General features: G+C 45.1%; 2 protein-coding genes across 13 annotated transcripts; both read left to right on the top strand.

The window, feature by feature from the left end:
• Positions 1–30,925: 30,925 nt before the first annotated feature.
• On the top strand, positions 30,926–84,822 carry LOC140914646 (WASH complex subunit 2C). 7 transcript variants are annotated; one of them, XM_073353006.2, is made up of 30 exons: positions 30,926–31,098; positions 32,864–33,028; positions 36,784–36,849; positions 38,479–38,652; positions 39,382–39,475; positions 39,894–39,952; positions 40,941–40,988; positions 41,766–41,867; positions 42,705–42,792; positions 44,123–44,191; positions 44,674–44,789; positions 48,004–48,076; positions 48,954–49,010; positions 50,610–50,774; positions 51,353–51,477; positions 52,528–52,620; positions 53,625–53,732; positions 56,142–56,258; positions 58,183–58,349; positions 61,056–61,167; positions 61,957–62,136; positions 64,332–64,520; positions 67,589–67,717; positions 67,921–68,016; positions 70,110–70,235; positions 73,553–73,615; positions 74,231–74,443; positions 77,756–78,361; positions 78,942–79,110; positions 84,319–84,822. In XM_073353006.2, exons 1-30 carry the CDS (start codon positions 31,006–31,008, stop codon positions 84,456–84,458), a joined length of 4,002 nt encoding a protein of 1,333 aa, XP_073209107.1. In that variant the 5' UTR covers positions 30,926–31,005; the 3' UTR covers positions 84,459–84,822. The 7 variants fall into 7 exon arrangements, with proteins under 7 accessions (XP_073209107.1, XP_073209106.1, XP_073209110.1 ...); XM_073353005.2 differs by having other exon boundaries at positions 40,941–40,994; XM_073353009.2 differs by lacking the exon at positions 38,479–38,652 and having other exon boundaries at positions 40,941–40,994.
• A 1,586-nt stretch (positions 84,823–86,408) lies between these two features.
• ZFAND4 (zinc finger AN1-type containing 4) lies at positions 86,409–134,507 on the top strand. 6 transcript variants are annotated; one of them, XM_073353013.2, is made up of 10 exons: positions 92,390–92,608; positions 93,224–93,523; positions 102,766–102,841; positions 102,945–103,012; positions 107,992–108,178; positions 118,996–119,143; positions 119,933–121,114; positions 121,747–121,801; positions 127,413–127,527; positions 131,864–134,507. In XM_073353013.2, the coding sequence occupies exons 2-10, from the start codon at positions 93,340–93,342 to the stop codon at positions 131,997–131,999; spliced, it is 2,151 nt and encodes a 716-aa protein (XP_073209114.1). In that variant the 5' UTR covers positions 92,390–92,608; positions 93,224–93,339; the 3' UTR covers positions 132,000–134,507. The 6 variants fall into 6 exon arrangements, with proteins under 6 accessions (XP_073209117.1, XP_073209116.1, XP_073209114.1 ...); XM_073353012.2 differs by having other exon boundaries at positions 127,410–127,527; XM_073353015.2 differs by lacking the exons at positions 92,390–92,608; positions 93,224–93,523 and adding an exon at positions 86,410–86,585 and having other exon boundaries at positions 127,410–127,527.
• Positions 134,508–143,486: the final 8,979 nt, after the last annotated feature.

Raw genomic sequence — 143,486 nt, 5'->3', positions numbered from 1 at the left:
CCCCCGAACCAACCCAAGGCTGCCTCCCGGACCCGCCAGGTGGAGAAGGGACCTCCGGTGAGTGTACCTTTTAAAATACTATACATGGTTTAAAAGCAAGCATGTTTAATGATTAATTTGCCCTGGCATTTGCGGCTCTCCTGGATGTACTCCCAAAGCCTTTGCAAAAGGTTTCTGGGGAGGGCAGCCTTATTCTGTCCACCAAATGATGGCTTCTGCCAATCATTTAGGGGGAGGGATAGCTCAGTGGTTTGAGCATTGGCCTGCTAAACCCAGGGTTGTGAGTTCAATCCTTGAGGGGGCCATTTAGGGATCTGGGGCAAAAATTGGTCCTGCTTTGAGCAGGGGGTTGGACTAGATGACCTCCTGAGGTCCCTTCCAACCCAAATATTCTATGATTCTAGCATGATTCTAAGTGCAGATGCAGCGTTTCTCAAATGCAGCACTGTGGCCACATGAAGCCACCAATGGATTTTTTGGGCGGGGGGAGAGGGGTAGCTCAGTGGTTTGAGCATTGGCCTGCTAAACTCAGGATTGTGAGTTCAATCCTTGAGGGGGCCATTTAGGGATCTGGGGCAAAAATTGGGGATTGGTCCTGCTTTCAGCAGGGGGTTGGACTAGATGACCTCCTGAGATCCCTTCCAACCCTGATATTCTATGATTCTATGACTATGGCAGGACACTTTACCACACCAGGCCAGTAGCACGTACTTGGGAATCATTGTAGAACAAAGCATTGCAGTGTATGTTTGCTGGCATTCAAACAACATCCGTTCTTTATCTCTCTGTGTTATCCTCAGGAGAGTGATATCATTCATGGTCACCTGGTTGAAATAGGGTGCTTTTCTTAAGGGGACATTCAGAGGTGCCTGTTCCTGCTGAGCTGTTTGCTTGTAGCTGAACAGAAATATTTCCCGCTGTTAGCCACGGGGAGGGGGGAGGGATGAGGGGCTAGCCACGCCGAGTGGGGAGGCAAAATGCGACCTTGGAACAAAAGCACACATGCTATGTATGTAATGTTAACAGCAAGATTTACCGTGAAAGAGTGTACCCATTGTTCTATAAAATGTGTAAATACCAGTGTCCCTTTTTTTCTCCACCAGCTGCATGTGTTTCAGGGGTCACAGGATCTTCTCCTTCCCAGAGGCTAGTGAAGATTAGAAGGTACAAAAAACACACTCGCGATGAAATGTTCTCTGAGCTCATGCTGTCCTCCCACACTGACAGAGCACAGACAAATGCGTGGAGGCAGACAATGTCAGAGTGCAGGAAAGCACAAAATGACCGGGAGGAGAGGTGGCGGGCTGAAGAGAGTAAGTGGCGGGCTGAAGAGAGGGCTGAAGCTGAAAGGTGGTGGCAGCATGATGAGAGGAGGCAGGATTCAATGCTGAGGTGGCTGGAGGATCAAACTAATGCACACCAGGGTATGGTTGAGCTGCAGGAAAGGCAGCAGGAGCACAGACCACTGCTACAGCCCCTGTGTAACCAACCACCCTCCTCCCGAAGTTCCATAGCCTCCTCACCCAGACACTCAAGAATGCGGTGGGGGGGCCTCCGGCCAACCAGCCATTCCACCCCAGAGGATTGCCCAAGCAACAAAAGACTGGCATTCAATAAGTTTTAAAGTTTTAAACTTTTAAAGTGCTGTGTGTCCTTGTCCTTCCTTCCTCCACCACCCTTCCCAGTGTTTCTCTCCTCCACCACCCCTCCTGGGCTACCTTGGCAGTTATCCCCTTATTTGTGTGATGAATGAATAAAGAATGCATGAATGTGAAGCAACAATGACTTTATTGCCTCTGCAAGTGGTGATCGAAGGGAGGAGGAGAGGGTGCTTAGCTTACAGGGAAGTAGAGTGAACCAAGGGGTGGGAGGTTTCATCAAGGAGAAACAAACAGAACTTTCACACCGTAGCCTGTCGAGTCATGAAACTGGTCTTCAAAGCTTCCCTGATGCGCACTGCGCCTTCCTGTGCTCTTCTAACCGCCCTGGTGTCTGGCTGTGCGTAACCAGCAGCCAGGCGATTTGCCTTAACCTCCCACCCCGCCATAAACGTCTCCCCCTTCCTCTCACAGATATTGTGGAGCGCACAGCAAGCAGTAATAACCGTGGGAATATTGGTTTCGCTGAGATCTAACCGAGTCAGTAAACTGCGCCAGCGAGCCTTTAAACATCCAAATGCACATTCTACCACCATTCTGCACTTGCTCAGCCTGTAGTTGAACAGCTCCTGACTACTGTTCAGGCTGCCTGTGTATGGCTTCATGAGCCATGGCATTAAGGGGTAGGTTGGGTCCCCAAGGATAACTATAGGCATTTCAACATCCCCAACAGTTATTTTCTGGTCTGGGAATAAAGTCCCTTCCTGCAGCTTTTGAAACAGACCAGAGTTCCTGAAGATGCGAGCATCATGTACCTTTCCCGGCCATCCCATGTTGATGTTGGTGAAACGTCCCTTGTGATCCACCAGTGCTTGCAGCACTATTGAAAAGTACCCCTTGCAGTTTATGTACTCGCCGGCTTGGTGCTCCGGTGCCAAGATAGGGATATGGATTCCGTCTATGGCCCCACCACAGTTAGGGAATCCCATTGCAGCAAAACCATCCACTATGACTTGTACATTTCTGTCATCTGCTACCACTGAGAACAGTCTAGATCCATCTTCTTTGGAAACCCCTTTCAGGTAGTTGAAAACATCTATCAAATCCCCCCTCATTCTTCTCTTCCACAGACTAAACAAGCCCAGTTCCCTCAGCCTCTCCTCATAAGTCATGTGTTCCAGTCCCCTAATCATTTTTGTTGCCCTCCCCTGGATGTTTTCCAATTTTTCCACATCCTTCTTGAAGTGTGGGGCCCAAAACTGGACACAGTACTCCAGATGAGGCCTCACCAATGTCAAATAGAGGGGAACGATCACGTCCCTCGATCTGCTGGCAATGCCCCTACTTATACATCCCAAAATGCCATTGGCCTTCTTGGCAACAAGGGCATACTGTTGACTCATATCCAGCTTCTCGTCCACTGTAACCCTAGGTCCTTTTCTGCAGAACTGCTGCCTAGCTATTCGGTCCCTAGTCTGTAGCGGTGCATGGGATTCTTCCGTCCTAAGTGCAGGACTCTGACTTGTCCTTGTTGAACCTCATCAGATTTCTTTTGGCCTAATCCTCTAATTTGTCTAGGGCCCTCTGTATCCTATCCCTACCCTCCAGCATATCTACCTCTCCTCCCCATTTAGTGTCACCTGCAAACTTGCTGAGGGTGCAATCCACTCCATCCTCCAGATCATCTGTGAAGATATTGAACAAAACCGGCCCGAGGACCAACCCTTGGGGCACTCTGCTAGATACCGGCTGCCAACTAGACATGGAGCCATTGATCACTACCTTTTGAGCCCGACAATCTAGCCAGCTTTTTACCCACCTTATAGTCCATTAATTCAGCCCATACTTCTTTAACTTGCTGGCAAGAATACTGTGGGAGACTGTGTCAAAAGCTTTGCTAAAGTCAAGGAATAACACATCCACTGCTTTCCCCTCATCCACAGAACCAGTTATCTCGTCATAGAAGGCAATTAGATTAGTCAGGCATGACTTGCCCTTGGTGAATCCATGCTGACTGTTCCTGATCACTTTCCTCTCCTCTGAGTGCTTTAGAATTGATTCCTTGAGGACCTGCTCCATAATTTTTCCAGGGACTTGAGGTGAGGCTGACTGGCCTGTAGTTCCCAGGATCCTCCTTCTTCCCTTTTTTAAAGAATAGGCACTACATTAGCCTTTTCCCGTCGTCCGGGACCTCCCCTGATTGCCATGAGTTTTCCAAGACAATGGCCAATGGCTCTGCAATCACATACGCCAAGTCCTTTAGCAATCTCGGATGCAGCGCATCTGGCCATATGGAGTTGTGTTCGTCCAGCTTCTCTAAATAGTCCTGAACCACTTCTTTCTCCACAGAGGGCTGGTCACATCCTCCCCATGCTGTGCTGCCCAGTGCAGCAGTCTGGGAGCTGACCTTGTTCGTGAAGACAGAGGCAAAAAAAGCATTGAGTACATTAGCTTTTTCCACATCCTCTGTCACTAGGTTGTCTCCCTCATTCAGTAAGGGGCCTACACTTTCCTTGACTTTCTTCGTGTTGCTAACATACCTGAAGAAACCCTTCTTGTTACTCTTAACATCTCTTGCTAGCTGCACCTCCAGGTGTGATTTGGCCTTCCTGATTTCCCTCCTGCATGCCGGAGCAATATTTTTGTACTCTTCCCTGGTTATTTGTCCAATCTTCCACTTCTTGTAAGCTTCTTTTTTGTGTTCAAGATCAGCAAGGATTTCACTGTTAAGCCAAGCTGGTCGCCTGCCATATTTGCTATTCCTTCTACACATCAGGATGGTTTGTCCCTGTAACCTGAATAAGGATTCTTTAAAATACAGCCAGCTCTCCTGGACTCCTTTCCCCCTCATGTTATTCTCCCAGGGGATCCTGCCCATCAGTTCCCTGAGGGAGTCAAAGTCTGTTTTTCTGAAGTCCAGGGTCCATATTCTGCTGCTCTCCTTTCTTGTGTCAGTATCCTGAATTCGACCATCTCAAGGTCACTGCCTCCCAGGTTCCCATCCACTTTTGCTTCCTCTACTAATTCTTCCCGGTTTGTGAGCAGCAGGTCAAGAAGAGCTCTGCCCCTAGTTGGTTCCTCCAGCACTTGCACCAGGGCTATTTAGTTTAGAGGAGAGAAAATGGGATGTGATAGTTATGTAAAATGAGAAATGGTGTAGGGAACTGAAATAAAGTGCTCCTCTTTGCCCTTTCATAATGCAAGAGCTAGGGATCACACGATTAATTAGAAAAGCAACAAATGTAAAACTGATTAAAGAGAATATATTTACACAATGAATAATTACAGGTTTCAGAGTAGCAGCCATGTTAGTCTGTGTCCACAAAAAGAAAAGGAGGACTTGTGGCACCTTAGAGACTAACAAATTTATTTGACCATAAGCTTTCGTGAGCTACAGCTCACTTCATTGGATGCATGCAGTGGAAAATACAGTGGGGAGATTTTATATACACAGAGAACATGAAACAATGGGTGTTACCATACACACTGTAACAAGAGTGATCAGGTAAGGTGAGCTATTACCAGCAGGAGAGAGAAAAAAAAAGACAAAAAACCCCTACCTTTTGTCGTGATAATCAAGGTGGGCCATTTCCAGCAGTTGACAAGAATGTGTGAGGAACAGTAGGCGGGGGGAAATAAACAGGGGGAAATAGTTTTACTTTGTGTAATGACACATCCACTCCCAGTCTAAGTTAATGGTGTCCAGTTTGCAAATTAATCCAATTCAGCAGTCTCTCGTTGGAGTCTGTTTTCAAAGTTTTTTTGTTGAAGGATAGTCACTTTGAGATCAGAAATTGAGTGACCAGAGAGATTGAAGTGTTCTCCGACTGGTTTTTGAATGTTATAATTCTTGACATCTGATTTGTGTCCCTTTATTCTTTTACGTAAAGACTGTCCAGTTTGCCCAATGTACATGGCAGAGGGGCATTGCTGGCACATGATGGCATATATCACATTGGTAGATGTGCAGGTGAACGAGCCTCTGATAGTGTGGCTGATGTTATTAGGCCCTGTGACAGTGTCCCCTGAATAGATATGTGGACACAGTTGGCAATGGGCTTTGTTGCAAGGATAGGTTCCTGGGTTAGTGGTTCTGTTGTGTGGTGTGTGGTTGCTGGTGAGTATTTGCTTCAGGTTGGGGGGCTGTCTGTAAGCAAGGACTGGCTGGTCTCCCAAGATCTGTGAGAGTGATTGGTCATCATTCAGCATAGGCTGTAGATCCTTGATGATGCACTGGAGAGGTTTTAGTTGGGTATTTCCCCATGTTTATTCCCCCCCACACTGTTCCTCACACGTTCTTGTCAACTGCTGGAAATGGCCCACCTTGATTATCACTACAAAAGGTGGGGGGGTTTTTCTTGTTTTTTTTTTTTATCTCCTGCTGGTAATAGCTCGCCTTACCTGATCACTCTCTTTACAGTGTGTATGGTAACACCCATTGTTTCATGTTCTCGGTGTATATAAAATCTCCCCACTGTATTTTGCACAGCATGCATCCGATGAAGTGAACAGTAGCTCACGAAAGCTTATGGTCAAATAAATTTGTTAGTCTCTAAGGTGCCACTTGAATAATTACAGTAGACTTCACTGCCACAAGACCTTGAGGCAAAACATTTAGTCAGATTCTATAAAGGATTAGACCAGGGGTCGGCAACCTATGGCACACGTGCCGAAGGCGGCACGCGAGCTGATTTTCAGTGGCACTCACACTGTCCTGGTCCTGGCCACTGGTCCCGGGGGCTCCGCTGCTGGCCTCGGGTACCAGCCGCCGGCCCCGCTTAGCCTGCTGCCAGCCCTGGGTCCCGGCCACTGGTCCCGGGGGCTCCGCTGCCAGCCTGGGGTACCGGCCGCCGGCCCCCTGCCAGCCGGGGTTCTGCCACATGGAACAGCGCATTGCGTTTGACGTTGAGATTAGAATGTACATCCAAGAACTGGAATCAGAATTTTCTAACAGATTTCAAGATTTCCTGCGATTTGGCCCAATGCTTTCTTTTCTAATTAAACCTGAAAAGTTCAATGAAAGTGACTTGGATTTGTCTGTATTTCAGTAGATGGGTGTTGAAGATTTCAAAATGCAGCTCATTCAGTTAAAAAGCTCAGAATTGTGGGCAGTTAAAAAGCTCAGAATTGGAGATCTGCGGAGTGCACTTGAAGCTACAGGGAGAGATCATGGGGCCTCTATTCTGACCTGCTGGATGTCCCTGCCAGTGAAATTTAACTGTTTGAAGAAAATTGCATTTGCAATGCTTTCAGCATTTGAATCCACATACCTGTGTGAACAGGTATTTTCACACATGAAATCTGTCCTCTGTCCCTCCTCCTCAGTTAACAACTGATCACTCAGAAGCCTGTGTGCAGTTTAAAGTATGCAAATATGTGCCAGACATTGGAAACTCAGCAAGCAAAAGCAAGGGCAAGGATCACACTAAATTGATAAAAGATTTGCATTTTAATTTAATTTTAAATGAAGCTTCTTAAACATTTTAAAAACCTTATTTCCCGTACATACAACAATGGTTTAGTTATATATTATAGACTTATAGAAAGAGACCTTCTAAAAACATTAAAATGTATTACTGGCACGCGAAACCTTAAATTAGAGTGAATAAATGAAGACTTGGCACACCACTGCTGAAAGGTTGCCAACCCCTGGATTAGACACTCACACAAATAATAAAAATATTCGGAGTTACACTAATGAAGTTAGACATGGATATAGGATATAAGCCATCACGATGTAGGGCATAAGTCAGCCACTAATTAATGAGGTTGAGAAGATGTTTCCCCTATGCGCAGGTTATTCCATAATTATCCATATCTGGGTTTCTTGCACCTTCCTCTGAAGCAGCTAGTACTGGTCACTGTCGGAGACAGGATGTTGGAGTAGATGATCCATTGATCTGATCCAGTCTGGCTATTCCTATGTGCCAGAGTAAAATATGCTCCATTTTGCAATGGACTAAACTCCCAGGAGGCAACTTGAAATCAGCCCTTTTATGTCAATTAGAACAGTGCAATTCTGAATGGCTTTAGAGTCAGAGGTGCTTTTACAATTACCATTTCTCCCACCACCGAAAGAAGAGTTTCAGCCCTGTGAGTAACATATACAAGCACCACCTAGCAAATGTTCATTGGTTTTCTTTCAGTCCCTTTAGGGACCCCTCCAGGTATTCTTTAAAATTTATGTAAATCAGATACATGCATAGTTGGGCAGCTGTCACTAGCCCAAAGAGGAACTAAAATAAAGTAAATAGGAATTGTAACAAAAAGTTCCTCCTCTACCTTGGTGGGTCCTGCACTTATTGGCAGATTTTGCTCACCTCAAAGATTCACGGCAGCCCTCAGTTTGGCCACTTTCATGGCTCAAATCTGCCATTCACTCAGATAACCTCATCACTGGCCAGCATGGGGAAAAAAGAGTAAGAACAATCCCTGCAGTTTCTGTTGATCCACCATGTGGGTCGGGGACCAGCTCAGAGACCTTCACCTCTGGTAGAAGCTCCTGTGTTGGGTCAGGAGTTGGGAGGTTTGGGGGGAAACTGGGCCCACCCTCTACCCCGGGTTTCAGCCCAGGGCCCTGTGGACTGCAGCTGTCTAGAGTGCCTTCTGGAACAGCTGTGCAACAGCTACAATTCCCTGGGCTACTTCCCCTTAGCATCCTCCCAACACCTTCTTTGTCCTCACTACAGGACCTTCCTCTTGATGTCTGTTAATGCTTGTACTCCTCAGTTCTCCAGCAGCTTATCCTCTCACTCCCAGCTCCTTACACAAACACCTCACTAACTAGACTGAGAGCCTTTTAAACCAGGTGTCCTGATTAGCCTTAATTAATTCTAGCAGCTTCCCAATTGGCTACAGGTGTCCTAATTAGCCTGCCTGCCTTAATTAGTTCTAGAAAGTTCCTGAGTGTTCTGGAATAGTCCATGTTATCGTACCCAGGGAAAAGGGATCTGCTAACCCTGGAACTAATGTATCTACCTTCAACCACTCTCTTGTAGCCATCTGGCCTGGCCTGTCACAGAAAACAGACTGCATCCTTTTAAGGTGAGAGATACACACTTGGACTTACCATTGTGAAAGCTTTCCCTCCTGGAAATCACACAGCCTGTGGGCACTTGCGTTTTGGGCAGATTTATAAACCAGAAAAGAACAAGTCTTTTGCAATGCTTAATGCTGAGAACTTTGAATGTATGTAAATAACTCAGAGATTTGCTCAGAAATCACATCAGGGGGTATGATTGAAGTCTAGGTCAGTTGGCAGGGGAAACGTTGACTCTGGTAGATAAGTGAGCCGATCCAAAGTCCATTGAAATCAATGGAAAGATTCCCAGGGACTTCAGCAGTTTTTGGATCAGCCTCTAGGGCAGAGGTGAGCAAATATTTTGCCTGAGGGCCACATCTGGGTGGGGAAATTGCATGCAGGACCATGAATGTAGGGCTGGGGCAGGGGGTTGGGGTGCAGGAGGGAGTGTGGGGTGTGGGAGGGGGTGTGGTGTGCAGGAAGGGGCTCAGGGCAAGGGGGTTGGGTGCAGGAGGGGTTTGGGGTATATGAGGGGGCTCAGGGCAAGGGGTTGAGGTGCAGGAGAGGTGCGGCAGGGGACTCAGGACGGGGGTTGCGGTGCAGGAGGGGTGCGGGGTGCAGCAGGATGTTCAGGGCAGGGGTTTGGGGTATGGGGCACAGGAGGAGTGCAGGCTCCTGCCCTAGGGCCCTGATCCAGTGAAGCTAGGGTGACCAGATAGCAACTGTGAAAAAATGGGACAGGGGGTGGGGAATAATAGGCGCCTATATAAGAAAAAGTCCCCAAAAAAGGTACTGTCCCTTTAAAAATGGGACATCTGGTCACCATAAGTAAAGCCCTGAAGTACAAATTTAGCTTTAAGTATATGAGTAGTTCCGTTGTCTCCATGGAAACTACACCATGTGCTTAAAGTGAAGCACATACTTGAGTGCTTTGCTGGATTAAGGCGTAAATCAATTTAAAACATGAACTGGCAGCCATCTTGGCCCAGTATCTTCCCATGATAAGCATATATCACATGCTTTTTGGCAGGGCTGGCCCACAACATTTTGGCACGTGAGGCCGGGAGCTCAAATGACGCCCCCATACCCCCTCCCTTGGGCAAAAACTTTGAAAGGTCTCAATTCTGCCTTCTTCCTGTTCTACTCCTCTCATGGTACTGCTCTGCTAACTACCCCAATAAAGGAGAGCTAACAACTTAAAATGCCTTGTTCAAAAATTTTAAGTAACACTTAACTTTCAAACGCCTGAACAGCAAATGTAACTTTTCTTGTCTGCATAGGAAACACTGGCATTTTTATCTGTTTGAATAATCAAAGTGTTGTTTTCCGTGCCTTCTTGGTCGCAAGATATGAACTGCTTCCTGAAGGTCCACAGTCTGGGCCAGCTCATGCTCTATTGAGATGATTGCAAGGCCGACCAGCCTCTCCTGTGTCATTGTGGAGCATAAATGTGTTTTTATTAACTTCAGCTTGGAGAAGCTGCGTTCTCCACTGGCAACTGTTACAAAGGAAGTGTTAGAAGTATGCGCAAAGCAACAAAAGCATTTGGAAAGAGGGTGATCATCTGACTGTGTTGCACAATCTAGCACCTGGTTAAAGAATTCAACTTTGAATTGTTTTTTGGGGTCTCTTATGGGATAATAGTGTGCCTTGTAATCAAAATGTCTTCTTCTTCGGTGACTCTTGAATGGGTGGGAAAATAGCTTCAGTGTGAAGTTCCTCTGCCAACTTCTGTACACTCTTCAGAACCTTTTGAAATCCCTCATCTGACCGGTAAGACTGTAGGTATGACTTTGCTTCGTCCAGTTGTTCCATTGCTCCAGATATATCGAGGTCAACGCCTTGGAGTCTCTTGCTTACAACATTTATTTTAAACAGTATGTCATGCCACAACACTAAGCCACACAGAAATTTGAAGTTATGTATGTTTCTGGTGATTCCATTTCCCTCTGCCACTGTTCTCCCATGAACAGTTTCTGTCATAGCATTATCCTCCATAATGGCAGCTATGGCATCAACTATCTTCCCAATTTGGTGTTTGATAGGCTTTATTGCCTCCACTCGACTTTCCCATCGTGTGGCACTCAGTGGTTTTAGTGTCAGAAGGATGTTCCCAGATGTTGCTTCAAAATTTGCCATCAATGAGTTGATGCAGAGAAAAATACACAGATGCTTTGAATTACATTAAAAAATTCAGCAGCCTCGCTAGAAGCTGATGCTGCATCACTGACCACTGTGACGGGGAAAGGCCAGATGGCTATAGAAAAGTAGTGGGAGACAGATATATTAGCCCCAGGCTAAACAAATCCCTGTTACCAGGATAAGTAAATGGCAGCTGCTCCAGGTCAATTAAGACACCTGGGGTCAATTAAGATCTTTCCAGGAGGCAGGGAAGATAGCTAGGTTGATTGGGACACCTGAAGCCAATTAGGGGCTGGATGAAACTAGTTAAAAGCCTCCCAGTTTAGTCAGCTGGGTGTGTGTGTCAGGAGCTGTAGGAGGAAGCTGTGCTGTTGGAGGAACTAAGCAGTACAAACCATATCAGTGCAAGGAAGGAGGCCCTGAGGCAATGGTGAAGTAGATATTAAGGAAGTGGGGGCTGCTGTGGGGCAGTGGCCCAAGGAATTGTACACATCCTATTTCCAAAAAGTCAGCTACCATAGCTGCTACTATTAGGGTCCCTGGGCTGGAGCCTGGAGTAGAGGGCGGGCCTGGGCTCCCCTTACTCCCCTCCCCAGTCAATCAGTAAGAATGGGAGACAACAGAAACTGTGCGAGGGAAGGTTGCTTCTCCTCACCTCCCTTGATGGCTTATGATGAAAATGGCTCAGTAGGCTGTGACCCTTGCCTCTAGAGAGAGAAGGGCTACGTGGAGGGTCACAGTGAGCCTCTGAGGCTAGCAAAATCCACCAGGAAACGTGGGACCCACTGAGACAAGGACAGAGCTTTGTCACACCACCAAATTCAATGAATGAGAACTGCATGGGACAAAAAAAGCTCGAGGGTTTAACTCTTGGATCCATGTCTGCACTCCTCTGTTCTTTCCTCTCATGTTGGCACCATTATCGTAGCCCTGACCTCTCATGTCAGCTATCGCAATTCCCGTATCTTCCAGCTTTTTAAGAATCACATTTGTCATACCAGCTCCTGCAGTATCATCAATGTCAATAAATTCTAGAAAATGCTCTCTGACAGTCACAATTGCAGGGACATTTTCACTAGTTCTGTTGTTGTTACAAAACACACCATTAAAGTCATTTGTTCCGTATGGCTGATGTCAGGTGTGCAGTCCAGAATAACAGAGTAATATCTTGCTGACTTCAGATCTGCCACAATCTTCTGTTTGACTTTTGTTGCCAGTAACTGTATGATCTCATTTTGAATGTTTTTTTCAAGGTAGTGGTGTGTGTACATTTCTTGGGTGGTGACTCTTCTTAGATGCTCCTTGAGTACAGGATCAAACTCAGCCATCAGCTCCACAATTTTAAGGAAGTTTCCATTGTTTGGCACATACAGCTGGTCTGAAGTGCCACACATTCTCACAATGGCAATGAGCCTTTTCAGAACATTTTGCCAATAAAGAAAAGGAGGACTTGTGGCACCTTAGAGACTAACCAATTTATTTGAGCATGAGCTTTCGTGAGCTACAGCTCACTTCATCGGATGCATGCCGTGGAAACTGCAGCAGACTTTATTTATACACAGAGAATATGAAAAAAATACCTCCTCCCACCACACTGTCCTGCTGGTAATAGCTTATCTAAAGTGATCATCAGGTGGGCCATTTCCAGCACAAATCCAGGTTTTCTCACCCTCCACCCCCCCACACAAATTCACTCTCCTGCTGGTGATAGCCCATCCAAAGTGACAACTCTTTACACAATGTGCATGATAATAAAGTTGGGCCATTTCCTGCACAAATCCAGGTTCTCTCACCCCCCTCCCAAAATCCACACACACAAACTCACTATCCTGCTGGTAATAGCTCATCCAAAGTGACCATTCTCCCTACAATGGGCATAATTAAGGTGGGTCATTTCCAGCACAAATCCAGGTTTTCTCACATCCCCCCACCCCCATACACACACAAACTCACTCTCCTGCTGGTAATAGCTCATCCAAACTGACCACTCTCCAAGTTTAAATCCAAGTTAAACCAGAACATCTCGGGGGGGGGGGGTAGGAAAAAACAAGAGGAAATAGGCTACCTTGCATAATGACTTAGCCACTCCCAGTCTCTATTTAAGCCTAAATTAATAGTATCCAATTTGCAAATGAATTCCAATTCAGCAGTTTCTCGTTGAAGTCTGGATTTGAAGTTTTTTTGTTGTCAAATAGCGACTTTTATGTCTGTAATCGCGTGACCAGAGAGAGTGAAGTGTTCTCCGACTGGTTTATGAATGTTATAATTCTTGACATCTGATTTGTGTCCATTTATTCTTTTACGTAGAGACTGTCCAGTTTGACCAATGTACATGGCAGAAGGGCATTGCTGGCACATGATGGCATATACCACATTGGTGGATGTGCAGGTATACGAGCCTCTGATAGTGTGGCTGATGTTATTAGGCCCTGTGATGGTGTCCCCTGAATAGATATGTGGGCACAATTGGCAACGGGCTTTGTTGCAAGGATAAGTTCCTGGGTTAGTGGTTCTGTTGTGTGGTATGTGGTTGTTGGTGAGTATTTGCTTCAGGTTGCGGGGCTGTCTGTAGGCAAGGACTGGCCTGTCTCCCAAGATTTGTGAGAGTGTTGGGTCATCCTTTAGGATAGGTTGTAGATCCTTAATAATGCGTTGGAGGGGTTTTAGTTGGGGGCTGAAGGAGACGGCTAGTGGCGTTCTGTTATTTTCTTTGTTAGGCCTGTCCTGTAGTAGGTAACTTCTGGGAACTCTTCTGGCTCTATCAATCTGTTTCTTTACTTCAGCAGGTGGGTATTGTAGTTGTAAGAAAGCTTGACAGAGATCTTGTAGGTGTTTGTCTCTGTCTGAGGGGTTGGAGCAAATGCGGTTGTATCGCAGAGCTTGGCTGTAGACGATGGATCGTGTGGTGTGGTCAGGGTGAAAGCTGGAGGCATGCAGGTAGGAATAGCGGTCAGTAGGTTTCCGGTATAGGGTGGTGTTTATGTGACCATTGTTTATTAGCACTGTAGTGTCCAGGAAGTGGATCTCTTGTGTGGACTGGACCAGGCTGAGGTTGGTGGTGGGATGGAAATTGTTGAAATCATGGTGGAATTCCTCAAGGGCTTCTTTTCCATGGGTCCAGATGATGAAGATGTCATCAATATAGCGCAAGTAGAGTAGGGGCTTTAGGGGACGAGAGCTGAGGAAGCGTTGTTCTAAATCAGCCATAAAAATGTTGGCATACTGTGGGGCCATGCGGGTACCCATAGCAGTGCCGCTGATCTGAAGGTATACATTGTCCCCAAATGTGAAATAGTTATGGGTAAGCACAAAGTCACAAAGTTCAGCCACCAGGTTAGCCGTGACATTATCGGGGATAGTGTTCCTGACGGCTTGTAGTCCATCTTTGTGTGGAATGTTGGTGTAAAGGGCTTCTACATCCATAGTGGCCAGGATGGTGTTATCAGGAAGATCACCGATGGATTGAAGTTTCCTTAGGAAGTCAGTGGTGTCTCGAAGGTAGCTGGGAGGGAGTCTACATAGCCAGACAATCCTGCTGTCAGGGTGCCAATGCCTGAGATGATGGGGCGCCCAGGATTTCCAGGTTTATGGATCTTGGGTAGTAGATAGAATATCCCAGGTCGGGGTTCCAGGGGTGTGTCTGTGCGGATTTGATCTTGTGCTTTTTCAGGAAGTTTCTTGAGCAAATGCTGTAGTTGCTTTTGGTAACTCTCAGTGGGATCAGAGGGTAATGGCTTGTAGAAACTCGTGTTAGAGAGCTGCTGAGCAGCCTCTTGTTCATATTCCGACCTATTCATGATGACAACAGCACCTCCTTTGTCAACCTTTTTGATTATGATGTCAGAGTTGTTTCTGAGGCTGTGGATGGCATTGTGTTCTGCACGGCTGAGGTTATGGGGCAAGTGATGCTGCTTTTCCACAATTTCAGCCTGTGCACGTCGGCGGGAGCACTCTATGTAGAAGTCCAGTCTGCTGTTTCGACCTTCAGGAGGAGTCCACCTAGAATCCCTCTTTCTGTAGTGTTGGTAGGGAGGTCTCTGTGGATTAGTATGTTGTTCAGAGGTATTTTGGAAATATTCCTTGAGTCGGAGACGTCGAAAATAGGATTCTAGGTCACCACAGAACTGTATCATGTTCGTGGGGGTGGAGGGGCAGAAGGAAAGGCCCGAGATAGAACAGCTGCTTCTGCTGGGCTGAGATTATAGTTGGATAGGTTAACAATATTGCTAGGTGGGTTGAGGGAACCATTGCTGTGGCCCCTTGTAGCATGTAGTAGTTTAGAAAGTTTAGTGTCCTTTTTCTTTTGTAGAGAAGCAAAGTGTGCGTTGTAAATGGCTTGTCTAGTTTTAGTAAAATCCAACCATGAGGAAGTTTGTGTGGAAGGTTGGTTTTTTATGAGAGTATCCATTTTTGAGAGCTCATTCTTAATCTTTCCCTATTACCAGCAGGATAGTGAGTTTGTGTGTGTGGATTTTGGGAGGGGGGTGAGAGAACCTGGATTTGTGCAGGAAATGGCCCAACTTTATTATCATGCACATTGTGTAAAGAGTTGTCACTTTGGATGGGCTATCACCAGCAGGAAAGTGAATTTGTGTGGGGGGGTGGAGGGTGAGAAAACCTGGATTTGTGCTGGAAATGGCCCACCTGATGATCACTTTAGATAAGCTATTACCAGCAGGACAGTGGGGTGGGAGGAGGTATTTTTTCATATTCTCTGTGTATAAATAAAGTCTGCTGCAGTTTCCACAGCATGCATCCGATGAAGTGAGCTGTAGCTCACGAAAGCTCATGCTCAAATAAATTGGTTAGTCTCTAAGGTGCCACAAGTCCTCCTTTTCTTTTTGCGAATACAGACTAACACGGCTGTTACTCTGAAACCTGCCAATAAAGAGACTCTGATGCAATCTTCTCTTGATGCTGATCATCTATGGTGGCCTTTAACCTTAGTCTCATCTCAAGCTCTTTCCACCTATGGAATGCTCTCTGGTGATTTGCTGCCTTCTCATGGCATGCCAGATTTCTAGCCAGATTTTTCCAGTCCTTTGTTCCTGTAGAACCCAGTGTGGCTGGAACATTAGACTGGAAGAGTTTGCAACAAAAACAGTATGCAGCATTCTGGGTTTTTGAGTACAAAAGCCATGGCCTCTCCACTTTGTCACCATTGGGGATTTCACGCCAGTAATGTGTTTGATGGAAACTTCTATTTTCATTGTTTTTGGGTGTTGCCGGCACAGAGTGCCCAAGGCAAGCAGCAGCAGGGTTCGTTGCCCGGTGTGCGTCGCCCAATAATTACAACGGGATGGAGAAGCAGAAAAGTTTATTTGAAGCTTTAAGTGGTACAGGGAGACATTAATTTTAAATTTTGCACACTAAGCAGGAAGTTATACAGCCTTCTATAAATTTTTTTTTAGCATAGTTATTTAATAGCAAGCTGCCCTAAGTATTTATATAGCCAGCCAATCCGGTATACCAGCTACTGCCCTTTTTTTTTTTTTGTATTATTTGTTAAACTATATATAGAGTTGTTTTGTTTAGCATTGTTTTGCCTTATCTGCCCTGTCTGGCCTTGTTCAGTTTTAGACAGTTTGCGCTTGCAGCATGTTGTTGCAAAATCCTCAGCATGACTGTTGCGAGTGCCTTTGGGTGGGAGGGCCAAGGTCACTTGGGCCTAGTGCGAGGGGGTTTCATCGACACTTGTGGTCTTCCATCCCCTCGAGTTACCTAGTGGCCACGCCCAGTGTTCCCAACAACTTCCTCCTTTGAGAACACTCAACAGCCTTGGCTCTGAGTTTTCTCAATTAGGCTATTTATTTTTTTATAATAGGACTTTGCATAAGCACTTTATGATAGCCTTGAAGAGAATGACTTATTAAATTTTGCAAAAGAGTTTTAACATATGATACTGCATAGCATAATACTATTAATACAAGCAATATAGGAAAGAGAAATTTTAATAACAGGCTAAATAAATTACCAAGAAAAGACGACAAACCCCAGCCTGAAAACAAGGTTTGTAACTAATCACTTTTGGGGGCAGTATAGGCAACCTGTGCTTCGGCTTGGGCATGGGCCTTAGTCTGTACCATTTTTTTGTAGATTTTATAACTGCTATTATTTATATATACATAACATTGGGGCCCGACGAGGGCACAATCCCCCGCCCCCTTGGGATGCCAAGAACTAGTCCAAAGCCAGCCTGTTTTGGAGGGAAAACGTCCTGAGCTGCTGTACCTTTTTATTTAATGTTTTTATTGCTGACCTTAAATTACTAATTGAGTTTTTTAATTTTAAGGTAATTTTTTTAAGTACCATTTGCAGCCTTAAAGTATAGCGGCCTATGCATGCCATGGCTGGCCCGGTAAACAGTGGTGCTATTCCCAGTATAGAGCACCCTACAAGCTTTTCGGTTGTGAGGGGATTCTTTATATTGTTTTTTAATGCCGCAGTTAGTCGCCGCAGGGTCTCTTCTCGTGACTCAACAGAGGTATTTCGGGCATTTCTAAATTTTCCTTTGGGCAGTGTGGTAGTTATTGACAGATGAGGAACTTCATGTGCTATATAACAGCTACCTGTCCAGTTGGCTGGCAGCACCTTGTAAGCCTTTTGGCCACATACGAAATAGTGACCCTGTAGGGCCCAGTAAGGACTGTTTCTTAAGGGGATTTCTGGGATATTTAAGGCTGCTTTTTTAAACAGTTTATATGCCCCTAAGGGGGCTTTCCATCCTCCTGATTGGTTACAAGTGGGGGTGTTTCTAGTTGTGCCATTCAAATTACACTCGCCATAGGGACCACTGCAAACGCACCATTGGCCTGCTGTATCGGAAATATTAACTGAACGGCAATTTATATTTTTAAATTCTTTTTTTGTGGTAAGATTATTTGTAAGAGTTTTTTCAAAAGGGGAGGAACCATTACACCCATACTGCTGACCTCCCCTTTTGGTTTTTATTTAATACCCATTAGCTCACTGTGTAATAACACAGGAGCTCTTTTTTACAGGATGCTCATAGTGAGCAGATTGGTTTTGGGTAAAACAAAAGACTCCCTCAGTGAGTACTGCAATTGAATACTCCTGATCCTGGTAGGTGGCTTGCTGTAAAGAGGTCTTGTTTCAGAATGGCGAGTCCGTTCTTTTTTGCTTTTTGGTGGCGGCTAATTCTGCTAGGGTCAAAGGCAGCATGACAAGGGCATTCCTGTTTTGGGTGACAGTGGAGTCGGAGCACACACCCAGCAATCAGTCTGGTTTATTAAAGTAGCAACATGGTGCGCAAGTAAAACAAAGAAGTTATGCTCCCGATATGCACAGTTCGGAAATAACAATACAGAGAATAACAACATTACCCAACTAGTTATTACCGGAGTTTTTTTAGCCCAGGGTCTCCAGTACCTGGGTGGGCCCATTTTGGCATTAAGGTGCCTGCTATTTGTGTCTTTTAAACAGTAGCTTTAGCCCGAGATCATCACTAGATGAGGAGTCAGCAGGTTGGACAGTCCACTGTTCTGCTGACGAGAGGGCGGGTACTGCCTTCAGACGAGAGTGATGGATCCAGTTTTTGTGTCCCTCGACCTTTGCCGCCGTATGGGAGATCAGCAGGACGGTATAGGGTCCTCTCCACTTTTTTTGGAGAGGCTCGTCTTTCCAGGTACGAACAAGCATGGAGTCGCCGGGCTGTAAGGAGTGGACAGGAGAGTCCAAGGGGAGAGGCTGGGAATCCTTAGTATACCTGTGAAGAGACAAGAGAACAGCAGACAGGGAACACATATACTGAGACAAAAAACCATTACCCAACTCCCATTCCCCTGACAGAACCAGTGTGCCATTCATAGGCCATGCCCTTCCAAACATAATTTCAAAGGGACTAAGCCCTAATTTACCCTTTGGGAGAACGTGGACATGGAGCAGGACGAGGGGCAAAGCATCAGGCCACCGCAGTGAGGCCTCTTGGCACACTTTTGAGAGATGTCGCTTAAGGGTCATAGAATAATAGAATATCAGGGTTGGAAGGGACCTCAGGAGGTCATCTAGTCCAACACCCTGTTCAAACCAGGACCAATCCCCAATTAAATCATCCCAGCCAGGGCTTTGTCAAGCCTGACCTTAAAAACTTCTAAGGAAGGAGATTCTACCACCTCCCAAAGTAACGCATTCCAGTGTTTCACCACCCTCCTAGTGAAAAAGTTTTTCCTAATATCCAACCTAAACCTCCCCCACTGCAACTTGAGACCATTACTCCTTGTCCTGTCCTTTTCTACCACTGAGAATAGTCTAGAACCATCCTCTCTGGAACCACTTCTCAGGTAGTTGAAAGCAGCTATCAAATCCTCCCTCATTCTTCTCTTCTGCAGACTAAACAATCCCAGTTCCCTCAGCCTCTCCTCATAAGTCATGTGTTCCAGACCCCTAATCATTTTTGTTGCCCTTCGCTGGACTCTCTCCAATTTATCCACATCCTTTTTGTAGTGTGGGGCCCAAAACTGGACACAATACTCCAGATGAGGCCTCACCAATGTCGAATAGAGGGGAACGATCACGTCCCTCGATCTGCTCGCTATGCCCCTACTTATACATCCCAAAATGCCATTGGCCTTCTTGGCAACAAGGGCACACTGCTGACTCATATCCAGCTTCTCGTCCACTGTCACGCCTAGGTCCTTTTCCGCAGAACTGCTGCCGAGCCATTCGGTCCCTAGCCTGTAGCTGTGCATTGGGTTCTTCCTTCCTAAGTGCAGGACCTGCACTTATCCTTATTGAACCTCATCAGATTTCTTTTGGCCCAATCCTCCAATTTGTCTAGGTCCCTCTGTATCCTATCCCTGCCCTCCAGCATATCTACCACTCCTCCTAGTTTAGTATCATCCGCAAATTTGCTGAGGGTGCAATTCACACCATCCTCCAGATCATTTATGAAGATATTGAACAAAACCGGCCCCAGGACTGACCCTTGGGGCACTCCACTTGACACCGGCTGCCAACTAGACATGGAGCCATTGATCACTACCCGTTGAGCCCGACAATCTAGCCAACTTTCTACCCACCTTATAGTGCATTCATCCAGCCCATACTTCTTTAACTTGCTGACAAGAATACTGTGGGAGACCATGTCAAAAGCTTGGTAAAGTCAAGAAACAATACATCCACTGCTTTCCCTTCATCCACAGAACCAGTAATCTCATCATAGAAGGCGATTAGATTAGTCAGGCATGACCTTCCCTTGGTGAAGCACTTTCCTCTCATGTAAGTGCTTCAGGATTGATTCTTTGAGGACCTGCTCCATGATTTTTCCGGGGACTGAGGTGAGGCTGACTGGCCTGTAGTTCCTAGGATCCTCCTTCTTCCCTTTTTTAAAGATGGGCACTACATTAGCCTTTTTCCAGTCATCCGGGTCCTCCTCCGATCGCCATGAGTTTTCAAAGATAATGGCCAATGGCTCTGCAATTACATCCGCCAACTCCTTTAGCACTCTCGGATGCAACGCATCCGGCCCCATGGAGTTGTGCACGTCCAGCTTTTCTAAATAGTCCCTAACCACCTCTTTCTCCACAGAGGGCTGGCCATCTCTTCCCCATGTTGTGATGCCCAGCGCAGCAGTCTGGGAGCTGACCTTGTTAGTGAAGACAGAGGCAAAAAAAGCATTGAGTACATTAGCTTTTTCCACATCCTCTGTCACTAGGTTGCCTCCCTCATTCAGTAAGGGGCCCACACTTTCCTTGGCTTTCTTCTTGTTGCCAATATACCTGAAGAAACCCTTCTTGTTACTCTTGACATCTCTTGCTAGCTGCAGCTCCAGGTGCGATTTGGCCCTCCTGATTTCATTCCTACATGCCCGAGCAATATTTTTATACTCTTTTCTGGTCATATGTCCAACCTTCCACTTCTTGTAAGCTTCTTTTTTATGTTTTAGATCCGCTAGGATTTCACCGTTAAGCCAAGCTGGTCGCCTGCCATATTTACTATTCTTTCGACTCATCGGGATGGTTTGTCCCTGTAACCTCAACAGGGATTCCTTGAAATACAGCCAGCTCTCCTGGACTCCTTTCCCTGTCATGTTAGTCCCCCAGGGGATCCTACCGATCCATTCCCTGAGGGAGTCGAAGTCTGCTTTCCTGAAGTTCAGGGTCCGTATCCTGCTGCTTACCTTTCTTCCCTGCGTCAGGATCCTGAACTCAACCAACTCATGGTCACTGCCTCCCACATTCCCATCCACTTTTGCTTCCCCCACTAATTCTTCCTGGTTTGTGAGCAGCAGGTCTGATTAGTACGTTCTACTACACCACTGGCTTGCGGTCTTCAGGGCGTATGGAGTTTCCAGGGGATCTGTAAGGCATTTGAGATGCTTTGGATGATTTTTGATGTGAAGTATGTCCTGTTGTCAGATTCCATCCACAGTGGGAGTCCAAAGCGAGGAATGATCTCCTTAACAAACTTGAGGGCCACTGTTCTGGCAGTGCAATTACGGCATGGGAAGGCTTCTGGCCATCCGCTGAACCGATCCACTAAGATGAGGAGATATTTGAACCCTTGGGTCCGGGGAAACTCAATAAAATCTATTTGCCACACCCGTCCGGGGCCCGGAGTGGGTTCTAGGGCAGCTGGTGGCACGGGATGTCCCGGTTGGGGATTATTCTTTTGGCAGACTAAGCAGTCCGCTTGTACCTGGGCAGCCAGGGGTCAGAGTCCGGAAGTGATAAAGTATTTTCCCATTAGTTGGATAAGTGCTTTCCTGCCAGCATGAGTGGTTTGATGTAGTTTCTGCAGCACCGGCCGGATCAGGCCCTTCGGTAGGGGGACCTTCCCTTCCAGGGAATGGAGCCATCCCTCCTTTTCCCGGAGACCAAGTTTGTCGGTTAGCTGTCTCTCCTCCCCAGAGTACTGAGGGGTCGGAAGCTCCCCCACTGATGGGATAAGGGCATGCATATGGGCGTTCTCAGCCTGAGGGGATGTCAGGGTGGCAGCATGCTTAGCTTCTTTATTTCCCCGGGCGTTACCCCTGGCTACATCTTGATCTTCCCTTTGATGGGCTTTACAGTATACCACCGCCACTTCCGAGGGGAGTTGTACGGCTTCTAGGAGCCGGAGGATCTGGGGCCCGTACTTGACTGGGGAGCCTTGGGCTGTCAGCATTCCCCTTTGCTTCCATAGGCCAGCATGAGCATGTAGCACCCCAAAAGCATATTTTGAATTGGTAAAAATGTTGACCCACTTTTCTTCTGACAGTTCGAGTGCACGGTTCAGGGCTACTAGTTCGGCCAGCTGGGCAGAGGTCCCTGCGGACAAACCTTCGGCTTCCACAGTGTCATGGAGGGTCACAACAGCATAACCCACCCTCCTTTGCCCATCTATTACAGTACTGCTACCATCAGTGTACCACTCATAATCTGCATTTGGGAGGGATACATCCTTTAAGTCCGGACGGCTGGAGTACTGGGCATCTACGATCTTTACACAATCATGTTCCTGTTCCTCAGTCTCTGGTAAGAGGGTGGTGGGGTTAAGGGAGGGGCAAGACGGTAAGGTGACTTCAGAGTTCTCTAGAAGTTTGGCCTGATATCTAGCCGTCCGAGCCTGGGTGAGCCAAAGGCCTTCCTTTGCATTCAATGAGGCTCAGGCCATATGAGGGGTATATATTTGTACTTTTTTTTTAAGGTTAGTTTCTCAGCTTCTGCAAGCATCAGGGCTGTGGCTGCAACTGCCCGTAGGCATGCTGGCCATCCCTTTGCCATTTGGTCCAGCTGCTTAGACAAATAGGCCACGGGACGTCTCCATGCTCCTAACAGCTGTGTGAGCACTCCTCGGGCCACCCCCTTTCGTTCATGTACATACAACTGAAACGGCTTAGAGAGATCCGGCAGGCCCAGAGCCGGGGCTTTTATTAACTTCCTTTTTAAGATTTTAAATGCCCTGTCGGCCTCTGGGGTCCAATAGAAGGGGTCATGATCTGCTCCTTTTACACAGTCATACAGGGGTTTAGCTCTGGGATTCATATCCTGAAAAAGCCTGCCATACCCAGAAATGCCCTGAGCCATTTATGATTACTTGGGGTAGGAACTTGGCATATAGCTTCCTTCCTTTTGTTTGAAAGCTGGCGCTCCCCTTGCCGTATGTGGAACCTGAGGTACCGTACCTCTGGGAGGGCGATTTGAGCCTTACTCCATGCTACCCGATATCCCCGGAGTCCAACAAAATTCAAGAGGCTCACGCTGGCTTTAAGGCAGGGGGTTAGGCCAACAGTGGCAATTAACAAATCATTTACATACTTTTCCTTGCTCTTACATTGACTTTCTGTGTGACCTTGGGCAAATCCCTCACTTACAATTACAAATCCCTCACTTACAATTACATACCTTTCAGGGATGTTGTGTGGTTGAATTAAAGATTGAGCTGTGGTAGAAGTGCAATGTATTATTTCCCGAACATACAGTGTTAGTTTCTGTGACAAAGTATTAATCTGATATTCACCTTTACAGATTCTTTTAAAATGTATAACTCTTATTTTACTCTAGATTCAACAGATTCCAGGCCAGGTTTTGTTCCATAAGGCTATGGTTTTACACTGAAGTGGGTACTTTTGATCTAGAGCAGACAGAGCCAACACAGTTTGAAAGTTCAGGAGGCAATGGTGATTCAACAAAGTTGGCATCAGCTGGGTAAGAGTCTTGGTGGTGATGATCGTTTTAAAATCTTCCACTAGAAAGCAGGGCAAGCGGAAGATGTACTCTAGATTTTAGATTCTTTGAGGTCCTTAATAGCCTGGAATGTGTATTAAACATACATAAAAGGAAATAGACTGGTCTGTCAGTTGCCACTGTAAGCTATTTTTCCTGCAATCATCTGGGCATATAAGGAACAGTGATGTGTTTAATGAGTCCTGATACATGGGGACATTTTTAATTGATATTGTCTAATCAAAATCTGCCTATGACACCTAGGTCAAACTAAAAAAAAACAATTTACCTAATTTTGAATTCCTCTCTGATAAGTATGCTATTAGACCAACAGGTGATAGTTCGTGTTATTGCTTCTTTTTGCATGATGCAACAGACAGATGTAAAAGAAAACACAGGCTGAAATCAAACAGAAAGAGTCCTTTGTGTTGACTTTCTGAAAGTTCTGTCCACAAATAGGGCAATGGCAGGTAGTGGAAATGTTTCAAAGGCTCTGCTTTTCCCTTCAGAGGGCATGAAGTTGGCCTACTGTGTTAGCAAATTTTTACAGTTTGTGCCTTCAGAGTGAACCAGATTGCACAGGGGCAGCAAGTTATATACCCTCATGGTGCCTGGGCTCCAGCAATATTCAGGGCCTGGGGACCTGGCTCCACCAATGTTTGGGGCAGGTCTCTCCCTGGGCCCCGGAGCCGGCAGCTCAGGCTGACTCTGCTCTGCCGGCTCCCCACATCAACTGCTGCCATAGGGTCCTAGTTCCCCCCATTCACTAATGGCAGGGCAGGCTGCCCTTACCCTGCCATTCCACCCCAGCCCTAAGCCTCTCCCACACCCCAAACCCCTCATCCCCAGCCCCAGCCAGAGCCCTCATCCCTCTGCACCCTAATCCTCTGCCCCAGCCCTGAGCCCCCTCCCACACCCCAAACCTCTCATCCTCAGCCCTCACCCCTGCACCCCAACCTATCCCCAAACTCCCTCCCAGAGCCTGCACCCCTCACCCCTTCCTGCATTCCCACGCCCTGCCCCAGCCCGGAGTCTGCACCCAGCACCCAAATTCCATCTACAAACCTGCCACCCCTGAGCGTCAGGTATTTTAAAAAGCATATCCAGGGGAGGGCAGGGCTGATTTCTTCTCCACTGGAAAACAACCAGCAAGGCCCTCAAATCTGAAGCTACTTGGCAAAGGGATGACACTATTGTTCAGGAACAAAGTACATAAATATAGGCCCCAATCCTATACTGAAGTCATAGAGGCTCTTTGCAGGTGCAGCGGTTTACTGACATCGAGCTTATTGGCTCAAGGGCACACTGAATGAGATTGAAGATTAACTGAACTTACCAGAGACAGCCTGCTCCATTACTTAATGTTGGAGAGCATGGAGAGCACTGAAAGCCCATGAAAATTATCTTAAATCAAACACAGCCTGACTAATCTAATTGCCTTCTATGATGAGATACCTGGCTCTGTGGATGAGGGGAAAGCAGTGGACGTGTTGTTCCTTGACTTTAGCAAAGCTTTTGACACAGTCTCTCACAGTTTTCTTGTCAGTAAGTTAGAGAAGTATGGGCTGGATGAATGGACGATAAGGTGGATAGAAAGCTGGCTAGATTGTCAGGCTCAACGGGTAGTGATCAATGGCTCCATGTCTAGTTGGCAGCCGGTATCAAGTGGAGTGCCCCAAGGGTCGTTCCTCAGGCTGGTTTTGTTCAATATCTTCATTAATGATCTGGAGGATGGTGTGGATTGCACCCTCAGCAAGTTTGCAGATGACACTAAACTGGGAGGAGAGGTAGATACGCTGGAGGGGAGGGATAGGATACAGAGGGACCTAGACAAACTAGAGGAATGGGCCAAAAGAAATCTGATGAGGTTCAACAGGGACAAGTGCAGAGCCTGCATTTAGGACAGAAGAATCCCATGCACTGCTACAGACTAGGGACCGAATGGCTAGGCAGCAGTTCTGCAGAAAAGGACCTAGGGGTTACAGTGGACGAGAAGCTGGATATGAGTCCACAGTGTGCCCTTGCTGCCAAGAAGGCCAATGGCATTTTGGGATGTATAAGTAGGGGCATTGCCAGCAGATCGAGGGACGTGATCGTTCCCCTCTATGCGACATTGGTGAGGCCTCATCTGGAGAACTGTGTCCAGTTTTGGGTCCCACACTACAAGAAGGATGTGGAAAAATTGGAAAACATCCAGCGGAGGGCAACAAAAATTGTTATGGACATGGATTATGGAACACATGACTTATGAGGAGAGGCTGAGGGAACTGGGCTTGTTTAGTCTGCAGAAGAGAAGAATGAGGGGGGATTTGATAGCTGCTTTCAACTACCTGAAAGGGGGTTCCAAAGAGGATGGATCTAGACTGTTCTCAGTGGTAGCGGATGACAGAGTGAGGAATAATGGTCTCAAGTTGCAGTGGGGGAGATTTAGGTTGGATATTAGGAAAAACTTTTTCACTAGGAGGGTGCTGAAACACTGGAATGTGTTACCTAGGGAGGTGGTGGAATCTCCTCCCTTAGAAGTTTTTAAGGTCAGGCTTGACAAAGCCCTGGCTGGGATGATTTAGTTGGGGATTGGTCCTGGTTGGAGTAGATGACCTCCTGAGGTCCCTTCCAACCCTGATATTCTATGATTCTATCATTCTGTGATGTGTCTAGCTTTACATTCTTGTTTGCACAAAGCATTATTGTGAAATCAATGGGAGTTTTCCCCGATTAAAGGACTGTGTAAAAGCTGAGCAAGGACTTGAGGATTTGGGCCATTTAATGTATTAGTAATAATATTTATATGGCACTGAACGTCTTCATATCTAGGCACCATGTTCCATTGATGCACAGTGTTGTGCAGCATACCCACCACCATAACTAGCTCATGGACCTTCTCCTGCTGCACTGGAATCTTGTCTCTTGTATGGCATAGGATTTCAAACATGCATTTCAAGGGCCCTGAGTGTTTCCTTGATCATTCTCCCTAGTTATTCAAATGCTTGCTGTCCAGGAACTGCAGGATTGGGTTAATCAAATAGAGGTACAGCACACAGGCTAAGCAGCAAGGCATGTTAAGGAAAAGAGTCAACATCTCTGGAAAAAGATATAGGGTTGCCAGGTGTCCAATTTTTGACTGGAACACCCAGTTAAAAAGGGACCCTGTCTGCTCCGGTCAGCACTGCTGACCGGGCCATTAAAAATCCGGTCAGCGGCGTAGCAGGGCTAAGACAGGCTCCCTGCCAGTGGGAGCTGCGGGGGTGGCGCATACTGACGGGGCAGTGTGCAGAGCTGCCTGGCCGCGCCTCCACATAAGAACCAGAGTGGGGACATGACACTGCTTCTGGGAACCACCTGAGGAAAGCACCGTCCGGAGCCTGCCCCCCTCCCAAACCCCTGCCCCAGCCCTGATCTCCCTCTCACCTCTGAACCCCTCAGTCCCAGCCTGGAGCCCCCTGGCCCCATCCTAGAGCCTGCACCCCAAACTGGAGCCCTCACCCCCTCCTGCATCCCAACCCACTGCCTCAATCTGAATCCTTCTCTTGCACCCTGAACTCCTCATTTTTGGCCACACCCTGGAGCCTACACCCCCAGCCGGAGCCCTCACCCCTTCCGCACCCCAACCCCCTGAGCCAGGGTGGGGAGAGTGAGTGACAGAGGGAGGGGGGATGGAGTAAAGGGGGGGCGCTTTGGAGATGGGGTGGGGCCTAAGGGAAGGGGCGGGGTGGCGGAGGAGGGGCGGGACAGAAGGCATTCAGTTTTCTGTGTGTAGAAACTAGGCAACCCTAAACAGACGTGCACCTGTGCAAGGGAGAGTGTGGACACTGCCACTTAGCCAAGTGTGTTTTTTCTCTCCGAGTGCTTGGTCCTGGGGAGGGTTTGTTCTGGGTTGGGAGGGCCATGCTGTGGTAATTGGGCCTACAAATTTACCTTTGTTGTAAGCTCAACTGTAAAAAGTGATTGAAAGTTCATAAGTTGTCACACTGACCAGTTATATAAAATCATTTAAGAAAAGCTGTATGAAGGAGTCAGAAAGACTGAATTAATTTAAACAGAAAGGGTTTTACTGGTATAATTCAAGGACTGTGTTAAGATCATGCCTAGCAAACAAGAATAGCGTGAGACCAGAAGTCAATGAACCAAAATTGGCGTATCAGAAATTAGGCCTAACCGATGGACAAAGTAATCAGGGGATGGCCTAATCTACCTGTCACTCCCTTTGGGGTCCTACAAGAAAGGCTCTGGGGGGCAGGCTGGCTACCATGAGCCTGGCTGACTGAAAGACAAAAGGGGAGGAACTGAGCATCACTTTATGGTTGCCACCCCCACTGTCTCGTGGGACCCTGGACTGTCTTCATCCTGATCGTGAGAGATGTCCTGACCACACTGGGCCAGAGAGAGGGACCCAGGTGACACCATCACCTCCACTAAATCCTGGCTAAATCCTGAACACCAGCAGGGATGTGAGACATTATCTATACACGCATGCTTCCTCCAGTGTGTCCTTTTCCCTTCTGTCTAGTAAGAGTCTGGCTTAGCTGGCCAAGACTGTACACATTGCAACACTGCTGTGAGCCTGTGACCAGAAAGAGGCAACTAAAAGCTATGCCCTAAACAGCCTGCTGCTGGTACAGGTTTGCCAGGTCTTGGAGCGGTGATAAGACGGTGTGCTGTGTCCCACGTTTCTCCAGCAGTGAGAGTCAACACCAGAGTCAGAAGCTGCATTTCTGTCTTTGCTGTTCTTTCCTCTCCCCTTTTGTGTGGGTTCATCTTAAAGGAAGCAGGATCAGACATTAACAACAGCAGCTCCAGTCCATCTCAACTAACTTCTTCTCAATTCCCATGAAGGACAGTTTTTACCACCTAAAAGACTATCAAATAAGGAAATTTTCTGTATAAAATTTTTCTCCAGCTAAATGGAAAGGGAACAAGGGATGTCGTTAAAACGAAAGCCTTTATGTAGTACTTTATATTCCAAATGCTTTAACTGTTTATCCTTCTTTTCTGTATCTGTAAGAAAAGGTTAAAAAAAATTTTCAAAGTGCATTTGCCATGTATACCAAACCCTGAAACTTGTTTATTTAATGGTGGACAGTTTTGGGTAATGTAAAGACCTTTGATGCTTTGGGCCCCTTTATTCCATCTAAATTAATACAACAGCCAGCACACCTAAGCCAGATTTTCAAAGGAGTTCAGTATGCTGAGCTACTTTACAGATCTGAAAAAGAAAAGGAGTACTTGTGGCACCTTAGAGACTAACCAATTTATTTGAGCATAAGCTTTCGTGAGCTACAGCTCACTTCATCGGATGCATACTGTGGAAAGTGTAGCAGATCTTTTTATATACACACAAAGCATGAAAAAATACCTCCCCCCACCCCACTCTCCTGCTGGTAATAGCTTATCTAAAGTGACCACTCTCCTTACAATGTGTATGATAATCAAGTTGGGCCATTTCCAGCACAAATCCAGGGTTTAACAAGAACGTTGGGGGGGGGGGGGTAGGAAAAAACAAGGGGAAATAGGTTACCTTGCATAATGACTTAGCCACTCCCAGTCTCTATTCAAGCCTAAGTTAATTGTATCCAATTTGCAAATGAATTCCAATTCAACAGTTTCTCGCTGGAGTCTGGATTTGAAGTTTTTTTTTTAACCTGTCATTTTACAGATCTAGCCATTAATTTTGGTGCCTAAATGGGAGCTGAGTGTTTAGGAACCTCTGGCCCTAATTCTAGTTTAGGTACTGAGCACTTCTACTAGTTGTTTTCTAAATACTTGCAATTCTGTGGCAGGCAAAACTGCCAAGAATCTCCATGCTGAGTCCGCTCAGTCTCTCAGAGCTGAAAGCTGTAAGGAAGCCCAGTAGATTACTAAGTGGCGGGACATGGGTATGCTGTTGGCTAATGTAGAAGTGTTGCCAGCCTTGGAGTCCTGGAATGAAATGGGATCACCTTGTTCAATGTGTGTTAAAGATCCCAACCCACTGGCTGGATCATACAGGACATGAGTCTAGTGCAGCTGTCAGCTATTGACCGATGCGAAGGCCATGAGGATCAATGGGAGTCTTTCTTTCCTGTGACTTCAGGGGGTTTGGGGATAGGCCATGCATACTGTATGCTGTAGAGGACCATCCTGGCCTGGGGGTAAGGTGGGGACGACGGACTGCAGGACACCAAACAGACCTGACCTCTAGGATTTTGTGTATTTCCCTGCTAAACAGGGCTCTGGCTCCCCCTGCCATTAACAAACCTCTAGCTGCTGAATCCGCCTGAACACCCACCTGGTGCCTGGCCTCCCTGCGGTCCTTGTGTCCCTCTAGCGGGATGAGAGAGCCCTGGAGGGGCTGTAGGGTGACCAGGTGTCCGGTTTTCAACCGGAAAACCTGGTCGAAAAGGGACCCTAGCGGCTTCGGTCAGCACCGCTGACAGGGCCGTTAAAAGTCCAGTCTGCAGTGCTGCGGCACTAAGGCAGGCTAGTCCCTACCCGTACTGGCTGGCACTGCACTGCGCCCCAGAAAAGGCCAGCAGGTCGGCTCCTGCGGGGGGGAGGACAGGGCTCTGCACCCTGCCCCTGCCCTGAGCACTGGCTCTGCACGCCTGTTGGCTGGGAACCAGCCAATGGGAGCTGGGGGGCGGGGCCTGCAGGCAACAGTGGCACATGGAGCCTCCTGGCCCCCCTGCCTAGGACCCAGACCTGATGGCTGGTTCTGGGGCACAAGCAGTGCGGTGCTAGGACAGGCAGACAACTTGCCTTAGCCCCCTTGCTGCGCCGCTGACCGGGAGCCACCTGATGTAAGCCCACGCCCCAACGCTGAGCCCCTGCCCCAGGCCTGAGCCCCCCCAAACCCAGAGCACCCTCCTGCACCAAACCCCTCATCCCCAGCCCCACCCCAGAGCCTGCACCCGCAGCTGAAGCCCTCATCCCCTCCCGCACCCCAAATGCCTGCCCCAGCCTGGAGCCCCCTCCCACACCCTGAACCTGACATTTCTAGACCCACCCCGGTTAGAGCCCTCACCCCTCCTGCACCCCAACCCCCTGCCCCAGCCCAGTGAAAGGGAGGGAGGGAGAATGCAGTAAGTGGGGGGGGTGGAGCCTCAGGGAAGGGGCGGGGCTAGGGTGCTCGGTTTTGTGTGACTAGAAAGTTGGCAACCCTAAGGGGCTGGGATGTGCCAGGTGAAAGAGCCCAGGTGAGTGATCCCAGGTGGGAGGTGAATGCAGGGGGTGGATCAAGCCCGGTAGTCTGCAAGGTGTCAGTAAACCCCGATGTGGGGGAGGGTGGGGGGGGAGATGATCCCTTGGCGGGGGAGGGGGAGAATCAGTCCTAGCTGGAGGGTCTGGGGTGGATAAGCCCCTGTGGGAGGGGAGGGCAGGGTGGCTGCAGTGAGCCCGGCGGGGGCGGGGCCAGTGACGAGGGAGGCGGATCAGTGAGCCCGGCGGGGGAAGGGGCGGGATTAGTGACCCTGGGGGCGGGGCTGAGTTGAAGCGCTTCCGTCCAGTATCCGGACGCAGCGGGCGGGTCACGTGATCGGGCTCAGCTGACGGCCAGCCGGGCGAGCTGACAGGGGCAGGGCGCAGGCGCTGCCCGGGCTCCACCATGGAGCGCGCGGACCCGGTCTGGGAGCGGGCCTGGGCCCTGGACGAGATCCGCAAGGGCAGCCAGAGCTGGTCGCTGGCCGCGGACGCCGGGGTGAGCGTTGGGCGGCGGCGGCGGCGGCTCGGGGCCAGGGGCGCGGCTCCCGGGGGGCTGGCGGCGGGGGTTAAGGGAGGTGACTGGTGAGGGGAGGCGGGGGGCTGGTAGGTTGAGGTGAAGCGGGTGGCTGATGAAGGGGGCTATAGGGGAGGTGGGGGCGAAGGGGGTGGCTGGCTAGCGAGAGGTGAAGGGAGCTATGGGAGAAGGTGGGGGGCTGGCAGGGGGTGGCTGGTGAGGGAGAGGTGAAGGGAGCTATGGGAGAAGGTGGGGGGCTGGCAGGGGGTGGCTGGTGAGGGAGAGGTGAAGGGAGCTATGGGAGAAGGTGGGGGGCTGGCAGGGGGTGGCTGGTGAGGGAGAGGTGAAGGGAGCTATGGGAGAAGGTGGGGGGCTGGCAGGGGGTGGCTGGCTAGCGAGAGGTGAAGGGAGCTATGGGAGAAGGTGGGGGGCTGGCAGGGGGTGGCTGGTGAGGGAGAGGTGAAGGGAGCTATGGGAGAGATGGAGGAGATGGTGGGATGGCTGGTGAAGGGGCTGGCAGGGGGAGGTGAAGGGAGCTGGGGGGGTAATGAGAGGTTGTGGGGGAGGTGATTCCCCAGGTGGACTTGCTCTCAGCCTCTGGACCCTCCTTAGCCTCTCCAGGCACCCACTTCCCTCTCCCCATGCTGCAGCTGCACCAGGGGGCCGTTCCCCAGGTGTTTCTCATTGCTCACCGATGGGGGCCAAGCCTGCTTCTTACTGGCCCCCTGTGGGGGCCAGGGTCCTCAGGCAGCCTGTATCCCCCTTTAGCGGGTGCAGTCAAGAGGGTCTTGGCAGTTGGGAGCAGTGGGGTGCTTGTGGTGGGGGCAGGGCCCAAGGGCTGAGCCAGCTGTGTTCCCCAAAGCTAGCTGCAAAAGTAGGGGTAGGCTCATGGATCGGGGGGAAGGGGAGGTCATATGCAAGCTGGCAGTGGGGCTCTTTGGGCAGCTGCCTCTAATGAGGGGTGTGTTTCTCCTGTGCTGTGCGGATTCTTGAATATATGGACCCTCCTCTGCAGTCTGGAAACCCAAACATGGCACTCGGGTGCTAGTTCCCAAGAGCTGGTGAATCCCTCCCCTTTCCAGAAGTACAAACAGAAAATGAAACTGATCTTGCTCTCCACACTGAGGGCCACTTTCCCTGTGAATGGGGGATGGGCAACCCACAGATGTCCTGAGAGCTCTAGAATTTCCCATTTCCCCTCTTTCCTAATCCCCTCTGTGACTTTCTCTCCCTCCTATCTGTTCAGTGCATGTACCAGTAGTGACAGGTTCAGCGTTAATTACCTTCAGAAATTTCTCAGGTTGGCAGCACACCTAGGATGGTGCTGTGGAAAGCTGCCATCCTGGGGTTTGCCCTCACTTTCCCATGTCACATCGAGTCCTCATGGAATCATAGTGTGACTAGGGCCTGGTGGGGATGCCATGGTGAAAAGAGAGGGATGTGATGCCACTTTAAATCCAACCCCTCAGCAAATCAGTGGTGGTTTCTGCTATTTTAATACTCTTATTTTATGAGCTGACCCTGTGTGAACTGCAAAAAATAAACCACAAAAATAATGGGGTGGGGCGGGGGGAAGTCACAAGAACAATTAGAGTATTAGTGACTTGAGTCAGGAGTTCTCCAGTCTAAAATATTTTTTTTGTCACTTTCCTGTTTTTAATTCACTTGAATGAATTGCTGTGGCCTTTTTATTGTGACTAAAGTTATCTGAAATTCAACACCACTCTCTTATGTGTTTTGTAAATAGCTTCTTCATTTTCTGCAAGAGTTTTCCCAGCAGACCATCTCCAGGACGCATGAAATTAAAAAACAAGTAGACGGACTGATTCATGAAACCAAAGCCACAGACTGTCGCCTACATAATGTCTTCAGTGACTTTCTTATGTTGTCCAACACGCAGTTCATTGAAAATGTGAGTGCACCAGGATCTAACAGGCTTAGAAGCAAGTGATATAGTTTGGAGTATGTTAAAATAGAGAGCATTTCTCCTAGATCTCTATTGTTTGATCATTTTTGTTTGGCAACCCTGTAACTATTGGTGGGGTGATGTATTGTTTCTGATGATTTTGTCTGTTCAGAAGTCACTTCTCTAAATTATGCCAGAAATATTAGGCAAGTTTGTGGTTCTGGTTTCTTTACACTGTATTTTCTGTTACGGAATGACACTATTGGTGATCGCAGATGTGAACATCAGTGTTTCAGTACAGTTAGAAGTTGGATGTGAAAAATGTTGGCGTTACACACTTAACTACTAAGTGAGTAATGCTATAACAATGAATCGCTTTAATTTCTTTAGGCATTCTGAAGTGCTCTGCACGCTGGCAGATATTTTGCCTTGATCAACATTGTACTCAGATTGTGCTTGGCTTACATAAAGCAGAAATACTTTTTTACTGTAAGGGCCTTTGTACAGGGACAAAGCAGTGGAGAATCAGGCCCTGGGCATCTTTAGATACTGTGATACCTAGCTGTGTTGTGCTGCATCATAATGCTGCTGTGTAAGACATTTAAAAGATGATATTGTGGGTGCTCAGTGTATTTGAAAATGTGGTCCAAATTGTCTCAAGTTGGTTGCCCAAAAATTGAAGTACTCTGAATCGGGGGCTGCTTCTAAGACCTTTGGCCTAACCTTTTCTGTGCTTCAGTTACTAATCTGCGAACCAGTTTAACGTCTTACCAGATGTTCGTAGCTAGGTTTGGCAAGCTGGTCAATTGACCGTCCCTTATTTGATCATGGTCATGTATTCCAGCAAGTGTCCTGATGTAGGCAGCAGCCTACCTTTCTGATTGCATCATCAGTGCACATGGTGGTTTACAAAGCACATTAAATAAGTTAAGACAGTCTTTGCCTGAAGAATTTACAGTCTAAAATGACTACACAAATGTGCAAAAATTAATTCAGAAGAGAGTGGGGGAGGGAGAGGAGGGTTCATAGAATCATAGAATATCGGGGTTGGAAGGGACCCCTAAAGGTCATCTAGTCCAACCCCCTGCTCGAAGCAGGACCAATTCCCAGTTAAATCATCCCAGCCAGGGCTTTGTCAAGCCTGACCTTAAAAACCTCTAAGGAAGGAGATTCTACCACCTCCCTAGGTAACGCATTCCAGTGTTTCACCACCCTCTTAGTGAAAAAGTTTTTCCTAATATCCAATCTAAACCTCCCCCACTGCAACTTGAGACCATTACTCCTCGTTCTGTCATCTGCTACCATTGAGAACAGTCTAGATCCATCCTCTTTGGAACCCCCTTTCAGGTAGTTTAAAGCAGCTATCAAATCCCCCCTCATTCTTCTCTTCTGCAGGCTAAACAATCCCAGCTCCCTCAGCCTCTCCTCATAAGTCATATGTTCCAGACCCCTAATCATTTTTGTTGCCCTTCGCTGGACTCTCTCCAATTTATCCACATCCTTCTTGTAGTGTGGGGCCCAAAACTGGACACAGTACTCCAGATGAGGCCTCACCAATGTCGAATAGAGGGGGACGGTCACGTCCCTTGATCTGCTCGCTATGCCCCTGCTTATACATCCCAAAATGCCATTGACCTTCTTGGCAACCAGGGCACGCTGCTGACTCATATCCAGCTTCTTGTCCACTGTCACCCCTAGGTCCTTTTCTGCAGAACTACTGCCTAGCCATTCGGTCCCTAGTCTGTAGCGGTGTATTGGATTCTTCCATCCTAAGTGCAGGACCCTGCACTTATCCTTATTGAACCTCATCAGATTCCTTTTGGCCCAATCCTCCAATTTGTGTAGGTCCTTCTGTATCCTATCCCTCCCCTCCAGCGTATCTACCACTCCTCCCAGTTTAGTATCATCTGCAAATTTGCTGAGAGTGCAATCCACACCATCCTCCAGATCATTTATGAAGATATTGAACAAAACCGGCCCCAGGACCGACCCTTGGGGCACTCCACTTGATACCGGCTGCCAACTAGACATGGAGCCATTGATCGCTACCCGTTGAGCCCGACAATCTAGCCAGCTTTCTACCCACCTTATAGTGCATTCATCCAGCCCATACTTCCTTAACTTGCTGACAAGAATGCTATGGGAGACCGTGTCAAAAGCTTTGCTAAAGTCAAGAAACAATACATCCACTGCTTTCCCTTCATCCACAGAACCAGTAATCTCATCATAAAAGGCGATTAGATTAGTCAGGCATGACCTTCCCTTGGTGAATCCATGCTGGCTGTTCCTGATCACTTTCCTTTCATGCAAGTGCTTCAGGATTGATTCTTTGAGGACCTGCTCCATGATTTTTCCAGGGACTGAAGTGAGGCTGACTGGCCTGTAGTTCCCAGGATCCTCCTTCTTCCCTTTTTTAAAGATTGGCACTACATTAGCCTTTTTCCAGTCATCCGGGACTTCCCCGGTTCGCCACGAGTTTTCAAAGATAATGGCCAATGGCTCTGCAATCACAGCCGCCAATTCCTTCAGCACTCTCGGATGCAACTCGTCCGGCCCCATGGACTTGTGCACGTCCAGCTTTTCTAAATAGTCCCTAACCACCTCTATCTCCACAGAGGGCTGGCCATCTCTTCCCCATGTTGTGATGCCCAGCGCAGCAGTCTGGGAGCTGACCTTGTTAGTGAAGACAGAGGCAAAAAAAGCATTGAGTACATTAGCTTTTTCCACATCCTCTGTCACTAGGTTGCCTCCCTCATTCAGTAAGGGGCCCACACTTTCCTTGGCTTTCTTCTTGTTGCCAACATACCTGAAAAAACCCTTCTTGTTACTCTTGACATCTCTCGCTAGCTGCAGCTCCAGGTGCGATTTGGCCCTCCTGATTTCATTCCTATATGCCCGAGCAATATTTTTATACTCTTCCCTGGTAATATGTCCAACCTTCCACTTCTTGTAAGCTTCTTTTTTATGTTTAAGATCCGCTAGGATTTCACCATTAAGCCAAGCTGGTCGCCTGCCATATTTACTATTCTTTCGACTCATCGGGATGAGTTCATTAAAATTTCATTAAAATTCCTTTCCCAACACAGAGAGAAGATTTAACTTAATTTTTCTTTTCTTTTTTTGTAATGTTTAGTCTTGAATCAGTTCACATTTAAACGCTAAGCTGACATTGCTTAAAAAAAGGTAATAATGATCATTCCTGTTTTTAGAACTTCACCTTATTGTGTGTTACATTTTTCTGAGTTAAAGTAAATCAGTTAAGTAACTTGTTTTTTTGTAATTAGGCATAAGGCTAAGCCTATTGGAGACCATAAAGTCTTACTCTTTTGTTACTGTTCTAATAAATTAGTGCTTTAAAATATTTGACCATTTGTGATGTTTGATCTGTCAATTTACCAGTTATTTTTGGAACAGCCAAATGCCCAACCCTATTCATAAAATGGTTTTGGAATTCACCTATGAAAGGTGCTACAGGAGTACAAAATATTTTCAACTAAACTGTAGAAAAAATGCCCAGTCTTCTAATCATGCTAAATTAATACATGTGTTTTTTAAATAAATGCATTAGACAGTTCTAAAATAGCATCATGCTGAATCTCTCAGATGTAAATGATCGTGTTTGTCTATTTCCTGGAAAAGTAGTGGGAATAGAGTCTCAATATGTTAATGAATTTTTCTATACCTTGTGGACAGTATCTGATTTTTTCATCATCTGCAGCAGAACGTTATATTAATTTGAATCAATTCTCTTGGATCCATAGAGAGTATATGATGATGAAGTGGAAGAACCTATTCACAAAGCTGAAGTAGGAGACAAAGCAGAACAGGTTAGATGACTTATATTATTACGAGTGATGACACTGTGTTTGGAGCTGTGGAAAACATAGAAGAAGACACAAGTTTTTTTTTTTTTTTTTTTTTTTTTTTTTACTCCCAGGCACTTGCAACTTAGAGGCTGAATCTTGTTTACGTTACTCTTGCCAGTCCACCTGTTGGATGACTTGAGTCTCACAACCCTAAAAACTCAGGAGCACTATTGAGGACTACTGGTGTATCGTGACTTCAAGCCCAGAGTCTTGTGTCCAGTAGCCAAGCTTAAATTCTAGTTTTCTAAGTGCAACACATAATTGTAGCAAAAGAGGCAGGGGGCTAAACACTCTTCACAAATCCTGGAGTTGTGACTAGACACAGGATTGTGTCTGGAACCCTGTAATGGTGCAAAGCCAGGAAGTCCTTTCTTCATTTGGTAATTAAATGCACTTGGAAGCTAAAAGATCTCTTGTATTTTGGGGTTGGTAAAATGGAATTTAATCTGCGATAGAATCGAATACATCTTTTCATCAGTTTTAAGCTTACCAAAGTAGTTTTTGTCATTTTAACTACAGTGAAACAGCTCTGTTGAGAGACCACAATTTTCAGTCTCACTGCTATGACATATTTCAGAGTAACAGCCGTGTTAGTCTGTATTCGCAAAAAGAAAAGGAGGACTTGTGGCACCTTAGAGACTAACCAGTTTATTAGAGCATAAGCTTTCGTGAGCTACAGCTCACTTCATCAGATGCATATCGTGGAAACTGCAGCAGACTTTATATATACACAGAGAATATGAACCAATACCTCCTCCCACCCCACTGTCCTGCTGGTAATAGCTTATCTAAAGTGATCATCAGGTGGGCCATTTCCAGCACAAATCCAGGTTTTCTCACCCTCCACCCCCCCCCCCCACAAATTCACTCTCCTGCTGGTGATAGCCCATCCAAAGTGACAACTCTTTACACAATGTGCATGACAATCAAGTTGGGCTATTTCCTGCACAAATCCAGGTTTTCCTCACATCCCCCCCACCCCCATACACACTGGCTATTACCAGCAGGAGAGTGAGTTTGTGTGTGTATGGGGGTGGGGGGGATGTGAGGAAAACCTGGATTTGTGCAGGAAATAGCCCAACTTGATTGTCATGCACATTGTGTAAAGAGTTGTCACTTTGGATGGGCTATCACCAGCAGGAGAGTGAATTTGTGTGGGGGGGTGGAGGGTGAGAAAACCTGGATTTGTGCTGGAAATGGCCCACCTGATCACTTTAGATAAGCTATTACCAGCAGGACAGTGGGGTGGGAGGAGGTATTGGTTCATATTCTCTGTGTATATATAAAGTCTGCTGCAGTTTCCACGATATGCATCTGATGAAGTGAGCTGTAGCTCACGAAAGCTTATGCTCTAATAAATTGGTTAGTCTCTAAGGTGCCACAAGTCCTCCTTTTCTTTTTGCTATGACATAGTTGAACCCACCATCAGAGGTGGAAACCATACCTCTATGCCACCAAGGGATCTTGAAGGTAGCTGTATTGAGAGTGGGCTCAATGCTGATTTGGAGCTAACCTCCTGCAGTTATGTTTGACAGTGAAAATGACTTTGGCTAAAACTAAACAGAAATACGGTGTTTCTGTTATTTAAAGGAGAAAACCCGGGAGCAAAAAGAAGCAGATTTGATTCCTAAAATCCAGGAAGCCGTGAACTATGGGTTGCAAGTGCTGGACAGTGCTTTTGAGCAGCTGGACATCAAAGCAGGCAATTCAGACTCTGAAGAGGAAGAAACTAATGAAAGGGTAGAACTAATACTGGAGCCAAAGGTAAAGAAACCTGCCTTTGGGGAGCACTGGGCTTGAATCTTATCTCATGTACACCAGTGCAAGCTGGGAGCAATACCAGCCACGTTGGTTATGCTGGTGTAAAACTGATACAAGTTGCATCAGAATTGGGCCCATTGTTTGGGGCTGAAGTGGCGGGCAGCAGCGCCCCTTGCTGAGCTATCTCTGGAATTGTGTAACTAGCTCTTATGTCTTAGAGCCAACCAGATAGTAGTTGTATGTACTTGCAAAGAGTACATAGAAAAAGGCCCTGTGCCCTTTTCTGTGGGTTTTCTGGTGCATGTTGAAATACAAGGGGTAGTTCGTATTGATGGGTTTGGGAGGGGGGCACATTCAGTTTTGTGTGGGGAGGCGGTCTTAATGAATGTGAACTCTCTCTCTTTTTTTTTTATTGAGTCCCTTTATGGGGTTCAAAGACAGTTTAATGGATAGAGACACGATCTCCATTGGACCAGCGAATAACAGCCCTAACCATCAATTCTAGACCCAGGACTCCAACCTAATACTTGTATTCTTCCAGTCTTCACAAGCATTATTCAGCACCTGATTTGGAACTGAAAACTGTTTTGGGACTAATGGTCTGCGTAGTGTTGGGGTCTTTAGAGGGGGGGAAAAAAAAAGTGCGGTATTGTTTTGAAATAGGAACTGTAAAGTGTCTTCTCCATGGCATAGAGATATAAACAAAACCCAACCCTCTTTGTCTCTTTACAGGATCTCTATATTGATAGGCCTTTACCTTATTTAATTGGTTCCCAGCTGTTCATGGAACGTGATGATGTTGGGCTGGGGGATTTCTCTAGCGAAGGTTTGTGCGGGCATTGGCCTTATTTATGTTGGTAACTAGTTCCTGGCTTATTGCTTTGGCTCATGTTGAAGTGAATGGCACGGATTATGTTGTGTGTTGGTGATTTTGGTGACTGATGTACTAAGGGGGGGTGTGCATGCACCATATCAGGTACCTGCTAAGAGCTTAATGTTACAGCGAACTGGCCAAGCTTAATGTGACTGAGTGCTCAGTGCTTACAAGATCTGAGGTTTGTGGGCATGGAATGGAGGGATTATCATAACCTGTGCTTTTCAAACCAATCTCTCCTTTACACAGTGTTTAATTCTCCATTTACGATGCTGTAGGGTAGATGTCTGTGTTCTGAAGGCTGGAAAGCTGCATGTGTCACTGTGCTGTCTGAACTGAGCTCTCTTTTCTGTTTGTCATTTTTGAATAGAAGGGTCAGTAGACAGTGATCGTGGGAGTGTAATTGACAGTGAAGAAAATGATGAAGAGGTAAGAGGGGAAGATAACTGTCTAAGCTCGTTGGGGCAGGGGCTATCTTTGTTCTGTTTGTACAACACCTAGCATAGTGGGGTTCTGGTCCATGACTGGAGCTCCTGGGTGCTATGATGATACAAATAATTTTTTGCATAAACACTTGGGCTTCTTGATTATGTGATTGTATGATGGCCTCATTATTTAGAATGACGTTTTCCACTCCAACATCACTAAAGGGTCAAATCTTTTTTTTTTAAATTGTATGTTTTATCTGTGATGCAAGTATTTTACATTGCTGTTCTTGTGCGATAATTTTTCCTGAAACAAAATCTTTTCAATAGAGCAATAAAGAGACAGTAGTTCTAATTTTGCTGCCTATATTGAGCCATGCATATTTGGCTGAAGTATTTTCAGTCTAATCACTTATTGTTGAAATGACAGAAAGTTAGATCTTCCCATGGCTTCCCACGAGCTGCAGGTATATGCAATGACCCAGTATGGTGACAAGATGAACAGAAACCCCATTCATTGCTTACTCTGTCAACCTGCTTGTCTCTACTGATTATGGTGAACCATAACTTGTGGTTTTATACATTTACTGTATCACATCTTTTGCATCTGACAAGCTATGTCTGTAATGTGTACATTACATGCACCAGCTGTGTGCTAATTAGTGGAAGCATACTCTCTGCTCCTGAAAAAGTTTTGCTTTCTGCATTTTATAAGACTGGAGCTTTCCTTCTGAGCCAGACTAAAACTCCTATTAAAATATGTTGAACATTTTTCTGAAACAAAGCCTTAAAAACTCTTGTGCATCAGTCATGGTCTGTAGTGCCTAGTTATTAGACTGCTGGGTTCAGTGACGGAAAGCAAGCCGAATAGGTGCAATAGGCTGTTTTCGTGGTCAGAACTGCTGCAGGCATGGAATTTTAAAGCGTTCTACCTTAGGCACATAGCATGACTGTGTGCATTGTCTGTTTATCAAATTGCTTTTGCATTCTAGGAATCAGATGATGAATTTGGAAACCCAAGTGAGGACGATCAAAAGCCAGTAAGGGCAAGTACTGTGGAATGGAACAAAAGGCTGTCTGATGTTTAAATCAAGATTGGGTGCTTTTCTGAAAGACCTGCTCTAGGAATTACTTTGGAGAAGTTCTTTGGCCTGCGTTAGAGGCCAGACTAGATAATCACAGTAGTCCCTTCTGGCCTGGGAATTGATGTATCTATGTGCTGTACGCAATGGAGATGCAAGGGAGAGGAGATAGATAGGATTTTGTAGGGACAGCTGGTCAAAGTCTAGGTTAAAACACGAATCGTGTCATCTTTCAGATATCTTGTTTGTGTGCTCAGCATGTTTGGACCCAATGGCCCTTGGTTTGGAGGTGGGGTGGGGTGTGGGTGAATGCTTTAAAAATGAAGTAAAGCCCACTTGCAGTTCAAGTCTAAACCTTCAGAAATGCACAATGTCACAGATAAAACAGAAAAGGCAAAGTAGATAGGGGATGAAGCAGAAGGGAAGCTGGAAGGTAGAAACAGAGGTAGGAGGGGTATATGTGTAATGGTGAGGATACTGTCCTTATGATCAGATTTTTTTTGTCATCTCTCTTCCCTTTAGTTAATTGGGGGACCTGTCTGTTCGTGCTGGGCCCAGGGATAATATGCAGCATTACTTGGGGCTTAGAACACTTCCTTCCCTGTCATCCCTACCCCCCAAAAATCATACCCTGAAAACTAGTTAAATGTTCTTGTAAGCAAATTCAGTTCAGTCCGCTGGCCCTTCTTTTTCTGGCTGTAACAGATAACAATGACTTGTGTTGTTGCTTTTCAGAGAAGGACATTTGTGAGTGATGAGGAGGATGGGTGTGACCTCTTTGGTGACTCTGAAAAAGAGGAAGAGGAGGAAGAGGACTTAGAAGAAAACACAAGGCCGGTAAGGAATGAGGCATAATTCCCTCTTGCGGGTGTGAAGGAATTGAAATACTATCAGTAATGTGAGTAAATGAGCAAGCACAGTGATGGCTAGGAGGTCTCTGGCACGGGGTGTAGCAGAGACTGTTGAGGCTCCCTTCTAGCATTATTGCCTGTTCATGATACCTCTTGGGATGCCAGAGGCCCAGGTTGGCTCCAGAGCCACCTCTGTAGCTGTGCAAAGTAGCTTATTGTGCTCCTACATGCAAATGTTGTCTCTCACTCTGGGGACTGCCCAAAAGCAAGGTGGCGGCTTTAAGAATTTTGAAGAAAAGTAGGAAATGGCTTGTGTTCTTGCCTCATGACCCATTAAATTACCTGATATTTTAAACTTGCATAATACTTTCTGTCCTGCAGGATTCCAAAGTGCTTTGCAAACCATTGGCATACAGCCCTATTGAAGCAGTGCTGCCTCTGGTGTGGATCATGGCATCCAATAGGGGAAGGGAAGTGATTAGCTCAGAATATTGGGACAAAACCCTTCCTCTTACACACAGTGCTAGGACGTGAGCTCCCTTCCCTAAGGATCTGATCTGAACCCCCTTCCTATCCCATGCGCTAGTGGGGTTGAAACTCTGTGGATTAGCCTCAGATGAAGGAAGGGCTGATTGATTCTGCTGGCATCTGTACCTGTGTGTTTACAGGTATCAAACCTGTTGCTTGCGCTGCTAAACTGTCCCCTTGGGTAATGTTCTTATCTCTGCCAGTAAGGGGTGAGCCAAACACTCATTGAGACATAAAATAGGACTTCACTGAAAGGAATACAATGTTTTCTTCCTTCTCCTTGTTGTACCCTCAGAAAAAGAAAAGACCAACGTCATTTGCAGATGAGCTGGCAGCGCGGATCAAAGGGGATGTGCCTAGCAAACAAGATGAAGAGCAGTCCTGTAAGCTACTCTTTTTAGTACATGTCTGTGGGGAAGTGCTAGGGTCTTGAGGTTGTTTGAGGAGTTCTTTGTAATAGTACAATAGTATTTTCATGTGTGAGTGCGTTTTTCATGAAAGCAAATAGCATGCGTCTGTCCTCTTGCAATCAAGGACAAGTAAATGATACAGACAATGACATTCTAATAACACAGCATTTGACAATGGGGTTCTAAAGGGGTTCTGGCCAGGAGTAGGTATGAATGTCATGTTGGAATTTGTATGGAGAACCAGTAGAGTCCTCCAGTCAGGAATAGGTTAATCCAGCGGTCCCCATCTTTCTTGTGGGAATAGCATAGCCAGAAGACTCTGGCAAGCGCCGGACACCCTGCCGCTGAAATGCCGCTGCTGAAAACCGGCAGCGGGAAGAAGCATTGCCACCAAGAAAACGGCAACGCTTCTCGGCAGCATTTTGGCGGCGGGGTGTCCCGTGGGTGCGCAAAAATGCCCTGGCGGGTGCCATGCCACAGGCCCTGCACTGTGGACCCCTGGGCTAATCACTTCTCCACTTCCCTGCAGATTAGGTCAGGAAGGGGATTCTTGCCTTGTCTGCTCCCCACATGGTGAAAAATTGTGCATTGGTGTATGCGCATTGTTTGACTGTTTCATCTGACTTAGGGGGAGACGCTGGCCACTAGCCTCTTCCCCTTCTGGCTGTTCTAAGAGTGAGAGAAACAAAATATTCTAGTGCTTTAGTATGTTCAGGCTTTTAAATAAGACCTAACCTGTCAATATCACTTGTACTCAGAGAAATCTTCCTTACTGCTGGTGTTAGTTAGTCCCACCATAGACTAAGATTGTGAAAGATTTTTGCATCTTTACTCTCGACCATTTAGACCACCGGTTGTTGTTTTTCTACTTTGCTCAGCTTGAATAGTCAAACTAGATTGGTCCTTTTCATGCTTAATTTGAAAAAATGTTCTTGTTTATGAAAATAAATAGAGGCATCTTCCAGATATACCCCCATCAAATACTTTTAAATTAAAATCTTTAATCTGTAAAGTGCCTGACATGTTGGGGCCCTGATATATAAAGTTTAAGTGCTACTGTAATAAAAAATGACAAATTTCTATTCACCTCAAGCTCTGAAAATGTTCACTCAATTGAACAATTGGCATAAAACTAATTTGCAGGGTTGCTTCAGGAAGCTGTGCAATGTAGAAAAATATACAAATGGGCTCTTGTTCTGACTCATGTTTTAAGATGCATTTATAGCAAACTGGCCTCCAGTAATAAATCACAAGAGTAAAGATGAACTCTTTTTAATGACCTCTTCATCTTTTCTTCTTCAAGCTCTGTCAGCAGAAATCAAAACGAAGAAGACTGTGAAAGAAAAGAAGGAAGTTAGAGTTCCATCAGACGGTAGGGCTTCCTCCTCTGCTCTGTAGCTTCTGCTTCTAAATTTGTGGGGGGGGGGGGGGGGGAGGGTCAGATCTTCCGGATAAAGTGATATATTCCAGAAACCCCACTTCTGCACTATATCAATTAGCATCCTTCAGTTTATACGACTGGCAGTAAAGTAGCCTGTGTTCATGTCTGCACCAAGCAAGAGTAGAAATGGATATAGAGGAAGTTCCTTGCTCACACATGATCTTACTTGGCTTGGTCCAGTTGCTACAGATCTCATGCTTAGTTGCTACAGTGATACGTGTAATGTCAGAACTTCTATAGAATAGACAAAGCTGATTTTTTTTCTTGTGCATGTATGTCTGTAAAATCAAAACAGGATTGTTACCATGGAGCATGTAGGTTATTTGGCCCCTTCTCTGTGATGCTTCCTGAGAATGCAGAGGAGTAGGCCCAATTAACAGCTCTCCTGCAGTATGCATGTGCTTTGTTTCTAGATGACGAGGATGACATCTTCAAACCTCCCGAGCTGACTGATGAAGACTTCTCGCCATTTGGTTCGAAGGGTGGCCTTTTCAGTGGTGGGATGGGACTCTTTGACAATGAGGAGGAGGTTAGTTACTGGTGGGGTAGAGGGGCACATGGATTCTTTCACAGATGTCCCCCTGAAAAAGGGATTGATGCTGTTGGAAGGTGAGGAGAGAGGAACTCTCAAACTTACCACAACATAATGCTCGAGTGAGGTTCTGCATTTTGTTCCTCTGTGCATGATGCCCTTTCTCCAATAGTTGATCTTTAAATATTCATGGTAAATAGGCCCGATGAGATGTTAGATGGGGTGGGATCTGAGTTACTACAGAAAATTCTTTCCTGGGTATCTGGCTGGTGAATCTTGCCCATATGCTCAGGGTTTAGCTGATTGCCATATTTGGGGTCAGGAAGGAATTTTCCTCCAGGGCAAATTGGAAGAGGCCCTGGAGGTTTTTCACGTTCTTCTGTAGCATGGGGCGCGGGTCATTTGCTGGAGGATTCTCTGCACCGTGAAGTCTTTAAACCACAATTTGAGAACTTCAATAGCTCAGACATAGGTGAGAGGTTTTTCGCAGGAGTGGGTGGGTGAGATTCTATGGCCTGCATTGTGCAGTAGGTTGGACTAGATGATCATAATGGTCCCTTCTGACCTTAGTATCTATGAATCTATAGTATTAAAAGCAATGAGGGGATGGCTTGGCATTCTGAAAATCACATTGGAAATAGATTCCTTGGATTCACAGGTTCAGCTCACAGCTGGGTTGACTCAGCCCTTCTTTTTGAGGTAGATAAATCAAGGAAAGTGCAGTTAACTGAAAAGACCTGTGCGGAGTAAAGACTTTTAAAGACAGCTCCAAATGGATGCTGAAAATCATGTGCCTCTCTTCAGAAAAGAGCAGATTTGACCCTGGGGTCTTTGGGCAGAATATCCCTCCCACTCCCTCTGCACCATTAGCATTTATGGATTTTGTCAATAACTGCTCTGCCACCACTACCCCAGAGGTGGCCATATTGCAACAGTGCAGTATATACATAACTTGTGGAGTGCTGTGTGATCCTTTGGAATGGAAGGCCAGCTGTATAGACCTAAAACTAATGTTTAATAGCCTCCCTGACCCATCTTAGACTCTTGGTTCACCCCTTGGTCCTGTTAACCTGCGATTGTACAACTCCTGGGTACCTGCACTGCCCAGAAAACTTAATGCGTACATTTGTTTGTGTATGTAAAATTGATTTACAGAGAGATGCAACTAAACTATCTCTTTTCTCTCTTCTCTCCCGCCCCCACATTTATACATATTTCAGTTCTATGCAGAAAAATGTTGGTATTGTGAAAAGAAACGCTTGTATTTCTAATAAGATTTAAGAGTCAGCAGGTAAACAAGAAAAATAACTACTTGTGTGTTACGAGCTAGAGTCAGCTGACTGACTTAGAGCAGCAACTGTTGGCTTTTGTGGCTACACCCGCACAGCTCCTTAAACAGGCTGTTGAGCTACTAGTCATGACCAATGAGACATAGGATAGAAGCATGACATTAACAGTGCACCCACTGATTCATATGTTCCCTGAGGTCAAAGCTTTGCTATCTAGCGACTTGTAGAGCAGACTTACCCTGGAGTGGGTGTCAGAGATCACAAAGATTGTGACATTTATTGGATACTTTCCAACAGAACGGGGAGCCTCTTTATTACAGATATCTGTCCACCCACTCCAACTCTTCCTTCATCTGTTTTAAAGTACTCAAAATATATTTCCACTCTAAGCAGCAGTAATTGATTTTTCTTTTAATTATAGGATTGTAAGTTTGGTTTTTGACATCAATGCATATTTGGGTAAAATAACTAGGCTCTCATTTATTATTGTAAAAGTTTCCGTCATCATCTTAATTTTTATTAAATGTTTCCTTTTTCAGTATAGACACATCTTCCATAACGCTTAGTAGAAGAATGAGTCTGCGGCAGGATTCCTCAAGAAGCCTGTTTTCAAACAGCTGTACCCAAATCCCTTTTATACACTAGGGCTGGGATATTTTTGGGGGTGCCAGAGACAGTTGGATGCTTAACATCCTCTGAGTTTCAGTGATGCCCAGCTCTTAGGATCCTTGAGTGGTACCTAGGGTGACATTTTCAAAGTGCTCGTTTGAGTGATCAGCATAGGGCAATTGGAACCTGTGTTTACCATTTGAGGAGCACAATTTCAAGTTCTCTTCAGCTTCTGGTAATCTATCTGGAGCTATGTGGATTTGGCATGTCTCTAGCCAAGGGAGCAATGTGTCTATGCAGATGCGGAAGAGATTCCATAGTAGTCAGCTGTTCTTTTGAGTTGTAACATGTACTTTTGGGGAACAGGGGGACTTTAAATGCCAATCTAAATCTGTCACACTGCATACTATGACCAGTGATGTTAACCCTTTCTTTTGTCCTGGTCTGAAACTCGAGAGATTCATGCTATGCCCCTATCCCTCTTATGCCCTGTCTACATGAAAAAGTTGCATTGGGATAACCTAAAGGATTAATTTAAATCAATATACAGTAGAACCGCAGAGTTACAAAGATGAGAGTTACGAACTGACTGGTCAACCACACATCTCATTTGGAACCAGAAGTATGTAATCAGGCAGCAGCAGAGACCACCCCCCCCCACCCCAAAAGGCAAATACAGTACTGTTAAACATAAACTACTAATAAAAAGGGAAATTAAAAAAAAAAGACTTGACAAGGTGAACTGTTTCTGTGCTTGTTTCATTTAAATTAAGATGGTTACATGCAGCATTTTTCTTCTGCAGGGTAAAGTTTCAAAGCTGTATGAAGTCAAAGTTGGGTTGTAAAGTTTTGAAAGAACCGCAACATTTTGTTCAAAATTACAAACACTTCAGATTCACAAACAACCTCCATTCCCAAGGTGTTTGTAATTCTGAGGTTCTACTGTAGTTAAAACCATTGCAAGGCCATGTGGATGCTTACATTGGTGTAGGAGTGGCTCTTTGGTTTAGCATAAATTGGTTGGGACCAGGTTTAATTTAAACTGAATAAAGCTACTCTTTTATACCAAAATAGGTGTCCATAAAAGTTTACACTAGCTTAACTAAATTGATGCAAGTTTGGGTGGCCAAGCCCTTAAACATGAAGTGAAGCAAAGGGGAAGAATGTTTTCTAATCCAGAACAAAAATGGAAATGTGTAGAAATGCACAGATTTCAACTTCTTCTCCACTGGCTGTTGCCCCAAGTCTGTATCTTTGCAGTCAGTTGATCAAGTTCTCACACTCTTCTGTTGTGCGTCTTTGTCTTCAATCAGAGCGATCTTTTTGCTGAAGCACCAAGAGGGGAAGATTTGAAAGAAAAAGAGCTGCGAGCCCCAATAAATGATGGTAAGAACTGATTTGTGCAAGTAGCACACATCTCCAGTTGCACTATAGGTGTCTGGATTCTCTGTGGTTGGTAATCGTCTCTTAAAGGGTGATCTGAACCAAACTAGATAAATAGCAAACTAATAAGCTAGAAAAGAAGTTAGTAGTTAACTCTACTAGACTCTCAACAGAATGCACGGTTTTCTGTTCTCAGTGGGGAAATATTCACATTTTTTTAAATTTTTTTTTAAAAAGCTAGATGTTTCTCCACTAACTTTTTTTTTTATAGTTTATGGCCCCCATCAGGTTGCTGGGTGGGAGATGTTCCCACTAGGGGCTTGATGCAGAGTCAAGTATGGAGTAATTTGCAGCAGGGTGTGTATATGGCCAAATGTTTTTTGAAAATGTTTATGCCTAAATTTAGGCTTCTAAATTCATATATGAGCAGCCTGACTCTGAAAAGTGCTATGTGCTCAGCTGTTCCTGTTGAAGTCATCTAACTCCAAGGGCTAAATTTGCAAATGGACCTTAGGCTCCTAAGTGATAGGCATTGTTTTTGGAGCACAGAGTGGATTTTTAAATGATGTATAACTTGTGGGTGATTTACAAGAGCTTGTCTCCACACAAGAATTCTTTTTATTCCTGACTTTTTAGTTTCATGGGCATGTTTTGCAACACGGAAGGGACATCTGGACTCGCTTTTTGTCTGTTGAGGAAAAACAACCACAGAAATTCAGAAAATGTGTCTAAAGCACATGGATTTGAAGCCATTTGGGCTCCTGAACAAAAACGAGAAAGCTCAGTACAATAGTCATGTTTCTTATACTGCAGTATTTGGGTGTTAGATGCAAACATTTTGTACAATTAAGTTATTGTCTTGTATTTCCCATAATTTCAGAGCCATCAACAAAGGCTTTACGGAAAGTTCCTGCGGGCGCGGTCTCTCTCTTCCCAGGTATGGTTCAATTGATGGTGACCTGCTTCATGCAGGGAATACATCTCTTGCTTTAAAACACACTACAAAAGTTATGTTATCCAGCACTTTACCAACCAGAAAGCTCTATAAAGCCAGAATTGCTTATCTTCATTGAAAGTCCAGTTTTTAGTCTGGTTGGTGCAGCGCCAGCAGGCTCCCTACCTGGCTCTGCGTGGCTCCCTGGAAGTGGCGACATTCCCTGCTTCTCCTGGGTGGAAGTGCAGCTAGGTGGCTCTGTGTGTTGGCTCTGCAGCTCTCATTGGCTGGGAACCATGGCAAATGGGAGTTGCATGGGCAGTGCAAGCGGGTGGGGGCAGCGTGCAGAGTTGCCTAGTCGCAGTCCTGCCTAGGAGCAGCAGGGACATGTTGACGCTTGTGGGGAGCCGCCTGAGGTGAGCGCTGCCCGCATCTGGCACCCCGCACCTTCTCCCGTACCCCAACTCCCTTCCTCGAACACCTCCTGCACCTAAACTCCTTCCCAGAGTCCACACTCCCTCTCTCCTGTGCTCCAGCCCTGAGCCCCCCGCACACCCAAACTCCCTCACTCTTAATTAACTGGAATTTTTCACTTACCAACACCCCACATTTCCCCAATATGCCGGATAACAATGCTTTTACTGTACAATAGTTTTAAAGAAAAAAACTGCCAAAATGCAGCACTGCTGTACTGGATATTCAGCATCAAACCATAGGAACTGTAAACATGCTAGGTCTGAATTTCACTGTGTTGTGTGCACTTGTAAAGATTCTGTGGGAGGCATTCAAGAAAGCGTGAATACCAGTGAAGTTGCTAGTATCATTTCTAAACTAGCATAATCTTGGATACCTTTTTTTTTTTAAGAATCTATTTGTATCAGTGATTCATATACTGACTGCATAAGGGCTTGGATATTGCATGTCCTATTCCTCTTTCAAGCAGTAGTATGGGCTGCATTTTAAAAGTTGGCTAGATCTTTACAGTATTGTGCCGTTTCTTCATGCTAGCCTGTTAAGTTTCTTTTGAAGGAGGTGGTTAAACTTGTTGTTTTCCCCCATGATCAAAAAGAGAAGAAATAGTTACAGAACTCCCTGTCCCCCTTAGTTTCTCTCAGGGAGCTGATCTGTGTGGGGAAGAGCTTCTGGAAGTATCTTTAGTTTTGAACTAGACAGCATGACGCACATTTTAAGTGTAGTAACAAAAGCAAACTGAGGTAACATGTTTGCACCAAAGTCTTATTTTTATATATTGGATATTCTTCCTATTTCATGCCCTACTGGCTGGTTCTAAGACTGGCTAGATGAGCTCAGAATTCCCTCATACCTTTTCACTAATGCACCAGGGATGGCTTTGGCACAGGGTTAGGTCAGATGCCATCTTGTTCCTCTCGGGCGAGTGCACACTTTTTCAGTATTGGACCTGGCTAGACTGTCTGTTGCAAGCAACTGAGGTGATGAATTTAGTCGTCTCTTCCTTTTCAGGAATTGTGCAAGTAGATTGTGACTTCTATGAATTTAATCACTGTTCAAAAATCGCTGGCTAAATAGCTCTTAAACTTTGTAATCAGTGTTGACTCAATTATTCAATATTCTGACTTGCAGGTGGGAATGATGTGTTTAGTTCTGCCTCTGTTCTCATGGAGAAAGAAAACAAGAAGCCCGTGGAGCAGAGCGCAGACAAAGCCACCAAACAGCCTGGGAAAGTTAGTCTGTTTGATGACGATGATGACTTTTTCGTGGAACCGACTAACAAACATTTAAAATCAGGTGAAGTGTGTTCAGAACACTATTAAAGGTCATAGAAACTAGGGCCAGTGGGAATCTGCAGGTCATGAAATCCCCCCTGCTCTTGGTGGTGTTTCTGCCTCTGCTATTCCACTGTTTCATCTATATCTGATCCCTCTGAACATTACCATCAGTGACGTCTGTGATCCTTCTTGGCAGCTGTTGGCCATTCGCTCTTCTTATGGGTTTTTCTTCTTTTTTCTGGGAAGCTTTTTAGTGTGAGGTGATATCTAGTTTTGGTTCAGACGAGCTGTGTGTGTCTAGATGGGCGTGCCTGTGCAGTGTGTGGGGGAAGGACGGAGAACTGTAGCACCCATTGAAGTTTTGGCTGATGACTGTTGTACCCAACTGACACTTCACCTTGTGAGCTAGCCCAATCCACCGACCCCAATCAAAAAATGGACTTCTGTTGCTCATTGCTGTCATTCTGCTCCCTACAGAAGAGACTATACTCCTAGAATGTCACAACCTCTCTAGTGATCAGTGATAGCTGGTCTCTTCCAACAGAAAACCTTACCCAATATGAACGTGTATTTTCTTTTCTTTTTTTTTAAACAAAGTCAAAGCCACTGCTGATTTCTTTGACAATGATGAAGGCGACTTATTCAAGAAAAAGCCTGAAGTTGTTCCTGCAGCTGTCAGTAAGGTAGCTGAAGGCCATAAAGAATCCATGGGAGGGAAAAAGGTAACGTTAGAAGTGGATTTTTCCATTGTGCGCAAAGAACTGATCTTAGAGGAATAGTTAAGCCATTCTGGCTCTAACTCTGCTGCAGTCTGTCCCACAGAATAACAGGAATGTGTTTTGTCTCTACGAACGTGATGCTTAGTTTTCAGATTCCTCCCCAGCCAGCTCTGGGGGTTGCCTGTATGTCTTCCTCAGCTGTTTGACTTTCTGGGCTCCCACCCAGGGGTTTCCTGTGCTGCGGGGTTGGTCTCTGGGAGTCTCACCAAGGCTACAGTTGGTCTCCTCTGTCATGTGACCGTGGTGCCTCTCTTGTTCCTCTTCTTGCTCTGTAACAGCTGGCAGAAGCTGGCTGTGAAGTAGAACTGGGAGGAATTCCCTGGCCGACTAGTTTATTTGCTGAAAAATGCAGTTTCAGGTTGACCGAAGCAATTCATGAATTCGCGTCAAGCTTGGCTAATAGTTTGGCTGACTAAAAATGGGGAAAATAAATTTTCAAAAGTCAAAATGGTTCATTTTGACACTCTTGTTTCTAAACAACATTTTGTTTAGAAACTTAGCTAGATTGAGTTAAATTTTTTTAAAAAGGGTAAACACCCAAACACAAAATCAAGGAAAAAAAATCAAAAACAAATTTCACTTCTGGTGAAATGTTTCATACTCGGTACTTATTAACTTAAGGGTATAGTACTCTCACCATTGGCTAGTTCATCTCTGTTGTCTCTACATGGGCTTATCCAGGAAAATATAGCCAAGCAATGCCATGGAATCCTTATAGTGCTTCCTGTTGAAGTCAGTAGGAGTTGTATGCAAAAAAAAAAAAATCTATGGCCATCTCTTGAAATTGTCCTCATGCAGCTGAGGCTCTGCAGAAAGATCTGTCTTCAAAACCATGTGGGTTTTGGATTCTCTAGTGTCTGGATCAGAATTTCTTAGGTTTTAGCCATCCCTTTTCAACAGCTGGGGCACTTAACTGGCCAGCTACCAAAGAGGAATATGAAGTGTGCTGTTTGCATTGATTTAAATGGGTGCTGATGTGTTCTTGTTTTGAAGAGTCAACCATCTTCCACTGAGGACTCCAAACCTTCATCTGATATACTTCCCAAAAACCAAAGAGGCCTATTCTCTGATGAAGAAGATTCTGAAGTAAGTGCAAAATACTCTTACATCTAAATGGAATTATAGGAGGCCTGGACCGCAACATGATTGCATTTCTACTGCCACGTTACCTAAAACCCATTCCTGTTGAGAGATGTCTCAAATCGTTGCTTAGCTCCAAGGAATGGGATCTCTGGTATGTGGTTCCCCCAAAAAACACTCTCTCCAGCAGGAGCAGTGTGTGTCTCCCAGCATTTTCCACCAATTTTAAAAATTCTTTTTTGCGTGCACACAGAGGCATGAGATGGAAGGTTAAATGAAGTAACAAGACAGGAAAGAGCATCTGACCCTTGTATTTGCTTCAGTATGTACAGGGGTCAGGCAAGCTCTTCAGTCCCTTTCTTCTTGCCTCCCAGCTTGGACCTGACCTGGAGCCTTCAGAGCAGACATGCCAATTTTTTCTGTTGAAAAAATGCAGAAATTGGGCTTGTTTTTGGCTCAATCAGCTTGTGAGTTGTTTGCTGGCTAGTTTTTGACTTGTAGCTCGTTGCTGCTTTTTTTTGATCGACTCCTGGCAAGCAGGGGCAAGGGGGGGAGAGAGTCAGGGGTGCACAGCAGGCCCATCATAGTCCCAGACTGCGCTCCGGGGGGATCTAGTCACATTGAGTGTTGGGGTTCTTAGGGATTGGCTTGTTTTGGCCTTGTTTTGAAATGGGATTAGCTTGATTTTTTGGCTTATTTTGAAAGTGCTTATTTACCACCTAAAAGTTGGCAACTGTGCTTCAGAGAGCTCCCAGGAGAAGTTGCATGCACTCAGTATCTCTGAATCGGGCAGAAGATATATTCAGTAGGGCCACCAAATCAGTGACCTTTTTTGTGAAAGTGTGGGCCTCTAGTTTAGGAGTGGTGAGAATCAGCCATCTTACTCCTCTTCAGCAGCACACCAGTCTCTTTTTGAATAAATGCAAAGTGCATATTATTTTCCTAGTTCTTAAACCCTTTTTCTCTCATCTCAAACTGTCTTGCTAAGTGACTGTGTTTGGTTCTATCAGGACTTGTTTTCATCGAGTCTAACAGGGAAGTCAAAGAGCACATCTCTACCGCCTAGCAAGTCAGCCACAAAAACCCCACTCTCCCTCTTTGACGATGAGGATGAAGAGGTAAGTGCCTCCCCAGCACTGGCTGCACTTTCTCTGTAGCCCACTCACTGGGCTCTGTGAGTAAGGTAAATCCGTTAAAAGGGTCACTGTTCACATGCCAGGGTTTAGTGCCATGCTGGCAAGTTTTACATATCTCCTCCTGTAACAGATTGAGCATAATGGCTGCTTGAGAAGGGGTATGGACAACCGTGATCTTTGATTTACTACTGTGTGCTCTTCTAGTCCCCTTCATCCCTGGAGCTCAAGCAGAGTCTGTATCCTCCTCACTTTGGAGGTGGGGAAGCTGAGGCTGAGGTGATTTGCTCAGGGTTACGTGGTCAGTGGTGGAGCTGGTGCCCTGTTCTCCAGGATATGCTGCCTCTCTAGTGGGTAATAACTATGGACAGGTTCACGGTATTCTTAATTTAGTGTGTCTTGTGATACTACCCCAAAGCCCCCATCCTAGGCACTGTACAAACACACAAGGAAGCATCACCCTCTGCTTTTCAAGAGCTTACAATCCATCTTTGGACACCCAGCCCCCAGAGCAAACTAGCCTGCCCCACAATCATCCCCTGACAGTGATGAGGTGTCAGCAGATTGTGGCAGGCCTGTGGCTTATGCAAATTCCAGAGCCCTCGTCTGAGAACACCCTGCCTCCAGCTCCCATTTTTTCCCATCTGGGACTGTTAGCAGAAGCTGCCCATTGCTTAGCAAGCCGTCCTACTGGGCATTCCTGATTTTGGGTTTTTTGCAAAGTTTCTAACCAGGAATCCAAGTTCAACTGGAAAAACTTTTAAGGGATTCTGTTTTTAACCCACTTCATAAGAGTCTTGCACATGGACAAGCGCCAAGTTCACCAGGTGTCTTTTTACATGTACGGTAGGCCACATGACTGTTGCAGATCAGGATCCTGGTCTCTTTCCCAGATGTAGCTGTGCTTTGACTTTGCTTGCCTGTCCTGTTGGAAAGAGTCCCTCCTCCATCCCTATTCTGCAGAGATGGCAGCTGTGTGTAGTGGTCTGCTAGGCTACAGCAGAGCTGCTGAGCAGTGGGTGCAGTAATGAGGTGGTGAACATATGGTGGTATCTCTGTACCCCTGTAGACAGAGAAATTTCTTGTGAGGCCAGGCTCAGAGAGGTGATGGGGGATCAGCTGGTAATGATCAGGATTCTCTCTTTCTCCAAGAATAAACATGAGTACATCTTTTGACTGTCAGAAAAACTTCCCTCCTTGTGAGGCTCTTTGAAATGAATGTACAGTGCATCTCCTAAAGCTCTGCCATAGACAGCCGGTTACAGCGTCTTAATCGGGAAGATGTGCACATGCCTAAACTGAGTATCCATGTGAACTTATTGATTGTAATGCTTGCCATCTTACACCATCTTCTTGCTGTCCTCTTCACTGACCCAGCAAACTTCGTATAGCCATAATTCACCACCACCCAGATCTGCCACTTTTAGCATGACAAGGCTAAGATGAGATGGTGTCTTAAGTGCCTGAGGGCTAATCTACAGTACCATGCTACATCAGTGCAGATGCATTGCTGTAGCGCATTGCTGAAGAGGTGCTATGCCGATGGGAGAGTGCTCTCCCGTCGGCATAATTACTCCACCTCAACGAGAGGCGGAAGCTATGTCGGTGGCAGAGCGTCTCCTGCTGACACAGCATGGTTTAGACACCGCTTTAAATCGATGTAACTCACGTCGCTCAGGTGGGTGGCTTTTCCACATCCTTCAGTGACATAACTTACATCATCTGAAGATGTAGTGTAGACAAGCCCCGAGTCCTGTTGGCGCTTGTGGTGACTTACAGCTACAAAGCTAGCTACTGTAGATGTGAGACAAGGGCTGTGTCCAACATGAGGATAGAAAATAAATGACAATGCAAAATAAACAACAATGGAAAGCGTATGTGCAAGCTGCAGTCAGTAGAGAATCTCTTCCAAAGTGGGGGCGTGGTCTTTAAAATATCCCTTTCAGATCCTAGGGTTAAAAGCCTGGTAGATGACGTTCTTAATCATGTTATAAATTGGAATTCCCCAGCTGAAACAGAAGTTGCAGAATAAAAGCCAAAGCCTGCAATGGGAAATTGACTTTAGGGGGACTGGGTGGGAGTCCTGGCTAGCAGATCCCATTGCAGGACCGGGTTCTTATCCTAGTTTGTCAAGTTGAAAGCGTTAATACTTACAGGCTTTTGGTCTGTAACTTCTCTACTGAACATCTATCTGTGGATGCCATGGCTGAGAACCATTTGCTCCATGGTACCTGAAGCTGTTCTCCTTTTGAAATAGGTTTTGGTGGAAGTATTTATATTTCCTTAACCAGTTGAATGTAGCTCAGCCAAGAAACAGATGTTGCTCGGAACCTGAGTGCCGATGCCCACCAAGTACCAGGCAGAGTTACCTTTCTTGGCTTTAATATTTTTTAGGATCTGTTTGGTACTGCACCTGCTAAGAAGCAACAGTCAAAACCGCCCCAGGAGAAAGCAAAACAATCGGAGTCCCTCAAAAAAGCCTCTGGTTCGTTGTTCAGCAGTGATGAAGAGGTACTGTAGAGCGAGATGCTTTTTAAAGGGGGATAGTGGGCTTACAGCTCTCCACAAGGTGAAATGTTCAATAGAGCATTCACTCCATTGCACTTGAGTGTGGACTGTTAAGTGCCTGGGCTGTGTCTACAATGCTCCTTCCAGCTGTTGCGGTATATCTGTGCGGCTGGTGGAGTTCTTTAGCTGCATGCACAATGGGACTAGCTGGCAGAAGTACCATGGGCTGGGGAAAGTTGCTGGCGGTAGGCTATAAGTGTCTAACAGAAAATTGCACAGCAGCCTCCTGCCAAGAAGGGTGACTTACAGCTGACCTACAAAAGAGGAAAAAAGAGCATGAGCTCCTTTACTACTAATGTGTATAAAGAGGGCCTGAAAGTTTTGGGGTAATCAGGGTTTATTTAGAAATATGGAGGAATTGGAAAACAAGATTTTACCCATCTCTGTTGGGAGTGCTAGTTGGATAACTCAGGTACGGGGGTTGGGGGCTCTCCCAACCCTTAATTAAAGAGTTGGAGGGTGTTGAATCCTTAATCAGGATTTGTAGCCAGGTACTTGAGTTAATGAAGTGTCAGCATGAGCCACTTAAAAGGAACTTTACTGTGTGAATAAAACTCGCATTCCTGCTTAATTAATCATAAGAACGGTCATACTGGGTCAGACCAAAGGTACTAGCCCAGTATCCTGTCTTCCAACAGTGGCCAATACCAGGTGTCCCAGAGGGAATGAACAGAGCAGGTAATCATCAAGTGATCCGTCCCCTGTCGCTCGTTCCCAGCTTCTGACAAAGAGAGGCTAGGGAGACCATCCCTGCCCATCCTGGCTAATAGCCATTGATGGACCTATCCTCCATGAACTCATCTAGTTCTTTTTTTGAACCTTTTTATATTTCACTGCTGCTTTAGTGTCTGTCATAAAACTACTGGCTTTCTAGGTAACCTACAGTGTGCTTTTTTTAAGGTAGATGAGATATGAATATCAAATGTAAAAATCAAGGCTGAATTTTTAAAAAAAAGCCTTTGTCATTTTTTTAATACATCATAAGTAGGAAAGGGATGCTGTGGTCTTCCATCTGCAGACCACCTGTAACACAGGGATAAAGAGACACACTGTAAGCATGAAAACGGAAAATATTTCTGGGATTTGCAGTATTCCGTATTAATGTAAATTCTGACTTCTCACTTAGATAAAATGTCAATATGTAAATAGCCTTGTTGCAGAAAGAGACAGGTTATGCCATTGCTCTGTTAACCTAGCCTTTCAGAAAACTGTCTTCAGCCAACCAGTTTTAACAGCAGAGGCGTACATTTAGCCTTGCTCTTCCCATCTCAGCACATTGACCTCCAATTGAGGCATGAACATAAGTCTAGTTGGGCCATTTAAGAGTTAACACTCTATTTAGTGTGGTCAATTATTTTGTTAACCCAAGAGAAAAAACTGCCTTAATATTACAGTTAGAAGTCAGGAAATGAGGCAGCATTGTTACTAATATTATTTCGGGACACTGCATAGTGTGTATTTCCACACATCTCTAACTGTCTAATCATCAAAGTGTTATGGGCCAAATTCTCAAAGAGCAAGCTTCTTCCTTCTGTGGCTGCATAACATTCACTCACAAAACCAGCTTCAGGGACAGATCTCAGATGCTAATACTCATTTACACCTGCAACTCATTTAGCACCTGCTAAATGGGAGCCAGACCTATGTCCTGAAAGCTTATGCAGTGGGGGTTAATAACATCATCATTTTCTGGCCTGGTGTTGCATTGATGTTTGTATTTAATGCATAGATGTAAGAACAGCCCATGTCTTCAAAGGAACAAGCACTGATTGTAGTATGCTGACTAAGGTAGAAGAGGTGAGGAAATGGCTGAAATGACCTGCAGGAAATAGGCTTGTAAGAAAATAATGCCTATTTTTTTTTTTAGGACCACTGGAATGTCAGCAAGCCGGCTAAACCAATTTCCGAAGACATCCGAAAGGGGGAACCTGCAAAACCTGTCAGTGCAGTCGATCCAGCTAACGTTGTGAAAAAGACCAGCCTCTTTGAGGAGGATGAAGAGGAGGAGGATTTATTTGCAATCACTAAAGACAGGTGAAAAATCTTGACAGCGGAGCAGCAGGTTTCTCTCCAATTTCTTGGAGCAGGCTTACCTGTTTCAATAGCTTGTCACGGGTATTATGGGATTCCCATCCTGAAATAGCACAATGCCTTCATTTTCCCAGGAGGCTGAGATGCTGTCAAGTAATCTTAAAATCATTGTCTTCTGCTGTGCATTTCTGATATTCCGCTGTTACACTGATGAACCGGTAGGCTGCACTGGCCGAATGTTGATTTCCACGTGGAGATTAAGGTGTTGGTTTAGACCCTGGTTTACCATGACCTTGTGGTGCCGCCATAGCTGGGATCACCGTAGGCAACTAAGCTGGAGGAGCCTCTTTAAAGGGAGAGGGCTGCTGACAGGGCAGTCACATTACTCTTGACTCTGGAGCTCCCCATCCTCTCCTGGGACCAAAATAGCTCAGATCGGTTTGCCTGCAGGGCACATGGCAAAGCTCACCTGTTCTCAGGTTGTCATGGAGTGTTGGATCTGGTAGGACAGGTGGGGAATTCATTTTTGTTTGGTTAGATGGATGGAGATCAATCTTTTTGCTGCTAATTTTTGCAAGGGTTTATTAATTTTGTGTAAATATCTTCACAAACAGAAGTGCAGCCTTGGATGTTTCATGTTGCTTCATGGGCGCAGGGTGGTAATTTTGGGGAATATCCAGCTTGCTACCACTTTACTTACGAAAATGTTTGAATTTTGAAAACTTCAGATTTAAGGCTAAAAGTCTAATCATCTGAAAGGATCTAAGAAAAGTGCATTGTTTGAGATGCACGATGAGTAAATAATTCTCCTCCTGTTTAAAACGTTGCAGTCATCCAATCAGGAAGCGGAATTGATATCAAGTGAGTTAGGTGACTGACTTGCACACCAGAAATAGCAGTCAGTGACCTTGATAGTCTATAAACCAGAGGTGGGCAAACTATAGCCCGGGGGCCACATCTGGCCCATGGGACCGTCCTGACTGGCCCCTGAGCTCCTGGTCCGGGAGGCTGACCCCCCAGCCCCTCCCCTACTGTTCCCCCTCTCTCGCAGCCATGCCGCCGCCCAGGCAGCGTGCTGGGCTGCCGCTCATGCAGGGCAGCGCGTCTGGCTCCAGCTGGGCTGCGTGGCAGCCAGACATGCCGCTCTGAGCGGCATGGTAAGGGGGCCGGGGGGTTGGATAAGGGGCAGGAAGTCCCAGGGGGAAGTCAGGGTACGGGGCCGGGGGGAGGGGGGTTGAACAAGGGGTGGGGTCCTGGGGGGGGCGCGGTGGATGGGTCGGGGGTTTTGAGGGGGCGGGAAGTGGGAGGGGGTGGATAGGGGGCAGGGGCCAGGCTATTTGGGGAGGCACAGCCTTCCCTACCCAGCCCTCCATACAGTTTCACACCCCGATGTGGCCCTCAGGCCAAAAAGTTTGCCCACCCCTGCTATAAACTGTGCTGCTGATGCTTAAGAGTGACATATGGATTTGCAGAATCCAGGATGGATTTATGGACAGGACTAAGGTCATACTGAGTTATTAGACTAGCTGTAATGCCCCAGTGGCGAGAACCCCATGTTCTTGTGAGACAATTCATAGATTCCAAGGCCAGAAGGGACTGATGCAATCATCTAGTCTGACTTGCTGTGTAGCACTGGTCATAGAACTTCCCCAAAATAATTCCTAGAGCAGATAGTTTAGAAAAACATGCAGCCTTGATTTAAAAATTGTCAGTGATGGAGAATCCACCACAACCTTGGTAAATTGTTTCAATGGTTAATCACTCTCTCAGTTAAAAATTTACACCTTCTTTCCAGTGTGAATTTGTCTAGCTTCAACTTCCAGCCGTTGGATTGTGTTAGACCTTTCTCTGCTAGATTGAAGAGCCCATTATTAAATATTTGATCCCCATATAGGTACTTATAGACTGTAACAAGTCACCCCTTAACCTTCTTTTTGTTAAGCTAGATAGACTCAAAGAGCTCAAACACTGTATGACATTGTCTAATCCTTTCATCATTCTTGTGGCTCTTCTCTGAACCCTCTCCAATATTTTGAAGTGCTCTATTCTTTCTGTAAATACAAAAGCAAAGTCCCAGTGATCGTGCTGAATTAAGGTTTTTGGTCAGTGTTTTTCAGCAGTGTATACAGAATTTTATTCCTGGAGTTCACCCTCTACTAAGTAGCATGTTGGGCCTCTTTCCCCACACAGTCCTGCCACAAGGATCCCGACTCAAGTGAGGGGAGCATGTCGTCTTGGAGGCCACAATCCTATCTGAGTTCCACTCCAGTAGTGATGCTGCTTTGCTTGTTCTTTTAATCGCGTTTATTACAGTAGTGCCTAAGGGCCAACCAAAACTGGGGCCCTGTTGTGCTTGGTGCTGTACACTGAATCGTAGACAGCCTCTGCCCCTAAATGCTTACAGGCTAAATAGGCAAGACAGATGCAGGGAGTGGGAAAGGGTGTATGTGTCACCTTCACGTAAAGAGGTGAGACTCTAGTGCTACTGAGGTTAGGAATGGAAGCAACCTATGGACTGAGGATGGAGGCAAGGTTTCCTGCCAGACTGGAGTAGCAGTCCTGGGACTCCGTAGCTTAGAGAAAACCTGGCCCTGATCATACTTTGTTCAGACTTTGTGTTCTTCTATACCATGTCCCTAAAGAGGACAGTCTAAACAATACCATTTGACCAGTTAAACATGTCTCCTGTGCATGGATTTCTCTCTCCAGTCAGAGGAAGCACCAGAAGGCTTCTCTTCTGTTTGAAGAAGATGCTGTTAATGGAGGACCGCTCTTCAGCTCCCAGCCAACACGTCTTCCTTCAGCAGCTAAAGCCACAGCGGTACCTCCTTTTCCTGCTTAACCCCAAAGCAGATGATTTACCAAATGGCACTGTTTGTAGCAAGGCAGGCTTCTCCATAACACACTAACCAGGGCCTTTAGGTTAGATGAGTTCCAACAAATTTATAATAGGTTTAAGGTGATTGGAATTTTGGGCTTAAAACTATTTGGCTTCATTAGGTTAAAATTATACTCTGAAATGGAGTCTGAATTCTGCCTTTGCTGGGGCTGGGCCTGGGCCTGCTCAGACTGTGCTGTGTGAGTATTACTGAAGAGTTTTGAGAACGGTCTTGGAGATGAAATTCTGGTCCTATTGAAATAAATGGCAAAGTTTCCATTGACTTCAGTAGGTGCAGGATTTTCCCCTGTGTCAGACCCACCAAACTCTGATTCTCCACTTGTGGCTATAGTTCTCCCCAGCTCCCCTCCGTAGGGGTTTCTGATATCACCCAGGTTCCTATCATCCCGGCCTGGTGTGCTGATTTTAGTAATAAACACTCTGCCACCATATCTGTAGTGCCAACCTCAAAACACTGCTCTGAATAGCTACCATAGAATCTAGTCTGGCCTGCCACATAACAGCTCCTAAACCTCTCCTTTTCCCAAGCCCACTTGCCATGTGTGGACCACAGGCTTCTCCCATCTGTTGAGCCACTGGGAACAGGGGAAGCCCTGTTTACCTATCTGCTGTCCCCACTCTCTCATGGATACATATAAAAGGCCTGTATCTATGTGTGTGCTTATGTGCCAGATCTCCGTGTGTGAGTAGTAACATCCTTTCATTTCCCAGGAAAAAACAAAATTGCCTCCAGCACCACCTTCGTTATTTGATGAAGAGAAGGAAAAAGAGGATCTGCTTGACACATCAAAGACTAAACTGGTAGAAGAGAAGTCAGGACATTCAGAGGAGCATAGAGCAGTTCCTGTGACTGGAGGAAGAGCGGCTGCAGGGCAGCAGAAAAAGGAAAAGGTAAGAGATACTCTTTTAGTTAGAGATTTGACAAATGTTCCCTTAATCTCTTTAACAGTGCATTTCGTAGAATTCTTTGAACAGCCTCTAGATGTTCTATGCTTAGCAGTAGTGACCCTGTTTCAAAATCAAGGGTGCAACCCCATTGGTTGGCCACCAAAATCATGCTTGGACCAAAATGACAAACTGAATAATTCCTGTTTTTAAAAACATTTCCAGTTGAGTCATACAGAGAAATGCCTCTCAGTATGCAAAACATCAGTCTCACACAGGTGCAGTATTCCTTTCCAACTGTGAACTGGACGAGCTGCCTTAGCCTGTGTGCGCACGCACGCTCTCTCTCTCTGCAACAAACTCAGGAACTGTTGTGATGCTACTGAAACATCCTATTTACATGCAACACACTAGTGTGCCCATGGGACTATAGACCTGCTAAAACCATGAGAGTTTCTGCTTTTGGCAGCAATATTTGCTAACTGAAATTGTCTTAAGTGTAATGTTGGAAAGGGTCAGCCAAATGTAGGCTAACTCCCAGGTACTAAATTGCTCAATGAATGTTGTGAGAATTACTGGGCAATGACTTTCTAGGTACTTAGTTTGTTAGCAGCATTATGTGCTTGTAGAATACTACTCTGAGCACATCTAGCAGTCATGTAGTGCTTTCCGCTTCAGAGGAGCCCAAACCGTTTAGCAAACTAGCAGCACAACTATTGACAAGCAGCCATCTCTGGAGTGGAGCAGAAGCAGCCAGGCTAAAAAACCCCAAACAAACCCTGATGCACAACATGCTGAACAACAGGACTAGGGTGCAGGGTACTAATGCAGACCTGTGCACTTCTGCAGGAGGGCCATCAGATCTGTGATACCCTCAAGTCAGGGGTCTGCAACCTATGGCACATGTGCCAAGCACGGCACGCGAGCCAATTTTTAATGGTACGCTGCTGTCTGCCGGACCCGGGCAGACAGCAGCGTGCCACTAAAAATCCTGCCTAGCCCAGCCTGCTCTTTTCCACCTCCCGCCCACCGCGCTTTCCTTGCAGGGCAGGCAAGCTTCCCCCTCCCCCCGCCTCTACCCCCAGCATGCTGGGTTCCTGCCCCTCCTCCCCTCCCTCCCTGCAGCTGACGGCCCTTGCTATGGAGGGGGAGAGGTACAAGCGGAACCGCAGTGCCTCTCTCTGCGCCGGGGACCTTGGGGAAGGGGAGTGGAATCAGGGCATATCCCCTCCAGCCCCCTGCTGTGAGCCACTCAGGGCAGGGGGCTGGGAGCACTCCCACGACCCCAGCCCACACCCCCAGCCCTCTGCTCTGACCCCTGCACCCCCAGCGCAACCCCAGCTCCCCCACACCCTATGCCCTGACTCTTGCACGCCCCACATCCCCACTCCCACCCTGAGCACCAAACGGGAGCTCCTGCACCCCCCACCCCCGCCATTCCTACCTGCACCCCTCGCACCAAATGGGAGCTGCTTAGGTAAGCGCTCCACACCCAAACTTCCTGCCCCAACCCTGAGCCCCCTCCCTCATTCTAGCTCCTGGCAGACCCTGCACCCCAAGCCCTGTTCTCAGCACATTCCCACTCTCATCTCAGTGGAGAGAGAGAAAGAGAATGGCTAGAACCAGGGAGAAGGTAGGTACCCACTCTATGTGGGCAGGCCGGGATCCCAGACCGGCAGCAGGCTGAGCCGCTCAGCCCACTGCCAGTCTGGCGTTCTGGCTGCTGGCCTCTTGCCAGCCAGGGATCCCGGGCACAGGCCCTGCTCAGCCCACTGCTGGCTTATGTGGGCAGGCTGGCAATGGGCTGAGCGGGCCGGTGGCATAGGATCAGCATTTTAATTTAATTTTAAATGAAGCTGCTTAAACATTTTGAAAACCTTGTTTACATACGACAGTAGTTTAGTTATATAATATATAGACTTATAGAGAGAGACCTTCTAAAAACGTTAATGTATTATTGGCATGCGAAACCTTAAATTAAAGTGAATAAATGAAGACTCGGCACACTGCTTCTAAAAGGTTGCTGACCCCTGCCTCCAGTAATGCATATGGCACTCCTGTTTATCTGCCTGGGAAGGATGGGTGCTTTTAGCTGTTTGCCATGTTACTGGATCCCAGAGTTCTGGACACATCAAACATCCAAACCAAGATAATCGAGCAAAACAGCACCTGATTCCAGTCCCTGTTTTTTGTTTTTACAGTTGGAGCCTTTCGCGGCATCGTCTTTGGAGCCGATCAGTAATTTGGATCTGTTCTCGGCCTCTCCACCACCGTTGGAGAAGGAAGCCAAAACCAGGACTAAGAATGTGCTGAGCTTGTTTGAAGAGGAGGAAGAGGAGAAAATGGAAGATCAAGATGTCAGTAAGATTGAGCGGAAAGAAATAAGAAAGGTGAGCAAAGAGCAAACTGGCTCTCTGGCTTGCCTGCAGATCTAGTCTTCCTCTGACCCCCTCTCCTTGCAATGTTCCTGCCCCTTTGTCTCACCTGCTGTCTAGAACAGCTGTTCTGTGTTTCTGCTTCATCAGCTCTTCCCGATCCTGTCTGAAACCAGCTTTACTTGGTTGCCTGTTCCTCTGGATCTCTCTTCTCTGATCAAGCTCTCTGTAACTAGCTCTAACTCTTCAGTGTGTTTCTAGGGGATGCTGTGTTTGTGTGTGTGTCTGATACTACCTGCCTGGGGTTGGCCTGGCACATAAGTCCAGAGCTCAGATCCTGAGCTAGCTCTAATATTGCTGTGGTGGGAGGGGCTGGGAATGCAGAGGTGCTTCTGATACCTCCCTTCACCATTCCCTCCCCTCCTCACATTGGAGCAGGTGGATCTAACAGGAGCCATTTCCCATTATGAAAGGGGAGCTTAGCTCTGAGCCGTCCATATATAAATGGTATTTGAACCCTTAGGGCCCTTTATGCCTCCCCAGGACAAACTAGTGTAACTCTCACCTCTGTGCCAGTGAGCCCGACCTGGTATTTCCACCACTACCCTCTGGCGGGTGTTGCACCAAGGGACAGGAGAGCACAGTGTTCCTTTCTGCCGACGCACTATAGGAGCTCTGCTGAGGCGAGGCCGGCCTGCTGACACCCTGAATCAGCCCACCTCACCACTCCCCCTTTCCAGCAAACGCTGCAGCATTCCTCACATTCCATCGCCAGGCGCTGTGGGGCTGAACCCAGTGCACTGTGTACGCTAATGTTTTTTAATACAGAACTACAATTAGGAGAACTTGTGAACAACTTCATTCATTTGAATGCAGCGGGCCCCCTAAATGCTAATAAGTCTGAGTTCTGTCAGATGGGATGGGCAGCAATTTCTAGAGCTGATGGCTCCTGATTGAAAGAACTCTGCCTCTAGCATCCACCTGTTTGAAACCAGGTGGCTGTTGGCCTGAGCATCTCTGCTGATTGCTGCTATAGGGCATTCCAAGTACACAGGATATATTGCGAGGTACTTGATGCGCTCTCCAGCCGACCGGGGCACATAATAAATTTTTTTCGGTTCACTGGCAGTTTTGAAAAGTTGGATGGAAATTTTGTTTTTGTTTCAACCCCCAAAATGTTGTTTAGGCTTTCAGGCAGCTTGAGAAAAGCAAGCAAAGGATTCAAGAAACAAGGTGTGGTGGCTGGTCTTGGTTATGAGCTATAGCCCAGTGGTTAGGGTAGTGAGCTAGCCTGTGGGAGGTCCAGATTCAGTTCTCCTCTGTCTGATGGGGAGAAGGGATTTGAGTTTGGGTCTCTCCCTTGGCAGGAGAATGCTGTAAACTATGGGATATTCTGATGTGGGATCCCGCATCTCTCCTGTAGAAAAGCTTTTATAAATAAATAAACTCAACTGTAAATAAGCCCCGTCGTTTTCAGTTTAAACTGATTTTTACCGAAAAATCCTGGGTTTTACGAAAAATTTTCCCCAACGTTAACCCTACTTTTGTATCATTCAAATAGGTAAAAAATAACTTGTTTTATTAGGAAAATACAATACATTGGATGAGAGAGATGTATTACGATAATACGTTAGTCTGTGTGTGTGTGTGTGTATGCAAAGCTATATTAGTCTAGAAGATACAAGAAATGAACAGGTGCACACACAAGCTCTGAAGTGCGTGCTCATCTGAATGTACTAATGAATCCCACGTACACATTTCAAACTGTTAGCAGATAATGGTTTAAAGATCTGACACACTAAAATGGGAAGAAAATGAAAATCTGTTTACATTTCAGAACACAAAGTATTCAAAAGTTTAAAAAAAAAAAAAGGAGAAAAGGAGGAAGTTCAGCATCTGTGCTGCAAATGGTGTGGGCCAATTATTAAATGTAACTATTTATAGGCTAATAGTTCTAAGTCTACAACAGTAAATTGTTTGCCCAAATGAAAAGTTTTATTTGGGGATTAGAGATATATTGTTTTCTTAAACTCAGAGGTGGCATTGTGTTTTGAGTTCTGTTTTAGTTCTGCAGCAAACCACACTGAAATTCCATTCATCAAAGCATTAATCTACTTTTTCCCCATATCCTTCCATCCACTAAAATAAACCCAATATTTACCCAGAAAAATTAATTTTTCACTAATTTTTCACTTGCTTTTGTTGTTGTAAACACCAATAAATTGCTGGAGAAAAATAAATTTAAAATAAAACCAGAAAACAAAGGACCCTAACTATAAATGAATTACTGAATAGTCACTGGAGCGGGGACTTAACCTTGAGTCTCCCATATCATAGGTGAGTGCCCTAACCACTGGGCTATAGAGGAATTCACATTGGGTTTCTGTGCCTCGATGACTGTGGAATTGTAGGGCTGGAAGGAACCTTGCAGAGTCATCAAGTTCAACCCCCTGCGCTGAGCCAGAACCAAGTAAACCTAGACCATCCCGGACAGGTGTTTGTCCAGCCTGTTCTTAACAACTTCCAGTGATGGGGATTCCACAACCTCCTTGGAAGCCTCTTCCAGAGCTTAACTTCCCCTAGAGTTGGACAGTTTTTCTGACTATGAATTGCTCCATGGTTTGCGCTCATAGCATTGATGAAGTAATTTGCAGTGGGTGTGTTCATGTTGGTGTCTGAATCTGCCTTCTGGAGCCTAGCCCCCACCTCTGTTTTACATCAATAAGTGAATGCTGAAATTGACATCTGTTAGACTTCCCATTGCTGAGGGCTTGTCTTAACAGGTGAGTTGCAGTGTTAAACTGGTATTTAAATCAGTTTGATTAAACTAGCACAAACCTCTGTGTGAACGCTTAGATATAAGCCAGGGTTAAATATTTTTATTTCCTTGTGTGCTGCAGGGGGTTTAGTGTTTAGTTGAGTTGATTTGATTAGTTAAAACTGTACAACTCTGCTGTGTGTATAAAGGCCAGCCTGGCTTGTATTGCAAACCCACTTCATTAGTGTACAAGTGTGATACTGTGCACAAACTGTTAGTGGGTTTTGTAACTGTGTGTGTGGGGGTTTTTCTCCCCTTCCCACAGCCCGCTGAGAAAAGCTCTCATTCCAAAAGCACTGGAGTGTTTCAGGACGAGGAACTTCTCTTCAGTCACAAGCTACAGAAAGACAATGATCCTGATGTTGATCTCTTTGCCAGGTCCAAGAAATCAGGGGTGAGTTCAAAGCCGTGTTCTGAACCTGCTGTTTAAAAATAGATTATTTGAAATGTACTAATTGTAACATTGCTCTGATGTCCCTTACTCGGGTGTTCTGGATAAGGTCGCTGACCGCCAGAAATGATAGAGTAAATGTGGGTGCAGTAATCTGCAGCTAGAAATGTGGCTTTGACCTATGTGGCATTCTGTCTTTATTTCAGTCTGCAAAACTCCGTATGAAGCTGTCATCTGCAGGAGGGCTCTTTGGAGATGATGATGAGGATGATCTCTTCAGTATTGCTAAAGCAAAGCCTCCGGTACTTGCCTTTTTATTATAAATGACTTCTTTAAAAGATGTAGAAAAAAGGTGTGTGTGAGGGGTGGGGTAACAGATTTCCAAGTGAAATCAGTTGCGTTTAGAGTAGAAACTTGTTAAAGTGACTCTCTTCAGTTAGTGGAACCTTGCTCAACAGACCTGTTCCCTGTGTGTATTCAGGTTCACATCATTTGATTTTAATGACAAATGTATCTTTTTATTGCTTGATATTTTTTTTTTGTTTTTTTTAACTTCTGCTGAGTCACCAAAGCTACAGGAGAATGAGTTGGACTCTTTCTCCTTGTGCATCACCAATTAAACTGGCTGTTTCAACTGGTCAGAGTTGTGCAAAATCACTGGGGGCAGTAGGGTTGCCCTTGTGTCGCTGAGATCCTGGCGTGTTCTGTAGAACCTTTACAAAGGTGATGCTGTGGGAGATGGCAAGAACTCCAGCCTTGCTCTCTGATTCCCGGGCAGGTTTGCACAGATGACCGTTCACAAGGGGGTTTAATAAGCTGAGCCCACTTGATATGGAAAGTAGAGTTAATAAACATGGACGCCCACAATGCTGCCACTTAGTCGCCTTTTATCCTAGAACTGCACTTGCCATAAAACAGCCTATGCACTATTTTGAATTACCGTGCTATGGTTAGAATTTATTTTTTCCTAGAGCCACTGACTTTGGTTGGGGAAACTAATCAAAATCTGGAACTGACTAGACTTCTTTGATAGTCTAGAAATTCAGCAGAAGGAGGATGAGCAGGGGGTTGGACTAGATGACCTCCTGACGTCCCTTCCAACCCTGATAGTCTAGGATTCTAATCCCTCCCTTCCTATCTTCCTCACAGTTAATTATTGTGTATTTTAAAATACTAACCCTCTTTTTCTACAGGGGTGTGTGTGTGTGTGTGTGTGTACACAGAGAATCTGTAGTTATATGAAACATGCACAAGGAGATGTTACGGATGAGCTAACAATCTTTACATTAAGATGACTTTGTGGGGGAGAAAGGGGATGAGTTATATGAGCTCTTCCAGCCCTACAGTTCCATGATCAACCGTCACACTCTCTGACTTCTGTATATTTGACTGGCAAATTAGTTGAGTTCCATTCCCCTTGCTCTGAAGAATTCACACTGTATAGAGCTCATATTTACCTGATGTTTGGTTTATCGACAACTCCATTAACAACTGTCAATCATAAACCTTTCCCAAGCTTCCTCTGCAAGCATGACTCTGCCTCGGCTTTTCCCTGTAGGACTTCTCTGTCCCAGACCTTAGTTCTTTTAGTCCAGAGATCCAATTCTTGTTACCTGCTTGGACCTAAGAGATTCATTTGCTAGGATAATTTGCTAGTAGTTATCTTTGTGCATGACTCAGAAGAACCCTCCTCCCCCGCAATAATGTCCTTGGAAAGCTTTTGCAGCTTGGCTTAATGTAAGGCCTTAGGTTGGTTTCAATGACAAACTCCAGGCACGTCATTTAGGGACCAATCAGGGATGGCATGGTCTACAGCATAAGCAGCAGCAGACAAGCAGGGTTCAGGATGGCCTCTGTTAAACTCTGAGCAGTTCAGAATGCATTTGCTAACTTTAAGTATTCTTAGGCTTTAAAATATACTGAACCCGTTTTTCTTTCTTTAATCTTATTTTACGTCTCAGTCCATGAAACGAGCTAAGCTGTAAAATCAGTAAGAACATTCCCAACTTTCAAGTGATATAAAGTTGGCAAACTTATTTGGAAAAGGGTGCGCTGAACTAATAATCACACCTAGGGTCGTGTTTACCAAAATTATGAGCATTTGGCACTTTATCAACTCTTTTTGAAACCAAGCAAAGAGCCAGTCCTCGGAGAGGGTGTGCGTATTTAAAGCCCCAAACCTCAGCCCTTCTTCCTGCTGCCTTATATGTGAGGGATTTATGTTATGTTAGGAGTTAGCTTTTCGTCAAGCTAGAAAAACTTGACTGGAATTTAGAAGGTGCGGGAAGGGATAGACAGCATGCGGAAAACTATAGTTTTTTACCTGACCATAAAAGAAAATGATGATATAAAATATTTTTGCAGACTCATTTTAAAAAAAAAATTCTAATTTCAGAAAGTAGCAGAAAAGAAAACAGTAGTGAAAAAGGACAGCTCTGGCCCTTCTACGGAGAGCAGTAAGGGTCTGCAGAATATGCTGAGTGCCAAACAAGATGAGGGACCTAAACCAGAAACCACTGAGGTAAGCATCTAAGATCAATGGTTCAAACAAAGCAAGCAGAAGAGGGTTTGTTGGTTTTGTTGTTAGTGTAAACTGATAAGGGAGACTGACTGTTTGCCTCGTCTGTGGCATAGCAGCATGATCTGCTGTAACTCATAAAGATTACATTTAATACTGTACTTGGGAAAACTAGAGCAGCAGTTCCCTTTCCTAAAAGGTTGAGGCATTCTCTGTCATTGGGTTTAAAATGCTGTTGAATCAGAACAGTAGTGTATTACACCTGCTTAGCCCTGGGCTACATGAATACGCCAGGTGCAGGGCAATGGAGAATTGGGCCCATTGACTTAATGATTTAGTGAAAAATGAAGATTTATTGACCCTTCCTCTCCCGCTTGCATTTTCTTTAAATAAATAAATCTCAGTTTCTCTCATGGACGTGAGCTTTAAAGTGTGGTTAGGGTAAGAAGAGACTCTTGCCCAATGACACTTGCATCCTTCCCCTGTGTTCAGCACCCTGTCTTGAATTTTATTGTCCGCTAATAAGACTCCTACTCTTGTTGGTCCTGCAGAGCCAACGCAGCTCAGAGAGGCAGCTGGATTGTGTTCTGGCTTGTGCCGCAACAGAATTATCAATTAGATTCCAGCCGTAGCATCTTATAACTAGAGGGAGGAGCCCCAGGTGAGTTTGCAGGGCTGGCAGTTAGCGCATCTCTTTACTTGTAATTGGAACACCCCTGATGTGGAGATGCTGAGGCCTGGTCTATGCTACAGAGTTAGGCCAATGCAAGGCATCTTATGTCAACCTAATTATGTCAGTGTCTAGACTACAATACTGCTTCCGCCAAAGTAAGTCCCCTGCTATACATCATAACTCCCCCTCCCATGAGAGGCGTACTGCTTTTTGTTGGTGTAGTGCAGGCAATGCAGTGTCCATGTAGACACTGAGTTACTTACATCGCCTATTGGCTGTCAGCCCCAAGTGGGGCTGACAGTTGGAGCCCTATCCCAGCTGCCCCGGTGCTAACCGCCTGAGCTGTCAGCCGGGCGCTGGGCTCACAGCTGGCCCCCCCTCGACTGCAGCGCTGACAGCTGAATCTGTCAACATCAGGGCGGCTGGGCTTCAGCTGTCAGTGCCCCACTTCAATCACTGGAAGCGCTACTGGCAAGAACGCGCACTCTTGACAGCAGGCGTAAGCGTGGATGTGAATCACTGCTTTAATTACTGCAGTGACTGTATGTCAACGTACGTCGATTTTAATTTTGTAGTGTAGACAAGCCCTGAGAAGCACACATTTTTCTGGCCTCTGTAAACTGGCCCAGCCTGAGGAGACCTAACTGCTGGATCCCAGATGCTTCTAAGCCCCACTGGGTCTGGGCAGTGACTGGTCGCTGTTTTCTAGCGCTGGGTCTCTCGGGAACACTCCAGGGGCATTTCTGACTCCCTTCTTGGGCAGCAGCACCTCACAGTCTGGCTCCCTTTAGACCCCAAAACCAGTGCCTTGGCCCTCCTGAGCCACCAGTTACTTAAACATGTCCCCTTCTCCCTTCCCAAGAGTCCCCCTAACTGTGGCAGCTCTAGTTGCCCAATTACCCCTTCAGGGGCCACGTTGTGGTAAAGCAAGGCTCATGGGCTTAACAAAGGGATTTCTTCACTCTTACAAAAGCCAACAAGTGTTAGGGATCTATAGAAAGCAACACACTCCTGAGGGGAATTGCCTTCAGTCTGATGTCACCGCTCTTGTGAGTCTTGGGTTTGGGCCAAGTCCTTGGGCCAGGAAGCTCTTCTTGGTGGTCTTGCTTCTGCTCCTGTCTGGCCTCCCTTACATAGAGAAAGCACCCCTTTTTTTAAATCTGTCCCCTGTTTCTCAATGTGCTGCAAGCTGGGTGTAGGTTCAGGCCCTAGTCCCTCCTTCAGGCTTCTTCAAATAAAGTTGTTAAGTCTTTGGCCCTGCTGGAGAAAACCCATTGTTCTAGTGAGCAAGAGCCATTCTGTGTTGATGGCCCTTAATTGCTCTCTCACAGCTGCTCCAACACAGTCTGTCCACCGAGCATCAAGGCCCATGGTCCCCCATTTGCAATGGAGGTTACAGTCACAAACGGCGTATACAATTGGAATTCACAATTTGACATGGACAGATCTATCCCCAAGCTGTATGTAGTATTATTGTAGCCATGCTGATCCAAAGATATCACCAAGCTGTCAACTCACTTTTGAGTTGAAGTAAATGGAACAAGAAAACAGCCTGAACTGCAGTGTTGTGTCCCTTTTAGCTCTGTTGTTTTTCAGCTTGAATATTAGTGATCTAGACTAGAGTTTCCTTGTGCCTCCTGGTGGCCCAGCTTACTGGCGATGACAAAGTTGGGTACACTGATATATTGTGACTTCACTTGTTTAAAGAGCCGCCTGCCTGCAAGGGGGATGGTGTAGGAAATGGATGGATTTGAGCATGAGCTAGCGTAAAGTGGGATCTAAAAATTATAAAGCAGCCTTTGCATTGTTGGGCAAAACTGGAGTGTTGTGAGGATGAAGAAGGACTTGAGGCTCTGACAGCAGCAATGTGACGATGGAAATGCAATGAGGAAAGCCAATGGGGTCTTTTTCAGGCACCTCGAATTGTGCTAGGTTCCTTGTAATCAAACACATGGCCCCTGCGCTCGAGAGCAATCAACTTGACAGTACACGAGTGGGTTATCAACAGATGTGGGGAGGAGGAACAGGGTGGTGCCAAAAAGTTGGTGCAGTTATATGTAGGGCATGTACATACCCTGATGGCCTGGCTCTTTTTAATTGGGTACTTATCCTTCCCTTCGCTGCTTCTAGGCTGCTTGGCAGCAGTGAGTTTTGGGGAGGGAATTGAATGAGGAGAGGGAAACCTAGACTGTCATACTTGAAGAATGTGTTCCATACATACTGGGCAGTGGGGAAAGAGATGTCCACTTGCCTCAAAGAGAAGATGAGGGCAGTAATGTAGCTGGCAGCATTGGTGTGACAAGATGCTGTGTGGGAGGAGGTGAAGGGAGATCAGGTCAGGTATGTAGGCAGGAGCTATATGCTGTTGGCCTTCGGGGACCAGGACAAGACGAGGCAATAGCTTCTTGCCTAGGGGGCCATAGGGAGATGAAGTTAAGGGTTAATTGTGTGGGTTTTGGGAATGAAAAGCACTATGGTGAGAACCAAGTGTTCGTTGCAAGGTCACCTCTCCAGTTCTTGCTGAGTAGTCGGGGGGACCAGAACTAGCTTCTTTCCTCTAGACATATTAAAATGCAGGCTCCAATTGGAGTGAAGATTTCAATCTCCTTTATCCAGAAGATTTTTAATCAAGTGTAATTTTGTGCAGAAATCCACAGGTCCTGCTCCCATTAAAACCAAAGAGCCCTCATCTCGGATTGGAAAACTACAAGTAATTATTTTACTGGCATTTTGACTTTTTCTCTCTCTCTCAAAAAAAAAAATAACTTCCCCGCCTCACTAATGGTGCTTTATTTTTCAAAAACTCCTTTTTACTGCCTCATCTTCCAGGCCTCTCTCCAGACGCAGTTGATTTTCAGTTGTTGCTTTCTATATACTGCATGTTTAATGCTTTTATCTTGTGCTCACTGTGGAGGCTGATTCTGGGCAGTGGTATCTGTAATTCTTCATCTGATTTGGGGGAGGGGGGACTGTTCCCTAACTTACTGTATCTTTCTTCAGCACTGCATTTCTCAAGCATGTACAGAAACTTGTTGAACAATCGGCCATGGATTGCTCATAATTCGGTATTACAGTAGCCTCCCATCAGAGCCCCATTTGCTAACCGCTCTATAAACCTACTGAGACAGGTAAAGGATAAATGAAGGGCGGGGGAAGGAAGGCACAGAAAGGTGAAGTGACTTGGACAAGGTCAGTGGCGGAGCTAGAATAGAACTCAGAAATCCTGTGTCTTAGCCCAGTGCCCTACCCACTAGACCATGCTGTCTCTTTGGTGCTTGGCTGTGTCTATGGAAACACTAATGCAATTTTGTTCGTGGTTTTTTAGGCTAATTTAGCTATTAACCCAGCAGCTTTACTACCCAGTGAAGTTCCTAAGATCTCCAGTGTGAAGCCTGCTTTGCCAAATTTGGAGACTCCCTTGCATGAGCCGGATGGTGTACAAAGTGCTGAAACCTTTTCTGCTGTAGGAAACCGTGAGGAGGCTGGTGTGAGCTTTGATCATCCCATGCAAGTGGATACCTTGCACAGTGCTAATAAGGTAATCTCTGTGCCTAGGTACTAAGGTGCTTACAGAGAGAATGAGTCAAATTGATATCAAAGTTCAGTAGAGAACTGTGTGTTTGAGCAGTGGTTATGTGAGCTTAAAAATTAGTGGGTTTTATGGCCCGTGCCTTAAGTACTTTGCTGCATGTAGGGGTGGTTTGCTCAGTCGGGCTCTACAGAAGTAGGGGATTTTCCTCCTCTAGTGACACAACACTGTTTAGCCCACGGAAGGATAGCAGCTGTACTACAGCATAACTCTCTGCCAGATCTAGCTGGGAGACAACTCCATTCTACTACTGAGAGCAGCATCCCTCCGTGAAACACTGTAAGGGCTACAGAAGAAGCCGGTGATGCTACTTTCAGTGCTGTCCCTGTTCTGTGGATAAAGAACATTGTTTTCCAGGGCATTCGCTCTTGCTTCCTGCCTGAGCAATAAATTAACTCTGCTGTGGGAGGAGGAAGTTGCTGCTCTGAAGTGACTGCTCTTTCTCTCTTGAGTAGTTGGTTTTCCATTCATGCCGTTATTTTATTGACTGTAAATACCATATTGTACTTAAGGGTTTAATGGGTCTTTAAATGGAATTGAACCGAGCAACTAGAATTTCAATGTGGGGGTTTATGGATCCACAAATCTCTTGTTTTCAACAGAAATGACTTGAACAAGATAACTAAGGGTCTTAATACTGATTTTTTTCTATCATAACTAGACTGATCATTACTAGACAAGAAGCAGAAGAAAGCCACAAGGATTTAAAAGGATGCAGCAGATGTTGCTATAATAATAATGGATGATATGACTCCTTATTACTGATGGGGTTGCAGCGCTTACACATTAGCACTAATCCATTGCCTTGCAGGAATCCTTATTTCCAGTGCCACGTGCACTGACCTGTGAAAACCCTTCTCTAATGCTATAAGCAGCGTGATCTGTAAAGGGGGGAGGTTGTAGCACCTGAGTCTAGCCACAGAGGATGGGCTGCCCAACCTCAGACTTCTCTTTAGGATGGGGAACCTCCACTCTCATTTCTTCCCACACCGATCTGAGATAGATGTATGAGAGAGAGCACACTGAAATATTTTTCATTGATCCCTTTGTGCTATTTTACCTGGTATTGTTGCTTCTTGGAGCTTTTATAGGTTAATCTTAAACTCCCTAAGATACAAAACAGTCCTAAAGTAATACACCCCCTGTTCTTTGCCCCCAAAGGCTGAATCAAAGCAACTGTCCCAGCATTCTCCCTCCCCTTTCAAACTACCCACTTGTACAGGGATCAGTCTTAAAGCGCGTCTCCCATCCATGTAGGATTGCTACTCTCCAAACACGCCCTTGTTAATACACAGACCCACATCCCATGGTAGGCCGACGTATAACTACTATGTTCCTCTCACAAATACAGACACCCCCCCCCACCCCCGGCCCCAAGACACAGCAAACCTGTCCGGCTCGGCTTTCCGCTCCAGGGTAGCGCTCAGTAACATGGAGAATGTCGGTGCCTGCCCTTACCTTCCCCCTGGCTCTGCAAAATCTCCCTTCCTATATACGGTACTACAGGGCTAGAATAAAGCCTTCAGGTTTTTGCAGCAGTGTGAACTGCAGGAGGCTGTGCTTCAAATAAATGAAATTCAAAAGATCAGCTAAAATGGAAAAATCTGTGTTCTGGTGTTGGATCATATGACTAAAAATCTGAAATAAGCAGGAGGGACTGGACAACAAAATGGCAGATGAAATTCAATGCTGATAAATGCAAAGTAATGCACAATGGAAAACATAATCCCAACTATACATATAAAATGATAGGGTCTAAATTAGCTGTTACCACTCAAGAAAGAGATCTTGGAGTCATTGTGGATAGTTCTCTGAAAACATTTGTTCTATGCGTGGCAGCAGTCAAAAAAACTAACAATGTTGGGAATCGTTAGGAAAAGGATAGATAAAAAGACAGAAAATGTCACATTGCCTCTATATATAAATCTTGAATACTGTGTGCAGATGTGGTCGCCCCATCTCAAAAAAGATATTTTGTAATTGGAAAAGGTTCAGAAAAGGGCAACAAAAATGATTAGGAGTCTGGAACAGCTTCTGTGTAAGGAGAAATTAATAAGACTGGGACTTTTCAGCTTGGAAAAGAGACAACTAAGGGGAGATATGATAAAGGTCTATAAAATCATGACAGATGTGGAGAAAGTAAGTAAGGAAGTGTTGTTTACTTCTTCTCATAACACAAGCACTAGGGGTCACCAAATGAAATTAATAGGCAGCAGGCTTAAAACAAACGAAGTATTTCTTCACACAACGCACAGTCAACCTGTGGAACTCCTTGCCAGAGTATGTTGTGAAGGCCAAGACTATAGCAGAGTTCAAAAAGAATCAGATAAATTCATGGAGGATAGGTCCATCAATGGCTATTAACCAGGATCGGCAGGGATTGTGTCCCTAGCCTCTGTTTACCAGAAGCTAGGAATGGATGACAGGGAATGGATTACTTGATAATTCCTGTTCTGTTCATTCTCTCTGGGGCACCTAGCATTAGCCACTGTTGGAAGACAGGACACTGGTCTAGATGGGCATTTTGTCTGATCCAGTATGGCCATTATGTTCTTTAAAAAAAAAAGAGAGAAAAAATTTAAAAAAATTAAATACAGTATTCTGTCAAAATCCTACTGCAAGACTGCTGCAGGATTGTGATCCAAGACAATAAAGAACCATCATACCAACACTTCACTCATGTTAATTTTGCTTGTGTAATGTGACTAATGCTAATTAAGCAATAACTGCCAAGCAAAGCTCTCTGCACTGAACTAAGTAACCTGGTGCAAAGAGTTGATAGTTTGAACAGTAGCCAATGGACTCAAGTTGGTCATTGACCTCGATACAGTGTGTTTCCTGGCGATGGTTAATACTGTTATGGGATGGTCTTGTGTTATGGCACAAGGTTGAGGGCCAGAAGCCCTGAGTTTTATTCTGTATTCTGCCACTGACTCGCTCTGTGACCTGAGCACTCTGCTTTGTCTGTCTGCCTCGTTTTTCTTGTGCTGCCGATCTACCTCACAGTGGGGGCTGAGGCAATATGAAAGTTTGCAGAGTGTGGTAGCTCTAATATTAAATTTACCTTAGTGTTCATTAAATGTTCATGTAACAAATTACAAAATCTTCTCAGAGCTGGGATTAGATTTTGGGGGGTCGTCGGGTCCCCATCATGTGCTAGAATAAAACGTGGGAAGATAGAACGTGAGGAGAGCAGGGTCTCTGTCAAGTGCATGCCTCCCTTCAAGCCCTTAACACAACCTGATCTCCCTCTTCTCACAGAGCAGGATCAAGGTGATGAACAAACGAAGGCTTCCCTCCAGGACAGCCCGGAGGCTAGCTGCTCAAGAGTCCAGTGAGAACGAGGAGCTGAACAGCACAGAGGAGCCGCAGCTGCTGCTCCCCAAGCAGAGCTCTGCATTAGTGGATGCAAAGGAGCTGTGCACTGCTGAACCAGATGCTAAGAGAAGCACGGAAAACATTATGGCAGCTAAGCTGCCATCGCCAACAGATGGCAGTAGCCTGTCACCTGGAATGGCTGGAAGCCCTTCTAGTAAAGGCATAGGCCAAGAGGATGACTTGTTTGGGTCCGACTATCTTTTTGTGAAAAATTCAGTGTCGAAGCCAGCAGCCAAAGCTAAAACCTCAGAGATCTTGGCCAGCAAGCCCCTTAAAGGTGGTGAGAAGAAGCCTGCTCTGACAGTGCTGGACAATCAGGGCAGCAATGATTTATTCCAGCCCATAACGCAGAAAGTGTCCAAGAAAAGCAGCCCCATCTCTTTCCTGGAGGATGAAGATCTCTTCACTAGTCAGAAAACTGCGAGGAAGAAGGAGTTGAAACCCACCACCCAGCAAGACCTTGACCCGAAAGTTCAAGATATCTTTGAGGTAATGGCTGATTTATTCTTTTTTTCTAAATAGAAAGGGAGGAAATGTATCACTAGGGCCTTGGGCAAAATCATTCTGCCTTCAGGACAGAGGGGAATGGGGCCTGTGTGGGTCAAGTAAGGCTAAGCATGAGGCCTGGTCTGTAGAAAATGCTGTCCTCTAAATCTCACTCTTTCTTACCAGAGCATGGGGTAAAAGGGATGGCGTGTGGGCAGACAGCAGGTGCGTTTGAGGAGACCTGGCTCTCTCCCTGCTAAGGGAATGCTTAGCTCCCGCTCTGACCTGACTGCTGCTACTGAGCTACACAACAGCACTGATGGTAATGCAGGAATGAGGCCCCCATCCTGGGCCTGTCTGTTCCCCTTAACCTTGCTCTCTCATATCCTGCACTTGGCCTGTGCAGTATCAGCAATGACTAGATCTCTGCCCATGCCAAATTGGAGACCTGAGCCTAACCTGATAGAGTTACGATGCCCAGGGTAGTTACAGGACTTCCAACTCTCTACTGCTGGGTGTAGCTGAACCCGAACACTCAGTTATGTCCTGTACTGATGCTGTACAATTTATGCTTTGCTCCAAGGATGATATATTCGCAACAGAAGCCATTAAACCTCTGAACAGAACAAAAGAGAGTGTGTTGGATTCTAACCTGTTTGATGATAACACTGACATTTTTGCGGCTCTCACCATAAAACCAAAAGAAAAGAAGACCAAGAAAAAGGTGGAATCCATATTTGATGATGATATGGGTAAGGGCCTTCTTGGTATTACTTGATTGTCTTCGTCTTGATTCAGCCGTGTGTTAAATCCCCCAGTGACAAAGAATGGGTTTTAGAACTGTAGAGGGGGTGGGGAATGAAAAGGGACTTGAAAAGACTTTTAGTACCATCCGCCTCTAACCTCTGGGCACGAAACTCCAAGTGATTATAGAGTTTAAACAGTTAGGAGAATGTATTTTGGGGTTAAATATTAATCTGCTCTAAAGAGAGATGGGAATGGAGACTGAATGTTGGAATGGAGCAGATGGCTGCATCTTACACTGTGACAACTCCTCTTCTCTCCCCCCCCCCCCCCCCAATTCCCTCTCTGTGTTGGATATACATAGCAGAGATATCTGTCTTTATCAGTGTCTGTCTGCTCAGCAGTCTAAAATATTTTACACTAGAGGCCAGTTTGTGTTGGCCTTTCTCTCACAGAAGAGTACCTCACTTGACAAATAGTTCCCATTTATTTTAATGGGGAATTGTTCTTCTGTGTACGGTACTATTCAATGAGTGAGGACAGCATAAACTGCTTTGAAAGTCCCACTCCAATTACTTGCAGCCAATCACCCCTGACGCCCATTTCTTCCCATTGATGTCAATGGTAAAACTCCCATTGCCTCCAAAGAGAGTGGAGATAGCTCAGTGCTGAGTGCTTCTCAAAATCCAGCCTTAATTTGTAGCTACTGAGCATGGTTTCACAAGAGCTTTTCATAAAATGTATTCATAGAAATTCGGACAGAATGAATCTGAAAGCACCTGATAAAGAAAACTACTTTCATTCCAAACTATGGGACGTCTTGACAATTTCAAAACTGTTTCCAAACAGAAAATTGTCAGAATCGAGCGTTCTCCAGTCAACAGTCTCAGTTTGGATGAATTTACAATTTCTGACTCAAAGCCATTTTGTCTAAAAATTCGCACCCAGCTCTAGTTATCCTGCAGTCTCCAGCACTATAGCTCACTGTTTGCAGTGGCATTTCTGGCACTGAGGCACCTGGAGCACAAGTCAGAAATGTCCATGTAAATGAATGTACCTTCACCCTGATCTTACATCTTTTTCGTTCTCAGTTGGTTTAAGGGCACAGCACCTCCAAATGAAGGATCATGCAGGGGCAGCTGCTCAGTGCTCCAGACTAGGTAGTGCTGCCTTCAATGCACCAGCAGGACTTCAGGGAAGACACTTGAATTTCTTTGATCAGCCTGGCAGCCCCAGAACAGGACTGGCATAGCATCTTCCATTGCTGTTTAGCTAAGGGCTGGTAGCAATGCCCACCGTGGCATTTTACCAGAGGCTGTCACTGCCTGTTGAGCCTTTCCTGCTGGGAATGCTGTCTTTTGAACTGCACCCAATCACTCCTAGTTTCTGATGTATTTGTAAACTAATTATGTTCCCCTGCCCCACAACCACTTTCACTCATTGCTTAGCCTAGAGGCACCTATTTAGTTCCTTTAATCTCTCCCCATAAACCCTGTGATGTTTTACGGATTACCCAGACCAGTAAGGGCTTCTGTCACCACCAGCCTTCAGAGTAACAGCCGTGTTAGTCTGTATTCGCAAAAAGAAAAGGAGTACTTGTGGCACCTTAGAGACTAACCAATTTATTTGAGCATGAGCTTTCCTGAGCTACAGCTCACTTCATTGGATGCATATCGTGGAAACTGCAGCAGACATTATATACACACAGAGAATATGAAACAATACCTCCTCCCACCCCACTGTCCTGCTGGTAATAGCTTATCTAAAGTGATCATCAAGTTGGGCCATTTCCAGCACAAATCCAGGTTTTCTCACCCCCCCACCCCCATACACACACACACTCACTCTCCTGCTCACATTTACCAGCAGGAGAGTGAGTTTGTGTGTGTATGGGGGTTGGGGGGTGAGAGAACCTGGATTTGTGCTGGAAATGGCCCACCTTGATTATCATGCACATTGTAGGGAGAGTTGTCACTTTGGATGGGCTATTACCAGCAGGAGAGTGAGTTTGTGTGTGGGGGGGTGGAGGGTGAGAAAACCTGGATTTGTGCTGGAAATGGCCCAACTTGCTGATCACTTTAGATAAGCTATTACCAGCAGGACAGTGGGGTGGGAGGAGGTATTGTTTCATGATCTCGGTGTGTATATAAAGTCTGCTGCAGTTTCCACGGTATGCATCCGATGAAGTGAGCTGTAGCTCAGGAAAGCTCATGCTCAAATAAATTGGTTAGTCTCTAAGGTGCCACAAGTACTCCTTTTCTTTTTACCACCAGCCTTGTAACTTTGGCTGCTTTCATGCTAGGCTGCTATGGCTCAGAGCCCTGACACCAGTCGCCAGCCTACAGGCATAATCGTCTCACCCTGTCTCCCAACAGCGTATACTCCTTGGCAGGGTGACCACAATAACCTGTCTGGTCCCAAGGCTTCCCAGATCTGCCCCCCAAGTTCTTAACTACCAACCACTCAGACTTTTCCTTTCTAATTTGTCACCACTCCAAAGGAGTGAAACTTGCCCCCAGTTATCAGTCCACTTGAGGCCACACAGTTTGCACAACAGAGAACTGCTTGGGGCTCAAAATAAACAAAAAAGCTCATTTAATAGGTGGACTAGTCAGATAAAGCAACGCAGACAAGTTACACAGACAATGAACATAACGATACCACCTCACGCTTTACCTTCTGCATTACATGGAGAGTCTTCACTTCAAACCCCTTCCCTTCTGACAGGGTTTGCAGCGGGGGGTTTCTTTCTACCTGGCAGGGGAAACACCCTCCTTCCTTAGTTTTCCAAGACTGAGGTTGTCTTTTCCATTCCAATGGCTTTCCATTACTTTCATGGTCTGCCCTTGTCTGTCCCTGGGTTGTACAATGCTGGGAGTTAGTTTTGTGTAAGCCACTGGCCTGGGAGGTACCCCTGCCTGCCTGACTGTTTCCTGACAGCTGCAAGGTTGGGGGAGTTAGACCTTTGTTACAATGACCATGCTCTACACACATATACCCACTTACATTCAGAACCATAACCTGTATACGCTCTTCCCAATGACCACCAAGCTCAGCATTTTACATGTTTTACTTGACCTATATTTACACACAATAGCATTATATACAACCAGTTGATTCAATTCCTTATTCTTTGGAGTGCAGACCCCCATCTTCCCCTGTGGGTGTCGGGACCCTGACTGTGTTAAAGCCATCCTTCTGATCCTTATAGTGCCTCCCTTCCAACACTGATTGGTATTCCAGCTGCCGAAAAACCTCTGGACATTGTCTCCGCCTGTGCTTAGGATGCTGCCTCCTGGGGAACTGAGCATTCCTCTGCAAGTAGTGCTGCTTTCCCTGCTACAGAGAGCAGGCTCCCTCCTCCTCCTCCCCTTCTTTTAGTCCCTGTGTTGTAAGCTAGGGATGTAACTTCACTCCTTATAGCACCCACTATACTTCCCATGGAAGCCGGGAGGACCCTAAATGGCTGTGAAGCTAATCTCGTGGATGGCTTATTTTGGAGGGCTGCCAACTGGGATTTACTCCATACTGCTGCCTTTCTAGACTGCTCTCCTTTGCTGAAATTCTATCCTGGATTAAAGCTGCATATTCCTATGATTACAGCAGTGGCTATGTGCAGCGGAGGGGGAGGGCAGCGAGAATAGACTTCTCGCACAGGCAGAGTGGCACGTAGTGGCAGTCCACCCCTGATCTCTGGCCCATGTGTCCCTAACCTTCAGCATTCAGAGCCCAGATGAGGGGCTTGGTCATGTGGTTCCACAGATGCTCTGTGTGCACCTGGGTTAATATGGACTCACTGAGTTGGTGCCAGACTTGTAAACAGATGCTAGCTTACCACACCAATGCATAGGAGAGTGGAGAGGATGCAGCAAACGTCCATCGAACAATAGAAACTTCCCAAGCCCTAGCTGTGTGTAACCTTTTATTAACCTGTAATTGATCTTTCAGGCCCACCATCGTTCAGTGGTCTCTTTTTCCAGCTGCTTCTCAGCATTTCTTCTCCTCTTCCTTCCCTCCCTCCAAACGCATTTGGGCCAAGTCCATCCCATATGTTCAATACAGCCCCACAATCAGCAACCACCTGTGGTGAACCCTACTGAGCTTTGAAGTTATCTATGTTGCCGCTGCCCAGATGGGACACCCCACCCTGCGGTGGGTGAGGGGGAGAGAGCTGGCTCTGGCCTATTGTCTAGGGTCACTCCAACAGCAACAGAAGAAACTAATAAACTCCATACTAAAGTATTAATGGCCCCATGAGTTTCACTGCCTCGCATGTGAATGAGCACAACAGCATCTGTGAAAGAGACTGGGCTTGTTAAACCTCCATCTCCTCTAACCCTGAGAATGTTTCTAAACGCTTTCCCATTGTGCCTGTGATCCATATGTGCCACTAAATGCATTTCTAAATCCATCCTTGTTCTGATCCCAGGTGAACCACGTTCTCCACTTCACAGTACTGCTTTAAGGTACCTGATTTGCAGAGCCAGAGGTGCCAGTGACAGTAGTAAAAGTTCCTCCCCAAGTGTGAGTCTTTTCCAGCTCCCTTGGGTAACAATGCTGGCAACTTTTGCTGTTTGTTTTAGCAAAAAGTCTCTTAATTCTTTGAACCTGGGTATTCCCAGACTGCCAGCCGCAGGAATGCTTTAGTGGGCCAGGGGAATGTGAATGTTTGTACAACACTTAGGAGATGAAAAGTGTTAATCAGTAGAACCCATATGTGTGAATGCATGAATAATACATTCTCCAAAGGGCAAATCTGTAGGCAGGAAGTATGACTTAATGGTTCTAAAGCACAGGACTGGATGAGTCTCTTAAGTTGTCTCCCAGTTCTGCCACTGGCTTCCTGTATGGTGCTGGGTGAGCTGCAGAGAAGTTAAGTGACTTAGTCATCTCTGAAATGGATGTAATGCCTAACTCAGCATTGTGATGCTTCACTTAGTGCTTGTTCAGTGCTTTGAGATCTCTGGCAGGCATAAATGCCAAGTATCAGGATTTCTTTTGTTCCTTCTCATTGACTATACCTGGTAAAAACAGACAGCTAAAAGCTCCCCCATATGCCCTCACAAATACATTTTCATGTCAGAAGCAGCAGGAAAGCATTTATCAGCAAAGTATCCTTGGCAGTAACTGCTACGTGCTGGGGATTTTTCTGTGTAACGTCTTACGTCTGGCAGCAGCTTCTCTCCTTTTCAATCACTGTTTTTCTCTTTCTCTAGATGATATCTTCTCCTCTAGCAGCCAAGCCAAGGCGTCCACCCCCAAAGGCCGATCCTCACAGACAGCCTCTGAATCAAAATCTGAAAGCAAGGCATCTAGTACATTTGATGACCCACTGAATGCCTTTGGAGGCCAATAAACAATGGTGGGCATTGCAGAGAGAGGGCCCTCTCTGCGAGGTTATCCAGTCCAGTACTAGTACTCTTATGTCAGCTCTCTTTGAGTAGAGAATCGGATAACCGTGGACATTCATATGACTGGCTCCCCACTTTACATGGTTAGTATCTCTTCCCTGCACTGGGTCTAATCACGCCTAACACTGTAAAAAGATTCTCCAATCATAACTTTCTGCAGTCCTGTTTCAGTGCTGCCCAGATGACATAGCTTGTGCAATACCTGTGATAATGTAATCTATTATACAAAGTATAAGTTCTTTTATTGAACAGATCTATAGAAAAAATCACTGATATTGTGAAATAGTAAATGGTGTCTGCTGAACCAGGTCCAGCTGTGCTTGTTTTGCTTTCTGCTCTGCTGTTTGCTAGCAGACTCTGCCTCCAGATCCAAAAATGGGGAAAACCAACGCCACAGCTCTCATTAGGTCAGCAGTCTGTCTGCTGGGAGCATCCTGTAAGTTCATGTCAGTTCCTCCCATCAGGGAGCAGCTTTACCTCTTGTCTCTTACAGATTGGAGCATGTTGTCAGTGCTTAATAGATAAATCCTCCTGGAGGAGAGGGTGCCAAGTAAGAACTAGAAGAATGGAGAACAGATTTTTGCCCATGACGTTATGCAAGCTGCTGAAAAATATTGGACTGAGGCAAAGTTTCCATTGGTACTAGTGGGAGGAGGAACAAGATCCTTTGGTGCTGTGGCACTGTGCAGTTGAGGGACTGTTTTGCAGTCATCTTCCCTCCCTTCCCCCCTCCCCCCCCCGTTAAAGCTCATTTACAGTTAACGAAGAATGAAAGTAATTGGAGAGCCCAGAAATTATTCAGGAACCTGAGAGATGTTGAGCACTTGCTGTTCTCACTGAAGTTAGGATTCTGAGCACCTCTCATGGGTCAGGCCCTAAATGTGTTACCTGATAACTCTGTTTTATTGTATGTCACTGGGCACACCTAGTCAATGGTATAAACTGTGTCCCATCTACAGGGCATAATGTTTGGAATCACTGAGAATCTCTAGGACCTCTGGTAGGGTGACCCGGTGTCTGGTTTTCAACCAGAAGACCAGATCAAAAAGGGACACTGGCGGCGCCAGTCAGCACCGCCAGTCGGTGATGCTACGGTGCTAAGGCAGCTTAGTCCCTACCTGTCCTGGCACCACACTGTACCCTGGAAGGTCCAGCTCCTAGGCGGGTGCAGGGGGGGAGCACAGGTCTTCGCGTGCTGCCCCCGTCCCGAACACTGGCTCTGCAATCTGATTGGCTGGTTCCTGGCCAATGAGAGCTGGGGGGTGCTGCCTGTGGCAGGCGAGAGCAGTGTGGGGAGCGTCCATGCCCCCCCCCTGCCTACTACCGACAGACCTGCTGGCCACTTCCGGGGTGTGTGCAGCGCAGTGTCAGGACAGGCAGCCTGTCTTAGGCCCTTGCTGCTCCACTGACCAGGAGCTGCCAAAGGTGAGACCCCCCCAAACCTGGAGCCCCCTTCTGCACCCCAAACATCTCATCCCTGGCCTCACCCCCTCCTGCACCCCAAGCCCCTGCCCCAGCCCAGTGAAAGTGAGTGAGGGTGGGGGAGAGCGAGCCACTGAGGGAGGGGGAATATAGTGAGCGGATGGGGGCCTTAGGGAAGGGGCGGGGCTAGGATGTTCAGATTTGTGCCATTAGAAAGTTGAGCTCTGGGCTTGGAAGCAGGGGCTGGAATTTTGGCAGGGGAGCTGCCCTGGTGTCAGATGTGCTTTTTACCCTCCCTGGGGCAAGTCTCCCTGAATTTGGCCCAGTTATAAGCCTCTAACAAGTATCTACTGAGCATGTGCAAACTAGATTCTATCTGCATTCAGCGTGCTCTGTCCCCTTTTCATCTCCTATATGTGACTGGACTGGCTATGCGCCATCGCCACGGTGACTGAGCATGCTCCATCTCCAGGCTGCAGGGAATGAGCTGGACTTTCCCTACAATTGTTCCTCCTGGCTGGTGGGGTTGCCAGGGTGCTGGGCACCAAAACTGAGAACAGGAAGAGTGTCTCCTTGAGTCATCTGCTGATGCCTGGGCAATGTGGAGAAGAGAGAGGTGTTAATTCCATTATCTATCTCCTAACTTTCAGGTGCTTGACTTTGCCACTGTAGTGTTCTTTTAATGTAGTGCTTTTTGATGCAATAGCTATACAACCGTTGAAAACCTTCCAGTAGAGGTAATGTCTGAGCATTCCTCCCCTAAATGTCTCTGCATCTGCTGTGCTTTAAGAACAAGGGCCCAGGTGTGTAACCATATAATCCTGAGTGACTCAACGCCTATCTGTTAGGCAGCCCCATGGCAATGAGTCAGTAACTGAGTCTCCATCACAATCCTAGAGTCTGCACTCCACAAGGGTGTAAAAATCCACTTCTGTCAGCAAGATAGCTGGATGTTTTTAAAAAAAAAAAGATCCAGTGTGAACTTCAGTTAGATCTGAAGCTGGAAAGGTAGGTCACCAGTTAACTCTCTCGTTATCCTGTGAGAATTGATACTAAACTCGTGTGAATTTTGCATTTCTCACCAAACTTGACATTCTAAAGCGTCTTCTGAATTTTTGTCAATTTGTAAGTGATCTGGTCTAGAGCGCAGCCTCTTTCAGCATGTGGACTCAAAGAACACTCTAAATCTGAAATAGCTGCCACCTCAAAACTTTGCATGATCACAACTTGCTTATGTCAGAGTTCAGCTGACTTCCTTGAGCAGGGATATGATAACTTCTCTGCCTTATCCTTTCCAGTATCACTAAAGATCAGGGTAGCAGGGGGAGGGAAAGGGGTTTTTGTCCAGCTGGTGCCCATGATCTCAGTCTGGCTGGAGTTTTTATGCTTAAATGATCAGCAATGAAATAGTTGGCAGTATTCATGGTAAACTTGGATGCTTAATGACAATCTAACATCCATTAAAATTTCAGAACTCCTGAATGCAGACACCGGTTGTTGTGTCCTATATACAGCTCCATAGTTATTCAGGGCACTCTAAATAATAATGCCTGGGTCATTTTGCATCTGAGCTCTTGTGGCAGTATGCAGCTACAGGCTCAGCCTATCTTGGTTCATCGAGAAGTGGTGGAATGGCATTCTTCTGCATGCCGTTCATGCTTCATTGCCGTGCAGCCCTTCGTGCTGAGCTGGCACAGCATCACAATGCTGTCGTGTTTCTACCAACACCCAGGCAAATAGAACCTAGGGAGCGCTACAGCTAACTAGAAAGTAGGATTGTACGACAGGAGTTGGCATAAAAACAGTCCCATGAATAAAATAGTAAATCAGTGCTCTAGCCTTGCTAGGCTAGTCTGGGGACCTTCATAATCTGTAATGCTGAGCAAGGGTGAAATGATCCCTTTATCTCTGAGGCACCAGGGATGTGCGTCCAGATGTAACTAAAGTTTTCCGTGGTCACTGGCATGACTTGAAATAGGTGAATTTTTTTGCTTTCGAAGGATCATTCACATTCTTGCTCTGCCCTGGATTTCTTATTTGACTTATGATCCAAAAACTGGAACTCAATGGAAAAACTCCCATTGATGTAAGTGAGCTGTGGGTGAGGCCCTTACTCTCTCTGTCTCAGTTCCCACTCTGTAATACTCCCATAACTCACGGAGGTGTTGACCGCGAATCCATTAATGTTAATGGACACTCCTGCACTATAGGAGTGGGTGCCATAGAACTACCTAGACAGATAGTGAAATGACTGGTCATTTTCACTTACAAGTTCTCCTGCCTCAGCACAATACTGGTGTATCTGGGTTTCCAAGCCTGCAGAAAAACAGTTAAAAAGCTGTAATCACCTTAGGTTTGTAAAATAATTCCCCTGCTTTCTGAACCAATGCTTTTGGACCTAAACTAGTTGATAGTGCCCCTAGAAAGGAAGCAAATAGATCTATATGTCCAGTAGTGCAGCGCAATATAGTGTATTCCGCTTTGACAACAGAACCTAAGCACTGGTGCAGAGGTGGGCAAACTATGGTCCGTGGGCCAGATTTGGCCCACGGGACCATCCTGCCCGGCCCTTGAGCTCCCGGCTGGAGAGGCTAGCCCCTGGCCCCTCCTCTACTGTCCCCTGAAGTTATGACACCGCTTGCACCCGCACACCTCCTAGGCTTTCCAATAAGCCAGTCCTGCCGCTCTGAGCGGCATGGTAAGTAGGTGGGGAGCACGGGAGGGGGGGTTAGATAAGGGGCAGGAGGTTCTGGCGGGGCAGTCAGGGGACAGGGAGCGGGGTGGCTGGATAGGGCAGAGGTTCCGGGGGGTGGGGAGTTAGATAGGTGTGAGAGTCCCAGAGGGCCTGTCAGGGGGCAGGGGTGTGGATAGGGGTCGGGGCAGGGAGCAGGGTGGGTTGGATGGGGGTAGGGTCCTGGGGGGGGGGCGAGGTTAGGGGCAGGGGGTCCCGGGAGGGGGCAGTCAGGGGACAAGGAGCAGGAAGGGGTGAATGGGTCAGGGGTTCTGATGGGGGCAGTCAGGGTGGGAAGTGGGAGGGGATGGGGGCCAGGCTGTTTGGGGAAGCACAGCCTTTCCTACTGGCCCTCCAGACAGTTTTGCAACCCCAGTGTGGCCCTCGACCCAAAAAGCTTGCCCACCCCTGCACTAGTGTGTCCTAGAAGAGCAAGGTAGGGGTGTGTGTGTGTGTCTATATTATGTGGAAGGTTTCATTTGTGAGCTGGGTGAGTGTCAAATCCTGCCTACAGCCCATTAGTGAAGACCTGCTTTTGTTCTCTTATTGTGAAAGGTGCTTTCTGATCTGCATCAATTTCAGAATCAAAATACTACTTCTGCCTTAGCTGTCAGCGTAGGAAGAAACGCTCTGAGCAGTCGCTCAGTAAACACTCCTGCAAGAGTGATTCTTGTGACGGATGCTCAGCTTTCCTGTACCTTCTAACTTGGACAGTGGCTGTCACTAATTTCGGGATAGCTGCTTTCTATCCCGCCCAGCCCTTGAATTGGCATGACTGATAGTAACATTCAGAATGTGGCTAGAGGTCAGGAGTCAGCAACAGCAGGATCTGGCGGAGGGGGAAGCTCCAGTGCAAACCTTGAAGAGTTGTGCTTGTTACCTTGACAACCGCTCCATTAACATTAACAGGCATAATAGTGACAGTTTGAAATGTGTAGAGAGGAGAACGTGGGCGTCCTCATTGAGCAGGTTTTAAAAGGGAGCTAGCGCTGTCTCCCTGGTTTGTGTCATAATCCAGTGTGAATGGCTCGGTGGCACATGTCATCACCGGGTTTATGGGAATGCCCATATCTGACCTGCAGAAAGAGAGATGTGACAATGTTGGAGTTCCACCTTCATTCCCTTCCCTTGCATTATAAAGGCTTTAAAGGGGTTTCAAGAAATCAAATGGGTTTTTTTTCCTCCTCCTCTCAGTTATTCATATCGGAATCTTTTGGTATTGCTGAGAAAGTGTTTCTGTATCGCAGTAGCGCAAGTCATGGGCCAGGGCCCCACTGTGCTAGGTGTTGTACAAGCACCGCACAAACATCCCTGCCCCAAAGAGCTTATTCTTACAATGCAAGTGAAGGACTGGTAGCCCTAGAGATGAAAGGTCTCGCTTGCTCCATGGGGCAGGGGCAGTTTCCACCTCACTTCTTTGCCAGTCTGCCTTGCCCCTGGATGTGTGGTGCTGTTTTAACTTTAATTACTATAATTGTGGAGTGGCTTGAATAGCATTTACAGACTTTTGTCCCAGCTCTGGTTTGCCCTTGGGCTCAGCCTAGGTTGACCCCACAACATTAACCTTGCATTTGTAATACCATTAACTGGTGGTCAGTTAATGCCTGCTAAAACAGGTCCACAAACTATCCTGGAAGGATAGTGTCCAGGGTCCATGGCATATTTAAAGCCTCAGTTTACAGCCTTCCAAATAGGGTATAAGAGGATATGTCGTTCTATGCTGGTGAGAAATCGTGTGTAATTCAGGCATGTATATTAACTGGTCATGAAGCCAGAGAGCTACAGTGATTCTGACTTGTGCATAATTTAAAAGGTAAACTAATCACCTTTTAAAAAAGTGAAGCAGTTAGTTTATTAACAGGTGCTAACTACACCTGCCTTGTTCTTTTGGTGAACTGTGCTGCCAAGAAACCAATCTTTGTTTCTGGGCTCTTCTGGGTGAAGTGAGCTGTTTACTATCTTATTGAAAATGGACTTGGTTCAGCAGTGCCAGGCTTAGGGCACTATACCAGGAGCCTCAGAGTTATAGCTGACCTTGCATGAATTTATTTTAAGGCTGTTAATTTCCAGTTCCAAAATGTCTGGTTTTGACAGACATTATAAGCTAGATCCACCTTCTCTGAATAGCTTGCTAAGAGTTTGTGATTTGTGGGTGAATATTTTGTAAAACATAAGCACAATGTGTAGTGTGGTATATTTATATGGTCATATATGTTAACATATGCTATGTAAAACATCAAGAGACAGCACCTATGTCACACTTTGGGGACCCAATTCTCCTCTTGCTTATACTAGTATTTATTCCCCTGGGGGTGTGAGCAGCTGTGACTCCTGTTAGAGAACCATGTTGCTTGGGGATTTTTCATTCTTCCTACATGGGTAAGAGCCCCATGAGTGGGTATTTGTCTGCTTCTCCAAACAAACAATGGGGGACTAAATAAGGGTATCTCCCTCTGTTCTGAGAGAGATGGAGATAAGACAAACCCCTGATGTGATGTAGGGGCCACCCACATCCACAAGAGCCCAGACCGGGGTTCCTTCTCTAAATGCATCTCCTATTTGCCTCTCAGTTTCCTATATACCAAATATATAATGGAGCCCCCTTACCTATTTCTTCCAAAAAGAAAAGGAGTACTTGTGGCACCTTAGAGACTAAACAATTTATTTGAGCATAAGCTTTCGTGAGCTACAGCTCACTTCATCGGATGCATACTGTGGAAAGCGTAGAAGATCTTTTTATATACACACAAAGCATGAAAAAATACTAGGGCTAAGTCATTATGCAAGGTAACCTATTTCCCCTTGTTTTTTCCTACCCCCCCCCCCGACGTTCTTGTTAAACCCTGGATTTGTGCTGGCAATGGCCCAACTTGATGATCACTTTAGATAAGCTATTACCAGCAGGACAGTGGGGTGGGAGGAGGTATTGTTTCATGATCTCTGTGTGTATATAATGTCTGCTGCAGTTTCCACGATATACATCCGATGGAGTGAGCTGTAGCTCAGGAAAGCTCATGCTCAGATAAATTGGCTAGTCTCTAAGGTGCCACAAGTACTCCTTTTCTTTTTGCGAATACAGACTAACAGGGCTGTTACTCTGAAACCTGAAATAAAACAACCCCCAACATTTCAGTCCTTCATGGCAGTGAAGAAGAGCTTGAACCTCAGCAGAGCCAAACTTTTTTTTTTGTAAATCACATGCTGAGTTTTGTTTGAAGAGGTGGTAAGGGTGAGAGTGCTTGTCTCTAAAGGTTCAGCGCCTTAGAGCAGCATGGTTATATCTGGTACCTATTCCCCTATGAAGCAGGGGCTGATGACATAGGAGCAAAGAGCTCTGCCCGAACTGCTGCCTATGGGCATTGCTTAATTATGGCGGACAGAAGCGGTGTGTGGGGGTGGGGAGAGGTGGAAGTGGTCGATTTCCTATATAACTGCCCGCTCTACCGAGCCTGGCACCATTGAAACTACGTTTCCCATCAGCCCCTGAGGCAACCAAGTTAGAACGGCGTCACGTGACTACTGCTAGCGAGGGAGAGGCTGCATCCGGGTCCTCCTCCTCCTCCCCCCTCCCCTCCCCTCGTAACGACCACAACAAGCAGAAAGCAGGAAGCGCTAAGGCCTGGCGGACACCCGCCCCTGCTGGTTACAGAAGCACCGCCCCTGTGGCGACGTTATTGGGCAGCGGTTGTAAGAACGGCCGCCTCATTGGTCAGTGGGAGGGAGGGGATGTCACAAAGGATAGGTAGGCGCGGTGGTGGCTTAGGGAGCTAGCGGCGGCGCAGGCGGAGGGGGTGGCTCCCCCTCCCTGTCTGTCCCCTTCTCCCGGCGGCAGCTCCTCCATGAGGGCGCCCAGGGCCGGCGGCGGGTTCCCGTGAGGAGCGGTGGGCGGGGCCTGGCGCTCATCTCCCGCTACCCCGCGCGCGGGCCTGGCGGCTGCGGCAGGTGAGACCCCGAGCCCCCCTCCCCCACCGGTGCCCGCCCCGCCCCGCCCCGCCCGCCTGCCCCCGGGGCCGCTCTCCTGGCGGGGCGGGGAGTTGCGCAGGGCTTGGGGCCGCCCGGCAGGGATCGCAGTCTCCTTTGTTTGCAGGCGCCTCTCTCGGCCCGGCCCAGCCCGCGGGGCCCCGCAGCCCCCACGGAGCCGGGCGGCGCGGGGCCCAGGAGCCGATCTGCCCGGGCGCCCTTCAAGGCAGGGATCTCGCCCTGCTGTCAGGAGCCAGCCCGGGGCTCTGCGTGCGCGGAGCGAGCACCGCCCTCCTCGGCTGGGGCCGGGGTCAACACTGGCACCAGGGGGATGGGCGCTTCCTAGGCACGTGCTAGGCACACCTCGTGGAGGGGCTGTTGTGACCCCATCCCTCTCCCGGAGCTAGAGCTTTATCTCCGGTGGTGTTGCTAACCTAGCACTGTTACGCTTCTCTCTCACCGCCCGGCTGCCTGCCTTGTGGGTTTTAACCGCCAGTTTATTCAATGATTCCTTGGGTTTAAAAGTCAGCAGCGAGCGATTTGTTTGCCAAAGAGCGCATCCTGCCATTGCTGAAACTGCCCTTGTGTTCTCCTTAGGTGCAACATTTGAAACATGAACAGCAATACGCGTTACCAGTTTTCAAAGCTGGAACACAGTTGTCTGCGACGTTTCCAAACTAATCTTTCCACAAGGAATTTGTAAATCCTTTGTAATGGCCAACAAGAAAGAACCTCCTTTTTTCAATGATGATAACGTGGGACCGTTTCACTACAAACTTCCTTTTTATGAAACTATGGAGCTCTTTATTGAGACGCTTACAGGAACGTGCTTTGAGCTGCGAGTGGCTCCCTTTGAAACCGTGATTTCCGTGAAAGCTAAAATTCAAAGATTGGAAGGTACTTGTCTCTCTCCTTTATAAAGTCAGCACATTGTATATCATTTTAAAGGAAAAGTCAATTTGCAAATGACCCTTAATTATAATTGTGCTGAAGATCAAGATAGGGAATTAATTGGGTGATGCTGTACATAAATGGTTTAGTAACCTCTGGTTTAAAGAGACTTCTGACATTTCTTGTAATTTACTCCTCTTTGTTTTTGTACATCCTGCTAAGGTATTATAAGGGCACAGTTTATCACTAGTAAAACTGTAACAATTTCTCCTTTTTTGGAACTATTATTCACTGTGTCAGAGGATTATTTTAGACACAACTTTTTGGTTCACATACTAAAGTTTTAAAGCATTGGAGTTTTAATGTGAAGAAGCTGCTGATTTGTCTTGCCTGTAGTTCACTAACTGTTTCTAGGTATAGTCAGGAGTTGGACTCTGCTTTTTCTTAAAATGACAAATTTGCTGCATGTGTTGAAGTTAAAACACCTTTTATGCTGATCTTATTCTCCAGTATGTAAAGACTTTATTCAGTGGATGGGGACTTATTGTTAATTATTAAATCTAACGCATCATGTGAAGTACGGCCTCACTCCCAGGAGGCCTAACTCTAAGGATTAAATCTACCTCCATGAAAATTTGCACTGGTGCAACTAAATTAGTGGCTTTGCACCAGTGTAACTACTAATGTAGACTGTGCAACACCGGTATACAGAGGGATTTGCACTGGTACCAGAGTCAACTGTGCTGTTGTAAGCCCCATTTTGTGCCAGTTTAGCATGTCTACATTAGGAGTTTTTACCAGTGTAACTACACCGATGTAGCTATACAGATGTGAATTTCCTTCATGTAGATAAGGCCTTAAGTAGACTTCATAAGTTCTTAAACCTCTTGTGGAGGATGTGGGGATATGGGTTGTATGACTAGTGGAGGAAGAGGTTTGGGTATGTGTGGTTTTTTGTTTTTGTTTTTTGTTGTTCTCATCTTTGCCAAGTGTGGTGGTGGAGAGTAAATATGTGTGGCAGAATGCTAGCCAAATCAAGTGAGTTAAGGGATTTGGGGGAAGGGAGTCCAGTTACTCCCATTCCATTCGCTGTTTCACTGTTGTCTATACAGACCATCTCTGGTTCCATGTCTTTATTGGCTACAGTGAATTGACCATAAATAAGATCTCCCACCTCCACATTTGGTCTTTCTTTTGGTTGCACCTTCAAATGCCAAGTAGGACAAAGAAGCTTGCTCACTTCCACCAACATCCACTTTGAATATGTTACCTGCATTGATAGTCACTATGCTTATCACATGATCTCCCTTGACTGAGACGTACTGCTTCTGCTGGGAGTCCAGTTGCTTAATGCACAGGAGCAGGAGAGCTGCTCCAAGAAGAGGAGGAAAAGGGGAGGCAGTATGTAAGGAAAAGTTCTGGAGCTGTAAGTGGAAGAAGGAAATAGCATATTAAGGTGAGCAGAGCTGGTGGTGCATAGGGAGAAAGAAGAGTAAGGAAAATGGAAATCTGTAGAAGTCCTTGAAGGTGGTGAGGAAAAGGAGCTTGAATTTCCTGCAGAAAAAATCTGGAGGCTAGGGAATAGGCATATTGCGCTAGGCATGTCTAACTTGTGGGAGGATCACAATGAGAATTTGACTGTCACTAAAGGTTGTGTTATCGTTAAAAATAGTACCACTTACTTGAACTTTATGATTTACAAGTTGCGCTTCTCAGAGTGGGAAAGTGGTAAACTACTTGACGTTCCTGAATAATGGATCTGATTGTATAGGCTTTAAATTACGGATAAATACACTCCACAAAAATGTGGAAGACACAGAAGTCCACCAGTGCTCATCTCTGAAAATCACTTGTATGGGGTGGGGCTAAAAGACCCCAAGTTCCTCCCCAATGTGCTGTGTAGGGGCAGATAGGCAATTTTTCCTGACTTGCAGTTGATCAGCTTGTACATGAAAATAGAATGCCATGGTGAAACATCCCATCTTACACTGTAAGTGTAAGTTTTGCATGTAAGTTACAGGCAAGTAATTACCCCATACTATTGTGTAGGTCAGGATCTCTGAGAAGGAAATACAGAATCTGTGGGATTTCTGTGAGGGAAATACAGAATCATGTTAACAATTTCCGTCCAAGGTCTGCACTCAACAATGGTCAACTATAACAAATGCTGCTGGCAGAATTAAAAACTAGCAAAGAAAACTGTTCTTTTGTCCATTGCTGTATTATCAGGAGACACCAGTGCATTGTCTACACTGTAACCAGGCCTGAAAACAGGCAGATGGGGACCAAGTAAATATGAATATTTCAAATGCTGCCAAAGCCACTTTCCTGCTCCCTATTTCATAATCTGACCTTCTTGGGCAGGTTTAGGGACGTGGAAATAGTTGATGTCTGCTTTAAGAAAGCTGGATATCTCACCAAGAACAGCCCCAACACCTCTCTGCTGATTTTACCAGGTATGAAGAGCACAGGTAAACTTTGATAACAGGTAAGAGCCCCAAAGTTCCTCTAGCACATCTAAACCTTCTGTGCGTGTGAAACTGCTTGAAGCTCAACCAGAGCTGATGTGGTGGTCATGCCTTTTAGCCACAGATCTGTTCCCACACATGCAGTCTGGCCCATGCACATCACAGCAAACTTATATGCAAAGATTCAAACTTGTCCTAGCAAAACCCACTTGATTATCTTCAAGGCAGTGGTAACCTGGATTCTTGCTTCACCCAGAACTGTTCCATTTAATGAGACTTTGCAGATGCTGTAGTGAAAAAGAGAGCCTCATTTGTCTGTGATAGCAATGGCATAAGAATTTAAATGCTCTCATAGTCAGTCTTCCTCAGAATAGGACTACCATCAGCAGGAACCTGCACCACATCAGTTTCACTTCCTGCAGAAATTGTATATTAAGATAGCATGCTAGGGTTTTTAAGAAACAGCATATTGATTGATTATCATGGACATGACAATAAATCACTCTGTAGATGTAGATCAAGACTTAACACAAGCAAAGTGATCATAAAGTGGTAAGATTTTGGACTGCAATACAATGAAATCGTAAATATGAATTCTTTTACTGAAAACATACTGCGGAGACTGGAATGATCGGTTATCTCTTCTGTTGCTGTTGGACTGAAAGTGATCCCTACCCAACTCCCTCTAATGTCTCCGCAAGTGAACCTTTTACATTTGTAAAGTCACCCCTCAGCCCATAGTTGTCTTTCCTTAAGTCAAAATACACAACAATTTTTCCTGTTTTTACCTGCCAGTATTTGAGATCACGATTCTCTTTTTTGGATCTACCTTTTATAAATGTTCTTTTTAGAAATATGTTTCCTCCAGTTCTCTTCATATTCTGTATCACAAGTGCATTACATATAAACAGCATCAGTCTTGTTCCTTACCACTTAAAATCGTGATCAACGGGTGGTTACTTTTACAGCAGCCTATTGTGATGTCACAGAATTGATTTCAGTTGAAAAGCAAGCAGTGGGAGTGGATTGAACTCTGCAGCTTTCTCTGGTTTCTTGCAGAGGCAAGCTCCACCACTGCAAATTGTGGTACTGCCTGTGCTGGGGTTTATATCTGCTGTAGAAAGTAGTTCTGGCTGCTGGAATCTTGTTTACGCCTCTTGCTGTAAGAGGGTTTAAAACTGGCTTGCATTTTTAGAAAAATTTCCCCAGTGTAGGATCTACTAGGCAAAGCAAAGAATGCTTTGCCAACTCAACATCTTTGGTCAGGGACAGTAAATGTTAAAAAGTCAATTAATATTCTACAAGGACTTCTTCCAGCAGATAGTCCTACCTGGAGGAGGGTTTTGCAAATATGTGTTGAAAGTTCCAGTTGTATAGATTGACCTTCAGAGGAATATTTGGGGTAATAAAATGCAAGGTGGAATAATAATAAAAAAGGGAACAGACTATTTAGTTACAGCACTAAATACAAATCTGTTTCCTGATCAACATATTGTGGGGTGGAGGAGATGTTTCTGGCATGTTAAAGCAGGTACACTAAGGAAACCTGGAAGATGTAGTGAGACAGAATGGGATTGAACTTCAGGGGCTGTCTCTGACAGGCTGGCCCCAAGAGGGGAGAAAAGGATAGTGTGCTGTATAGAAATGTAAATTATGCCCTCTGCTTTTGAGGGCAGAGAGGCGGGGAGAGGACCTGGATTGCTTCCCTGGCTCTTGCAGAGCAGGTTGTCATTTGGAGCGGCAGTAGATGTTTGGAGAGAGGCAAAACCTGAATTTGCTTTCATCCCCTCCCCTGAGTTCCAATTGACCAGCTGAGCTGATGCAATCTTGAGACATAGCTGAGTCCTACTTGTTCAGTACTGATTAGAACTGCCCAGTAGCAGGGCCATATGCTTCATAGGAGGAGGTGGCTCTGTGTGATCCTCATGATCATTGTCAGTTTTATATTCTGAGTCTGTATGCAGATTTGTCTCCTCATAGAAGATAAACTACAATCCTACACCTAATTCAGCTTTCCTTGTATATGAACCTACAGAAATGGATACTATTTTATTTGCATTTTAAATGTAGGATTTATAGGAAACAGCATAAAAATGAGTGTCTGTGCGTCCGTTATTGCAAAGAGTAAAATTATTTTCTTTTCAGCATCCCCCACCAAAAAAAGTACTGTCATCTTAAGAAGAATGAAAAATATTTCTGACTCTGTAGGAGTCAAGTTAGATCATTTGTTGGAAAAGAACATTTTGTAACAAATGATCTATCAGTTTATCAAAGTAATTGGAAATCACCCCCTGAAGGCAGACAAAACCATGACAAATTCAGACAATAAAGACTGTGTAATCAGAAATGTTAAGCTGAAAACTGTTTTACTGCAGAAGGACTCACTGGTTTTTGCCAGCTTGTTTTTGTGTTTGCTTTTGCTCATGCTGCAGACTTTAAATGTGACCAATTATTAAATAGCCAGCTGAAGAAAAGGGATTTGTTGCTCTATCATGTGAACGTGTCTCCTTCATAGGTGACTTTGACAGATTTCAAATGGGCACTGCGCTAATGTCATTTCATGCCTTTTTTTCTGGCTGACGTACAAATTTGTTGGCAGCTTCTAATGTTGAAGGGATAGAAGCAACTCCTCCCATAACCTGATGGGGACATTACTTGTAGTTCATAGTTTATTTTTTAAAAAATTGTGACAGTTGCTCCAAAATGTGAGCTCTGCTTCAGAACTGTGCACTAGGCCCTGTGGCAACAGCAAACATACCGACTGGCTCTTTTGTGACCTGTTCATGCCCTGTTGTGTTCTCAACTCTTGCTAGGTGTGTTGACTGCAGTGTTATGATATTAAGAGCTTGATTCTATTCTCATATGTGCATCAGACATAATTGTTGACTAAATTCCAGTTTGAGGGTCAAAGTCTTTCCTCAGATACACTTGTGCAGTCTCAGTGTGCACGGGTTGTAAATCTATGGGCCAAATTCTGCCCTCGCAGTCTATCTTGGTGATGCAGAAATCAGAAGTCAGCTTGACTTTCAGTTTGCTGGGTGAGTTTACAGGGATGGCAGCTAGGAAAACCCATATTGTCGATATCCAGAGTCATTGAGATGATATGTCATTTTATCACTTTTTTTAGTGAATAACTGCTCACGAAAGTGTGACATCTCTGCTCAACCCAGTTTTACTGGTATTTGTGTCTTTACTGTTCCAAACCATTCTGCTGTATCATAATATTTTGCAGCTTATATTTTTCAAAATATTAGGCAGATCTTACAAGACATTTGATTAATGTTGATAACCATTCTTCCTGCTCTTAAACAATGTAGTATTAAAATTACGCACACCTGGGCAAGATCACTTTAAAAACTAAATTATGGAAGTTGTATCTTGCTGCAGTTTATCACAGACATTGTGCAGTGTTCCATAACAAGAGCTCTGTGGAGGTGGTGAGTTTGGGGTCCTATAGTGTCATAACTGGATATCATGAATAGTTGATGCCAGGTGTATCCTCCTCGGTCACTTACTGTCTCTTCCAATTGACTTAGTGTACTCTAGGTTATCAAGCAAACATTACTAAGAACTCCTATTGTATTACACTATTCTATATCCTCACTTTTAAGTATTATAATATACAAGTAAATGGAGTATTGAGCATACAGACATTAGAATTACCAGGTGTAATTTTGATGTATTTCGTATCTGTTATTTTACTGAAACTGCGAAGAAATGGCTCTTATGAATTATAAAATATTTGAGGCTTTTATCACCAAAAAAGGAAAATTTCTCTTCACTGTTACATGCAGGTGTTGTATTTTTCTGTTATCCTTTATACAAAGGTCAATAGAAACTACTTATGATCTGCTTCAAATATTTGAAGTGTTAGGATTAAGCAAATTAAGAACAAATGTTATGTAAACTACAACATAATATAAAGTTTTTTGTTTGGTGATATTATTGTAGGCCAAAAATGTATAGTAAGGAAAAGATCCATTTCTTACAAATTGCCTGTAGCTGGCAAACTTGCTACTTTTTGTCAGCTTAAGATCATTGTGCTTCTATCTGTTTAAATTGCAAAATACTCTCTCTCTCTCTCTCTCTCTATATATATCTATCTATCTATCTATCTATCTATATATATATATATATATATATATATATATATATATATATATATATATATATATATATATATATATATATATATATATATATAAAAAAGCTAATCATTAGGAAGTTCATGTGGAGCTCTAATTACTAGTCACTTAGTAACTTCTCATCCATCAAGATCTACAAAGATTGAGAATGCTTATGCACACTAACCCTCTGTTGTTCCTCTTTGTGGCCATAGTGAGTCTTACACACATTGTGCCAAAATTTGCCTTCATTTACGAACATGCACACTTATCGTGTACTCATGGCTGAAACTGAGGGCTGAATTTGACTATGAAGCAGGATGATTTAAAATCATCATTTAAAAAAATAATTTTTACTCATTTCCATGCTGCTAGTTCTTTATTTCCTGTTCTGTAGTCTTAAATTGCTAAAGTGAATGTTTTGTAGCTTCCTAATTGCAAGTAGAATTTCAGATTTTACTACTTTTTCCTATTAAAAAGTTTCACACTCAAAGTGTTGCTGTATGCAGACAGAGACTAAGTCCGTGGCTTCATTAACAGCTTGACCATCATAAACTTAGACACCAAATTGATAAGCAAATAGACCATGCTGTATTGCTAATCAGTATCACCTTCCTATACAGTATATTGAACTTCCTCAGGTGAAGAAAGCTGAAATGTTTCAGCAGCTGATAGTCTTCCTTCAGGATTTGCAGTTTGAAGTTCATGGCCCTTGTGTTCCTACGTCTCTTAGATGTTTTTGAAAATTGCACCCATAGGCCCCTGTTTTTGCAAACTTTGGCCTGTGTGCAAAAAAAAAAAAAGAAACAATAATTGTTAATGTATTGAAAGTCTAAGTAACATTACATTGTTAGCACAAAACAAAATGGAATAAGAGATTTTATGTCATAAAGAGAAGAATATTTTATTAAATACAGTTTTAGCCCCTGATGCGCCAAATACTCATGTTCATGCTTAACTTATAGTGGTCCCACTGACCATGGGACTAAAATTAGTAAGTACCTGCGTAAGTGTTTTCAGGATAAGGGTCTCAACTTTTAGTGTTTTGTGGTTTGCTTATAGCAGTTCTGTAAAATTTAAAAAAGACTCTCCCAATAGTAGCATTTTAAAACAGTGTTTATAATTTATAATGAATTTAAATTATAATCTAAAGTTGCAGTATCGCATATTTTCAAACAGAGCCTCAGCCCGATTTTAAATCGGATTTAAATCACTTGATCCTGCCAAGGAGTAATTGCACCTCTCTTTACTCTATCAGTTGTATACAAGAACAGCATCCTCTTCCATATTTCTTCTGTCAGAGCACAACTCAATTTTCAGTGTCTTAGTGGATGAAGGGAAGTGTACATACTATAATGTAATTTTAGTGTTCGGCTATGAAGAGCCATTTGGATAAACATAATTCATTCATAAGGCCAAGTAACTCTTTCTCAGTGTGTTAATTGTCCTCTGAAGGAATCTTACTAGTGCCAGCAGGAGCGCAAACCATACAATGGGTATGATTTTTCCGTTTCCACCTTACTAGGCCACTAAGAAAGGAATATGTATAGGAGCAACAGAGATGCAAAAGCTAAGGATTCTCCACTGCTGTGTTTTGGGAGGTATTTGCGTGCATTAGGGAGTGCTAGCTTTTTGCGTCCAGTGCAATGACCCTTGTACCTCAACACGAAGGTTAGTGTTTACACCTCTCCTGCAGGCAGGCAGTCTGTGACTTCCATATAGTTTCATTCTACTTACATTATTTGTAGAAAGTTTTTAATGAAGTCTTAAAATGTATTGTACTTTGTGTGAGTCATTTGGACAGAATTGCTTCCACCTGACACTTTGTTAATTTTCAAAGGCCCAGCAGACAGACCAACACCCTAACTGTGATTTGTGCCTTTGACCTCTCAGTCTTAAATAACTTGCCGATTAAAAATATTTTTCCTTTCAAACCTGAGTCTGGTTGTGAGTCTACCCAAGAAATCAAGACTAGAAATTGTCACCCTCCTTTTAGGAGGGTATAAAGGGTCATTACTGAGCTCTGCACAGTTTGCTTTAAATGAGTGCCAACGAGTAAGTGAGTTGTCCATATGCGTGGAGGGAAAACAAAGTTAGCCATGAAGTGAAACACATGACTTCCTGTAATTTCCAGTGCAAAACACAGACCTCATCTACACTGCTGCTCTTCAGCATTTCAACCCTGTTTCCTTCAAATAATATGCTGTCATGTCAAATTTATCCTAAAATGTTGGTGTGGTTTAATAACGAGCTTTACCAGACATAAGACTAGTAAAGTGTTTCTGTAGTTTAAAATACAGACCTTTGAGTGTTTGAAGTGCAAATTTTGCACAGCCGTGGATACTGCACCAGAATCTGAAAGTTAAGATTTTACAGACACAGAAGTAAAAATACTGCAAACTGGTGGAGCCTGGTCTAATTGTATGGGTGTGCTTCCCTGAGTTGCAATACACCTCAACTTGCTGTATAGACAAACCCTAACTATGGGTGGTAGCTCTTTAGACTAAAGTTGTAGCCCTCGCAATGTATTTAAATGCGTGGATAATGTCTGGCAAGTGGTGTGGCTGGAAAAGTCAACTATTTTTTAGTCTCTCTGAAGAAGATTCTACAGTAATGTTATACTAATTGACTGATTTTTAATGTTGTCTTTTTGAAGGTATTCCTGTCTCTCAGCAGCACTTAATTTGGAATAATGTGGAGTTGGAGGATGACTATTGCTTGAATGATTACAAGTGAGTGTAAGATAAAACTAAAACAAACTGTTCCAAATATAACTATTACTATTGGGAACTGAGAGTACTACAAAACTTCACCTTTTTTGTTGACTATTCGCAGCATTTCAGAAGGTTGCACTTTGAAGCTGGTACTGGCTATGCGAGGTGGGCCTATTAACACTAGAAGAGGTAGGTGCAAGTTTTGTGTTGGTTTCATGTGAAGCATCAAGACAGTCTAATAAAGACTCTTACACAAGTACTCGTAACTCTAGACCATTGTACTTTAGCCAAGCTTTTTGGCTGAATGGACTTTGATTGTAAAGGAATTGGAAGATCTTTGAGGAATATGTAAGGGTCTGTTCACCCATCTTTCGTTTGTCATATTTTTGTGGTTTTAAGAGCCATTAGCCCAAAACCATTAGCCTAAAGGAAACTCTTGATGTGAAGTTGGATTAGATGTTGAAAAGTGAATATTGTTATAAAACTATTGACATGGCTGCCTTACATATCTTGAACTGCAGTATAAATTTAATGATACAATAAAGTACTAATCTATAAATTTAATTAGAAATATTGGAATAGATATGTACCCGTGATGGTGGGATTTCCAAAGGAGACTTATGGAGTTGGATGCCCATTGAAATCCCCAAATTCCTAACTAACATTGAAAAATCTCAGCTAGCATGGCTAAGTTACCATTCTGTTGGAATGTCTAAATTCTGCATATCCTAATTGTGTAATGTGAAAATATATTATCCGTTGGTAAAGGGACACATCTTAAAAATCATGCTTGCCTAAAAATGTATTTTCTGGTGTTTATAACACTAAGATTATTATTAGTAAAGTTATTAGAATATAATTACCGTATATACTCGTTCATAAGTTGAATTTTTTTAGTAAAAAAGGGAAGCACCAGAGAAGGGGGTCGGCTTATGAACGGGTATAGAGCGGGAGAGGTGGGACACAGCCCCTCCCCCCAACAGAGGGACCGAGGAGAGGCAGCTCAGCCAGCAGAGCCAGAAGGGAAGAGGCAGGGCCAGTCTCTCTCTGCTTCTGACCATGCTGCTCTCCCCCCAGCCTTCGAAGCAGCTACATCTCCAGCTGCAGCTGTGCCACTCGGCCCCGGCCCCCAGAGCAGGCTGTGGCCGTGCTACCTGGTCCAGCCTGCTGGACCGCGCTGCGGCTGCACTGCCCAGCCTGTCGGGGCAGCTCCAGCCAGGCCAGAGACATCCTCCCCGGCCCTCCCCAGATAAGGTGGGAAGGGATGGGATGGGGCGAGTGTGGGAGTCCTGGGCTTGGGGTGGGGTCATGTGGGGGGTGGTCATGGGGGTTACTCCCCTGGCCCGCAGCTTCTCTCCCCCCCCCCCCCCAAAAAAAAAAAAAAATTCCCCACCAGCTGCTGTCCCGGCCTGTCAGGGTAAGCAGCTGGTGTGCCGGGACACTTTGTTAACTTAGGTTTACCTCTGTGCCTGCGGACGCTCGAGGTAAACAAACCATTTCGACCTGCCAGCGGCTTATCCTGATGGCCTTGGAGCCAAAGTTTGGTGACCCTTGAATTATAGGGTCGGCTTATGAATGGGTCATAAAAATTTTCCATTTTTATTTATCCATCGGGGGGGGACTTATAAACAAACCAACTTATTATCGAGTATTTACGGACTTTAACTTTTTTCATTTAGCACACTTGTGTATAGTCTGTCAAACTTGGGGACATGGGTGCTACATGTTACTAACTCATTTTATAAAACTGGCTATATTTCAAGTCGGTAACCCTTTTTTTTTTTTTTTTTAAAAGGGGGCGGGGGGACAGGATGGGACGAGAAGATAGTATCATGAGTCCAGAGCTATTTGGTGCGTACAGATTATGGGAGCCTTTGCTTCAATACATGTCATGCTTTGAGATCACATTAGCTTCCCTCTGAAGAGGTTTGTTTTTTCTTTCCTTCCAAATTAGTCAGAGCCCTGAGATTTGATTGTTTCTATTATCTTCATTGCTTACTTCAGTGGCAGTTCTTCCTCAACCTAACATAAGTTAACCCTTTGTTTTATTATCCACTTTTCAGGGTGAGATACATTGCGCAGAACTTTAGAGGAGTCATCCTAATAAAGTCCATCCTTGGCTAATAATATGAAGTTCTGTAGTGCATCCCTAGTCATGAAGGAAGAGTAGAGCAGTAATTTTGGCAACACATGGCCTTGCCAGCTTCTGCATTTCACATGACCCAACACATCATCTATTTGCTCGTAAACTGTTCTCAATTTTTAATAGTCTAGTGAAAAGGGAAGCAAAAAAGGAGGATATTAAATTTAATTGGTGAGAATGGGTTTTGAAGAGGGCAGCAAAGTGGAGCTACCGATTTCAAATAGTTGCATGAATGGACTGCACTTTGAATGCTGATGAAAATACGTGTACAGGACTGCCTCTATACTGATTCTGAACTAGAAATGTGATAGATTGATTCAGGGGTCGGCACCACCATGTTGTGTGACGGACACTTGACAAATTACCGTACTTAGCGACGGACTTTGTGGGGGCTTATGTCATTCAGTCATTCAATTTTTTGAAAATTTACCAGAAATCTCAACATTTTTGTCACAGACATGTTGCTGACCCGTGGACTGATTTGTTTTTGCTTTTTAATTTTCAAACTTTTTGAACCTTGCAATTTTTAGGTGACTCTTATCCAATGAAATGACAGCTGGGGTTCAAGGTGGGAAAACAGTTCATGCTTGCAAAGCATATATACTAGGACACCCAGATCTTTTTGCACACTCCCCCTTCAGCAATATTCTGAAATAGCTTTGAGGTTGAAGAGCAACGTAGTTTGAGCATGAGAATTAATGCACCAAACATCTTCTTATGACTTCAGAATCTCTATGCCCCTTGAAAGCAGCTCTAAAACTGCAGCAGTGGTTACCTAAGCATGTCATCCTGATGCCTGTTTTGCTTATTACTACATACAGATGGGGCAGCAGCCTCGCCTGGGATAGGTAAAGCATTGTTCTGTGATAAAACCCACAGAGGCATGAAAGCTGAAAGTGAGGAAATCCCTTTGCTATTTTCACTTGTAAAGCACACTGTAGAAGAGAACTTCTACACTTACTGTAGGGGATTCACATCTAATCAGGCTTATATGAGTTCAACTTTCAAAGGCAATTAAAAATAATCTGCCTGACACTTAGAGCTTTCATATAATGAAACTTTAATTGCAATGTCACTGTAAGTACAATCTACCATACATAACTGTAAAAATGCCTTGTTTTACAAAACTCTGCTCTAGTCTTGTCACTGAGTGCTTGTAGGTTGAGTTATTTTCATAGAATTACATTAGTTTTTATTTCCAAAGGTGCTCCTTGCTCTAATCATACTCTGGCAAAACTGAAGGTAGAATGGTTCCCGTCCTTCTAAATAAACTGTAAAGCAGTTTGTTGTAAACATCAGTCACTTCACAGGCTTCTGCTAGAATTCCCCCCAAACTAATCTCTTTGCCAGAAAAAATATTCGGCTCAATATACTTAAAACACAGTGAGCTCTGCTGGGATTATTTTCTCTAATTCAGACTCGAGTAATCAAATCTAACCTCACTCTTTTTTTCCTCATTTTAGAATGGGAAAATTAATCAAGGTTTAAAACACGAAAGTGGGTCTAACTTCATTGATCTTTGTATCTCTGCTCACTTTTAAATGAGATTTAAATATTTTAGGAAAAAAGAACAGGAGTACTTGTGGCACCTTAGAGACTAACAAATTTATTTGAGCATAAGCTTTCGTGAGCTACAGCTCACTTCATCGGATGCTCACAAAAGCTTATGCTCAAATAAATTTGTTAGTCTCTAAGGTGCCACAAGTACTCCTGTTCTTTTTGTGAATACAGACTAACACGGCTGCTACTCTGAAATATTTTAGGGGGAACTTTATATTTAAGGTTTTCCTATCAGTTTCTCTAGGTGGTGGTGCTAGTTTAATTTATTTTACTTATAAATCTAGTTAGTAGAATTCTCCACCCTTAACCAGCTAACTTTGTTTCTCCTCTGTCTTTCTATCCCATCCTTGGACATCTGATGGCCCCTCTGTGTGTGGTCTGCCTTTTCCTTTTGTGTCCTGCTCCCCATCTATGCATGTACTGCAGTGTTGGGGAAGAGGTGTGCTTTCTGTCCTAAGACACCAGTGTGTACGGAACTTCTCTCTTCTGCTGTTGTAGGCTGATAGGGAGAGGAAAGGTCTGATGCCAAATCTTCAATAACTAAGCAGGATCCCATGGTCTGCTCATTTATCTCATTCCACATCTCTTTCCCATATGTGAAACTCTGCTTGGAGCTGGTGGTGTGGGGGTCTGCTTCAATAAAAGGAGTCAACAAAGGGAGAGGGCTAGTAATGGAAAGGGCGGAGAACCAGACAGATGAATAGGGGATAATAACAAACACCTTTATTTTTAGGCTGTGCTTTTTACCATTCCAGTCAACTGTTTCTGGCACCTGAGCTTTAAAAATAACCCTACCTCTAAGCTGTCTCCAAATACACACAATGATGTAGTCAAAGCATTCGTGCCATAGCTTTCCTAAACGTTGTAGCAGGTGCTACTGGACTTCTTGTGACTATAATTCCCTTTAAAAAGAGCAGTGAGTGAGGCATTGAGTGACTGCAAAGTGTCTGTGATGTGGATTTTAATGTCTCTGACAGGAGGAATGGAGGTGCTTGTGAAGCTGGGTGATAAAACCCTGTCTCAGATAGCTAGAGGCTCATAGCTGTCATTTAGACTGGTCAAGTCAGGGAGGCTCCATTGGCTCCTCTGGGCTAACCGTCACCAGTCACTGAAGCCCCCTGAGATATAAACATAGGAGAACTTGAGGGAACTTGAGCCAGGTACTAGAGTGCTTCAGACTCTTGAATGCACTCCCACGAATGACTTGGAACCACTGGGACTACATCTATACAGGTGTTTTATGTTTGAGTGCTGTCTGAAAAAACTAATTTTAGGTTCAACACTTCAAGTTGTACAGATTACTGTTTTTCTTCCTGAAGACTGTTCCATCAGTGACATTTTCAGACCATCACTGTAGATTTCTTTAAACACAGTATGCAGGCTGAGGTATTCTAGCTCAGCCTCTTTGAGGGATTAGACTTCAAAGTTGAAATAGACTGTTTTTCATTCTGTTTTCTCCTTATAGTTCCTGTGGAAGACCCTATTAGGGAAATGGCTGAATACATGGACCCCAGTCGAGATGAGGTCTGGGAGAAGGGGCCATCCAACAAACAAGTTACCTTCTTGGTGTACCGGGAAGGAGATCAGTTGAATTTCTTCCGTGTTGTAGACAGGGGGGATGGTACTTTAACACCATTATCTGAATCTTTAAGGTAAAAAGTGGGTTTTGATTTCGATGCCTGGTTTCAGAGGGGGGAAAGCTGTACAACTTTTCAGCTGTTATTCCTTAACTTGTGTCCAAAGAATATTTAGACTGTCACAAGCATTACTATTACTGACCAGATTTGCAGATGACATAAAAGCTGGGAGATGGGGGCATTGCAAACGCTTTGGAGGATAGAGCTAAAATTCAAAGGGATCTTGATAAATCGGAGAACTGAGCTGTAGACAACAAATTAAAATTAAACAAAGACAAGGTGCTACGCTTTGGGAATTAAAACCAAATGCACAGACACTGAATAGAGGATAACTGGCTTGGCAGCAGCACTGCTGAGAAGGATCTGGGAGTTGTGGTGGATCACATGAGTCAGCAATGTGATGCTGTGACAAAAAAAGCAAATGCAGTTTTGGGATTCATTAACTGTGGCATAGCTTGCAAGTCACAGGAGGTGATAGTACCGCTCTACTCGGCGCTGGTTAGGCTTCAGCTGGAGTACTGTGTCCAGTTTTGGTCACCAGTGTATAGAAAGGATGTAGAGAAACTGGAAAGGATCCAGAGGCAAGCAACAAAGATGATCAAAGGGATGGAATGCAAGCCATGTGAGCAAAGATTGAAGGAACTGGGTATGTTTAGTTTGGAAAAGAGGAGACTAAGGGGGGGACATAATAGCAGTCTTCAGATATTTGAAAGGATGCCATAAAAAGATGGAGAAAAGTTGGTTTTTGTTGTCACAGAGGGCAGGACTAGAGGCAATGGGTCCTAACTACAGCACAGCAGATATAGGTTGAATCTCAGGAAAAGCTTCCTAACTAAGAACAGTAGGACAATGGAACAGACTGCCTAGGGGAGTCGTTGAAGCTCCTTCACTGGAGGTTTTTGAAAGGATGTTGGATAGCTGTCTGTCTTGGATTGTTTAGACAGGATAAATCCTGCATCTTGGCTAGACTGATAACCCTTGTGGTCCCTTCTAACTCCATGGTTCTACGATTAGTATTTAAATATATAAAATAGTGTTTAAGTAGAAAGACTACAGAGGATGTAAGTAATGCTGACTAATATTCTCTCTGTTTCTCAATACAAAGTGAAACAAAGCTGACTTGGCCTCTGAGAGCAATCCAGAATTTCCATCTCTGATGAGAGCAAACTTGGAAACAGATACAAAAGAAATGTTGCTTCAGTACTTTTTGCCATCCATATAAAGTTGCATGTGTAGTTTTATAAACATTCACTCCCCTCACAGCCCAAACTTTTCTTCCTTACCTATTCTGCAGTGAAGTCATAGTCACGTGTAGAAGTCAGATTGGCAGCTGGAAGTGGTAGGATCCTATCCAAGTTTTGCCTTCGATACCCAAGCAGCTGGATTTTTTGCTGAAATGATCAGTATTGAAATAGTGCTGTTGACAGCTACAGTGATAAGTTTTGTTTAGATGAACGCTGTTGAGGCATCAGGTCCATCACAGGTGGCCAGCTGTGCTAGAACTTAGAGACCATCAGCACCAAAGCTACAAGTCTCTATCACCTTAACTGGAAAATTAACTTTACTAGCTGACATTCAGTAGTAGGCTGCTACCAGTGCAGAGGCCAGCACCTTGAGACATGATGACATGCACTACATCAGTGTAATACATAATGACAAAATCTTAACTTTTGTTCAAGCTTAATAGTATCACAGAATTTAGGAATCTGTTAATAAAACATTCTCAATTCTTTAAAATCTTCTGGTAGCTGAGTTAAAAGTTCAGCTGTCTGTTCTGCTTCCATTTGTGATTGCATGTCAGTTGGCAAAATCAAGGGTGGTTCTTCGAGAGCTTGCTCATGACCATTCCGTTGTAGGTGTGTGTGCTCGCCATGTGCACTGGTGCCAGAAGTTTTTCCTTCACTGGTATCCGTAGGTGCCTGACTCTGGCACCCTCTGGACTGGCGTGCATACGCGCCGGTATAAGGGATGCCACCGGCTCTCCCCTCCCTCAGTTCCTTCCTACCGCCAGTGATGGTGCTTTGGCAAGCTTTCCTAATTTGTTGTGTATAGATGTTTAAAGTTGTATAGTTAATAGTTCTCTTAGTGTTAAATTAGAAATAGTTAATTAATCCCGTACGGGACTCAGCCTAGGGATGGGGCATGCCCCGGTCCCTGGGCTTCAAATCTTGTGACTGTTGCAAAAAACCCATGCCAGTCAATGATTCCCATAGAAGCTGCCTGAAATGTTTAGGGGAAACCCACGCGAGCGACAGTTGTTGCATTTGCAAGAGCTTTAGGCCACGGACCAAAAAGGAGCAGAACATTCGTCTCCAAGTGCTCCTTATGGAGTCGGCCCTCACACTGGCCTCGGAGCCGACGAGATCGGATTCTGCTCCAAGTGCTGTAGCTTCAGTGCGGCGTGCACCGCCGGCAGCAACTGGCACTGATCCCCATCCCCGGTACTGGCTAAAAAGCAAAGAAAGGCCAGGAGGGGGCTTTCTCCTACATCCTATGAAGGGAAGGAGAGAGTCAGAGGAGAGCAAAGACCCATGCTGGGTAACTCTTCCTCTCTGGATGGTGGCCAGGCTTTGACTTCTGCTGAGCTGTTGAGCCCGCTTCAGGACCCGCCAACCACCCCGAAGGCCTTTCAGACCGCGAAGGACATATTGTCTCTTCTAGTGCCACCTGCGCTGGCTGCTGAGATGCTCTGTTCAAAGAGTAAGCCTGCCTTAGGACCTTTCCAGTGGTCTCCATCAGTGTGGCACCACTCTTTGCTGCAGGGGGTGCCCCGTCAGCACTTTCCTGAACAGTGCCACCAGCTCCTGGACGCAGGTCGGCTTACCTGTCAGAGTTCCTGGCGTTAGTCCATGGACTCCAGGCAGTGTTCCGCAGGTTCTAGGCATCGATCACCAGCGGTCTCCCAGCTCATGGCACCATTCCGGAGGGTTGAGACTCCAGTCCTCGGAGCCCCATCACCGATCACCAGTACGGTTCACCGTGGGCACGTCAACGGTCTCCGACAAATTGGTTTTCTCACTCCCGATTTACAGCGTGGCACCGCTCTCTGAACGTGAGGCGTCAGTTGCCAGGGTATCATTGCCAATCCACCAAACGCTGCTGCCGGGGACGCAACACCGAGAGCTATCACCCCTGTACAGGTCCTCAGTGGAGGTCCGCTGCCAGAGCTGACGGGATTAGGGTGGGTAGGCTGCCTCTATACTGTCCTGGGCCCCCAGACAAGTCTCTTCCTCTTTGGGCCTCTGACAGCAAGGAGGAGACCCTGTTCATAAGCCAGGGCCACACACTGGAGGCATTGGCATTCCCCGCTGAGCCACCAGTGGCAGCATGGCCCTAGGGCCAGTGGCCCGAACCCTGGCATCTATAGAACCCCTGGGGGTTTCCCCACCCGTCACAGGGGCGTAGGTCATTCTTGGGGGCATCTGAAAGATGGTCAGCGACAGTCTCCTGCCTGCCCGCTGACTCTGACGCAGAGTCAGAACAGGCTCTCTAGGGCTAGCCGGCCTCGGCCGAGGATCCCCTAGCAGAAGTGGCAGAGTTGGCAAACCTGCCTCCTCCTCATCTTTGCCTAATGAAATGATAGCGGGGCCTACCAGGAGCTTTTGAAGAGGGTTGCGTCAAACGTGGGGCTGGAAGTTGAGGAACTGGCAGAACCCTTGGCCTCCCTGTTGGATGTGCTAAGGGCAGCAGCTCCCTCCAAGGTGGCATTGCTGGTGAACGAGGGAGTGGTGAAAATTACTAAGGCCTTGTGGCAGACACCCTCCTCCCTGTCCCCCATCTCCAAGTGGGTGGAAAGAAAATACTACATCCCCATTAAGTGGTATGAATATCTTTATACCCACCCTGCCCCAAGCTCACTGGTTGTGTTGGCAGCCCATGAGCGCGCTAGACAAGGCCAACTGGGATTGCCACCTAACAACAAGGAGGCAAAGAGGCTCGATCTCTTCGGTAGAAAAATTTATTCTACATCCAGCCTCCAGCTGAGAGTGGTCAACCATCAGGCCTTACTTGGCCATTATGATTTTAATATTGGGCAGTCCATGCCCAAGTTTATGGATTCACTGCCAGAGGAACCCAGGAAGGAATTCATGGCTATCCTCAATGAGGGCAAAGCTGTGGCCAGGGCAGCCCTCCAAGCAGCGTCAGTTGTGGCAGACTCTGCAGCCCAGAACATGGCTTTGGCCATTTCTATGAGGTGGGCGTCCTGGTTGCAGTCATCAGGTCTATCAGTGGAGGTTCAACAATCCATCCAGGACTTCCCATTCGATGGCCTGGCACTGTTTTCGGAACAAAGTAAATTACATGGCCTGAAAAACTTCAGGGCTACCTTGCGCTCCCTGGGCCTTCACACGCCGGGCTGGTGAGGAAGCAGTTTAAGCCGCAACAGCCCCACAGGTTCGGGAGCCGACCTTGATCAGAGCACTTCCGCAAGAAGGGCAAAGGCTATAAGCGCAGGCAAGGCCGTCAGCCGGCATCCTCTGCTCACTCAAGCTCCACCCGTAACCAGCTGGGTAACAAGCAGGCATTTTGAGAGTACGCTTGAGGGCGATGTTCCAGCCTGTGTCCTGGATCCCGCTCCCCTGTTGTTTTCCAACTGTTTGTCCCCTTTCCTCCCTGCCTAGGTCTCTATAACATCGGACCATGGGTCCTCAGCACAGTAAAGGGGAATATACCCTCCAGTTTATTTTTATTCCACCCTTCCTCCCCGTCCCTCTTCAGGGAACCTTCTCATGAGCATCTGCTCACTCAGGAGGTGCAGGGCCTTCTGCAGGTGGGAGCCATGGAGGAAGTCCCTCTGCACTTGAGAGGGAAAGAGTTTTACTCTTTTTTTTTTTTTTTATCCTAAAAGCCAAGGTGAGTCTACACTCTATCCTCGACCTGTAGAGCCTCAACCAGTATCTCAAGAAGTTGAAGTTCTGCATGGTCTCCTTGGCCTCCATCATTCCTTCCCTGGATCCGGGAGACTGGTACACTGCCCTCAATCTGAAAGACACTTACTTTCACATCGATATTTCATGGACACACACAGTTACTACGTTTCGTAGTTGGGACTGCCCACTACCAATTCGCAGTGCTCCTTTTTGGCCTAACTACGGTGCCATGGGTGTTTAAGAAATGCATTTCGGTGGTGACAGCCTACTTCAGATGTTAGGGTATCCATATCTATCCATAAATCAACGACTGGCTCATCAAGGGCTGCTCCAGGGTCCAGGTCCAGTGCAGCGTCGAGACATTGCAAGCCACTTGTCAAGCTCTGTTGATAAACGAACAAAAATTAATGTTGATCCCGGTCAAATGGATAGAGTTTATTGGCATGGTGCTCGACTCTACCTGAGCCAGAGCGTTCCTGCCAGAGGCCAGGTTCAGGGCAATGTCAGATCTGATTACCAGTGTTAGAGAGCTTATTCCTTCACTCTCCCACTTCCCTGGTCCTTCTCGCATGAACAGAGAGCAACAATGTCCGAAGGTGCAAACAGTTCGATGTTTATTGGGGTGAACTTCCAGCAAGCTTAAATCCAAGTTCCTTTTTCCTTATTTTCGAATTCCAACTTACTTCCTGTTTGCCCCTAATTTATATAGTAATATTCTTAGCTATACCTTAACCAATACTTCTGAAATTTACCTAACCAATCCTAACGTATTGTAACACGATTAGCTAACTAATTATATCCCCCCACCTTAGTTTACACCCAGCAAAATTAATTATACAGCAGACAGAAACAATCACAGAACTAGACAGAGACCATGCAAATAAACAAAAGTGCTACAGGAGTTCGCGGATGTGATTGCAGAGCCATTGGCCATTTTCTTTGAAAACTCATGGCGATCGGGGGAAGTCCTGGACGACTGGAAAAAGGCTAATGTAGTGCCCATCTTTTAAAAAGGGAAGAAGGAGGATACTGGAAACTACAGGCCAGTCAGCCTCACCTTAGTCCCTGGAAAAATCATGGAACAGGTCCTCAAGGAATCAATTCTGAAGCACTTGGAGGAGAGGAAAGTGATCAGGAACAGTCAGCATGGATTCACCAAGGGCAAGTCATGCCTGACTAATCTAATTGCCTTCTGTGACGAGATAACTGGTTCTGTGGATGAAGGGAAAGCAGTGGACGTGGTGTTCCTTGATTTTAGCAAAGCTTTTGACACTGTCTCCCACAGTATTCTTGCCAGCAAGTTAAAGAAGTATGGGCTGGATGAGTGGACTATAAGGTGGATAGAAAGCTGGCTAGATTGTCGGGCTCAACGGGTAGTGATCAATGGCTCCATGTCTAGTTGGCAGCCGGTATCAAGTGGAGTGCCCGAAGGGTCGGTCCTGGGGCTGGTTTTGTTCAATATCTTCATAAATGATCTAGAGGATGGTGTGGATTGCACCTTCAGCAAGTTTGCAGATGACACTAAACTGGGAGGAGAGGTAGATACGCTGGAGGGTAGAGATAGGATACAGAGGGACCTAGACAAATTGGAGGATTGGGCCCAAAGAATTCTGATGAGGTTCAACAAGGACAAGTGCAGAGTCCTGCACTTAGGACAGAAGAATCCCATGCACCGCTACAGACTAGGGACCGAATGGCTCGGCAGCAGTTCTGCAGAAAAGGACCTCGGGGTTACAGTGGACGAGAAGCTGGATATGAGTCAACAGTGTGCCCTTCTTGCCAAGAAGGCCAATGGCATTTTGGGCTGTATAAGTAGGGGCATTGCCAGCAGATCGAGGGACGTGATCGTTCCCCTCTATTCGACATTGGTGAGGCCTCATCTGGAGTACTCTGTCCAGTTTTGGGCCCCACACTGCAAGAAGGATGTGGAAAAATTGGAGAGAGTCCAGCGGAGGGCAACAAAAATGACTTTCTGGCCGGGTGGTGCAGGGGTTGACGGGCAACACTGCCTCCATGTTCTATGTCAACAGGCAGAGGGAAGCTTGATTGTCAGCTCTGTGCCAGAAGGCCCTCCATCTGTGGGACTTCCGCATCTGGCATGCGATCCACTTGGAAGCCTTGTACCTCCCCGGCGTCAGGAAAATACTGGTGGATTGCCTCAGCAGGTCCTTCTCTCATCACAAGTGGTCCCTTCACTTGGAGGTTTTCAGAGTGCTCTTCTAGAAGTGGGGAGTTCCCTGAGTGGACTTGTTCATCACCAGACAGAACAGAGCGTCATCAGTTTTGTTCTCTCCAAGGCCTCAGCAGAGGCTCACTTATCTGATGCCTTTCTCCTGTCATGGGCAGGAGACCTGATGTATGTCTCCCCGCCAGTTCCGCTCATCAGCAAAGTCCTCCTAAAGATCAAGAGGGACAAGGCATGGTCATTATGATCACCCCAGCATGGCCTCCCCAGCATTGGTTCGGCATGCTCAATCACTTGGCCGTAGCAGCCCCGTGGCCACTTCCTAGCTGCCCGGACCTCCTCTTACAGGATCATGGTAGACTCCTGCACCTGAACTGAACCTCTCCAACTCACCGCTTGGATGCTGTGTGGCTGAATCCAGAGGAACAAGCCTACTGTAGTCAAGTACTGCAGGCGGTCTTGGAGAGCAGAAAGCCCTCCTCTGGAGCAACTTGCCTGGCAAAGTGGAAGCGTTTCTCCTGCGGGGCGTCGGGGCGGAATATCTCCCCAATCCAGTTGTCTCTGCAGTCCATCCTGGATTACCTGCTTCACTTGAAGCCCCAAGGTCTCACCTTCTCTTTAATCAAGGTGCACCTGACTGCCATATCGGCCTTGCATCCAGGGTAGATTGGTGTTCTTGCATGAGATGTTGATCAGGTTTCTGAAAGGCCTTAAAAGACACTTTCCACTGGTCCGGGACCCAGTTCCACAGCGGGACCTCAACCTGGTCCTCTCTTGGCTCACAGGTCCGCCCTTTGAGCCTATGGCTTCTTGTTCCCTTTCCTACTCGTTGTGGAAGGTTGAATTCCTTGTAGCTATTACCTTGGCGAGACGTGTCTCCAAAATTAAAGCCTTCATTTTGGAGCCCCCATACATGATATTCTACAAGGACCACGTCCAACTGTGGCCCCATCCAGCCTTCCTGCCAAAAGTGGTGTCACGCTTCCATGTCAACCAGGATATCTTCCTCCTGGTGTTCCATTCAAAGCCTCCCGTGACCAATGAGGAGAGGCGGCTGCACACTCTAGATGTCAGGCGTGCCCTGGCGTTGTACCTGGAGTACACCAAGCCCTTCCGCAGATTGACCCAGCTCTTTATTGCGATAGCTGATAGGATGAAGGGTCTTCCGGTGTCCTCTCAGAGGATTTTGAATTGGATCACCGCCTGCATCCGTATTTGTTACAAGTTGGCGCAGGTTGTGCCTTCACTGATAGTGAGGGCTCACTTGACTAGGGCTCGGGCGTCCCTATCCAGGACAACTGCAGGCCAATGTGGTCTTCAGTACTCACATTCATGGTGCATTACGCTATCACCCAGCAAGCCAGAGATGATGCTGGATTTGGCAGAGCTGTACTGCAATCGACACGTCCATGAACTCTGAACCCCCCTTCGATGATACTGCTTGGGAGTCAATGGAATGGACATGAGCAACACATCTCAAAGAACAACAGTTCTGAAAGGTAAACATCTTTTTCTAAATGAGTTTAAACTTTTTTGGGGGGAGGGGGCAATCTGTCAGCCTCCATTGATTCAGCCAACAGTTAGAAGTGGAATCACTACATGCCCAGCCAGAGCTTTCACCCCCCACCGCACCCTCAACCCTCTATCCTAGCCCTGAGCCCCTCCAACACCACAAACCCCTCATCTCCAGTCCCAGCCAGAGCCCTCATCCTCCAGCACTCCAACCCTCTGCCTTATCCCTGAGCTTCTCCAACACCCCAAACCCCCCATTCCCAGCCCCAGACAGAGCCCTCACCTCCTACACCCCTAATCTTGCCCTGAGCCCCTCCCACACCCCAAACCCCTCATCTCCAGACAGACCCTAACTGTCTGCCCCAACCCTGAGCCCCCTCCCACACCCCAAACCTCTCCTCCCCAGAGCAATTGATGCTGCCTGAGGCTGGTTTGGATTATGTGGCCTGTCCTTCTGGACCATTTTTTCCCACCCTTACATTAAAGGTAAAAGTTAGCACCTGCTAAACAGTAAACAAATAATGTAATTACATTATCTTTATGTTGAAGAGGAAGGTTGCTAAAGTCTTGGTGTAGGCCTCATTCACCACGCCTGGGGCCCGTGGGATTGGGGGCTTATTCAAACCCTACTTCAGGTAAGGATGAATTTTACAGCATGGAACTCATGAAGACTGATACTTAAAAGGACCCAGTCCGCTTGAAATCCATTAATTCAGACAAATTACTTAGAGGTAGTTTCAGGTACTTTCTCTCCCCAAATTCCCATCACAATTTGTGGTTTTCCAGACACTTTCCTCTTTTTAAAAAATGCCCCCACCCACCCCCGCTCCCAGTGGCTGGTGTGAGACCTGTTCCAACAGGAAAACCTACTACAGGAAAAGCAGTGAAAGAGACATGCTGTCAATTGCACAATGTAAAAAGCGGGGGAGGGTGGGGAGAGCTCTCAATTCTTTTGTTGTAGTTCTCGTAGGCCTTGCTTAGAACAGTTGTAGGTGAACAACAGGCAGACAGAAGTGACTTTTTTTAGTTATTTGCAAGGTTGAGAGGCTGGAAGGGTTCTTTAATGCATAATCTTTACTAGTAAAGGTATCAAATGTTTGTGGTTTCTCTCTACACACAGCTGTTCAGTTTCTAGTGCAGAAATACATGACTGTTACTCATATTCTAATTTAGGATTTGCCTTCCTATTCTTCCAAGAACTGTCCTTGATCTGTGCCTAGAGAGTCAACACAAATACTGGTTCTTCATTTAAGTGGAGCAGACTGACTCTGTAAACCATGGAAGATGACCGCTTTAATTTGTGATCATATGATTTAGACATATCTGGCTCGCGCAAATATAAAATTTGGCATGCTTTGTTATAATTATACCTGTTGGACCAGCGATAACTACTTCCTGGCTGTCATTCTTTCCATCTCTCTCTTGGAGAGAAAATACTTCCATTAAACTTGATAAGACACTTGTATGAATCAAAACCTATAAGCTTTTTAGTGTTCCCAGTGTATCACAGTTAAATGTTAGATGTATATTAATAGAATAATGCTTGCTAGAGGGAAAACAATCAGGTATAAGATTTAAAACAGATTGAGGTCCATATTCTACTTCCATTCTGTGTATTTGAGAAGATGGTGTGATGTTACATTATTTCCAGTGATCAGTCACATTGATTGGCAGGCTGTGTTAGACATATTTTGTCTTGTTAGGTTGAGTGGTATTAGTGTTTCCTTTTTCCAAATGAGATTCTTTAGAACCCTAACTGATCCTATTTGTTTTTCATTTTAAAAAACAGACATATATTGTCAAATCCACGTGGGTGACCCCTCCATTTCCATTTTTTGTGAAAGCACCCCTTGGGGTGGGTAGAAATTTGGACTTCCCTCCATGACAGTGTCTGGTTAATGGGAAAACTGATCAGCCTGTTGTCTGAGTCACACAATTTAACAGCTTTGGCCATGCCAGCAGGAGACGCTAATGGAACTGGATGTTGACTTTTAGGGGAAAATATATAGTGCGGTGCAAAACAACTGCATACAGTACAACAATTTCCCAGTAGCTTGCCTATATTCTAATCTCATTATCATTTCATGGTGTGAACATCCCATTTAAGGAATTCTTGTTTTCACCTAAGAAAATTACTTTTGAAATATTCTTTCATACAGTTCATATAATGCTTTGACAAACAGCTGGACTACTGGCTTTGACTTTCTAGTTGTGTGTGTGTGTGTACTCTACATTGATAGTTTTTGTTTTCTTTCTCTTTTCAGTGGTGGTTCAGTTTATAACTTATATGCAGATGATGACGAAGAATCAGAGGCATCTCCTTCTGGCCAACAGATTATTGAGAACTCGATTACTATGAATAAAATGAAGCTGCTGAAGGCAAAGATGGAGAACATGAATCTCAGTAAAAAGGTGAGGCTGTGATCTTAATACCCCCACGATAAAATGGTTCATGCCTTCCCAGTGCAGGTCTTTCTAGAGTGCTGATTAAATACATTCTGGTTGTGCTCTTGAATAATGTAGACATAAAGGGCATGTCTTTTATGCAAATAATAGTTTAATCTGGACCCACTGTCTCCGCGTTCAAAGAATTCAATGCTGTATCATGGATTGTATCACCTTTCAGTGCTTCACTGACATAAGGCTATTTAATACTTAAGTCTGCTGTTTTGTAGTAATGCTATAGTGTTTATAAGTACAGTCAATAAGCAAGTGGTGTCAGTCCCAGGATATGCAACACACAAGGTGGGTGAGGTAATATCTTTTATTGGACCAGCTTCCGTTGGTGGATTGGACAAGCTTTTGAGCTACACATGTGTAGCTTGAAAACTTGTCCTTCCACCAACAGAAAAGTTGATCCAATAAAAGATATTACCTCACCCACTTTTCTTCATCAGTAAGCAAGATAATTAGCTGCTGGAAAGTATTCATGCCTTTTTAATTAGCAAGAGTATGAACAAGAGACTGAGGCACTAGGCTGGGTTCAGTTCCCGCCTCTGCAGTAGAACTTAGGTAAGTCACTTTAGTCTCTGTGCATCAGTCTCCTGTCTGTAAAACAGGAATGAGAGTACTTTATCTTCTGTGCAGGATCAATCTCTTGCTATGTGTACGTACAGCCCCTAGTACAATGGGGACCTAGTCTAAGTTGGATTCTCTAGATGCTACTGTAACACAATTAATGTCTTTTTTCCTTTGAAATAGCCTAAGAAGACTGTCAAGGTGAAACCTCGTCCACCTATGACTCCTCGACCGTCTAGCAGTTCAGCAGCAGCTGCTCGTCACCGGTTTTTAAGAGTACTCCCCCACATTGGACAGTCCTGCCTACCTCCTCCTGGGAATTCGTATCCCTCGGAGTCTTCCCAGAATGCACTTTCAGCTTTGGCTACTTTGGCCACTGCTGGTAGAACAATGCCATCCATTACTAGTGACTTTCTTAAGGAAGATGACAATTGGGAGAGCACCTCCCGGTCTCAGTCAGTTAATAGCATTCGACTACCACCGAAAATATCTCGTGTCGAACTAGAAAATGCAAAACTTTCTACAAATAACTTCCTTCCCCCTGTCCCATCGCTACCTACAAATTCCAAAAAAGCTTTAGAAAATGTGACATCCACAAATGAGAACGATCCTGTCTTGAATCCACATCTAACAAACGTAGAACTGTGTGCAACAGAAGACAAGCTTCTACCTGAAACAGATGCTTTTGCTTTGTTAGCAGAAGCAAACACTGCTGAACAGTATAGTGAGTTATATGGAATAGGGAAGCTAAACCCTGAGCTTGGACTGTCTGAGGGGGGTGAGGAATCTAAGGCTGTAGAACAGCATAGCAAACCCATTACAAACCTCTTGAGCGCTACAACAATGGAGGCTGGGCTTCTCAACACTCGTGAACTAAGTCCTCCGAAGAACACACTCTTGTCACCTCTTCGATATTCAGCCCAAATGGCACATCACAGTTCTCTGAAACCACAGACACAACCCAAATGCTTTGAGGTCAGTAACTTGAGACCTGCTGCCTCCCCAAATCTGCTCCGATCTTTGGAGGTCCGTAATTTGGCAGACTCCTCTTTTCCAAGGACTACAAGATTTCGTGGTGTGAAGGTAGACTCGCCTGGCAAAAGACCTGATATCATTTCTAAAATAGAGGCTAGGGACATCACAGAGGTGGCAAACAAGGCATCCAAAGAACCTGTGGGTTCTGTAAATAACTTAGAATTTCTAGCTTCGCTGGCCCGAAGCACAAGCAGGGAAAGTTTACAGAATTCCTGCGGGACAGGCAGGTTTCGGACGTCTGGTATTGCACTACCTACGAACCTCCAGTGTTTTCAGGAAGAAAGCTTTAGGAAAGCCTCTCCCCCAGATGAAGCTGCTGAATACTTCCTAGTAAGTACCAGTATTGCCTGAACAATTGGGGTTTTCCTGTACAGTAGTCTCTAGTAAAGACTGCCAAAAAATGCCTATTTTTCAAGCTGGGGAACTATAAATCTCATCTCACGCCATCAATAGTTCAAACAGACGGTTTTTTAGATTTCTTTGGCACCTTGATTGTATGTTTAGCTAATGGGTTTCTAGAGGCAATTTCCCCACAGATGTACAGTAATGTTAAAGTACTTTTGGTTCAGAATGTAAACTCCTTTACTACTTGTAACTCTGTTGGCTAAATACTGTGTGTGTAGAAATGTCATTTGGCTCCTCCAGCTATTCATTAATTGTGAGCCATTTTAAAGGCTACCTTATAACTGCCACTGTACGTGCCTAACCACAGACCCTTAATATGCTGTACCACATTTCTAATATGCTGTATAAAGTATGGAAAGACCATTAAAATCAGTCATTTTTAAACAAGGTTTGTTCCAGTTAACTTGAACTTCATATACAAAATACTTCTCATAGCTCTCTTCATACGTATATTGACTGATACAACATGAGCTTCAGACAAGCTGATATGAAATTGCTTAATCTTTTATTTGTCTACCATCTGTCAGTAATTCCACTTAAAATATTCTTGTTTTTAGTCTGCCCATGGGCTTGGAATGAATGGAAATGTTGCAGCTTCAGGGAAAAGAGTAGGTAAGTAATGTGAATTTGTTTAAAGAGCTGAAGTTGACTGTTTAAGTCTCTTCCCAGTTATCAAACACAGAGCAAGAATTATACCTTTGTGTAGGGCATAAAGCTTTGAAACACTTTCTCTGTACTGGATTTTTACAGAATGGATTAAACCTGAATGTTTTGAGTTGTGCTTTCATACATGGATCTCATTCTGACCTTGGGTAGAATTTGGGACCCAGGAGAGTATTGCTGGCTCTGTCACTGCCCTGTTGGATGACCATGGGCAAGCCACTTCCCTCTCCGTGCCTCAGTTTCCCCATCAGTAAAATGGGGGTAATGATACTGCCCTTCTTTTTAAAGCACTTTCCATCAGCGCTATATAAGAGCGTGGACGTGGTGGTGTAGCTGTGTTTTAGCTGCATTGTTTTTGTTCACTGAGAGCCCAAGAGTGTTCTTCATCATTCACAAAAATACACACGTTCTCTACACTGAGGTTTATAATGTAAAGGGGATGATCCTGCAAACAATTATTTACCTATTAAAGTCAGTGGGACTACTCACATAGTGAAGAGTTTCAGAGTAGCAGCCGTTTTAGTCTGTATCTGTAAAATGAAAAGGAGTACTCGTGGCACCTTAGAGACTAACAAATTTATTAGAGCATAAGCTTTCGTGAGCTACAGCTCACTTCATCGGTTGCATCCACTGTAGCTCACGAAAGCTATGCTCTAATAAATTTGTTAGTCTCTAAGGTGCCACGAGTACTCCTTTTCTTTTCACATAGTGAAGTTACTCTTACGTGTGCAGGACTGGGTCCTGAAAGACCTTGCAATAGGAAACATGGAGCAGGTGAGGGCAGGGTGGGAGTTGAGGGTTACAGGTAAGGTCCTGAGTTTGGTTTATTATTAGAGCACACTACTTGTGTTAGTGGGGAGTTGTGAATGTGCAATATCTACTAAAATCAAGTCACATGTTTAATGCCTAGATGTGGATTTAGGTGCCCGACTTTGGGGATCCAAGCTCAAATCTTGATCTATATTCTAATTTAATAAAATAAGCTCTTACCTGTTGCTGCCATCTTGTTCCTGTACGCTTCCTAATGCCTAGCTGCCATATTTTCCTTGTCAATACACCCTTTTCTTAGGGCAGGTCTACAGTTAAAATGCTGCAGCGGTGCCACTAAAGCACTTCAGTGAAGACGCTACTAGGCTGACAGGAGAGCTTCTCCCGTTGACATAATTCGTCCACCTTCCCAAGAGGTGGTAGCCATGTTGACGGGAGAAGTATAATGCTGACTACACCGGGGGTTAGGTTGGTATAACTACGTTGCTCGGGGGTATGGCTCTTTCACACCCCGAGCGACATGGTTAAACCAATGTAAGTTTGTAGTGTAGACCTGGTCTTAAAAAAATTGCCTGTTTGCTTTGTTTCATCCCACTTTTTTTTTGTTTTTACAAAACTCTTACCATTGTTGATTAAGATTTGTTTATTGCAGTATTTTGTATTTCAGTTGTAGCCTGCTTTCTACTTAACACTGCCAATAATTTATATAATGTGTTTGCCTAAAGATAGTTTTAACATTAATAGCTTAGTTGATGCACACTTCATTTAGAGTTATATACTCTTAAGAATTTCAAGTGAGCAGGACAGATTTTAATGCACTGTACTTGTAAATGATTCAGACCTTTTAGATAGGTATACTGTCTTTTACATGCATGTACAGTTGTAGGTATTGTGGTAAGATCTTAGTATTCAGAATATCATTGTAACTTGCAAGTGTTTTATATTTGGATATCCAACAATTAGATATCCTTTAAGGGGAGTATTTATCTCTGGACAAGTTCTCATGAATAACATACTTATTTTTGGTTCCATTTTGAATATTAGTATGTTTTGATAATCTGACTGTTAAACGGTCATTGGTGTGTGATTAAAACTCAGTTGTATGTAAGCAGATGTTTCTCTGAACAATTTTTGTAGTTCCATTGTTAGAGAACAAGAACAGTATGCACCTAGCCTAGTTCAGTGTATGGAAGTAGCTCTGCCATATGAAACAAGTCTAGCTATTTGTTAGGGACAGAGGTAGAAGGATACTGCTACTAGCTACTGTTGCTTTAAGCAATGATTGCTCCAGCACGTGGCCTGATAAGACCTCACCAGATCTTTTGTCTCTGTGAACCTTTTTCCTTAAAGAGTCAGTTATGCATCTCAGGGAGTGTGTTGCAGAGTAAGCCCTGTAATGATGAATACCATTCTTTCTCACAGTCCTGGTGATAAGCTTCTTGGTTATATTTAATTCCTTATTCAAGGAAAGTATCAATGTGTTCATTTTGTCTTCAGACTAACTTTAATAGTTATTTTTGTGTTGGCTCAGTAAACTCAAGGGTTTTTTCATCTTTTTAAAGCTCTTAAACCTTTCTCACTAGCAGGTGCCTGGGAAGGCCTCGACTGGCTTCAAGCCTTGCATAGCTTTCTAGTGCAGGCAAGACCTCTTAGGTAGTTAGGACTGTTGCTTTGGGGTTGGATAGAATATCTCTAGTTTTTCTAACTTTCAGAGCCTGCAGGCAATCCCTAAACCTGCAGGCAAATCCAAGGAACTCGCTCACAATAGCAGTGACTCCTTTTACTTAGGAGTTAAGAAATCAGTTGAGCATGATTGACTGTTTTTTCCTTCTTTGCTTCACACCCTTCACAGTTGTCCTACGGTCTTTTCCTCCACCTAGCATGACTTTGGAAAAAGTGATGAGCAATAAGATCTAAAATATATTTGTGATGAATCAACTAGATCTTGTTCCTCACAAGGGAATCCTTTTACTTTCATGGTGACAACTGCAGAAGACCAATGGGCAGAGGCAGTGGACTCTGTCTTCTTTCCACTGCTGGTATCATTGTTGGTTAATCCAAAGCTACATTAATGTCAGTCTGTGTCCTTAGCACCAATCTCCAGTCTAAAGGGAGTACGTGTGCGCTATAGTGGTACTCACCAGGGTCAAGGAAGCTATTGCTTATGTAGTCCACTCCAAAAAGTGAGTTGGGAGTGAATGTTTTGTAGGACTTGGTACTATTTTCTTTCCTTCTCCTCTGCGATCGTGTACAGCCGATAAGGGTAAGTGGGATATTAAGGTTTCTCCTCCTTCTGGACTTACTACATGGCTGTATATACATGCTTGCCATAGCGCTTGCATTGTCAAAACTTGTTTGTTATTTTTTGTTGCTCCACTCTTGGTGCTGTTATCTGTGCGGAACAATGTATTTGACTGGAAGGGCCTTACAAATAAAATCTATCAGGTTTTCTTTAGTTGGGGGAGGGGTATATGGTAGACTTTGTACATGTAGGTCATATAACTTTGTGAGAACATTAGCTGACTCTGTTACTCTTGGAACATCCATCGTATGAGATATGTATACTGTATTGTAATCTCCAGCTATTATTGGTTGCCAAGTAGCTTGACTTCTGGTATGTTTGTCTTTTTAACTCTGCAAACAATCTTGTTTGCAAACTGCTTGGGTATATTTAATAGGCTCTTACACAGTGTTCTCCTTCATCTGCTTTGAAGCATTTTGAGTGGTTCAAAGTGGCAGCATTTGAATAATCAGATGAAATGCAATTGACTGCACTTGGAAGATCAGATCTAAGCAGTCTTAACAGAGACTGGCAGGGTCAAATTTATTACCAGGCATTTATTTTTCAAGCATCTGTGGCAAAGCATGGTGAACCAGATTCTCAGGAGGTATAAACTAGCAACACGGTCTTAAATAGAGCTATGCCAATTTACACCAGCAGAGGGTCTAGCCTGGTGCACGATATGCCAGTGGTTTTCAGCCTGTGGTCTGTGGACCCCTGCGGGTTTGCAGACACACTCAGATTTCCAAAGGGGTCCGCACCTCCATTTGAAATTTTGTAGAGGTCTGCAAATGAAAAAAGGTTGAAAACCACTGTTATGCCAACAAACAGCATGTCTTGCAAACAGTTCCAGACATCTGAGAAGAAGAGAGGCTGGTGTTGCACTGTGCAGAGCCTTGGGAGATTTCCTAGGAAACGAATTGCTAATGGTCTCCTGCAGTGTGCTGAAAACTTCACTCTTCAGTGGCTGATGTTACAGTAAATTTGTCAGCCTGGTGAATCGCCTTGGAAAGAGCAAGACAGTATTGAAAACAGCAGTTCCCAAACTGTACTCTGCAAATCACTAGTGGTCTGTGGAGGGCTGGCTAGTCACATGGTGTTGGCTTCTCTTATTTCCAGCTCCCATAACACATTAAAGACAGCTAACAATGAGCTAAAACCTAATATTATTTCTCCACGTAAGCAATTGCTGTACGAGCAGCAAAGATATTATTTGATTGCAGATGGAAGGGCATTTGTCCATGAGGCAGTCTCTTTTTTGGGGAGTTATATTGGGGCAGTTCTCTGGCCTGTGCTATAGAGGAGGTCAGACTAGATGATCACAGTGGCCCTTCTGGCCTTGGGATCTATGAATTTGTGTGGTCCACAGTAGGAAAAATACTTTTAAACCTACCCTGTTGTATAAACCCTTAATATTATATACTGCTCTCAACACCATTCCCAAACTGGGCTAACTGAAACCCCCTGGTAAGTGTCTGGGGACAAAACCGGCTCCCCAAAATGGCTCCAGTAAATTGAGCACAGTTTTAGAGGATGAAACTGATGGTGTGAACTAGCTAGATCTAGAAATAAGTCTTCCATGCCAAGCAGCCGTAGCTTCAGTGGGGACAAACTCAGCCCTTGTGTAAGCAGGTTACAACTCCCAGTCACGCCCTGGGAGCTGTCAGTTTAGCTTAGGGCTGAATTTGGTCTGCTGCCAGTTACATCTGTACAGGACTGGCTATTGGAAACTAAGATGTGCCGTACATAAAGTACTTGTGTACTGATGGCTTGTGCTGTGAGCATCCAAATACTGTGGTGATCAGTGCAGTAGAAATGCATTTATAATCCTCTGTATAGGTTGGTATTTTCCTCTCCTGATTGCTAACCATCACTTGCCACATAGCATCATACAGTAGGTGTGCATGGACAAGGTGACTGACTAAAGTGTTCAAATCTCTGGTGAAGGGGAAAATGAGTGTCTTGTTGTTTCATGCCTTCTTTTTCCTGTTCACTTGCAATATGCCTGAAAAACTTTAAAATGTTCACTTAACATAGCCAGATACCTGTTATACTGTGACATTTAAAGGGCAAACATCTCTGAGTTTGCTTGCTGCTGCATATGCTCTATACTGGGTACATCCCAACAGTCCACTGATTCCACTGGAAAGTCACCAGTGGTCAAGGCATTCTGTTCCAATCACAAAATAAAAACACACACAGTGCAGCAGGGAGACAGGCTTGGAGCTGCACTGCTTGGTTCTGCCCTTCATTAAGGTAAACTTTAGACCAGTCGCATAACCCCTCTTGTATGTCAGGACCCACCGCCTACTTCCACTTTCCTAAGATGCTGTGAGGCTTAACTGATGCTTGTAAAATAGGCTGGGAGCCCCCTTTGAAAGGTGCTAGGTAAAGGCAAAAATATGTTCTCTGGCTGTGGGAGTAGTTGAATATCCTCTCTTGAAATACAAGCGTTTAACAGCAAATGTAACTATACAATATGTTCATTACGTGTTTTACCTTTGAAAGCAGGTGAAGCAACCCATCTCCCACCTGTGAATGGTTCAATGCAAACCAAAAAGAGAACTACAAAGCACTGCTTTCTCTGCGGCAAGAAAACCGGATTGGCAACCAGCTATGAATGCAGGTAGGCTGAGTATATAACAAATGGTTAAAAGGTATGGCTGTGATCAGACAAAAGGGTGGGGGGTGTGGGTGGGTGTGTTCTGGAAGGTACAGTAATTCTAAAGGTTGGTAAACCACAAGGCAACTGGTGTTCAGAACAAGTTGAGAGAATTGTTCATGACTTTAACTTTTCCTCAACTGTGAGAAATGAGGTTCAAATAGAGAATGTATTCTCTGTTCTCGGGGGTATCCATCCTGTGCCCTTGCAGTCAAGAGGTCTGGGCTCACAGGAGACTTTGGCTCGCTAGGTGTAGCCAAGAGAGCATGATGGTGGGGAGAATACAAACTAGTGTGGGAAGAACGCGTCTAAGATTCCATCATCCGTGAGAGAAACTTAAGAACATACATTTGTAGCAACTTGGAGAATACGCTGCTTTGGTTGGTACTTCTGTGTAAATCTGCCATTGACTTCAAAGTTGTATGCAGTAGTGTTGTAACTGTGTCAGTCCCAGGATTTCCAGAGACGAGTTGGGGAGGTGATATCTTTTATTGGTGTTTATCCCGTTGGTGACAGGAACAAGCTTTTGAGCTTACACAGAACTCTTCTTCCGTTCGCTTGAAGAGCTCAAGAAGACCTCTGTGTAAGCTCAAAAGCTTCATTCTCTCACCATCAGAAGTTGGTCCAATAAAAGATATTACCTCCCCAACTTGTGTGTCTGATTGACTTCTAGGGTTACATTCGACCCTGGGGTAAGCCAAAACGACTAGCTAGCAACACCTCTTTATTACTTTGTATTCAGCAACGTACTGTTTTTAAATGTGGTCTAGTTTGTGTAAAACGGCGGTCGCTGCTGAACACTCTTCGATTTATCCTGTTTTTAATTAGCTTTCATAAAGTCAGACAATCTAAAGGTGGGGAAAGATAAACCACTAAAGTTTAAAATGGTTGATGGGAATCTTTGTTTGTTTTGTGCGATCTAAACATACTGAGGAAAAAAGAAAAATGTGTTAAACTATTCCCTCTCAAAGCAAATAAATTTTACCATTAACCCCACGTGCTAAATCAAAGCAAATCGATATGGTCAAGGTGATAATGGTGCATTTCACAAAAAAAGAAAGGGGGCAATTAGCAGAAGAAAATGTCAAAAAGTCAGTACTAGAACTAACGATGTTAGTTTCTGAGGCAACTTCCTCATAATGTAAAAATCAGGGCGTGCCAAAAGAGCATTGGTGTAATCCAAATCATAAAAATAAGCTACCTTATCTATGAGCCATTATTTGACTGGGTTTCTCTGCGTTGTTTCCATTCCAAGTAAGAAAGATTGGAAGGCAAATGAGCCTGGGTGGCCTTAGCCACTCAGTAAAGAGATGGATGTTTGTCTTCAGATAAAATTTTACTACTTTTCATCCACGTATCTTGCATTCAGTTGCGCTCTCTCAAATCAGGTTTCATATTAAACAGTTAAAGCATCCAGAGAATTTAAGAAATTGACAGTAAATCCAAATAAACCTTCACTGTGTGTCAAGGGAGAAATACTGGCATATAGATCTTGAGTCATTTTCACAAGGTGTGATCCCCCCCGTATTAGAGTTGTCCTGTATTAGGTCTTCTAAAAGAATTTTAACTTTGAGAACCACTGTTTTCGGTAGTTAAACTTTTTTTTTTGCAGACCACTTGAAAATTGCTGAGGGTCTCAGCAGACCACTTAATGATCTTTCCAAATGTTGTTTGTACCAATAGCTAACTATTGTAAAGCGCTTTGGATAAAAGCGCTATATATTTTAAAAAAAAACCCTTAATAATAATTTTTTTTGTTCTACAAATAGAAGCACACAACTCGTATTTTAATGTCAGTAGTCTTACCTTTCTAATGTGATGGATGTGCCTGCTCTTCCCCGCTGTGGCAGCCCCCGAGCTGGAGCTGGGAAGGAGAGGGGTTTCTCCCCCGCCACAGAGCTGAGGCTGGGAAGCTGGGCCATCTCTCCCTGGCAGCCACAGCCCGGGAGCTGGGGAAAGTCGCCTCATTCTCTGGTCGCCACAGCCCTGCGCGTCCCAAATTTCCCCCACGCTCTCTTCTCACCCCACTGCCCCCTCCACACTATTCCCCACAAGGCCACCACCTCACCTTACATGTGCATCTTCTCCAGGGTCCAGGCACCTAATTAGCGGAGCCGCGCCTGCACAGCTCCGCTAATTAGGTGGGTGGCCTTCATTTTGTTGTGTGTGGCCGCCCAGGTGCACACTTTAGAGGGAACTATCCGGATTACCTGAATCAAACTCGCGGACCACAGTTTGAGAACCTCTGCCCTAATACAATGATAGCATCTCAATTTTTGGCTTCCCCACCTCCATTCTGTCTTCCCTTTAAGAAGTTCTGTTAGCCAAAATATCAAAAATGGGTCCAGGAGAATCTGTTCTTTAGATTTTAGTTCCTGAGTAGCGTTGAGTTATCTTAAGAGAAACCTTAGGAAACACCTGAACCAGATTGGGCTAAAGTAAGGGTATGTCTACACCACAGAGACTATGCCAGCATAGCTGGAGTGCCATAGGTATGCCATCATAATCCCATAGTGTAGCTGCAGCCTGCCCTGACAAAAGGGTTTTTTCCATCAGTGTAGGAACACCAGCTCCCTGCACAACAGTAGTGAGGTCCATGGAAGCATGTTTCTGTCAGCATAGCTGTGCCTACAGTGGGGATTGGGTCAGCAAAGCTAGATCCGTCAGGGGTGTGGATTTTTCACTTAACTTTTGTCAATGAGGCAGACAGTCTCCGTTGCAGCTGCTGGCACTGGGGACTGACGGAAGGATGAGGCACTGCCTCCTGACTGATTCTCTAAAGCCTGTTGGTTTTGTAAAGATTTTAGAAGTTACACATTTCTGTATTGAGGGAATATCTTGAGATTCCCGTGGAATTAGATTAAGTGGTCTGCTTGAGCCTGAAAATGTAATAGGGTCTGCCACTCCTGAGATCCTAAAAAGATCCAGATGTTCCTCTATTAGAACAGAATGACAACCAGGTAAGGAATGTAATTGTACAAGAGAACTTCCAGTTATAGACCTTGGGAATTGACCTAAAAATCAGTATAAAATTCTACAGGAACATGGGACAAAGAACCCAGAAAACTAAATAGAGTAGGCATATAGCCTAATCAGGTCTTAAAGCTGAACACATTACTATCAGACGCAAACTCAGAAACCTCCTGAAATAAGTACTTATGACTTGACATTCGTTTTGACAGTCTGTTACACTCCCACTGCCTTGGCAAAGGGCCACAAGCTGTGGCTGGGGAGAGCTTATGTCAGGGTGTGTCTTTCTTGCAATAGTTAGCTTGAGTTAGCACACTCAAATTACTGCACTTGAGCTAGACTAATTTGAGTGAGAGGGATCATGCCTCAACTATACCTGAGCTGCACAGAGTGATTTGACTGGCTGCTGCTGAGTTGTAATTCATGGTGTTGCTTCCTCACTGCATTGCTAGCTCAAGCATCAGCATCACTTGAGCTTCAACCCACCCACCCCTGACGGGCTAGTTACAGCATGCTGACTTTACTCAAACTAGAGATTTGTGTGTGTGGCTGGGAGTCAAGTGAAGGTAATGCTCACGTTCCAACCCAAGCTAACTGCCATGGAGACAGACCCTTAGTCCTTTTCCCCAAGCAGCAGACTGCAGTGTGCCCTTTTTCCTTTTGTCATGCTAGGAATTTTAGCTAGTCAAGCTGTCAAATTCTAAGGCAAAACCATTCCCTTCTCTTAACTTGTATCTGCTGCTGCTATCCGGGGAGAGGCAAAGTTCATCTCGTGTAGCAGAATTGTAGTTGTGCCTCCATGTTCATCCCAGCCTGGGATGGAGTAATATTTGTGGCTGGATTTTAAGAGGTAAATAATGGTCGGTTGATTTCCCTGCCCCTGGCTCATGGAGTACCTGTCTAGTGATCTGGGTTCACTGAAAGAAAGGGGCACTGTGTCAAAGCAGAAACTAGCACTGTTGGGCTGAGCCTGTGTCCAGTCTTCAGAGAAGAACACAGTGAAGCCCTGTGTTGGCTGAAGGCATTTGATAAGATGATCGAATTCCTGCATTTCACCTGCGCACATTCTGGGATGGTTCTATAAAGCTGGAATGATTGGAGTTAAGTGCCAGAGCAATGCTGGGTACCTTTCTGCCAGCTCATACCCAAAGCAGTCTTTTCCTTCTCTCCCCATGGAAGAGAGCTGCAGTGGTGACCCAGTAACAGGGGTTGGGGGGAGCAGTAACTCCAGAAAGGAAGGAAGGGCAAGGCAAAGGGCATCTTCTGAGTGTCACAGAGAAACAGGCTCTTGGAAGGTGAGTCCTAACGTTTCATGTTCTTCATTCTTCAGATGTGGAAACAACTTCTGTGCAACTCATCGCTATGCAGAGACTCACACCTGCACCTACGATTACAAGAGTGCGGGGCGGAGGTACTTGCAGGAAACTAATCCCGTCGTTAGTGCACCAAAGCTTCCCAAAATCTAACCATGGTTGTGCTGCATGTGGCTGTGCTGCCGTGGCGGAATTGTATTACATTGAGAGAAGCAGCATTTGCTTCGACTGCATTTATTTTGCCCTGCTCCATATCTAAAGATTTGCCAAGTAACAAAAGCACATGAGGATGCATCTGGTTGAAGAATAATGTGAACACTACTGTAGCTGACACCTTTATTCTTTAGTGAATCAAAAGTTTAAAAAGTAGTTTTTAAAAACGTACACTATGATTTTAACTGTTCTTGCACGTCTTGTGTTAAGTGTTTTATATCTGAAAATGCTATTTCACTAGACAAGTCTTTAAAAGATGCACTTTACTAAGTTTCATATTTACTGTATAACCAGACTTGAGGGGGTGCTGTAATGAGGGTGTCATGTAATGTCTCTGTACTCTACCTTGTGTTTTGTCCATTGTGTGGTATCTTAAGTTATTTCACTAGGAAGTCTCCCCCTTACTTCGAACCACCTGTCCAGAGCTTCAAAGAGTGTGGTACTTTCTGCACTTCTGTTCCGTTCAGATTGGCATTCATATACTGTGTATCCATTCTGCAAATAACATATCATGGTAATCACACTATTTCTTAAAATACTACTCTTTATATGGCAGTTTTTTTAATAGAAAATTCCCTTTGTTGCCATTAAATACAAGGAACAACTTATTTTAACTTTTTTTGTAATCCTAGATTTTTTTAAAACTTCACAACTTGGTTTGTTAAGATGTTGAGTGCTGTTACCAGAAGAAATTCTAATAAATATTAAATTTTATTCTGGTTTGCATGCGCTTATCATAAGCTCAGTACTAACTTTTAATATTTTACAGGGTGCTGGAAGTGAAGGGAGCGTTCTCAGAAGCTTACAGCATTGCCCTAACTCTGTTCTCATTGAAATCAGTGGTAAAACTCCCCTTTAGTGGGAATAGCTAGGCCAAAATTGAGCATCTTGAAAGTCTCTCTGTCTTGCAAACAAGCCAGTCAAACCAAGCAAATCTAGGTGCTACCAGACTTCAGCAGATGTTTAACACGCCAGGCAATATTGTTGGCAGCCTTTACCACCTTGTACCAACATCGCACTGGGCGGTTGGGTACCTGTAGGAGAGACCTCCAAGGAACACAGAGGTGCTGCAGAAAGTAGTGTTAGAGCACCACCTACTGAAACCATTTCTCCTTCTACTCATTAAGTATTAAAACATCCCGGTCTGGTACTGGGGCACTATGCTATTAGAGGAGCCTTATTATGAATATGTTTTAAAACTGCACTCCCAGTCATGTCTGGCCATTACAATGTCATGGCACTTCTGAAGACGTAGGGTGTTCAACAGACATGCAGTCAAGTTCTGACTTGGATAACTTGTCCACTCTCTTGTCTTCTAAATTCCCTCACTGACTAATTGGGTATGGTATCCTTCACTTCCTAAACGGTTGTGTACTGTTACTGCTGAGAGTGGTATTTCAATGGTGACTAAAACTGAATCCACGCAAAACAGTGTGTTCCTGGTAGGAAGAGGGAAACAGTTGAAGAGCTCGCTTTCTCTGTAACATTCCCCTTTATTGAGGGCACTTGCAGCCTCCAGGTCCTTTAGGATACCTAAATAGCAATGGCTATTTAAAAAGAAAAAAGCGCTCAATCCTATTTATGGTTGTTCAGAAGGCCACAGTTGGGGTGACGGCGCAGATCTGGCCATAGGACCCATGCATTTGACACCTCAAGGCTCAGTTATGGCCACACTCAGGTAAAAGCTCCAACTAGTATGAAAGACAGCTGCCCCCTTCATAGCAACACTAGTCACTGTGAACACATCACCTTGATGCTCTGCCCTTTCCATTAAATACAGACGCCAAGGTCTGCCCTAATATTAAAAACTCTTTAATATTTCAGTACACATCAACATGGCATGGAAGGCTTCTGCTAGGGATTGTGCTCTTGGTCTTTTGAACTTTAAATTTTCTACTGAAAGGCATTGTAATCAAAATAATAAAATCCAGGAAAAAGCTAAGTGATCACATCAGGAAATGCCCACTTTAAGTTTGCATCTGCAACTGTCGCTCTTCCCCTTTGTGCCTGTGCATCATGCTAGTCTTAATTGCATGATCTCACTGTTTAGCAAATATAGTACAACATTTTCCTGATTTACATACTTCTAGTAATTTTTTCCATTCTTGTATCTTTATTGATGTTTCTTGTACAATAAGTTTTAAGTTCTCCTTATTGTGAGCACTCTTCTGTATACACCCTTTTCAACCAGCAGCATAGCCTTAAGTGCAATTAGCAGATAAAACAGTTAATTACAAAACTAATTTTCCATATTCCTCCTGTGTTAGAATGTATGATGGAGTGTTTACCATGTAAACTTTCATATAAGTGACTTGCACTTTACTACACAGAGTAGTAGACAGTGCTCCACAATGCTACACATCTGTTGTAGAGAAATGTTTAGCTTTTGTATTTGAGTCTATTTGATCATGTAATTAGATTGTACTATAAAGCATTTACACAATGGCAGTTTCAAGGTGACCTTGGTTTGTGCCCCTCCCCCTCTATTTTTTTATTTTTGCCTGCTTTAGTTTTTACCTAAGAACTATGAGGAATGCCAACGCTGCTCTCTTGCTGGAGGTGGCCGTGGTAAAAACTAGTCTATCCCTATCTCACTTTCTATCCCTTGGGATGGAATTGCTCTGTCTCCTGCCGCCACAGGCTTCCATAGTAGACAAGACTTGAATTGTTAATGTAAAACACACACACACACAAACCTTTCCAACCTCCTTTATCCACGGTGAAGAATCAAAGGGTTTGTTTCCTTACCTGGCATTCTCAACCCTCAGAACGGAGAGTGCTGACTGCTGTGGACGTGACTTAGACCTGCTTGTGCCATGACGAGTGAGGCAGTTTAGATGCTTGCTGGGCCGTCTTACACCGACATTGATTGAGCTCATTCTGAATTGTGCTAAAGTTTGAAGGGAAAATTGTAGGGAAGCAGAGGAGACTCGGCTGATCAGAGGAGGAGGTTTTTCTGGCTGAGGGAGCTGATTGCATGCACTGGCACAGATGAGTGAGCCTGCACCAACTTGGATTACTGCAGTTCAGTTTCAGGGTGAGTTATGCGAATTGTTGCCTCCAATAATTGCATGAAGCCCTTGTGTATGGATGTAAGGTGCTCTTTCACTGGCTGGAATGTGGGCAGCAGGGACACAAGGAATGCAACTTCTCTAGTGTTGTCAAAGGGCTAATTTAAAGACAGTCACAGAAACCAAAAACGTGACAGAAGTCAGTGTAACCTGTTTCACAAAGAGGCGAACTTAGGCAGTGTCTTGCGAAATGAGTGCCCTGCGGGAGGGAACCACTGGGATCTATTGGTGATAGAATTTGTTTCTGGTGCAGAATTATAACTCTTCACTTTTTACAATGGAAAATTCTCTTAGCTGCAGCCCCTTGCTTCAGTTTCTAGAATATGTTTGACACCAGTTATGCGGTGTTGAGTAAACCTGAATCCCAGGAAAGAATGTTCATTTGGCAGGAGGACTCAAAGGGTTGATTGCATGCATCTCTTTGAGTGATGTGTATCTCTAAAGCGTCAATTGTAGCACTGTTTGCTCAGTGCTGAACTGTAGAAGTGAAAGTCTGTGCACGTTTCTATACAGCCAGTCGGGGGTACTTAAGGTACCCATTGCACTAGAAAAGGTGTAACTGCTTGTCCGATAATGTGGCTTGTGCTTGGTGCTTAATTTGTGACGGGCTTTCCAGGGTTGAGCCCAGCAGTTCAGAGTCCTGGCACCTCTGGGCTTGCTGCATCGGTTATGAAAGTGTTTTAAAAAAAAAAAAAAAAAATTGGCTGCAGCCCTGGCAGCTAATTGCTTGAACCCCGACAGCTCTTTCATTACAAATTAAGCACTGTTTGTACTACAACAGCCAAGCACTGAGTTCCTATCCTGGGCCTGTGGGAAATCATCTAGATGGTTGTGTGACAGCAAAGGCCGCTAGATGTCAGTGATGTCACCGACATGAGAGCAGATGTAGGGATAAACTAGAGCAAAGTGCACCCTCCGGACATTGCAGATTGGTCTGTTCCTAGCAGTGCTTGCGCTGTTGCTGTTATGTATGGCCTGACTTAAGGCTAGTGGCTTTGCTGTTCTGCACCACCTCAGCAGAGAAGTGCAGATTCCTTTACTCGTATTCCAGCCTTATTAACAAAGGTAGCCCACTGCTCCATTTTCAGAGAGCAGATCTTCATTGTGCTCCTTCATTCCTCTGCTTACTATAGGGTGTGATCTATCTTTTCCTTTTGGTGGAAGACTCATGGGATCTCAGGCAGGATATCCCCTCTGTACTAGAGTTCTTCCACAGTGGGTTCAACAAAGGGTTCTCCACTAGCTTTCTGTGGGTCTAGCCCTCTCCTGTCAACCCCCACCGTTGTCCGTAGGAGTGTTCCTGTGAAGTCCTACCAGTAACCAGTTTTCTTAAAGTGTTCTCTTACCTTAGCACCCCACCCTTGCGTAGTATCTTGGCAGTCTAGCTAAATGGATATTTGGATAGAGATAAGTGTTCAATTCTCAGCTTGTGCAATCTCCTACTGGAAATGTGGTCTCACTTAATAAGAGGTATGGAAGGTATGGTAAAATTATTAGCATCAAATATCAGAGGGGTAGCCATGTTAGGCTGTATCCACAAAAACTGAGGAGTCTGGTGGCACCTTAAAGACTAACAGATTTATTTGGGCATAAGCTTTCGTGGGTAAAAAACTCACTTCAGATGCATCTGAAGAAATTTTTTATCTACAAAAGCTTATGCCCAAATAAATCTGTTAGCCTTTAAGGTGCCACCGGACTCCTCAAAATTATTAGCATCAGTCAGTAGAAGTGAATCTCCTGGTTTGTTGGTTCCCTGAGTAGTGCCCTAAACCAAAACATATTTTGATGTGGGAGTGCTTTAGCAGGAGGAGGAGGAGGATCCATTTGTTTGTGGCCCATCTGGAGTTTGCCTTTTGTGTGAAATTGCTGAAATGAAACAGCAGGGAGTGGTGCATATGCACTTCTAGGGAGGAGGTTTGCATGCTGCCAATAATGAGCTATACACTACATCTAGGAAATGGTGGTTTTTGACTGCTTATAAATTGGTCAGATCTGAACAGATGTACATGAAGCCAGCAAAAGGCACCTCCCTGACATCAGGACAATTCCTCTGCCAAATTTCGAAGTCCTTCTACAAACTGTGCAGGTGTGAGAGTTTCTTAAAAAAAACAAAATGGTTGCAGGAATGTTTTATAATGGAAAGTGATAGGCTGCCTTAATATGAGTTGCTTCTACTCACCATCTAACAACTATTAGTATTACAATGCTGCCCAGCACTTCCATTGCTCTAGGTGCTGTATAAGCACACACGAGAGACACTCCCTGCCCCAAAGAGTTTACAATCTAAACAGACAAGATAAAGGAAATATTGTTATCCCCATTTTATAGCTGGAGAACAGGTTAATTTTGCATGGAGACTTCCTTAACTTTATATGGAGACTAGCAGAGCTGGGAATTGAGGCCAGATCACCCAAATCTACTTCAGTGCCTTTTAATCACAATATTCTCCTTATTCCTGTCCTCCTGGTGAAAGGAAAAAGTTATACCACGAGCTAACAGCCGAAGTTGAAAGTAGACTAATTCAGACTGGAAATAAGGCATAAATTGTAAACGGGGAGAGTAATTAATCATTGGAACCATTTACAACAGGTTGTGGTTGATTATCTATTACTGACAATTATTAAATCAAGACTGGATGTTTTTTCTAAAAGATCCACAGATTGAGGCCAGAAGAGACAGTTGTGATCAGATAGTCTGACCTGCTGCATAACACAGGCTAGAGATCTCACCCCAAATAATTCCTAGAGCAGATCTTTTAGAAAAATATGTCCCTTCTGGACTTGGAATCTATGAAGCTATGATGTTACGACTAAAGGAGCTTTACAATGAAAGGAAAATATTTTAAAATATACTCCTGGGCCACCTTTCAAATCTATTTTCTAATCCTCTCCTTAAGACAGGCCTCAGCATTGCACTATTACACACCATTGCATTGGGATTATACACTCGAATCACAACTGCACACAATGAATACTTGATGTAATTAGATGCTCTGCATAGAATCAGAAATTTAAAACAATACCTAATCACCAAAACAATTTGAACTGATTGGGATTTGATTAAGGGGATTAATGGGTTGGAAGCTAGATGCAAAGGTGACTAAAAGGAAGAATCCAGGGTTTCAAACATCCTTTTTTTTTTCCTGCCCCCCCCTCCTCTTTTTAAACAAAACACCATGATTTTAGAATAAAGGGGCAATTCTTCCTTGTTCCCCTCCACTAAACACATGCACATGTGCTCAGGCTGTCTTTATTCTTTTTAACTGCTTTTGAAATTGTTTGATGAAAAAGTGGATCTTAGCTTTATTTTAAATGGACCCAGTCTAGGCTTCCAAGTCAAATACTCACTGGAACTCCTCATTGTAATGCCTCAAGTACAGTGATCTTATTTGGGCTACACTATTTGCGAAACCCCATAGTGTGATCACTGCTGTGCAAGATATAGGGGAGTCATAAAATATTATTGGGAACAGCAGGATGGTCTCGAGATGGAGGCACAGGACTGAGAACTGGGTTGTCTTCTCAGCCTTACCATCACCTTGGGAAACTTATCTCCATAGGGACATAGGAATTGCCAGCCTGGATCAAATCTGAGGTCCATCTAATCCAGTATCCCATCTGCCAGCAATGGGTAGCACCAGATGGTTTAGAGGAAGGTATAAGAACCCCCCAGTCGCAGAAGTGGGATAATTTGCCCCCAACATTAGGTCTCATCTTGATCTCTAATCCTTAGAGATTAGTCTAAACTCCGAAGGGTTTAATGTCCCTCCCAAAATTTTTGTTGTTAATTATTACTGGATATTCCTGTTCCCTTTTTTTTATTAAATCTTGACCAGTTCTTGACTTCAATGACTTCCTCTGGCAATGAGTTCCATAGTTAAGTTACACATGTGGAAATGTATTTCCCACCTTTTCGTTTCACTGAATGTTGCCTTGTTCTTGTGTTAGGAGACAGGATCTCCCTGCTCTAGTCTATTCATTGTTTTAGGTACTTTTTTTCACATCCCCTGTCATTCATCACTTTTCTAAGGTAACAACCCAAGTCTTTTCAATCTCTCCTCATGTAGGAGATTTTCCATGTCCTCCTTCATTCTCATCACCCTTTTAGAACCCCCTCCCCTGCCACTTCAGCAATATCCATGTAAAGACTCCTTTCTCTGACTCAGTTCTCCCTACCTCATGTCTATCTTGTCTATTTAGATCTTGTCCCTTCAGGTCAGGGACTGTCACTTACAGATTTGTACAATAGGGCTCTGATCTCAGGGCTTTTAAGCATTACTGAACACAACCACAAAGAGACTGTCAGATGGAAAGTGCCACAGGAATGCTCAAGACTACTGTAGCCCATTTGTTGTTTTTATACAAGAAATAAATTAATGTTAGCAGGGGTTTTGTGAGGGCAGAATGTGGCAAAGCTCTGCAAAGAAGCCAGACAGCTGAGACAGCTCAGCTCAGTTCTTACGAGTGCAGCCAGGAGGAGACTCTGTCTTGGCCCACCAGGAAGACCACAAGATGCATACTTTGTGCATACTGCGTGGTATTGCAGCTGAGCTTCAGAGTCTAGCTATGCTGGGGATGTACTCTGCAAATCATTGAAGTCCACTGTAGAGTTTGACCATTAGGGGAAAGTCACAACAGAGCTAGACTCTCCTCTAGTGTTTAAGCGTTTTAGGGCGGAGAAGGGAGAGGCTGCTGAGTAATTTAACGGCACACATCTAAATAGTCTGAATCACAAAGTCATAGAAGACAGAGATGGTACAGGCGTACATGACAGCTCATCCAGTCCATGTCCTGACAGTGCAGGATGGATCCAGTGCTTTTTCCAGTCTAGATGAAGAGGTGATCGAGTTATGCTCTGCCACAGGCTGATTTTGGAGGCGCATCATTTTCCCTTGTTGGGCTTCAGTTTACAGTGTGAAATGCGGGTAAATACTACCTTACAAGTGATCTTCAGTCCTTACGAACCAATGAGAGGCAAAGGCTTTGGTATCCCCACATAGGAAGAGCTTCAGAAATCCTAAGTGTCTATTAGTCGTGATAGAATAATGTCTCAGGGCTCTACGGTCTACTGATAAAAATTCTGCAGTGTTGAGGGCGTAAACAGCCCCCACATTCTCAGTCATTATCTGAGCAACAGACAACAAAAAATTGCAGTTCTTCTTTGAGTGCCTGACCATATGTAGCCCACTCTTGGTGCACACATAACTACAAAGTTGGGATTAGAGTCCAGTGTCTACTCACCTGCATCCTGAATATCCTTGTGCACCTAACTGAGGACCTAACGGGTGCAATGGGCCAATCGCCACTCAGTGCCTTCTCACTGCTCATGATGGCCAGGTGGAGTTCCTTGGTGTCCAACTCAAGAGACATCCTTTTTTTTTAATCCACTATCGTGAATTGCACACACTTTAGTGCTAGATAGATAGCTGCACTGTGTATATATTGGTGTTAGATAGGGTGGTTAGCTGAACTGTGTACATATTAGTGTTTGCTAGTTGGGTAGGCACCTATTGCAATTTTTTTTTAACTAGTTAATAGTTTTGGGGAAGTTTTTCCCTGACTGGGATCTTCTTCACAGTGCTGGGACTTAGGGGTAAAACATCATAACCCACCCAGCTTTAAGTATTGTCCCTCTTGCCAGGTGGTGATACTTATTAATGATAGGATCACCAGATGCCTGTTTTGTCTTAGGAAAGCCCATATTCCCCACAGATGCTCGGTGTGTGAGTCCTTTTCTAAAAGGACTTTAAAAGCTAGGGCGGTGCATTTCAATTGTTTGAGAGACCACTTCATGCTGTTGGCCTCCAACCCAAGGCAGGGCAGACCCCCTCCCAGACACTTCCACCTTGGGCCATAAAAGCCCTTGAGAATTCCATCTTCGAAGGTCATACCAGTTTTGGATTCCAGTAAGACTCTTAAAACAAAGTCTTTATAGAGAAAAAGAAGTATCACTCCCCTGGAAAAGTTGGGCAGATACCCAACAGGATTCCCAATAAGAAGTGGTCCACATCACCTCATCACTCACATTCTAAGGAGATTCCACAGCCCAAACTGGGTACCGTCGGAGCTCTGAGGGAGCGCAGTACCGGGACTCCAGTACTGTCTCAGGATTCAAAGCGAGCTCCCTCCAGTACTGAGACCAGAGCTTCGGGTGTTCCTTCAGCAGCCAGCACTTTGGCACTGGCTATTACAGGACCAGTCCCCCAGAACATTGATTTCCTTGATGCTAATTGATTTCCTTGATGCTTTCCTTGATCCTTCTGCAAAATGTGTGCCAGTACTAGGCAGCTGGCACCATCAACCCCGATGTTTGTTTGTTTTTGTTTTTTCCCTGACTGGGAAAACCTCAACTGAGGTTTATAGCACCACCCCTCTCAGTACTAGGAAAGCCTGCAGTGCCAAGGGATCTTCAGGTGTTAGAAGAGCTGGAATTTTCTGAGCTGTACACAGGCCTAAACATCCTTTCCATGGTACCGATATCCCCTGCTTCACTGGCACCAAGTGCCTCCCCAGGGCCGATTGCCCTGCTTCAGTAGCCCCTCCCTTAGATCTGGAATGCTCGTTTCCATCTTCTGACTCTCACCAGTGGGGAATGTCTCGTACTTATTCTTTGAGAGCCCCTCCATGTGGCTTTTCAGAGCCTGAGAGGGAAACAAGGACTTCATTCATGGCCCTCACGGGGAGCATGAGGGTAGCATATGCCGTTACTCTTCCCTGTGGACCTCGGAATGTTATAAAGGAAAAAACCCAATATGGCTTTATTGAAACTCCTGGGGTCCACACCAGCCAAGGCATCATACCTTCACACCACATCCTACTCCACGCCAAGACCAAGGGGGTATCAGCTTGCAGTGCATGCATCTGAGCTCCATGAGGACTTTTTTGGGGAGAAGCAGCCTCTGGCTGAGGCTCCAGCAAACCTATGGCTGTCATCCTTGTCCCAGATGTGGTGGTGGTCCATTCTACACCATCTCTCCCAGAGGACTACAAGAGAGTATAGCTGATTCCCTTCAGATACTGACAGAAGATGTACAAGAGACTCCACATAAACCTTTGGTCATTCTCTATGTGTCTGTGCCTGGGTGCGTGGCACTTCCATCAGTGAGGAGCCTGCCAAACATACATGCTGACAAAAGCATCATAAAAGGTTCCAGGTGCCATCCACCCAAGAGTTGTACCTGTACACATACCCTGTACCTTGCTTGCTTGGTTGTTGTGGCAGCTAATGAGAAAAGCAGCTGCAGCTAAGAATGATTCTGGGAGAAAAGGAACCAAAATGGCTCTATTTGTTTGGATCTGCCACCCTGCAATTCTGAATTACAAACTTTGAGGTGTTATTGGTCCGTTATGATTCTTTGAACTACTATAAAATTTCAGACTTTATTAATAAATGCCCTCAGGAAAAGAGGAGTTTTAAATCTTCAATTGCAGAAGGGCTGTTAATTAATTACTAGGACATCCTTCCAGCTGGCTCTGAATGCTACTGACATTGCATCCAGCTGTTATGAGAAGGGTAACCTGGCTCTATAGTTCTGGCATCTGGAGAGAAGTGCAGACAATCATGGAGCAGCTTCCTTTTGAGAGCCCAGATAATTTTAGCGTGAACACTAATGAGGCTCTTTACTTGTTGAAGGAGTCATGGGCCACACTGCATTGTTGTGAGGTTTATACACTATTAAGAGAAAACCAGGAAGACCTCATACTTACTCCAAACAGAGATCACCACCCCATACATTCTTCCACAAGAGAACCTTGCAGCCCCTCAGAGAAAGGTAGCAGTTTCCAAAAAGGAGACTTTTTCCTTGGTCATCACTTCATCCCACTTTGCATCTGCATCCAAACATGTTGGTCAGGAGTTGTACTATAATCCATCTATCGTATCTAGACCCTTCCTACACCACCATTTGGGAATTGTCTTCAGTTTTTTAGTATCAGAGGAGTAGCCGTGTTAGTCTGGATCCCATGAATCTAGCAAAGTGGGTATTCACCCACGAAAGCTATGTTCCAATATGTCTGTTAGTCTATAAGGTGCCACAGGACTCTGCCACTTTTTTCATTTTTTTTAAGGAGTCATGGACTCTAACAGACTGCTGGTTCCTACAGAGAATCTCAGTTGTATACTCCATTCAGTTCTATACTGTGTCTCTTCCCATTCCCTTCCCCATCCCTTTCCAGGGACCTCCTCTCACTGTTACATCAAGAAGTGGGCAATAAGAGATGTTCTGCTTCAGTAGAAGGTAATGGGTTTCTTCTCCAATTTCTTCCTAATACGGAAGAAAAGTGTGGAGGAGATGGCACCCAGTTCTGAATTTGAGGGGGACCAACATTTTCATCTACCACTTCAAGTTCAGCATGGT

The sequence above is a fragment of the Lepidochelys kempii genome, chromosome 7 (genome assembly GCF_965140285.1).
Source record: "Lepidochelys kempii isolate rLepKem1 chromosome 7, rLepKem1.hap1, whole genome shotgun sequence".
NCBI classification, from domain to species: Eukaryota; Metazoa; Chordata; order Testudines; family Cheloniidae; genus Lepidochelys; species Lepidochelys kempii.
Note: the sequence above shows the minus strand (reverse complement) of the source record. Positions and strands in the feature narration are given on the sequence as shown.

Coding starts and splice junctions, on each gene's coding strand:
- LOC140914646 (XM_073353005.2), top strand. CDS start 31,006: ATGGAGCGCGCGGACCCGGTCTGGGAGCGGGCCTGGGCCCTGGACGAG. Junction 33,029..36,783: donor ACACGCAGTTCATTGAAAAT/GTGAGTGCACCA, acceptor TTGGATCCATAG/AGAGTATATGATGATGAAGT. Junction 39,476..39,893: donor GGGGGATTTCTCTAGCGAAG/GTTTGTGCGGGC, acceptor ATTTTTGAATAG/AAGGGTCAGTAGACAGTGAT.
- ZFAND4 (XM_073353012.2), top strand. CDS start 93,340: ATGGCCAACAAGAAAGAACCTCCTTTTTTCAATGATGATAACGTGGGA. Junction 102,842..102,944: donor TATTGCTTGAATGATTACAA/GTGAGTGTAAGA, acceptor GACTATTCGCAG/CATTTCAGAAGGTTGCACTT. Junction 119,144..119,932: donor ACATGAATCTCAGTAAAAAG/GTGAGGCTGTGA, acceptor CCTTTGAAATAG/CCTAAGAAGACTGTCAAGGT.